This window comes from Hyaena hyaena, unplaced genomic scaffold (assembly GCF_003009895.1).
Source record: "Hyaena hyaena isolate Hyena2069 unplaced genomic scaffold, ASM300989v1 scaffold_636, whole genome shotgun sequence".
NCBI classification, from domain to species: Eukaryota; Metazoa; Chordata; class Mammalia; order Carnivora; family Hyaenidae; genus Hyaena; species Hyaena hyaena.
The window spans coordinates 718587-862765 of record NW_024081268.1 but is presented as its reverse complement, the minus strand read 5'-3'; the positions used below and the strand labels follow the sequence as shown (position 1 = coordinate 862765).

The window sequence follows — 144179 nt, the reverse complement described above, 5'->3', positions numbered from 1 at the left end:
CATGGAAAGGGCCTAAGTGTCCATCAATTGATGAATGGATCAAGAAGATGTGGTATATTTATACAATGGAATACTACAGGCAATGAGAAAGAATGAAATCTGGCCATGTGTAGCAACATGGCTGGAACTTGAGGGTTTTATGCTGAGTGAAATAAGTCAGGCAGAGAAGGACAGATACCATGTGTTTGCACATATAGGTGGATTAGGAGGAACTTAACGGAGGGCCATGAGGGAGAAGAAGGGGAAAAATAGTTGGGGAGAAGGAGGGAGGCAAACCAGGAAAGTCTCTTGAATGCTGAGAACAAACTGATGGCTGATGGGGTTAAGGAAGAGGGGAAGGGAGGTGATGGGCATGGGGGAGAGCCCTTGTTGGGATGAGCACTGGGTGTTATATGGAAACCAACTCGACAATAAACTATTTAAGAAAAAAAAGAAAATTCATTAAAATCTCAAGACAATCAGAAAGACAAATCTTATTTTTTTTATGGTTGAAGGGGGGCATTTCCCATTATTAAACATTTTATATAAGAAAAAAAGGTGAACTACTTCATTTTAAGCAAAAACCATATTCTCCTCAATGAAGATAATATCCCACTCTTTGACTTTTAGTCATAATATAGCCTTTCCCAATGAGTATTATTATTATGTTCTCTTCCTCACATAAATTATTGTTGAGGAAAAAGAATTCCTGTGTCTTTCAAGGGTCCTTCTAGCTGGACTAAGAATCTAATTGTTATGAGACAGGTAAACAAGAAAAAATCAAATTTCACTGCATACATACAGGGATTCATATAGGGAAATTCCAAAGAAATGTAAAATTAGGTATATATGTCCTGCTGAACTAAGGAAAATGGGGCAAGAGCCTGGGACTTCAGGGGATAGAAATGTACTTCACAGGAAGCTAAGAAGCACAGACGTTTGTCCTGCCATACAGATGAGACACTCATAAAATTCACCTCTGTTATTAGCCCTTATTCTGGGAAAGACCCCCAATTTAGATTTTTCCATATAGTTAAGGGAGGTGCAAAAATTTCTCTTGAGCTTGTAGGAACTCAGTTGCCTTCAGCTTAAAATAATCTTCATGCCCAAGTGACCCATCTTAGAGTGACCTGCCCTCGGCTCCTCCATTATCATAGATGAGAATCCAGGAGGTGTATATTCTAAGGCTATTTTTTTTCTGTGTTCTCAAGTAAGGACTTTGCGATATGGTATGTAAGGGAGGAAAACTTTTCCATCCTACCGTTCTATATTCTGGGGCTGGCCTAAGAATTCTATTGACATAAGTCAGTTTAACAGGAGAAAACAAAACCAAATTTAATTATGGTCATACACATGGGAGACACACAAATATATGAGACTCAAAAGGCAGCCAAACAGTGAAGACTTACATACCATCCTGAGTGAAGGAAAAAGATGAGTGGAAGAAAAGAAACACAAACAAAGTAAAAATGATCTCTGGAATTAGCTCTTTTTCTGGCACAGGCAGGTACATTTCTAACATAAATTTCTTCTATAAATGTTGATTTCTCCCACCAATGAGGAAATTTTTACTTTTTTTTTTTTTTAGGCATTTAAGTAGCAGGTAAGGAGCTTTTTCTGAGTCTGCTGGGTCTTGATTGCCTTTGGTTCAAAATAATCATAATGCCAAATAGCATAATTTGAGTGGCATGTTCTTTACCCCTTCAAGTGCTATTTCATCAAGATTATAAAATCTGAGTTTCCAGTTATAATTTGAAGTTACACTCAATTTTTCAAATTCTTACAGAATATTTTCAGTAAAGATTCATTTTCTACCTTTCAAAATTCAGTAAGAAACAGTGGATTTGCCAAGGATTTTCCTTATATTTGGAACGAAATCAACATTTAAAAAGCCTGAGCAGCTGGCACTAATGAAATAAAATTGAATTAACTCAATGTAATTGAATACATTCAGTGAAAATAGGGCCACTCAATAGCACCAGTTGGTCTTCCTCCCGAATTAATGTAATTTTGAAAATATGCTCCACTGTTTGCTGTGTTTTGTTATCCTCACAATACCAAATTCAACTGAAAACTGGCATTCTCACTCTTTCAGAGAAATACAGGACGACAGAATATAACTCCTAGATTGAGGACCATGCTAAGCTATGTGCTTGTTTATGCTCGTATCTCATGGCATTTTTTTGAAGTGCTCTTCAGTACGTGTAGCCTGTAGTACCTTCAGGCAGCAGGTGTTAACTAATGGTTGGTAACATTGTCATTATTCCAGACAGGAACTAGGTATTTGTCTGTTTGATTATAGTTAAGTTATCTTCCTAGACCAAGAATCCATAATCACAGGCTTATATTGCAAAGTGCAATATTTCCCATGACCATCAGATACACACTGAAAATATCAAGAGATTTAAAATTTTAACCCATGGGACTTGTGCTGGTTTTTTGTTTTCTGTTGGTTGTTTTTTGTTTCTATTCAGCACTGGCATTGAAAGCACTATATCTAAAGTAATAGATATCATGTCTATGGTCCTCAAAGAGATGAAACAAATTTCCTTCTCATAAGAAAGCATCACAATCAGAATCCTGGGAAGAGTACTGTCACCAAAAGGTGGGAAAAAATAAAAACCTTATGACAATAGAAAATTTACATTAGAGGCACATTTCTCTACTTTTCCCATTTTGGTTGAATCCTCAAATAATTTTTCTGGTCTAGAGAAATCCCTATATTCTACTCCCCACATAGTGATTTTCAATAGCAAAGTAACTTATTTGCCCCACATGTCTACAATTTGGCAGTTTCCGAAGGACAGTCCTTCTCTGCTTCCATGTAGCATCCACTCAACTGGGGGCTAGAGGATCTACTTGCAAGCTGACTCACTCACATGGCTGAAAGTGGGTTCCGTTTGTCAGGGGACACTTACAAGGGGCCAGAAACCTCAGTTCCATTCTATATGGGCCTCTCCCTGAGTTGCTTGGCTTTTCCTAGTGGCATGGAAGTTACATTCCAAGAGCAAGTGCCCCAAAAGAACATGGCACAAGCAGTATCACATTTCATGACCTTGCCTCAGAAGTCAAAATGTCTCACTTCTACCAGAGTGAACAGCCTATCTGAATCCAAAGCTAAGCCACACGGAACCAAGATTTCAAATCAAGAAATATCAGACTCATGCTGTAATAAGAATATGTGAAGTGGGAGATGTTTCGGCACGCATTTTTGGAAAATTTAATGTCATAGTTTGTCCTCTGATCACAAAAATTTAGATTCCTCCCACAAGCAAATGTATCCTCTCCTTTCCTAAGACACATCCCCTTATGGTATCAGCTTGAAGTCCAGAATTTGTCATCTCAATCAGGTCCAGGTGCAGATGACATTTTGGGTAGGGTTACTCAGATACAACATTTAAGTACTGTTTCTCTTGACATAAAGAACCAGGAACCTAAAGAGGTATTATTTGCCCACCACACACACACAGTGGTAAGCTAGGCAACAGGGATAGGTATGATCATTACTACCAATACTCTCATTTTAAAAGGGGGAAATTTAAAAGACACAGCAGCTATTGGTCTATAAAACTTCTGAAATACAGGGGTGCCTGGGTGGCTCAGTCAGTTAAGTGTCTGACTTTGGCTCAGGTCATGATCTCACAGTTTGTGGGTTTGAGCCCTGCATTGGGCTCTGTGCTGACATCTCAGAGCCTGGAGCTGCTTCAGATTCTGTGTCTCCCTCTCTCTCTGCCCTTCCCCTGCTCACTCTCTCTCTCTCAAATAAATAAACATTATTTTTTTTTAAATTTCTGAAGTACAGAAAGGCATATACTATTAGTTCTTTGATTAGGGCTCAGATTTACTACCTGAGAGTTATTCTCTGAAGCTCTTGGTTCTGCCCTCCAGCCTATTGATTTTGGTCCCCGAATCACTCTTCCTTTTCCACTGCAAATCTGTGTTTGTAGTAATTTTCTCTGCCTGCTTCCTGCTCATAGTCATTTCTGAATGTATGGCATCAACCTATTTTGTACTCTTTTTAATATTTCCAGTCCAAACCAGTACATATTTTTTCAAAAAAATTTAGGATTTTTGCCTATCAATTTACAATAACTTCTATTAGGCAATACATACCCAAAGTTTAAGAAGTTTTCTACCTTCTGCTCTGTGTGAAATAAGTATGGGACAATGGCTTTAAGATTCCTAGAAGATCACCATAATAGAGTTTGTAAGACCTGCCCTGACATTTCTCAGGGCTCTTTGAAAGGGTCTGTGAAGCAGTACTCTAAATATTTTTTTCCTGAGGTCCTTGAGGACCTCACAGGTCTACTCTGAATGGAGTTTTTCCCCAGAAGTCATGTCTTAATCAGAATAATTTGCTATCTGGACCATCTGGGAATTAAAAAAGAACAGTTTTCTGATTTACTTCAAGCACATTAAGTCCTGGTTCATTTATATTTTCTTGAAATTTCACTTAACATTTAATAGGTTTTTCTTAAGCTCATCTCACTTCTCTTGCCATTTTCCTATTGACAGCTAGAAGGAGCAAGTTAGCACTCCAATATTCTGTCTCAAAATCTTCTTACCCACATCATTAACTTCACTGAGTACATTTACCATGGTTCATCCTCTTGCAGAATACAGTGTTGCCAAACTTCCCACCTCTACCAAGGGTTACAAGGGACTCTTTTCTCTCAGCCACCAATAACATTTTCCTTACTTTCCTTCATGTCCTCACTTCAAACACTGTCTCAACATCTCCTTAGACTTTGGTTAGTAATCTTCTAGAAATTCTTGTGGACATTACCTATCACAGTTACAAAGCCAATGCTACTTCCTAAGGTTTTTGTCATGGCAGCATGCCTCCCAGTGCCCAAATCTGTCCTAGTTATTTGTTTCTGGGAAGCAAACTGCACCTAAGTCTTAACGGCTTAAAACAACAGTAATCCCTTGTTTTGTTTATGGATCAGCAATTCAGGCAGAGCTTGGTAGAAACAGGAAGAAGATGCTGGCACACAGGTGGGAACTTCAGGCTCTGGGATTGGAACTTTCATGCAGATTTCTCCACAGACTTCTTGGGTTTCATCAGGACATCGTGGCTGAATTTAAAGAATAAGCATTCCAAGGTTATCAGGCAAAAAGAATTTATATTTTATGATTTAGTCTGGAAAATCACACTGCATCTCCTTGACTATTGTCACAGATATGAAGACAAAACATGAAGCCTTTGTTTGATCCAGGCAGTGATTTAATAGAAGCTGAACTTTTCTTGAATTTTGTCATCACTTAAAAATCTTACAGATGCTACAGCACAACATTTATTGGGTAAATCTGATGACTTTTCAGCCTGGATAAAGAAGCTCTCTTTTTAAAAAATTTTTAAACATTTGTTTATTTTTGAGAGACAGAGAGTGAGTGGGGCAGGGGCAGAGAGAGGGGGAGACACAGAATCTGAAGCAGGCTCTAGGCCCTTAGCTATTAGCACAAAACCAGACATGGGGCTTGAACCCACGAGCAGTGCAATCGTGACTTGAGCCGAAGTCATACATTCAACTGACTGAGCCACACGGGTGCCCCTAAAGAAGCTCTTTGACATATACTTATTCTGACAACTTCTGGAGCTCTTTGAGAGTAGAATTATATCAGTTGTTAGTAGGTACCATTCAGTGTGAAGACTGACTTTTATTGCATTCCCTGCTGTACTATTGAGTAAAATGACTCAAAACATTACAACTTTTCACCAACAATTTAATCAGAATTGCCAATGTTCCTAGGTGTAGAACCCTCCCTCTTATCTCATTCTTTCCTTTCAAAAAATGGTCACCCTGGATCATCAGATGTGTTTCTTAAACAACAAAACGAATGAATATTTCAATGTTAAAATTGCAAAATACATCAAAAAGTCATAGTACAATTCATTTCTAATCTAGATAATCCATACCTTGCAATGGTTACAGTAACAAAATATGAAGGAGAAGCTGGGTCACAGTGAGTAAAAACGTCTTTAGAATGGACATTTCCCTCTGATTTTCTATTTTTCCTGCAGAGTTGGTGAACTTTTCTAAGTCATCTGGATATCTAAGGATGTATCTGATGCCATCAGCCCACTGTCCTCCTTCCCACACATTGCAGTCTCGGCAATCATCAGTGGCTTCTCCTATCTCACATCAAAAAATGACAACCAAATAAACTCTATCTGACTATTCATTGCCCTAAGGACTGAAGGATTTCTAACAAAATTGCTAATAGGGCTACTCCATCAGAGTCCACCACTGTTTAAAAGTGCTAGCATTGTACTAAATGTGAAGTTCAAAAAGATATATCTTTGTTTTGCCTTTTTAAGTCATGTTATCTCGCTGAACTCCTAGCAATAAGCCATGGACCTCCAGGATTCCACAGAATCCCAGTTAAAAACATGTTCTAGAGCAATTTTAAATCCTATCATGAAGAGGCATTTAAATGTTTTCTGGGTGTCCTACTTATATTTGATATACATTTTGCTTGAGCATATATATTTGCTAAATGATAATTTAGTGAGTGGGAATTAAATGGAAACTATAGAGACATTTAAAAATCCAGGCTTTGCTTTTAATGGGACTAAAATCTAACTGGAGAAAAGAGAAACATTGTTTCAAAAATTAAAGTATTAAATGTAGCAATGATAGAAGACCATAAGAAAAAATACATCTGGGAAGAATAACACAAATTAAAAGAGACAAGCAAACAAACACTATCAGAGTTTAAATACAAATATTCTGACACCCAGATTTGACAACGTTGAAATTTATCAGAGCCTTGTGCTCCTAAAAAACAGTGAAGGTTAAGAATTCCTCCCACTTTTTGTTTAACAAATTTTTTTTATATTTGTTTATTTTTGAGAGATCGAGTGAGAAAGAGCTTGAGAGGGGAGGGGCAGAGAGAGATGGAGACACAGAGTCTGAAACAACTTCCAGTCTCTGAGCAGGAGTTCAGCACATTGTGTGGGGCTTAAACCCATGAACCGTGAGATCGTGACCAGAGCCGAAGTGGAACACACTTAACCACCTGAGCCACCCAATAGCCCCTCTCTTTTTATGTTCTTAACAGCTTACTGCAGGCAACACTCTGCCGCATATGACTTACGTAAGATAGACTTGCAAATGATTCCTTTAAAATAACTTATGAAAACACCAGACACAGACTCTCCAAATTCCTTTTTTTTCTTTTTTCTTTTTGGTCTCGTGAATGATTAGCTGAGTTATTTTTTCCTATTGATCAATCCAAACAACTGTCTACTCATATGCTTTGATCTAATCTTAAACAGGCTTCTCCGCGGCCACTTGCCTCAGACCTTGAATTATGCTTGCATTTAAGCAAGCACTGCAGTGCAGAACAACACACCTAAGTGGCCTCTCCAGAGAATCCACGGACCTAAAGTGAAAGACTTCCCCAATAAATTTCCTCTTGACTCTGTTAGCGTAGGCAGTTAGACAAGAGGAGGAGGAGAGAAAGGAGGATGGAAAGTGGACAATTGCCCGGGACCACTCGGTCTCCACGCAGAGACCATTCCCTTTCCCTTAGACCGGCCTTTCCTGTGGTTTAGCGAGGACAGGAAAACAGAAGATGCGGGTTGCAGAGATGGCCCCCAACTTTGGAGCAGGCACACTTCAGAAAACTCTGTCCGCGAGTAACTCTGTGTGTATTACATTATCATTGTTATATTATTTGCACTGAGGTTTGCAACCCCTCCCAACTCCTACCCCAGGTTACACTTCGGCGCTCATGGGAAGATGACGAACAGACTTGCACAAAAGGCTGGAGCGGAAGAAACCAAGGCAGAGACAAGGGTGTATTTATTGAGAATGACAGGACATTAGGGAGGAGACCAGATAAACGCCCATATAAGAACACAATAAGGAACTCAAGGCGCCGCACCTGTCCTTGGGTCAGTCTGCTCCCCTGTCTCTGGAGTGTACTGTCACTTTTTGCTAAATAAGAAACCTTTGCTACTTTAATTCTGTAGCGAGTCTCTCAACTGAATTCTTTGCAGACAACGACCTTGAGTTTCACAACCCACTAACAACCCCATCTGCTCTTCCCAGTCCCTCACAACCAGTTCTTTCTAGCCTTGTTTAATCCTCCTCATAAAAGAAAAGCCCTTTCTGCCTGACCTTGAGACACTTGCAGATCTCAGGTTGTAGCTTCTTCCTCTATTGTAATAATCCCCTTGCGTCTGCAAGGGTTTTGTTTTGTTTTTTTTTTCCAAATAAAGTCTCTTTGTACCTAAATCCAGCTTTCTTTTTATTACTTAACACATTCTAGTAGTATGTCATACACAAGATTCAAATCTATTAATATTTATATACAAAATATTCATTTCAATATTATACATAATAACAAAACACTGAAACAACCTCAAATTCCACGGAAGGATTGGTTTAAAAAATTGTGATAGATCTATGCAACTGGAAGAAAAAATGAGGAAGACCTACATGTATTAATAGAGAAAGTATCTCAAATACGTTGTTAAATAACAATGTGTGTAAGACTTGATTTGCGGCCTAATGTGTGATCTATTCTGGAGAACGTTCCATGTTCTCTTCAAAAGAATGTGTATTCTGTTGTTGTAGGATGCAATTTCTGACTATATTTGTTAAGGCCATCTGGTCCAATGTGTCATTCAAAGCCACGGATGCCTTGTTTATTTTCTGTTTAGATGATCTGTCTGTTGATGTAACTACTACTATTCCCTACTATTATTGTATTACTATCGCTTTTTTCCCCTCATGTTTGTTGTTAACGGTTTTATGTTCGGGGGCTATCCCGATGGGTGTACAAATATTTACAATTGTTATATCTTCTTGTTGGTTTGCCCCTTTATTATTATAAGGTGTCCTTCTTTGTCTCTTGCTACAGTCTTTGTTTTAAAATTTTTTTAATGTTTTATTTATTTCTGAGAGAAAGAGAGAGCAAGACAGCGTGAGCAGGGGAGGGTCAGAGAGAGAGGGAGACACAGAATCTGAAACAGTCTCCAGGCTCTGAGCTAACTGTCAGCACAGAGCCCAACTCAGAACTCGAACCCACCAACTGTGAGATCATGACCTCAGCCAAAGTTGACGCTTAACTGACTGAGCCACCCAGGCGCCCCTACAGTCTTTGTTTTAAAGTCTATTTTGTCTGATACAAGTATTGCTACCCTGGCTTTCTCTGGCATCCATTTGCATGATAAATGCTTTTCCATCCCCTCACTATCAATCTGCATGTGACCTTAGGTCTGAAATGAGTGTCTTATAGGCAGCATATATAAAAGGGTCTTGTTTTCTTAATTCACTTGTCACGCAATGTCTTTTGATTGGAGTGTTCAGTCCACTTACATTCAAAGTAATTATTGATAGATATGTATTTACTGCCGTTTTGTTACTTTGTGGTTCTTTTGCAGTTTTCCTCTTATCCTTTCTTCTCTTAGTCTGTTTCATGGTTTGTTGGCTTTCTTTAGTGGTAACTTAGATTCCTTTTTTTTTTTTTTATCCTTTGCATATCTATTACTTGTTTTTGATTTGTGGTTACCGTTAGGTTTGTACATGACATTTGCATAGTACAGTGTAGATTAGGTTGATGCTTAAGTTTGGACCTATTCTTTACTCTTTTCCCTCCCACATTTTAGGTATATAGCATCATATTTTACATCCTTTCATAATATGGATCCTTGACTGATTTTTACAGAGATACTTACTTTTACTGTCTTTGTGTTTTTTACTTAGCATACACTTCTATGTGTAAATATTCATACACATATTCTTATATGCTGGCATTTTATATTGTAGAGGAGGGAGGGAATATCATTTTGCTCTATCCATCTTAGGTTCTCCAGCTGGTGCCCTGCAAATTAGACTGGTAAAAGACTAACAAGAGAAAAATAAACAGAAGTTTATAACATGTGCATTGCTCATGTACACATGGGAGAGCCCATTGATGAGCAACCCAAAAGAATGGTTAGAACATGGTTTTATATGTCAGTTTAGGCTAAACAAAGAAAAGGGGGTTTGGGGTTTCTGAAGGGAGGAAGCAAGTTATGGGAAGATGACTTGAAAAAGAGTAATAAACAAGGCCTTTTCCCATAAGCTTTATTATGCTGTTTTAAGACTTTGCCGCCTCCATTGATAAGAGTTTTTAAGAGTCCTCCTCTGCCTGATGTGGGAGATGGAAACATCTTTACAAATGGGAATTTCCTCTTGAAAAAGAAAACCTTGCCCAGTATTTAGAGCTTTTCCTGCATCCCTTGTTTCTCAATGACCTTCAGCTCAAAATAATCCAGTTGCCAAAGAGGCATGGTTTGGAGTGGCATATTCTAATGTATATCCTTGAATACATGATGACAGCAGAATTTTGCTGTTGGTAATAGGAGTTGGGTGTAGGTACAAGGGAAATTTACTTGTAATTCTAGAATTTTGTGTTGTTAGAATACCTTACTATACGCATGTATCATTCTATTACTTTTTCAGTATAATGCCAATTAAAAATTAGTGCACTAACTTCTTGTCTAAGCATTGGATATTGTATGCAAGTGGTGAGTCACTAGTTCACTTGAAACTGATATTACCTAACTAAGTACACTTGAAACTAATATTACACTGTGTGTTAAGTAGCTGGGGTTTAAATACAAACTTTTAAAAAATGACTATACTATAATGGAACAGGTTTTAAATAATAAAAGTAAAAGAAAACTCCAAAACCCTTGTTATTTCCATTATTCCACTGTGTGATCTGGAACTTGTAGACCTTAATCTTTCTCTCTGAAATCTTAGAGCCTCCAAGGATTAGGAATGGCTACAAGAGCTGGGGAAAACTGCAATACCAGGGAGTGGTATCCAATCTCATACTTCTCCTTGGTCCATTTCAGAGTCTTCTGTATACCTATCAGGTATCTAAGAATAATTTGGTCATGCAACGAAATAATAATAGTAAATGAAATGCAGAATTATTGAATGTTTTGATTCTATTTGAAATACTTTCAAATAAATTTCCCTTTTCTGCCCAAAAAAAAAAACAAAAACAAAAAAAAAGCATTCTTGGAAATCAGTTGCTTTGATGATAGTAATAATATAAATATCTTTCTAATAGCCCCAATTACCTTAGCTTGTGAAGTTCTTTGGACTAAATATAGGTTGACTTTTTCTTTTTTTTGACATTTTATGGGCTAGCCAAACTCCCTGGAGGGACATTGTCTCTTTCCAGAGATTTATGTGGCCTGAATGGTAGGGATGATAAATACTTGCTGTTCAATAGTGTAGTTAATACTCAGCCCCAGGATAAGAGAGCAGCGAAGCATTCCCTACTCTGAGGTACAGTGCTTCTGCAGCAATCAGCCACACTGTTTCTTTTACTGAGGAAATTTGCATCAAAATGCTCAGTCCACAGGGAGCTCAGCGTTCACTCACTGTTCACTGCCCAAGGAAAACAGCTATTATGGTCATTTCCCAGTCTTTCAAGACAGAAGAAAAAAGCAAGGCAAAGCAAAGTAAAAGAAACACTATTATAACAAGAATTGCAAGAGAAACAGAGCTATCTGCCTTAAGGCTTACTTTACTTGAAACATATTAATATCTATCAATTATTCGGAATTATTACTTTCTCATATTTACCATATGTATGGTAATGCTAAATATGGGTGAGAGAGACAAACCTATCTTTTTATCTAAGTCATAAAGTATCTCATCTTCTTTTCTTTGTCTTATTTGTTTTCACTTATTCAACAAAGGGAGTTTGAAGAGTTTCAGGATTTATTACCAAAAAAAAATGAGTGAATAAATAAAGGGGAGGGAAGAAGGGACTAGTTAAAGATGACTTGGAGCTTGCTTGCAAACACATATTTAGGTTAATGCTGAAAACTGTACTGTTCTATTTATGTTTCGAGATCACAGAGGTAACATTTTCTTTGCTGCAATGCAATTTCCTCTTTCAAATAAACACATCAACAAGAATTAAAATCAGCAGATGAAATAACATCTTTGATTCAACTAGAAACAGTTCCAATACAAGTGCCATAACCCATATAAAAGGGTTGTTAATAACAAGTAGAACAGGATCAGGCGAAATGAAGTTGCCTATAGGGGATGCTGCAGATATTAAGTAGTAGCCCTGGGATGGGGAGGAAGAATTCTATCTATCCCTCAAGGTCCTTCCAGCTAGACTAAGAACCAAATTGACATGAGAGAGATTAACAGAAGAAAATAAAATGTAATAACATACATATGGGGAATCCACACAGACATGGAAATTTCAAAGACCGTTAGGCAAAATAATGTTTATATGAGCTAAGGAGAGGGGTAGGGGTCTAAGGACACAAAGAGAAGAAGGACCATTAACAAGAAAGTGAAAGAAGATCTTGGGAAAATGAGGGTTTCCCTATCATACAGATATGTTTCTTAGATAAAGAGGAATTGTTAACAGCTTTCTTCCTGGTAAGACAGGCAGTTAAGGGAGAGATAAAGAGCTTTTTCTGAATCTGCTGGGTTTGGACTGCTTTTAACACAAGATAATATATCCATACTAGGGTGGCCCATCTCCTTGTCCCCTACACTTGTGTCTAAGTAGGTTGCAAGTCCAGAAGCCCCAAATCAGCGTGCTCTCTCATGTTGGTGAATACAAGGGGAATGATGTAGAACAAGGACATTTTCGGACAGGTCAACTATAAAAGAATATAAAACTATACAATGACTCTCTTTTTCCAGGACAGAAGAGAAAATGGAGGCAAAAAAATCTGCAGTTGATTTCAGATAACCAGAATCTCCTTCGTTTGTAAATATGGAATTTCCCTGTTAGTTGGGTGTCACTTATCAGCCTAGAGGGGAGAGATGAAAAGGTGGAGAATGGGAGAGAATGGAACTGAAGACCAGAAGCCAAGTTCTTTGCTGACTGGGCTCTGCCTCATGTTCCTTTTATCTTGTACTTTCTTTCAATTATTTGTTGGACCAGTCAGATTACTAACCCACAGGGAACCATCATATATCCCAATGGAGGAAGGAAAGAGACATTAACATATGAACTATATGAAGAAACTATTAATATATGAACAATAACAAGAAACATTACAAATATCTAAGCCACAAAGAAATTTAAAACCATAGCGCTATTCAATTCTGCTACAGAATTTGAAGAAAATTTACTCCCTCTAAAAGAAGATCTCAAAGAAAAAAGTAATGGTTTCAAATAAGGAACAGGAAAACAATGGATATGGTGACATAATTTGGTAATGTCAAAGAAAAAATATAAGAAAAAGTAAACTATTATTGAGTTATAGTTAGAGGAAAAAACAGTATAAACACTTCTAAAACCAAATCAGGCTGTAATAGTGACCTTTAGATATTCCAAAAACCCTCTCCCAGTAAAATATTTATAATATTATATATTTAAATTAAAACATTATGTATTTAAAAACAGTAGATATAATATTTCAAATGAATAAATGATTTTGAAAAACAGAAAACTAAATAGTCATCCCTGAAAAAAAATTAAGGAAGGACATGATTCTAGGTAGTAAGCCAATGCCTAACCCTAAGGGATTTTGTAAGAACTCAGTAACCTAGAGCTTTGGGTTTCAGTAGCTACATAGAACACAAGTTCTTATCCCTATGTAAAGTAAAACACTAGAACCAAGTCTCCAAATAAGCCAGAATGCAATGGGCGACAACACACAGACTTTTTAATTCCAAAATTGTAACTTAGCAAAAGAATTGATACCAAAATGAAAGGAATGAAAAGCCACGATTTAAAAGAAAACTTTCTCAATGCCTTATACCCCCTTGAAGGAGGCTATGAAGTCATATAAATGATGTTACTTGATGTGGACATATGGTAGAAATATACAGATAATTTGGAGGAATATGAAAATACTGTAGACAAGGGGCGCCTGGGTGGCTTAGTTGGTTAAGCATCTGACTTTCGCTTAGGTCATGATCTCGCGGTTCGTGGGTTCGCGCCCCGCGTCGGGCTCTGTGCTGACTGCCAGCTCAGAGCCTGGAGCCTGTTTCAGTCTGTGACTCCCTCTCTGACCCTCCCCTGCTCACGCTGCTCTCTCTCTCTCTCCTAGAAATAAATAAAACATTAAAAAAAATAAAAAAAAAGAAAATACTGTAGACAATAGAGTGCTTTTTAAAAAATGTTTATTTTTGAGAGAGAGAGAGAGCATGAACAGGGAGAGAGGGAGACAGAGGATTCAAAGTGGGCTCTGCACTGAGAGCAGAGAGCCCAACATGGGGCTGAACTCCCAAACTATAAGATCACAACCTGAGAGGCAGTCGGACACCCAACCAACTTAGCCACCCAGGTGTCCCATTAATAGCGTGCTTCTTAAAGCATAGCTTAGAAGAGGCTTCAAGCCTTCTATCCAGGCATTCAGCATGGTGAGAAACAATAATGTAGCACGTATGGGAAGGCCTGTTTAGATAGCCAAGGGTCCCCATGACTAGCCATGTAAGAATCGCAAAATATCCAGAACATCCAGTGTATCACAACTGGAATAGGGCTGGCAATGGATGTGGTGAGAGGACCAGAAGACCAATCAAAGTCTGAAACCATGCTAAAGAGTACTCAGCGTTCATAAACTTGCACGTTCATGAACTTGCAGTCAGAGGAACACAGCTGATACTCGGGTAGAAAGAGTTTGACCAGCAGCAGTGCTCATCCATGAACCAATACAAGTGAGGGTCACAGCTTTCAAATCTCACTACTCTCTTGCAGTTCAAGCCATGGAGGACACATGGAACAACACCTAAATCCACAGAGAAAGCCAGAGCTCTATTCCTCCATGACATGAAATGACATAAGCCTTTTCATTACACCCAGAGAAATAGAAAACCTTGAAAACCAAAACCAGAAGAGTTTCAAGAGACTTATAAATTGGGACTGAGATTTCTTTAAGTTTGAGGATATCTTGCTCTGAAATTCAGTGGTGTGGGTTTTAAGAGTAAGATTATAGATAATTATATGTAAGATATAAAATATTATAGAAACCTAATAGCAAATTATTTTTACACAAGGTAAATGGTTATATTCAGATATATATTATTTTTTCCTGCTATACACAGATATCCTTTCTTTCCTACATTCACCTATTTCGCCTCACAAGTAATCAATATATTTCAGGAATTTCATTACATAGGAAAAAATGAATATAATACACCTAGATTGGCTAGTCCCAGTGCTAAGGGAAAGAATGTTGAGGACACTTTTGGATTCTTTCTTCCTTGTCACTGTGCTTCTTCCTTGTCACTCTACTCTTTCTCTTCTATAGAATTTTCATCAATGAATGTCAAATAAATAAAGTTGAGGCCCAGGTGCCCTTTCTGCTAAGAAAAACTCTTAAAATAAGGAATTAAAGCATTTTGAAGGGTAAAGAAGCCAGGTGGGAAGTGCTTCAGAAGAAACACGTGAAGTATTTCCTGAAAAGTCTTGTTCGTTTTAGAGTAGGAAGAACAGTCTAGAAGCCATGATTAAATGAATCAAGTACAGAGTATGCATTTTGCTTTAGTGTCTCATAGGTTTCTCAGGAGCATTAAATCCACATTCTTCTTTCTACCTGCTTTTTCTCAATAACCCCTAAAGATGGCCAAGCATCTGTATACTAAAAATCTCAATTCACCTAGAATTCCCTCTAGCTACTGTCTTTTTTCTCCAGACTTCATGAAGGAACTTTTAATATTTTCAACTCTTTCTCTCTTCATCCTCAAAATCCAAGTTCATTCTGATAATTTATTTTACTGGATCACTGAAATAGTCCATTATTAAGTCTCCTTGCATTTATTGTTACTCTAATTCATTTATCATGCTGAAGGCTGCTTTGTGGTGTTTTAAATCAATTCTGGCATTGTGGCCATGTTGTTGTGTTGCTATTATTATTATTATTATTTTCATCTCATTGTCTAAATTCTAAATATATCTTATGTAGCATTTACTTATCTTATTATCCTCAACTTAACAATTACTTTACTCATGTCCAGCCATTTTATTTTTCTAAAGGGTCTGTGATGCATCCCTCAATTCAAACCCTTAGCACATGCTGTTCTTTTGGTTGAATTTTCTTTTCTTCACTCTATGCATGGCCAATTCCTAATATTTACCAAGAGGTTGGCTCACTTGTTATTTTCTTCTGGTTTGTTTTAATCTGCAAACCAAGTTGGAGGATATATTTGATCTAAGCAGTGTCTGTGTAGAGTTACAGAAAGAGTTACAGGTAGCAAAGCCAAAACTGAGGCAGCCTTTGAACAAGTCTCCCAATGATTCTTGAACTTGTGTAATCCCTTTCCTTGGGGGGGGTGGGGAGGGCGCAGGGGGGCTGCTTCTAGAGAGTAGCTGCCAAATAATAGGATGCAAAGAGAATATTGTCCAAATAATAGTATGTTATTCCTGAGATTAAGTTACAAGACTATGAATGACTTCCTTGTTGCTGGAACTCCCTCACTCTCTCTCGCTCACTCTGATAAAGCAAGCTGCCATGTTATGAACTGCACTGTGAAACGATTTGCATCACCTTCATCCAACTGCCAATGATATACTCAGGCTCTCAGTTAAAAAGCCCATAAGGAACTGAATCCTGCCAACAAACACTGAATGAGCCTGGAAGCTGGTCCTGTCTCATGCAAATCCTGACTAGACTACAGCTACCAATAACACCTTGATCAGAGACTTGGGATGGACCCTGAGCTAGGCCAAGATTTGATTCCTGATCTACAGAAACTATAGAATTATAAATATATTTTGTTTTAAGCTGCTAAATTTGGGGACAGTTTGATACACTGCAGCAAATGCTAATATGCAAGGTTATCTCACAGGGACAGGACCTGCTATTTACAACGTGGGGAGCCAGGAATGGGGAAAGTGGGCATTACACATTCATGCTGACCTGTGAGGTACTGGAGTCCATCCCTCCCTTATTCACCCTTCTTTATGTATTCAGCCCACTGAACACCCAACTGTAAGCAGTCAGTTGAGTAATGTTCATGTTGTCTAACATAATTCACAGAGATTTTACAATAGACATGCTAAATATAATAACAAATGCCCCAAACTTAAATTAAAACCATCTCTAATTGTTAAACTCTCAAAGAGACATGAAAATCCCCAAATAGAGTCCTATTCCTTTATAGAATTAAATGACAGAATAATTTCATGTACAACATTTTCTTCTCTAAAATTTCATATTTTGCTCAGTTTAAAGCCAAAATGAGCAATATTCTGATGACTGACTGTAAGTATGACTCTTTATTTAGCAGCATGATCCAAGTTAACGTTTACTGAATGATGCCTATAAATTTAACTCCAAAGTTAAATTTATCTTGATTTGTCTCATTTTGCCTTAATTACCTCTCTAAAGGCCCTCCAAATACAGTCATAGTCTGAGATACTGAGGGTTGGGACTACAGCGTATGAATCTTAGGGGAATGGAATTCAGCCTCCGATAGTATTGAACCTTTCCACATGTCCAACTGGGTTGTAGCCCACATGAACATATCAAAACCATAGCTCCTGTACCTGCAGCTGTTACATCTGAAACCAAACACGACCACAGCAACAACAGCATTTCCCAAGAAAACGATTTTGTTGTGTCTAGTCATGGGTCATACAGGAGCTCTGAAAATAGTTTTTGACTGACTGGGGTCTAAACTAGGCAGAGAAAAGGAACATTTCAAAAAAATGATATCTTAGTTTTCATCTTATTAAGATGCCAATCTTCTGTAGCCCAATCTTCATTTTTTTTAGCTATGAATTTAGTCTAACCAAGAGAAATTTCCTACCAAGATATTAATTTTGCCTAGTATCTTCCACAATCTTGCAGAAGATCAAGCTCTGTGATTGGCTTTGATCTTCCCAGATCCTATGTCCTCAGTACCCTAACCCGAAACATGTGTTGCAGTGTGGCTTATTCACATTTAAATTCTTAGGGCTTGGCTTAGTTTTCCCAGTCCACTGGAAACATGCACCTTTCTTCCCCCAACCTATATTTGCGAAACAGTAAGACCAGGCTTGCCTTGAAGAAGCATGGCAGACTTCAGCACCAGGTATGAAAACAGAATCTGAAGTGACGATGATGATGGTGATTTTAATTCCAAGAAAGCCTCTTTTCAAGTGACCCTTCACAAAAAGCTCTCCTTCTCTGCACTGTAGTATGAATTTATAAAGAATCAAAACTGCCTCTGTAATCGAAGTCTCCAGAAGAAAGTCTCCTTCTTCTAGAAATCAACCTTTAGTTCCAACTGAGACGAGATGCTTGATGAATGTGAAGTCTTGAACACAAACAACGCTTTCTTGATTGCGACAACTGATTCCAACTATAACTGTTATCACAGCCTGCCCAAATCAAGAGACTCAGTCTCCTTATGTGGAATTCTGCCCTACAGCACAAGTTTCTCCTCCCTTCTCCATGAAATAAACATGGCAGGTTTATATGAGATAAAATTTCTGTACTCATTAAATGCCAAGAATTAAAATGCCACGAGAAGTTTCTTGATTTGGATGTGGAACAACAAAAACACTTATAAACTGCTAATGAATGTATTTATTTATATAACCACTATGGAAATCAATTTGGCATTAATAAATCTAGATTTAATAAATCTAAAGATGTGAATACCGTATGGCCCAGCAACTCTATTCCCGGTTGTTTTATTTTTTGCCATGGAGAAAATCTCTAGGGTGTTGATAGCAGCATCATTTGGAAGGGCTAATGTTGAAACAACACAACCTTCCATTGATACAGGAATAAATAAAATGGGGTAGAGTCCATAGGGGATTCTGCACAGGAACAGAACTTAGATTAGTACTTCTTCCATAGATAACAATAAAAAACACATTAAGAAAAAAAGTCATGGAATAATGGAATATTAGAGTATTATTGCACTACTACAAAGTTTACAAAGCAGGTAAATAAACAGTGTAATGTTAGAGATATATTAATGCAGAGTAAAACAAATTGTTTTTTAAAAAAGAATGAGACCATTATAAACAGCAAATTCATGAGATAGCTGTACAGACAGATTTGGAGAGGGGCAAACAGAGCTCTCAAAGATGTACATAATATTCTATTTTTTAAGCTGGGTGATGAGAAGAATATTCTTGTATTTATTAATTTTAAACCATGAACATATACTCTATATATTTTTTCTGTATCTTTGATATACTTTATAACAAGTTAAAAGTATGAAAGGTGAACATGTTTTGAGAAACTAAACAATATATAGAGACCTTTTGTTTGTAATATAAACAAACTCAAAGTTCTGACTTGAAACAAGGTTTTTGCCTTATATTTGCAAAACAGCATCAAGGAAATAACTTGTCAAGCTATGTTATAAAATTACACAAAAGCTCTACATTGGATTATCGTGAAAATGTTTGAAGAGTTTTAGAATTAATCAAATTAAACCATTCACATTTGCATATGAATCTACAAAGCTGCTTTTAAGAAGCTAATTTTCAATTTTGATATTATCTAAGTTTGTAATAATTCCATACTTAATCATCTTTTCGTGTATTTGAATACTCTCCTAGATGTGAAAAGTATTAAATCAAGAGAATGAAAAGTTGATAAATAAGTATGAGCTCATTTGAATAAGAAAAATAATTTAAAACATTCCAGAAGATGAAATTTGTTAAATAACAATACTAGATTGTTCCACTAGAAATAGTTTATTATATAATCATAGCTTCCTTAAATGTTTTCTAATCAAAAATTTTGCTTTAGTACTTTTTAATGTCTTTTTTAATTTGTGACACTGTAGGGAAAAAAGGATAATTTATAAGTTTTGTTTTTCTCTATTTCATGAATGGACATTTCACTATGATATCCTGTGAAAAAATGGAATATGTATATAATGAGTGTTTTGTATCTATTGGCTAGCTCACAGATATAAAATATTTTATTTGATATATAATAAAAAGTTATACATGTAAATTATGAAATAATAAACTGAAATGAGAATTATGATATGAAAGTGCTGTAGGAATAAGAATAATGGGGAATGATTAGATGCTTGGAGGTTTTATTTCCCTTGTCTTAGGACACATACCAATCTTTGGATTCCTAATATGACAGGAGGACTGACAAATTTTAACTTTTAAATTACCTATTTATCATTTTGGAAGATGTCACTGAATAGTTCTTACCTACTCATTTTTAATCACAATGCTTCTAAAATCCAAAGAAGGAACTGGATTTTCTAACAGCACGCTGGCTTCAGTTTCAAGTGTTCTGCCATTCAGTTCACAGTTCTTTGGTCAACATGACATTATCTTTCTACTATTTGGTCATGAGGTTTTCTCTTTTTTTTTAAATTATTTTTAGAGAGAAAGAGAGAGAGTGTATGTGCACATGAGCAGGGAAGAGGTTCAGAGAGAGAGAGAGAGAGAGAGAGAGAGAAAATCTTAAGTAGGTTCCACACTCAGTGCAGAGCCCGATGTGGGGCTTGATCCCATGACTCTGAGATCATGACCTGTACTAAAATCAAGAGTCAAATGCTCAACCAACTGAGCCACCCAGCACCCTTGGCCATGAGTTTTTCAATCATGTGGTTCTCTATACCTTATGCTGATGTTTAGAATAAAAGATTCTTCATATATAAGAGTTCCACAACTTCCAGAAATACGTGTACTCAAATATTTACTCTTAGTGGCAAGACAAGTGCAGAACAATTGTTAACATTTTAAGATAAGATGTCATTTAAATTAAATTTAAGATTAAATTAAACCTAAGAGAAACTAAATTGGGTGAGATTTAGTGAATGAAAAACAGTGATATAGCAAATAAGTATCACTATATGACTCAAATTTTAAGAGCACCTTAATTTGAGGGGCTCTGGGGTGGCTCAGTGGGCTAAGAGTCCAACTTTCAGCTCAGGTCATGATCTCATGGTTTGTGAGTTCAAGTCCCACATTGGGCTCTGTGCTGACAGCTCAGGGTCTGGAGCCTGCTTCAGATTCTGTGTCTCCCTCTCTCTCTGCCCCTCCCCTTCTCATGCTCTGTCTCCCTCTGTCTCTCAAAAATAAACATTTAAAAAAATTTTAAAGCACCTTATTTGATAAATGGAATTATCTTGTGTGATCATATAAATTTTAATGGTTATATGTACAGTTACATATTTTTCTGTTCCTTCCCAGTTACTATAAAGCAAACCAATATTTATGGAAAATTTACTATCTGTAATCTAAATCACTGATTTATTTGTTCTGATCTAATACAGATTCCTCTGCATTTATATTTAATTTTAAATCGCAAAATATACTACAATAAAATATGCAAATGTTTTATTTCTTCAGTTAGTGACCATGATCTTAAAACAACTGTTCAACATGGACTAAGGAACAGGTAAGTTAATAATTACATATAAGATATTACATTTTTAAATAAGAACTACTATAGATTTTCAAGGCTGGAAGAAACCTTAGCACAGTAAGTGGGTTTAGCAGGATATTGAACTTATTTGCTTAGGAAAACAAAAATTGCTAACTAGTGTGTAATAGCCACACATTCCATCACAAATGGACTCAACCAGATGTTAGAGCTTCAGACCAGATACCACGTATTAACACACCTAAAGAATGACATGTCAACAGAAGAACTGTTTAGAAACTATGGAAATGAAAAAAAATAAAAAAGCCATTGGTGACAGTGCTCATCTAAGCAGAATCTAGGGGAAAGAGCTAGGGGTCCTTTTTGCAGGGAACCGTATTCAAGTGTGTTTGAGGATTCTTGTCCTTTTGGGAAGAGCATTCTCAAGAACCTAGGACTATAGTCACACTGTCTGTTCTCGAAACCTTTCCATTGCCTACGTACAATTTATTTCATGTCTTTCTACTCAGTTTCTTGATGCTACATGCAATATTTAAATCGTTGTTTCTTCGTTAACTAAAATAGATGTGGGCTTTGATTTCTTCCATATTGTCCTTGAACCATATCTCAAAATGTTTTGAATTAATGAAGATCAAAAATTATTAAAAATAAGGTCATTTGGGTGTATGCTGCTAGGAGGGCATATCATGTCTTCACGAAGGATACAGATTCCAGATGGAATCAGTGGGTAGAAACACAAGGGGGTGAGGAAGGGAGAAGTATTCGGGGTCCGTAGGGGGTGTGCCCTACAGCACCTCTGGACATAGTACTTGGTGGTTGGGTGAGGTGGGGCTTCAGTATTTACAGATGGGCCCCCTGGGGGTGTGGGCTCTACACCTGGCCAATGGCATCACCCTTCCCAGGCAGACGGGGTCTGGGGCCCAGGCCCTCAGCAGTAGGATCTTGAAGGGGACTTGTCCAGAGAGGTAGACAGATATAGCCCTTTGCTGGGTCTCCTGGGCTCACTACTACATAAGATTGTTATGGTAAATAAATGAAAGAATACAAATAAAGCAGTTATAAAAATGCCTGCACCCATTAAGAATTCAATGTCTGGCCATATGCAGTTATTATTTTTTTTATAAGATGAATATGTCAGAATCTCAGAGAGACAGCATAGTATAGATTTTGCTTTGAGTTCAGGCTGCCTGATTCCAGGTCAGGCAAGTGACTGTGTGACTTTGGGCAAGTAAGTTAATCTGTGGCTTAATTTTCTTATCTCTAAGGCTTAATTTTCTTATCTTTAAATCAGACAAAATAATAGCATTACCTTACAGGATTATTAGGAGAATTAAGCAAACTAGTAGTTGAAAATCATTGAAAATGCTGATTCTGTTTTCAGAAATATTAAATAATTATTACTGTCTATAATTTTTTAAACTTTATGTATTCATTTTGGGAGAGAGTGCAAGCAGGAGAGGGGCAGAGAGAGAGAGAGAGAGAGAGAGAGAGAGAGGGAGAGAGCCCTGTCAGTGCAGAGCCCAACACAGGGCTCTAAACACATGAAATGTGAGATCACGACCTGAACCAAGATCAAGAATCAGATGCTTAACCAACTGAGCCACTCAGGTGCCCCTAAATAAATTATTTTTAAATGAACTCATCATACATTTTATTTATTTAAATCTTATTCTGACTCTGAGACTGCAAAATGACATTCTAACATAGTTTCACTGTCCACTTTTCTTTGCCCATAGATAGAGAATACAGTCTTCACATAGAATGAATAGTTCTATCATTTTGACTCATTTCTAATTTTAAATAAATAAATGGCTCTATGTGAATACAGGATTCTGTATGAATATGGCTCTATTTGAATATTTAGCTAGAAGTTATGGGATAGCCATTTCTCAACAAAAACAATACCATGATGACAATGACCTTGAATTTTGGCCATACATAGTAAACACAGTTCCTATAGGAAATAATGTCATATGGAAAGTATGACAATAAGTAATTTATCTCTTTAGCCAAATACATACATTCTAGTCAGAATTTTGAAACATCATATTTGAAAGTAAAAAACAATACTATTACCCAAAGATTACACAAAAACTGGCTAATTCCATGTGAATCTTGGAGATAGGAACAGTCTATATGCAGACCACAGCCCTTAACCTCCATCAGAATGTATTTCATTCTGTGCTTGCTGGGTTAGCTTAATACAGTTTAATCTTGAGCATAAAACTGATTCTATACATATATGGTTTTTAAGTTGCATGATTTTGATATAAATTAAAGGACCCAAAATAATCATCTAGGAGTTTTGCCATATTTTCATACTTATTAGAAAATTATACATTATTGGGGTGCCTGTGTGGCTCAGTTAAGCGTCTGACTTCAGCTCAGGTTCATGGGTTTGAGTCCCACGTCAGGCTCTGTGCTAACAGCTAGCTCAGAGCCTAGAGCCTGTCTTCGGATTCTGTATCTCCCTCTCTCTCTGACCCTCCCCTGCTCATGCTGTCTCTATCTTTGTCTTAAAAATAAATAAAACATTTTAAAACAAAGAAAGAAGATTACACATTATTTGGTTGTTAAATGTAAAAAAAAAAAATATGTTGCCTACCCTGGATAAATAAAGCAACACATTTTTGGTGAACTGATCTTTATTCAGCTTCTCCTTTAAAGTAGGTATCCTTTAAAATTGTACTGAAGTTTTGATTTTGCAGGCATTCTGCAACTTTCACCTTACATGTATGAAAGGAATTTATGGAAGATGAAGACAAATACCAAGAACATACAGTAGAACCCATGTGATGTCTTCCATCCTCCTTTATATCAAGACATGATTTGGAGAAAAATATATATATTAAATTTCAAACATTTCTATGTCAATACTGAACACCAACACAATTGAAAGAAGACATGAAAATGTTAATTTGAATTGCACTAAACACTTATGCTCATTAAAATATATGGAACATATGGAATAAATAGGATAATGTGTTTAATTTACAAAGTGATTTAACAACTGAACTCTATGTTAAAGCCCATTATAAACTACTTAGTTCTCTACTACTGTAAAATAATACCTTTTTTAAAAAAGTTTATTTATTTTGAGAGAGACAGAGCACAAGGAGGGGAGGGGCAGAAAGAGGAGAGAGAGAGAGAATCCCAAGGAGGCTCTGCAGGGACAGGGCAGAGCTCAATGCAGGACTTGAACTCATGAAACTATGAGATCATGACCTGAGCCCAAAAACAAGAGTCAGACACTTAACCAACTAAGCCACCCATGCATGCCAAAATAATACCATTTAATAGAAGCTTACAAACTAAGATTAGTATACAATATGTTAAAATAGTCTCTTTAGTACTAATTCATGTATTTACATGCAGACATTTTCTTTGCACAACTGCAACAATACCTAGGCAATATGTTTTTGTTGATCTTAGGGACAAATTCTAATTAGTGCCTGAGTAAAACTACTTGAGCATATTTTGACTTTTCAGCTTTGTTATGTCAGTACAATTCTCCTTTTAAGAATTCACTTATTGTGGAAACTCACAATACTGATTTTTCCTGTTTACTCAACATACAATATGAATGTGGTGATTTATAGGTAGCTTTTTTTAAGGGACAAATAAACCTCTTCCTATTCCTTAAAGTTAATCTTTAATAACTGTCACCACCTACCTAATTTTAAAAAGCATCTTTTCCTTCATTGTATACACAATTAAAAAAAATAAAAATCATGCTGCTTTTTAGGTTTTATTGCCTGCGGGTGTAATACTAAATGTGGATATAATATAGAGAGCAACGGTACTCAGTTTTATTACTGTTCCAATATCCTTGCTCTTCTTTCAGAAAGAGGTTATGGCACCCCAGCATTGCTACATGACGTCCAGGAACTCCTGTGGAATTACAAGTCCTCACCCCCATTGCTTTGGTCAATGGCACTGGAGCGAATGTGACATATACCAAACCTGAGCAGAATTCTTAAGAACCGCTGTGCATTTCTGCCTTGCTTTTTCTTCTATGCCATAAATACAACCACATCCTGGAAAGCCAACAGCTTCTCCAACTTGGATGCTGTACTAGGCAGACATGAGAAAGAGAGCTATAGCTACTTCATACCCTCCTAACACGAGCAGGAGATATACCAGTGTTTGGGAGGCTACTGACATTCAGGGCATGTGTGTCTGCTGAACTTATTCCAAAAAGTTTGACAATTAGAGCTAATACAGATTTTTCTTTTATAATGTATTTGTTACACACACACACACACACACACACACACATACACACACAATTCCTTAATGCAGTTTTGAATTTGTGCATTTCTAGAATCCAAAAGAATCACTTGGTTATTGATTAACAGGAATGTGCAAAAGGCGAGAAAAGTCTGAGTTATAAATTGTAAAGGAAAGACTAGGTTCTATATTTTAATATCTTATGACTTTTTAACACAAATACTAACATCTCAAAATGATAAAATCTGGTTTAATAATAAGGCATTATATTTCAAAATGCTTCAGATGCCAAAAATAAACTCAACACGTTCAAAATGAAATATTAGGAAGAGCTGTAGAAAGAGTGTGCCTTCATGGCCCCTGACAGGGTTGGTAAAATGCCATAACATCCAGTTTGGGTTAAGGAAAAGGACTAACTGAGGCATCTTGTGAGCCAAGGATCCACAAGAAAAGGAACAGTGTCTTAATTTCTTGTCATCCCAGCTGAAAGGCCTGCAGGGTCATGGAGACCTACAGGATTATTTTTTAGGAAAGGGAAATTATCTATAAACGTTTAGAGTAACAGAAATGCAAGCATGATTTTTTTTTTTTTTAAAGAGCAAGCTGATTAAGTCTGTTTTTAGAATCCAGTCATTTGTTTATAAAAGTTGTCTTGGAAAGCCTGATGCCCCATGAGGATCTAGATAATGAACGTGGGTACAGACGCATCTGCTGGGAGAAGGGGTCATACTTGCCAGCTGCCTCACTGACCAAGCAACTTAGAATGAGTTCCCAAGGTCACTGTCAGATAATTCTGCAGGTTGCCCAGAGGAAGCCACAAAGATGAGTAGGGATAAACTTAAAAAAAAAAAAAAAAAAGAAAAGAAAAGAAAAGAAAGAAAAAAAGCAATTTCTCTCATACCTTGAGGAAAATGGAGAATCAATAAAGGATTTTAAGCAGGTGAATTATTCAGTCTGATCTGTTAGATCAGAAGTTAACCAACAGGGAGGTAGAGAATGATTTGAACCAGGGAAATACTGTAGATACTAAGATTAATTAAGAGGCTAATTTCAAAGCTGAGAAGAGATGCTGTATTCCCAAAATAAAAGAGTGATACATTCAACAGCAACCTCAAAACTACAGTAGACCTCAAACATACTTCCTTCTGGAGAATTTCCCTGCTTAGAAGCAGGTTCAATCTCCTCTTAGTTCCGGTGACACTATTTCCATGACACGAATTACACATACACTGCCTTAAAAGCTTCTGGTCTTTCTGGTCTATCTGGCACTGCAGATTGAAAGCACTTTCAGAAAAGTGTCTGTGTCCTCTGCAGCATCTGGCAGAAATCTCTTCACATAGAAGGTATTCCTTATAATTTCATTAATTGAAGGAATATGGAACATAATGTGTTTGAGTGTATTTGTAATTGTTGACCCAAGGGCCACATGAAAAGTTTATGAAATGAATGTTCTACACAAAGGCATCCAATAAAGGGACCTGAAGTTGGGCTGGGTGGGGGCTGGTTACCAAGCCAGGTAACCAGGAGAAAGAAATACCCCTTATATGTCACACAAAAACAATGGATGACCAGGGCTGGTTCTGAATTAGCCCTCCACAGCCCCCAATAAAAGATAAAGATCTCAACAAATAGACCCAACATAATTATTTCCCCAAAACTGAAGTAATATTTTTGAGAGAGTGGAGAATAGGAGAGTGTGAAGAAGTAGGAAATTTTCAGGACTTTGATCCCACATATGGTCAAATCCTTTGCGTAATAATCCTGTTTGTACTATGCTTTTTGTAATAATGATAATAATAAATTACATTGTATAATGATTTCTTAAGGTTTATTTAATTAATCTCAGTTTTAAGCACATTGAACAGATCAGTTCATTTAATCATTACCAGATCACACTAATGTAGGTATCTTTAAAACTCTTATGTTATAGGGAGATCTGGGTGGCTCAGTCAGTTAAGCATCTCAGGTAAGCATCTGACTTCAGCTTGGGTCATGAGTTCACAGTTTGTGGGTTTGAGCCTTACATCGGGCTCTGTGCTGACAGCTCAGAGCCTGGAGCCTCCTTCAGATCCTGTGTCTCCCTCTCTCTCTGCCGCTTCCCCACTCATGCTTTCTCTGTCTCTCAAAAATAAACATTTTTTTAAAAAATTAAAATTCTTATGTCACGGTGGGAAATTTGAACTTCAATGAAATTAAATAAATTTCTCAGTTAAATAACACAGGCAGTCAAAGGCATAGCCATGATTCAAGGTCAGGTTTGTTAGAGTTCCAAAAATGAGATATAACTATCACTCTGTAATATCACTTTTTTGTTTTTTGGGTTTTTTCAGAATGAAAAAAAATATTTGTTTATTATAAATGACTCATGAAGTAGAAAATATTACTAAATTTGTTCGAGAACACCAATACTAATTTAATGATACAAGATTGATGGTTGATATTTTAAGTATTCTGGACACTGATTTTATTTCACCCATTCTTATTTCAGAAAATAATGAAACCCCAACTTCTAAAAGCAGAAATTCATAATAGAACATACACCAATTCTCTGAGTATTGGTTTAGATTCATAAAGTATTTCTATAGATTCCTCATAAAACATTTTATAACACTTTTAAGCCATTGATAGGTTTAGGGGGGAGCTGAATGACACTTTACAGAAGTACTAAGAATGAACAAACATAACAAATTTATCTTAGGTGCTGAGAGAGAAGGGCAACAATAAATGGAAAGAAGATTCTAGGAGACATTTTCCTAAAACCACTCCGTGAATCCATTTTCTAAACCCACTTCCAGTGTAGTGCGATAATATTTACTTGATGCGCAGTTGGTTTTGAGCTTTTCCCTCAAAAGTGTTCCCAAAACTTTTCAGAAAACATCATTTATCTTTAGGGCCAACGAATTAAATATTTGTCAAGTGTGTAAATCAAAACTTCAAAATGGATTCAATTTTGTTTCCTACCTTGTTTTTATTTCAAAAACATATTGGGGTGGGAAATTATGTTTTAGCCCAGCCGTTTGAAAAAATTATTATTTACAAGTGGGAAGAAGGTCATTGATGTTTCCTCTGTGCCCACATGTGTGCGTGTGTGTGCGCACCCCTCCCCCCCACACACAAACTTTACAATTATCAGAAAAGAATTAGGCATCTGTGAATCACTTCGTTGTCAATGAAACTTCCAAAGGCATTTTCCTCTTCATTTGATTGGGAAAATAAACTTAGGTAAAGTCATTCAAGTGTGGTAATCAGACACACTGACTTCTTTACTGATCCTTCTCTTATTCTCTGTGGGGGAAGTTTGTCAGGGGATGCCTTCAGTTTCTTAAGACCTCTACAGTTGTTCCTTCTTATAGTAAATGAGTATAATAACAGCTGCTTCAAAGTAATTGTGAAGAATGGAGTATTTAAAAGTGGGTATCAAGTTTTACATGGGGTTTTAAACTATCCCTGAGATATAGTGGGCTTGTAGAGAATTGCACTATCCTAAATGTTACATTAGAAAATGACAGATGTTATTTTCTTCTCCTTCTATTTCTATTTTTTTTGTTTTTTTTAATACTGTTTCACCACACATGTAAACAAATGTATTGTATTATAAAAATGTAACACTTCTAAGAAGAGTAAGGATACCTACCCATTATGGAGTACCCAATTCGTACCAAGCATTATGACAAGTATTCATGAGCATTCCTTCATGTATTCCTCACAGCAATGCAATAATGTAAGTGCTATTATTCCAGTTTTAGAGATAAGAAAAGTGGCTCAAAGTTTTGGCTTTACTAAGATCAAACTATTATTCAGTAAAAAATCTATAATTCACGCTGCATTCTTTCCGAATCCAAATTCTTAGCATATATATCTTACTTCTAAATGATTGTTAACCATAAGTAGATTTGAATAGACATTGTCACAGGGAAATTCTCTTACAGTATGAATGCAGCAACATGGCTATCAATGAACAAATAACATTCAGTGTATGCTATGAAAAAACTATGAAATAGAAAAGAGTTCAAATACCATTACTGCCTGTATGATCTGGATAATACTTTTGTATTTGTTAAAGTTGCACTGTGTTGAAAAGATCTCCATAAGGATTGTCATAATCAAACACCACAAATAACTCTCATTGATATCTGAAGCTTTGAAAGGAATGACAGTCTTGCTGAGGTCTTGTATTGTGGTTTTACTAGATGCAGAGACATGTGTGACCTTGATTTTTACTTTGGCATCTATAAAGCAAGCGATTCCGAGAATTCTTACCCAAAGGGAACAATCTTGGACAAGGATTTATTGTTGCCATTGGCTGTATTAGATGGCCAGACTACCATTGTCAGTAGCCTAGGAGTCTATAAAAAATGTGCAGATGAGATCAGTGCTGAGATGACTGGCCAATTATGTTGACCTTGACCCCTGTCCTTTACTAGAGATATCCAGGTAAAAGATGAAAAACAGCAACATTCCACTGAGATCCACCATGAATAATGGTGGCAAGTCCATATGTAAAGTATATGAACTTCTTTTGCTGCTCACTCAGTTTTTCCCCTGGTTGTCAAGTAGGTCTGAGTGACCTCTTCCAGGCCCATGGCATCTAGCAAGGGACTGAGGCCAAAGGTGACTACCTGCACCTGAGGGTAGAATATGCGATAGGGTCCAGGCTGGGTTCCATCCTATTGCAAGAAGGCCTGAGTAGCCATGCCAAGCTTGAAGGGGGCTAATTTTATAACCCAAAGCATCATGGCAGCCGAGTACAGAGAATCATGGGCTCAGGACCTGCGCAAGCCTCTCTTTCTAAGAGATCCCAGTATATGGATAGCAGTTGCTACTCTAATGGTGTTTGGTGCAGAGCCAAAGAGGGATGTTTCCTGTCAGAAGCTCATAGGCAACGTATAGCAACCCATGAGTGGTCCAAATACTCATGGAAGCATGAAAGGAAATTGCTGAAGACTCTATAGTAAAGGAGTTTCTGGGAGCATTATTGAGAATGTCTATTCAATTACAGCTTGGACAGATTCTAGAGCTTTTGGCTGGAGGGAGGGGGGGTTCCCCTTAAGGTGGGCCAATTTGTGAGTAGTAGCATAAATGACTGGAATTAAAATTTACAACACTGAAGACCTAAAAGATGTTGGAGATTATTTCAATGTTCTGGCTGTTAGCCCCACTAATTGCTAATAGCCATAGAACCCCTTGAGTGGATTTTTCATTTCAGTCCTTGTACTTTTTCACTCCTGAATTTCCATTTGATTCTTTTTGTGATCTCTATCTCTTTATTGATATTATATTGTTAATGAGCTATTGTCATAAAATCTTCTGTTAATTCTTTAAAAATGGTTTCCTTTAGATCTTTGAGCACATTTCTAATTAGCTACTTTGAACTCTGTCTACTAAGATCAACATTGGATCCTCCAAGGCAGTTTATACAACCTGTTTTGTTAGTCACACATTCCTGTTTCTTTTAATGCCGCTTAATATTTCTGTGGAAAACTGGACTTTTTAATTAATATATTGAAACATTTGTGATAATGATATCTCTTGACTCTAGGCTTCTGTCATTTTTGCTTGCTTATTTAAGTGTTTAGGTAACTGGCTGGACCAGTCAGTGAATCTATTTTTCCCATAGTGCAAAGCCTCTGGTGTCATTCATCAAGACTGCATGAAGACTTTCTGATCATTAGGAATGACTGTCATTTTAACTGGGTTCTCTTGATCCCTTTTCCTGATCTCCTGTTTAGACTTTTAACTGGTCTTCCTCTGTTAGTCTCACTCTAGCTATTAACTTTTGTTGTGTTTGGTAACCCCTTGGAACACGAATTGCTCCACTGTTGGAAACAAACTGAAGTCAGATGCCTTGGCAGGGTGCTCTCACCTCTGAGCCTTGCTATAACCCTCCCCTGAGTGGAACCTCTGTACTGTGAAGCAGAACTGAAGGGCAGCAATGGAAAACTGCTCTTAACTGATTGCCCACCGGATCTTCCCCGTGGAACAGGAGTAGAGGGTAAAAGGGAGGAGCAGGAAGGTAGAAACCAGTGCCACTGCTTGGCTGTTACCTCCTGGTATTCTGCAGCTCAGAATTAGGGAGGAAGGGATCTTCCACCATTTGCTGGCTGCCAAATCCACCAGAATAGGTCTCCCACACTACGAAGCTGGGGGAACTGGGAGGCTGCCACTTGGCTGAACCCAATGGAACACTTTCCAGCAAAACAGAGCTATGCCAGAAAAGTGGCTTCACCCATTGCCAGCCCCCCACCCATATCCTCGTGGAGTAGGAGCTTGGGGTGGAGAAATGGGCACCACCACCTGTTGTCACCATCCACTAACTTAGGCCATCTGGGGCATGTAAGCTTCAAAAAAATGACAACTGTCAGGATGCCAAAAAACCCTGAATACCTCTTCTACCCCCAGGAAAGTGTGGGAGAGAGAGAGTTCCACTCATCTCCTGAAACAGTTGAAACACTTTTCTCCAGGCATGGCTTTGGAAGGACAGGAGCAATCTCTATTCCCAATGCCATGAGTTCCCATTTCCCTACTGAGTTTCCTTAGATTTTGTGGAATAAATGCTTTTCAGTTCATTGTAAGCACCTTGGTCAATCTCTGTAAACTTTGAATGATTGTCTTTGTTAATTTTGACTAGCTTAATATATGTCCCTATGGAATATAGATTTCCTGAGTTCCTTATCCATCTTTCTGAAAATCCTACCCTATTTGTTTGTTTGTTTTTATTCTCCTTTTTTGATGACTGAGAAGCCCAGAGGATTACAGCCGTAGGCTAACCATCCCAAATCATTTACGTCATTTGACAAAATGTTACCAGTGTGTACTATTAGATTACCAGAACCCTGTGTTCATTAAAAAACTGTTGTCAGAAAAATTTATATGTTCTGCATTTGCCTCAAGAACTACTCAATTTTGTCTCAATTATATTAAAACAACATATGTTCAATAGTAATAACAATGATGAAAATGATTGCTATAGGAATACTGTGTTGACATTTCTATTTCTCTTGATAGAAAAGTTTCCAATTAAATCGATGGTATATAGTCAGTTAAATATGAATTATTAAAACAAGAGGATCAGTAAAAAAGGAGAAAAGAGTTTTTTTGCCATTGTGTTTTACTTTTAGGGCATATTTTCACTATATATTTAATAGTTTTAGCTTTTTTAATAGAACGTAGGGGGGAATAATATTGAAAGGTTAGCAGGTGGTTCAACTTTTAGGAATATTCCAGATAAAATGACATTTGAACTTCAGAGGGAAAACAAAAGATCTAGAAATATTGGATAAATATATATCCTGAATTGTTAATTTATTTGTGCATATAAATGCATCAGGGAATTTACAAAAATAAAGAGAAATCCCCAGGGGTCTAAAATCAAAGGATTAGAAGCTGGAAAATGACAACACCCACTAACACTTTACAGCTTCTCTGGCAGATAGTTGTGTACTTAATGTATCAACTTTCAAGGTCAGGTATGTGTATGGATACCCTGAGAAACTGGTGCATACTACACGCTACTAGGGAGGTGCAACAAAACATTACACTATGTATTTACATTTATTTTAAATATCGTGTTTTACTTTCTAAATCTAGATGTTCAGTACATTAGTATAGTATTTTAGTAGTGAACAATTACAATTAAAAGTGAATTTGTGGGGCACCTGGATGATTCAGTTGGTTAAGCATCTAACTCTTGGTTTCAGCTCAGGTCATGATCTCGTGATTTTGTGAGTTCAAGCCCAGCGTCAGTCTCTGCACTAGCAGAGTCGAGGCTGCTTGGGATTCTCTCTGCCTCTCTCTACCCCTTGCCTGTTTATGCTGTCTCTGTGTCTCTCAAATACATATAAACTTTAAAAATAAGTGAACATTGCATAGTTTGGGAATTCATCTCAGATAATCTTTTACAAGTGTGAGTGCTATTCGGAAACCACTGACATAGGAATTTTGGATGAGTGGAAAGGAGAAAAATTTCCTGGTCTTACTCTGGGTCTTTTAAAGGGCTACAGCACTGAAGAAAGCAAGAAGTAGAATGAAAATCTTTTCCCCAGCACAAAAGAGTAATAACAAAGCTTTATCTACATCAGATAATGAAATATAGAAAAAGCAGAAACAAATAGAAAGGAAGAAGCAAGAAAAAAAAGAAAAGAATGACTAGATAATACAAAAGCAGATGTCAGAAATGAATATGAATGTATCAGTAAAGTAATAAATGTAAAGAAATCAATTATTCTGCTTGACAGATTTAAAAATTGGCTAAAAAGTGAAACTGGAGCATTTACCCTTTATAACCTACTCCTATAAAATATGAGGCAGAGAAATGTTGAAATTAATGGATAGAAATTGCATACCAAACACTAACCAGAAAAGCAATGGCAAAAGCCATATCAAAGAAAGATCAAACAGACATTTTGCCTAACAACATTAGTTAGGGTTAAAGATGATATAATGAATTATTCACCAAAAGCCTATAGCAATTATATGTATGCATGCTTCTAATACTATTGTCTCCATTTATAATGCAAAAACTAACATAAGTAGAGGAAAAATTTGAAAATTTTATCATTCTGAGAAAACAAATAAAATTTTCTCAGTAACTGATTGATCAACCACATTTAAAATTTTTTTTAATGCTTATTTACTTTTTAGAGAGAGAGAGAGACAGACAGAGCATGAGCAGAGAAAGGACAGAAAGAGAGGGGGACACAGAATTCGAAGTAGGCTCCAGACTCTGAGATGTCCGCAGAGAGCCCAACATGGGGCTCGAACCCACGAGCCATGAAATCATGACCTGAGCCAAAGTTAGACGCTTAACCGACTAAGCCACCCAGGCACCCCAAACTATAACATTTTAAAACTTGTAGGAACAAGAGACGGTTTTAATACCAATTAGCAAGCTTGACCTAATGGACATATACAACTCTATATTCCATGACTAGAGATTTACCTTTTTGAGAAAATACCATGGAACCTTTCAGAACAGCAGTGATATGAAGTAATGAAGACGGGGAAAGCTTTCTGTTAGTCCCTATGCTTACCACCAGGTTAAGAATCTTAAACTTTTTCATGTTCCCAGAAACATCCATAATTTTGGAGAAAAGCCTAGGAATGTCTTTCTTATGGCCCTAGTTACCACAGGAAGAGGAACAGGTAGAGTCAAGTTCAGAGACAGTTTCTAAAGTGGGTATAAGCTTAGCGGTCACTGATTGGGAAGCTTTTGACCATTAATTTGAAGCCCAAGTGGTAAGTAAGGGATATCTAGGAAAGAAATCTCTGTATCTCCTTAAACCATACTTAATCTCCAAATAAAGTATAGCATATTTATAATTCCCCCTAAGATGATACAACTAACCTGTGTATGACTGAAAAAGCACTAAAACCCCTTACCCAGAAGAGGAGGTAAAGCCCTTCATGATATAAAATTAGCAATATTTAAATACTGATATAAAGTCAATATATCTTATGTTACATGTTAAGGGAATGGAGAGGAAAGAAGACGAACATGTTTGCTTAACATGTGTATAAATACACACAAACATACTCATAACACCATAGGAAAGAAATGTTCATGGCGATTACAGTCTTCATCTCTATAACTGCTCATATGGGCATAGCCGATACTCACACACTTTATTTAGTGTACATTTTGTATTCCTTTTGCCTTTACCAAGCACCTCACTGGTCATGGTTCTTACCTGGTGGGATGAACCAGAACTTCATTCCTGAAGAATCTGCGCTACCAGTAGTCCTTCCTGGATTGGGTACTTATAGTTTTCCATTGACTTTAATCACAGGGCATAGTAATGCTAAGAGATACTTTAAGGGATCTCTTGTATTCCAAATATATTCCATCATACCTCCACTGTGGAATAACAGTCCAATTTCTCTCTGGTAATCAGGATCAATCACCCCATCCAACATCTGTAACTCCCTTCTCTGCCAGTTGCTTCACAGGAATGAAGAGCCCAGAGTATGCGCCTAACTGGCACTCACTATAATGGAGTCTTCAAAAGTCCATTCCTCCATTCTATCAAAACAACCACTTCAGGATGGTAGGGAACACGGTAACGCCAGTGAGTTACTTGAGTGTGGGCCTATTGCTACACTTCCTTTCCTGTTCAGTGAATTTCTTCTTCAGAAGCAATGCTGTGTAGAAAACATTTGTGTGAATAAGGCAATCTTTAAGTTTATAAATGATAGTACTGACAGAAGCTTATGTACAGAGAAAGTATATCAATATCCAGTAAGTGTCTATTCCAATAAGAACAAAATGCTGCCCTTCCATGATGAAAGCTGCTCAATATAATCAACCTGCCACCACATAGCTGGCTGACCATCCCAGGAATGGTGCCATGTCAGGGATTGTGTGTTGGCCTCTGCTGCTGGCAGATTGGTCACTCACTGGTAGATGTAGCCAGGTTGGCCTTGGTGAGTGGAAGTCCATGTGGAGTATCCATCCCTGCCACCATGCCACTTTGTTCGGGAGCCCATTGGGTGATGACAGTGGTGGCTGGGGAAATGCCTGACCGCACTCTTGTAACTGCATGAGCTAAGCTTCCTATTTTATTTTACTGTCCCCCACTTCATTCCTGATCCATATTTCCTTTCCCTTCTACACAGCATTTATTTTAATGTGTTCCATCTATCTCTTTAGATATGCATTTTTAAATATACAATACTGTTCTATGTGCATGTTTTTAATTTGCATAAATGATACTGGATCATTGTTTGCATTCTGTTTCTTACCTTTGACAGATAAGATAAATAAGACTCAAAAAGGTCAAAGTAACTTTCCCAGGGTTGTATAACCTGCATATTCATACAGGAAATTCAAACCACAGGGTGCTGAACTCTGAACGCTCTTGCTATTTGCTATATGCCATCCTCTTTCCATTGATGCATAGTATAACCAAACTTGTGGCATATGGAAGAGTTATGTTGTAGAAATTCTACTGCACCTAACTTTTCATGTATGTTGAAGGCAAAATTCAACTTCTTTTGAGACTGTAACAAGGAATACTGTGTCATTTGTTCACTCCCTATTTGTACTTAATATCTACCCTGGGGTGCCTGGGTGGCTCGATCAGTTAAGCAATGACTCTTGGTTTTAGTTTGGAACATGATCTCACAGTTCATGAGTTCAAGCTCCACATCGGGCTTTGCACTGGCAGCTCTGAGCCTGCTTGATATTCTCTTTCTCTCTCCCCCCTCTCTCTACCCCTCCCCGACTTGTGCTGTCTCTGTCTCTTTCAAAATAAATAAATAAATAAATAATAAATGAAATATGTACTCATAGTGCAATCCATTATGACTTTAAAATAATAGCAGTATCTGTAGGCTCCATAGTATATTAGTTTTTATAAATGTAAGTTTCTAAAACTTGGGAATTTTATCTTTTGGAGGGGGAACTAGGTGAAACACATGTCAGAATAACAAAAGATAATATAAAACAGAGTCTTTTACCCATATATAGCAAACATTAGGTTGGTGGACTGTTTACAGTTTGCAATAATAATTCTTTTCATGCCATTTCTGCTGTCCTTTTGGAAAAAAAATTCGTTAATGAGAAAAACAATCCCTTCCCATATGATCATAATTTGTAGCCTTAACAAAAAAATGTTAAGTAGCTCATAGAGGTAAGCTTGAAACATTTTATGGACTGAGAGCTCTCTGAATCTGGGTGACCTGAAGAAACAACTTTCCAAAGAGAGTAAAAAAGAAGAAAAAGGTTACAGTCAAAATAAAGAAAGAAAACATCAACAGCAACTTTTGCTAAGAAAAAGTCAACTTGCTGAGGACTCTGTGACCCGAGCTTCCTCCTCTCCTGCTTCCTCATCAGATGCCTTTATTTGCTTCCCTCTCAGCAGCGTGTCTCACAAAGCACCAGACTAGTTACGTCAATCTGAAGGCACAGGTGATGCCTTGCTGTAGGCAATGAGGCTCTTTCCCGCTGCTGAAAGGAGAGGCCTTGAAGCTAGGGGTTCTGTGACAGTTAATGAGGTTAGGGTGCAGCTGGTGTAAAATGAGCATTCTAGATCTAGATAATGAGGTGCAGGAGAGTGTCAGAAGGCGGGGAACCACGTCAATCATTGGGAGGTTTTAGCATTAAATGGAGAAAAAGACAATACATATTCTTGGACTTTAGGGGCTTTTGTTCTCTGAAAAGATTCTGAGCACGCTTGATGTCTAGGTAAGACTGGGCTTTCATATGTATTCGGTTATATTTGGTATGTGCCCTAAGAAAGGGACTATAATGCAGAGATATTTTTATGAGAAAAAGTAAATTGTTGTTTTATCCATGTTGGAGTCAACGTGTATCAAATTTTCAAGCTGTATTTCAAAATACAGGCACTCTTTTATTTATATTTATATATGTATGAAAAATTCTATATATACGGAAATGATATATTATAATTTCCCTGTTGAAGCACGTTATATTATATGTTATATTATAATGACAACTTGGAAGAGTTTCCCGAAGAAGGATAAATTTTCCCACCTTTAATAAACTTTAATTATGACTATGCAAGATGTATTTAATGAAATATTACAGTGTCTTCCATGCAGACTTCCTTTGCCCACTGGTTAGATGAATTTACCAAAATAGCATTTACTGATTAGGAGAATTTACCAAAATAGCATTGGCTTGACTAATCATATCAACATGAAATAACGCTGAGCCTTTATTAAATTTTCCAGGGCAGACAAATTCCATTAGCTCTGTCAGAGTTCACTGGTTAGTACAGGTAGAAAGGTCAAGGAATGCTTGATGCTGTAATTCATTTCTCCTACATCTGATATGCTTCAAACAACATATTCCCAATTGTGCAATACGGGGTCAGAGACGGGCAGCAGTAGGCTGAAATGTTTTGGTAAGTGACCAGAATGGAGAAAACGGCACATAGAAGGTAGGAAGGGAAATAACAAGTATTGAGTACCTTTGTGAGCCAGGTACTATGCTAAGTGATTCACATATGCTTTCTGGGTAAGTTTTTCCAAAGAGTTCATGATGTAGATATAATTATCCTCATTTATTATCTCAGAAAGCTGAATAAATAGGCCTTAAAACCTATTCAAGCCCAAAGTGAAACCCAGAACTTTCTGACCAATAACCTGTATAATTTTTAGTACTAAAAATAGCAAATAAGGCAAATATAGGGTCAGAAAACTGGTAAGCTGATAGGAATTAAGAAGATATATTAAAGATTAGTTAATGTTTAAAATAACATAAGTAAGTGCTGTTTTTTCGTTTTTTAGTAACCTTTGGAGTCTAAAGGTGAATTGGAAGTAGTCATAGGGTCAGACCAAGCAGTTAACAACAGCCTGGAGGCAGAAGGGAAAAACATGCCAGCAAACCTGAAAGGATACCTTTCATATGATATCTAATTGAGGCAGCTTGTAATGACAGCTCTAGCTACTTTCAGGCTTAACAAGAGTTAGTAAATAAAAACAAGGTTACAGTTACACAGGTAAAAATTGTAGACAACCAATAGATCGTGCACATGTCCAATTTTTGCTTCTCAAGCAAATCAGGTGAACCAACATGAGCTAGAAGCAGATAGAGAGACAATAGGGGAGGGGGGCAGGTAGGAAGAGGTAGGTGGAGGGGTAGAGGAAGGGCAGGCAGACAGGGGTTGGTGGAGGTGCGGAGGAGAATAGGGGCCAAACGCAGTTTTCAGAGGTGAAAGAACAGACTTGGGAAATACTGAGGAGAAGCTGGCCACCAGTGAGTTAGGGATATAAGAGACAAGAAGGATGTAAGATGACTTGAACTGGGTGAAAGAAAAGCCCATTACTGAGATAAAAAATGCAGGAAAATTATAGGAGGGGTTGGGCTGAAGAAAGATTATGCCATTTAACTTATCTGGATATTTGATTCTTGTGAAAATTTGTTTTTCCCCTTCTCCAAGATTCAAACATCATTTATAGACTTACTTTATAATAATAAAACAGCATCATAAAATACAGTGTTTGAAAGCTCATGTTTTTAAAAACAACTCCCATATGACTTTGAAAGGCATCAAAAACAATTTATAGTCCCTAATCAAAAAGATTGTCAAGAAAAAAACCTTGTTGAGATTTTATTTTCTTTATATTGTTAGTTATGTTTAGAACAAGAAAAGTATAATGAACATACATTGAACTAGAATGTTTTGTATAGAATTCTAGAATTATTTCACAAAGAGAGAATCATTTAAGAAAATAAAATACTAAGGAGAATTTCAATGTTATGTACACTACAATTAAAGAAGTACTTTAGAAATCAAGCTGAAGCAGGGTTTTTTTTTTCTTTAAAGAACAATTTGATGCACAATTGTTTATAATCTATCAGATTATCAATTCTCTCTTTAATCTTGAGATAATTAAAATATTAGTTCATAAGCCACTATTCTATAAAAAAGAATGAAAAGTCATACCTTCAAAAAAGAATTCTATTATTTTGTACAAAAATTTTATGGAAGTTTTGGTATCAACTAAGGGAAAAATAAGGAATAAAAACTTAATACACTGGTCCAAGAATGTAGTGTTTTTTAAATAGCAGACAATTTATTCTTAAAATTATAAAGTAGAGGTGATAACTATATTTGCTCTTAAAACATTCTACAATTATAACTCATAGAAAAGTTTCCAAAATGGTCCTTGATTGCAATTAGTATATGGAAGAAAAAATTACCATTAGGAGATTGCATGTATTTTTTTAAAAGACTAGTTTTAAAAAGGCTATTAAGAAGAATCAGTAAAAAAATTTTAAAAATTAAAATGGTATACTCTACTGGGGGGAAAAAACTGAAAAAAAATTAGGAATATGTTAGAAACCTTTCATTCTTTATTATTTTAATAATATATTTAATTTTCATATGCTTAGGGAATTTTATACTTTATTAGAAAGTATCCATTTATTACACATTTTTATTTTTAAAAATATTTCCTGGGGTGCCTGGATGGCTCAGTCAGTGAAGCATCCGACTTTGGTTTAGGTCATGACCTTATAGTGATGCGTTCAAGCCCACCGTCAGGCTCTATGCTGACAGCTCAGAGCCTGGAGTCTGCTTCAGTTTCTGTCTGTCTCTCTGCCCTCCCCCACTTGTGCTCTCTCTCTCAAAATAAACATTAAAAATTTTTTAAATAAAAAAAACAAAATAAAAATAAAAAATAAAAATAAAAATATTTCCTATAATATTCTAACATTTTATTAACACCCTACCATAGCCAAGGCTACATCTTATTTCACATTTATAACACTTGTATTTGTGATTTTTAAATTTTTTCCCACATATTCTCTTAGTGTATTTGCTGGGCAATTATATATTTCATGAAACTTTACCAAAACATCTGTTGATTTTATCTATTTATTTTCTCTTTCATGTTTGATATTTATTAATTTCATTTTTCCTGTATTCAAGTTTATTCTGTTGCCATTTTCCTAATTCTTAAGTGGAATTTGCACACAATTTATTTTCAGTCTAAGTTGCTGCAACTCTAGTCCCAGTGTAGACAATAATACTTCATCTTTGTTGCTTATTGAATGAAAACTGCTGGAAACCTCACTCAGAATGAAGAGAAATCTCATGAAGTTTAACAAAATCAAGTGTAAACTTTTAGTGATTATACCAAATGAAAACATCAGTAGAAAGACCTAAGGCATAGATCTAAATATTTCACAGTCATTTATTTGACAGCTAAAAGGTGCCAAGGGCCTCTTGAAATGTTTACTTGTGAGCCCAGAAATGTTTTTTAACAGGTGCATATGACTTTTAGTGATGCCTTGCCTTTATGAAATTCTTTCTAGGTGACAAAGCTTTGCCGAATACATAATCTTTCTTAACCTTCAAAAAAACAGAGTGACATAGTTAAGATATGGATTACAATTTCCTTCCTTCCCTCCTTGGCCCCTTCCTTCCTCCTTTCCCCCTTTTTTCCTTCCTCTCTTCCTCCCTTCCTCCCTTCCTTCCTTCCATTTCTACCAAAGAATAAAAAATAAAAAGAAAGAAAGAAAAAAGAGAATAAACATGAATTTTTAAAGCTTTCATGATTTATTTGTGATTTTGTCCCTCCCCACCCACCACCCCCAACTAGTCATGGCAGTAAATCTTCAATATTCTCATAGGTATTAAACAAAAAATGAGGGCAATTTCAAGCCTGTGGCTATAACGCAATAAAATGGATCCCTCTAGAGGACATTCTTATAATCATTCTTGTTAGAAAAACATTTTTTCTACATTTAGCTATGTAATATAAATACAACCTATTTTTAAACAGAAAATGCCCAGAGTGGCAGGTGTGACTGTATCATTGTTTCTTTGCTAATTCATAATAGTATTTAAAACTACTCAAGTGAGTTTTACAGAACCCTTCACACAAAAACTAAAGTCATGGAAACAAAACAATAAAAAAGAAATTACAATGTTTCTTTTTAAATTTTTTTAAATTTATTTATTTTGAGAGAGAGATAGTGTGGGAGGTGGAGAAACAGAGAGAGGGAAGAGAGAGAGAATCTCAAGCAGGCTCTGCAATATCAGCATGGAGACGGATGTGGCACTCAAACTCAGGAAGCTATGAGATCATGACATGAGCCAAAACCAAGAGTCAGACACTGAACCAACTGGGCCACACAGCCCCCCAATTACAGTGGTTATTATAAATCAATTTAACAACTTAAATTTAAGTTTAGCTTATCAGTAAGACATCATTTTACAGAAGAAAAAAAAAACTCATCTCCAAGTAGTTAGAGTAAGAAGGTCACCATTATCATGCACTGGTGGTGGTGGTCCTCACTTTTGTAACTTTTAGGAAATGCTGAATGTTTTAACACAGAAGCAATCAATCCTTTACATCCATTACGTGACCATAAAAGTAAACTCTAAACTTCAAGAATGATCAGATGATCCCCAAATTTATAAATAGAAATGTATTGGGATTGATTTCACATCTTTTGGATTTGTACATGCAAAACCGAGAAATAAAGTGCTTCACAAAAAAAGCACATGGATTTGCAATGCCTACCCGATCTCATTCCCCTATGCCAGATCCTTTAAACTTATAAGAAATTCTAGGGATGTGTAGTTTCCCCATGTGCAGTGTATTTTTGGTTGGGTATATACATTTTATATTATTCCATTATAATTAATAGAGTCAAGGGATAGCTATTCTATGACAAAGCAAACTTATGCCTAAATCATTTCAGATTCAATATAAGAGGCATGTAAGCAGAGCAGGAGTGGGATTAGCCAATCAAGTCTCTAAACCTGCGAAGGCCTCAGTAAAATTAACTCTTTCAGGTATGGAAAAATTAAATGGATTTTGCTTTTATTTTCTGAAATAGATTTAGAGACTAAAGGAGCTCGAAAAGTATCACTAGGGATTATATAATCCAGATTTCTTCACTCTAACTGAATGTGGGGAAAAAACACACATACCATGCCCACTTTTAAAGATTTCTATGAAAAGTGTGTAATGCACTACAGACCTATTTCATTACTGGCTAGTTATTACAGAACATAGATTTGGAATTAAAGAAATCCACTTTCTCAGCATAATAAAGCAGCCTATCCAAGAGGACCTAATAAAACATCCATTTTGTCCTTTCTTTAAAACTGTAATCAATATTTAACCTTCTCAATTTTGCTGTAATTTTATCACTTGAAAGATATCGGATCGGAGCAGTGAGGATCAGAAAGGACTTCAAGACATCACTTCAGTTCAGGACAATATCATGATATTTAAATGAGTCTATGAGGAACCAGAAAGACTAAGTAATATACGGAAGGTCACACAGATGTTAAGTGACACAAGAGAGGCTAAAGGGTAGAGGCTTACACCTCAGTCTATCTAGTTCTTTTTATTACACAGCAGCGCTTTGTTATAAACTCCTCAGCATAGCTCGGCATCAAAAGTTCCCCAAGCAAATAAATACTCCACAAGTTCTCCATAACCAGCTACCTGAGTTTCCAATTAACTTATTGATTTGTTTGCACAATTCAGAGCTGCACTTCCCAAAAATAAACAATGAGATGCTTTTTGAGAATCCAAATGTGGCATGAAAGCACAAAGTCTTATTAATGGACATAAGTAGATATTCTATTTCTTTTGTTGTTACATACAACCCTACGTATGAAGTAAAGATATGTATTTATTTCTGTTTAAGTAAAGATATAAATAGAGAATTTATACTGGCAAATTTAGCACGGGGGAAAATAGAAACTGTACAAACCATAGGAAGGACTGATCTGACCCAGAAAGAGGGTCCAACTGTGTCTTATAAAATGTTAGGTCAGCCAAAAATTTCAAGATGAAAACTACCTGCACTGATTTCTTTTCAGTCTCCTGGGAGCTGTAGACCCTAGGTGAACTCACCAATTAAAATGAGATTATAATGAAGCAAAATGAAGAAAATAGTAAGACTAAGTTGAGCCCCCAAGCATATAGGACATGATGGATTTGGGGGTAGAATGGGATGGAGGAGTACAGAGGAGAGCCCAGAAAAATGGGAAGAGCCATGTTTCAATATTATATATAAAATAGACATCTTCCCTTTATCAGGGAATACTTGATTACAAACTGACAAGCTAGAAAAATGTGTCAAATTCCCTCCAAACTTTCATGCAACTGGCTGCATGAAACGATGTGTGGCCCCTTCAAACTCTTACTGAGTTATGCAATATAAGAGTAAACTTATTAATAGATTTATTAAAATAGAACTTAGGCTTATACTTTTCACAAAATAAACCACACTTAACCTCTTAAGTTTGTAACCCCAGCATTTAGAACACTATCTGGCTCATAACAGGTGCTCAATAAATATTTGTAGAATTAATGAAGTTGATGCTGATCATTTTGCAATTCAGCAAGAGGAATTGGAGTTTATTTACAACCGTAAGACTTTTTAAAAATTTTCTTAATGTTTATTTATTATTATTATTTAAAAAATTTTTAATGTTTATTTTATTTCTGAGAGAGAGAGACAGAGCATGAGCAGGGGAGGGGCAGAGAGAGAGGGAGACAGAATCTGAAGCAGGCTCGAGGCTCTGAGCTGTCAACACAGAGCCCGACATGGGGCACAAACCCACAAACCCACTGTGAGATCATGACCTGAACCAAAGTCAGGTGCTTAACCAACCGAGCCACCCAGGTGTCCCTACAACAGTAAGACTTTAGAAGCAGCAGAAGATGGAACATTTGGTGAAAAGGGAGGAGAAAGTTTAACAGAAAACCCGGTTCGGAAGAACTAGCACAAGTACTTAAGAATTAAGGGATTGGCAACTGTTTTTTCCTCCTATGCAATAATTTATGTTGATATATTCTGTGTTATTGAACTACTGAATGATTTAATTATAGATCCAAAACATGTGCATATTTAACTGGTGATGTTGGTTAACAACTTGGCACTTGGTACCACTCTGACAGTATTATGAAAATGAAAACTAGATTAGAAATATGTTGTTATTATCCTATTTGAATAATCCTATTATACCGTTTTCATTAACTATCTCCTTCATGGAATTAACCCTGATCTCTGTCAGTGGTCTGTGAAATCTTTTTCCTATTAGACAATAATTATGCGACACTTCACCTCATTGTCAGCATATTACACTATCATTCAGCTTTTCTTTGTTTTCTTTCATGCCAAATTTCTGATTATATCATTACAGTCAGTAAAATGTTTCTTAATATCAAGATAGGGATCTTCAAATGTAAAACTTATGATATGGGCAAATATGCAAGCATTAAATGTGGCTTGAATGTGCAACCCTGGAGACTGAGGCTGTCTCATGATGTCAAAAATGATGGCAGCAGGCTCATATTATAATGTATAAATTGCATTTATGGAGAGCCTATTAAATTTTTTGATGAACTAAAATTTAATCAAGATTCTGAAAAATGAACAAATTTTTCTTTACTTTCAGCTACCTGAACTTATATAATCTTTTAAAGGGGATTTTACTTCAATCCAACCTATTTTTAACTAGGACTGCAGATGTACAAACAATGTGTATTAACTTGTAGAATGGTACTGAGTGTAGCAGAGTGTATCACCCCAAAATATGCCACTTGGCATTAAGGATTACTTTGAGCTGACAGCAGTTGACGAGAAGATAAAAGAAAAGCTCTCTACCCTCCACCTATTTGCCTAAGAGCAGAATGTGAATTTGTAAAGATACCTTCCACTCCCCTCTCTACCAGGAAGCACAGAAGTTAATCACCAGAGACAAGGCTAGACCCCTATCAGCCCAGAGATGGGATCAGAGGATTCCACATAACAAACTTGGATAAACTAGCCCTTATCTACCATTAGTTTCCCCATATATTTGCTTTCCCATTGTTTCCACCCTTAGACCCTCAAGGATCTTTCCCTTTGTTATGTTACTTTTCTAAAAATTGATGGTTCTTTTGTTAAAAGGCTACATAAGCCTAATTTCTAACCATTGTTTTAAGTTACTCATTGCTTAGCACTTCTATGCCTATGAAGGATGCACATGTTAATAAACCTGTTTGTTTGTTTTCTTTCATTATTATATCTTTGTCAGTATAATCTGCAGGGGTCCAGGCAGAAAACCTGAGGTGGAAAGAACTAGAGTTTTTCCCTCCTCAACAGTAGAGCAAATTTATTATAAAGCTATCCAAGCAAAGGAGGTACACTTACTCTATTACTTTCTGCCTTTTCTCCTCATGCCTGCTTTGCCAGCTTGGCCCTATGTACCCACAAAGATATTTTCTTCTAGTAATATGGGATTTCTCAGCATTTGGTGCCCCATCCTATAATCTATTTAAGAACCCCTCTCTTCTGGCCGAAATATTTCTATGGCAATGAGAACACCTGACAGACTTATTCTTCTGAACTTAATACAATGCAAAGAAATATTTTCCTCAAATTCTTAAGCTAACCTTCACACATAAATATACACACACACATACACACACACAGAGGCATACATGATTGTCTACTCACAGAAATATAAATTTACATTTTACTTTTGCATTGCTAAATATCTAACACTGATTGAGTATAGACAAAATATATTCTAGTGTTGATTCGTTACTAACTTCAGGTTAAATATCTAAATTAGTCCTCTTAAAAATGCTGTAATTTTCTTTCTCCAAAATCAAATTGCATGATACTTTTAGCTATTCCTTTAGCTGCCTTCATATAAAGAAGAAAGTTGTTAATATTTTTGAAAGAAAAGAAAATGTCGAAGAGTATTCACTAGTAAGGAAGAGGCATTCACAGTATACTGATAAATGCATAATGCAGGTTAAGATTATAATATCTAATATCTTATGTTTATAAATCCTATGTTAATAAAAATATGTTCACATATATACAATAAAGCCTACAACTTTAACATCAGTTAGCTTGTGAAGAAAAGTGTCACGTTTGTTTCATTTCATTTTGTTTTGGACTTATCCTTTGGGCCTTACTTTTTTAAATAAGAAATTATAACTACTTCAAAATTAAATTTGCCTTAGCCACAAGAAGTTCAATATGGAATTTCTATGTAGATAATAATAACATTAAGACATGCTTCTGGTGGAATAGCCATGGACTTGGATACTCTAGTTTATGGGTAGTTTTGTCTTCTCTTGCCTTTGAACCAACTGCCCATTCACAAACCACCAGTTCTGTGGTGAAGAATTTTCACCAAAGAAAATGGTGCTCTCCCTTCCCCCTTTTGAGAAAGCCTAAATAGCATGTGAAAATATTAAGCCAGCTGTCCAAACCCTAACTCCTTTGGTATTCGTAACACAAGTATAGTACTGTTATAGAGAATAAAACATCTGAGACCCAAAATGCATAGATCTGTTCCTGACCCAACTAGCATGTAATTTCAAGAAAATTTCCTCTACTGATTTTGCCATGTTTGGTATGGAAGCAAACGTGTCTTATCTTCTATGGGTACTCTGAACTTTAACCAATAAAGCAGGCTTAGTTTGGAGCTGCTCATTCCATCCTTTAGCTTTGCTATCATTAATATTTCATTTGTGCATAGTAAAAACCACACCAGAAAACACAGCGTAACTCCACATTAATTATTTCACATCTTGAAATCTTCTAAGCCTTTAACTATCGTATGCCTCCATGAAATCACGTTCGTAGTTAATTTGTGACTCAAGCATAAATTCTAATAAATACAGATAATGAACTCTAGCGTTTCTGCATAATTTAGGGTGATAACCAAAAAGAAATTAACATTAATAAACATTTTGCACAACTTATACAGAAGTTGGCTATTTTAAAAGTACTTCTGGGGGTGTCTGGGTGGCTCAGTCGGTTAGCATTTAACTTTGGCTTAGGTCATGATCTCACGGTTCATGGGTTTGAGACCCACATCGGGTTCTGTGCTGACAGCTCAGATCCTGGAGCTTGTTTCAAATTCTGTGTCTCCCTCTCTCTCTGCCCCTCCCCACCTCATGTTCTGTCTCAAAAATAAGTAAAACCAAAAAAAAAAAAAGTACTTCTGGTATTGTATTAAACCTGTTACATTATTCAGAAAATCTGCACTTTAGGGGCACCTGGGTGGCTCAGTCAGTTAAGCATCTGACTTCAGCTCAGGTCATGATCTCATGGTTCGTGGGTTCGAGTCCTGTGTCAGGCTCTGTGCTGACAGCTAGCTCAGAGCCTGGAGCCTGTCTTCGGATTCTATGTCTCCCTCTCTCTCTGACCCTCCCCTACTCATGCTGTCTCTATCTCTCTCTCAAAAATAAATAAAACATTTTTTAAAAAACTAAAAAAAACAAACAGAAAACCTGCACTTTAATCCACCCAAACTATCTAGGATTGTTATTACTATAGTGGACATCCATGATATCAGTGTACTTCAACTTTTTATCCAGTTTTACTGAGATATAATTTATATGCAACATTCTGTGAGTTTAAGGCACATAATGTGATGATTGGGTACATGTACATATTGCTAAATGTTTACCAAAATACACACCCTTCACTTCACATAAGTACCACTTAGTTGCTTTGTTGCTATGATGAGAATCTTAAAGCTCTACTTTCATAGCAACCTTCAAGTATTCAATATAATAAGTCATCAGGCTGTATCTTAGATCTTGGACACATATCTTCTATCTGAAAGTTCATATCCTTTGACCAACATCTCATTTTCCTGGCTCCTCAGCAACTAACATTCTACTCATTCTATGAGTTTGATGTTTTTAGATTCTACATGTCAGTGAGATCATACAGTATTTGTCTTTCTGACTTATTTTATTTGGCATATTGCCTTCACAGTCCATTCATGTTGTTGCAATGACAGGATTTCCTTATTTTTATGGCACAATATTACATATAATTATTATATTAATATGTATTATGTATATGCATAGATATAATATGTGTATATTATAAACTTTGTGGTAGTTATATGTAGAGCTGTCTTCAAATAGCTATGGACTTCCTTGTTGCCTTGATATAAATGGTATTTCTTCAGTGTTAACAGCAGCATATTTTTTCCAGGCTTCACTATGGTTCACTAAGTAATCATTACAAAAATTAAAACAAAACTTCTTCTGTAGCATGAGATTTTCATAACAAAGAAAGCAGAATCGTGGCACCTGAGTGGCTCAGTGAGTTAAGTGTCCGACTCTTGATTTCCATTCAGGTTGTAATTTCTCTATTCGTGAGTGGAGCCCCGTGTCGGGCTCTGCACTAACAGTGCAGGGTCTGCTTCTGATTATCTCTCTCCCTCTCTCTAAGCCCCTCCTTGATCATGTTTGCTTTCCCTCAAAATCAATAAATAAACTTAAAAAAAAAACTTTGTTTAATCAAAAAAAAAGGAAGCAAAATCTGGTAGGATACTTACTTCTCATGTGTCTCACTGATGTGCCAGGAGCTCATTTCCTCCCTGAATACAAAGGACTTGTCCCACCATAAGGTTATGAGAGAGTACTTTTCAACAATGTATGTGTTCATATAATTTGATACTCATCAGTGCCATTTAATAAAATAAATTTTGACAATTGCTTCTGTTTCTTTCTGAAGTTAATGTTTATTCAAAATTTTGAATTGTTTTTTTAATTTTTTTGGCAATAGTATGAATCTTGTTCAAGGACTAAAACTATAGAACCTTCTCTATGGTTAACAACTCAACTCATTCATTTTGTACAACAAAGCAGTATTTTTCACTTATTCTTGAAAAAACAATTTGATTGACTAACTAGATCACCACTTTGTTTGAGACTTACACAATAGCTTCAATGGTTTTATGATGTTATTTGACAAACTTTCAATACAGCATACAAGGAATAGAGGAGGATGGATCACTGGTCTAATAAAATCCAATTTTCATATACACACTTCTTGTTGAGACTTTTTTGACTTCTTGTGTGAAAGCATTATGTCAGATATACTTGCTATGGCCATCCAATTAATTTTGCACTTAAAAAATAAATTTGTATTTATAATGTTTGAGCTGTAGCATTTATGTTGTGATGTCTTTTTATATTTATGATTTAGTGGCCCACCTTTGAACCAATGATGTATTTCAGTTACTTAGGGATATCATAGACCATTACAGCAAAAAACACACACACACACACACACACACACACACACACACACACACACACACACACAAATCAAAACATAGAGGGTGAAGAAATTCACATACAAATGACTTAAAAGCATGTTAGCCAAAATGAATCTTATCGTTTTAACTAAAGAGCCCTCTTTGGATTCCCTTCTTTCTTTCTTTCTTTCTTTTTTTTTTTTTTTTAATTTTGTAATGTTTCTTTCTTGAGAGAGTGCAAGCAGGGGAGGAGCAGAGAGAGGGAGACACGGATTCTGAAGCAGGTTCCATGGTCCGAGCTGTCAGCACAGAGCCCAATGCAGGGCTCAAACTCATGGACCACAAGATGATGACCTGAACTGAAGTGGGACCTTTAACCAACTGAGCCAGCAAGGCACCCTGGATTCTCTCTGTTTTTGCTACTCCCCTGCTCATGTGCTCATTCATTCTCATTTTCTCTCTCAAAATAAATAAACTTTTAAAAATTAAAAAAAAATCATCATTTTCAGATTTAGAAACTGCCTCGTGACTATTGTTATAAGAAGCACATTGCTAGAGGATGGATACCCTCAGAAGAATGGACGTTAGCTTGTAGGACATTTATTAGGGACGTTAGAATCAATCCCTATGGAAGAGAGGAGAGTGAATAGAGGCCAGACTGCACAGAGGGAGAAGTCATGCTCTGTTGCAGTCTCAGTAGATGCCCACTCAGCCCTGCAAGAAGTTCTGAAAAATGTATGACCTTGTGAATTGTGAGCTCCCCCACGGCACAGAGGACCTGCATGAGCACTTGCTGAGAGACTCGTCCAAGCTTTGTCCTGGCTTGCACCTGTACCAGGCCATGACCCTGTGCTGAATCTTTGCATAAGAAAATGCAACGCTGACAAGCCATATGATGCACATGGTCCCTACCTACACTGCCAAGCCATTTTCAGTGATTTCCCATTTACTCTCCTTCTGTCATTTCCATTTCCAAGTAGGCCCTTAGTCACTTTTTTATCCCCCCCCCCAACCACTTTTTATCTCCTCCAATTCCTTTGTGTTTTCCTATTTTCCCTTTAAAACTCTCAGTTACCTTTGTCTTGGAGCTGAGCTTAGTTCGTAGAGTCTCTCTTAGGGCAGTAGTCTCAATAAAATCTGTCTTGTCACCTTTAACCAGTGTTTGGTGCTGTTTTTCTCTGACACCCTTTTGAACCATATTCAGTTGGGGCAAGAAGACCAGACTTGTATACAATCTACTTATTGGCCATTGGATGGGGGCTGTCCCTGGCATCAGATATGATCTCAAAAGGGGCAGTTTTCTTCCCACTTGGCAATTCCAACATCCCCAGCCGTTATGAGAATGAGTATTTGGGTCTCGATAACTCCTGCATGAATTTTGTTTTCCCCATTTCAATTAATGCCAGCACCTCCTCCTATATTCCTGATCCTTCATTCACTCCATTTGTTTTTAACACTTCAAAAAAATAAAGTGATTTCTCCACCAAATGGAAAAAAGAAACCATTTCCATAAAATGATTTTATACTGTTGTAAATTGTTTACATAAGCTGTAAAGCATCTCAAAACTCACATGACCTAAATATATTCTTGAAAACAGCCAACTGAACTAATTGACTTCTCAAAATTTCTTTTAAACCACAAGTCCATTTAAAAAAAAAAAAAAAAAAAACCTACTAGGGCGCCTGGGTGGCTCAGTCGGTTAAGTGTCTGACTTCGGCTTAGGTCATGATCTCATGGTTCATGGGTTCGAGCCCTGCATCAGGCTCTGTGCTGACAGCTTGGAGCCTGAAGCCTGCTTCAGATTCTGTGTCTCCTTCTCTCTCTCTGCCCCTCCCCCGCTCATGCTCTGTCTCTCTCTGACTCTCAAAACTGAATAAACATTAAAAAATAAAATCATTTAAAAAAAAAAAAACCTACTAACGCAAAACAAAAACCAAAAAAAAAAAAAAAAACACACCAAAAACATACTTCCACCCCCTGGATGCTGTACGTTTCCAAGTGTAAAAGGATGCTAAAGCCATATGTTATACAGTCTTTGTCATAAGTGTTTGGAGTTTTGTTCACAAAGCATTTTGTAAAATCTATGGCAGTTCCATTAACCTCACACAGCTGCACTCATTGCTGCAGGTAATGCAATTAATGCCTGTGCCACTTTGCATATATAAAGAACATCGAACCTGTAAAAAAACAAAAAACAAAAAACCCGCCATACAAAGGAAAACGTGAGTGATATTTGCACTGAGAGGTAGAAGGTTTATTTTGCTCCTAAGTTCAAATGAGTCCAAAATTCACAGATAGTAGCACACTTCCCATAAGGAATCAGCTACTAAAAGAGGCAGTAAATGTAGGTGCACAAACACTGAAACAGGATTCAAAAAATCTAATTTTCAGTCTCAATGTCACCACCAACCTATGTCTGTGACCTTGAGAAAACAACTTCTTTACTTTAAGTGCATTTCAAGATCCGTCCTGCTTATAGTGTAAGCTTTTGTAAGATAGAATTGGAAATGTTTATAAACATGTTTTGAAAAGGACCATTGCAAAAATGTGTAGTATGCTGCAGTAGGAGTAATTACAAGCAATACTAAAAGCTCTTGTTTTTCCCCCAATACATTCAGTGATTCCACGGCTTTGCATATTATGATGTTGTTGTGGTTTTTTTTTTTTTAGTTTTTTTTAATGTTTATTTATTTTTGAAGGAGAGAGAGACAGAGCCTGAGCAGGGGAGGGGCAGAGAGAGGGGGAGACACAGAATCTGAAGCAGGCTCCAGGCTCTGAGCTATTAGCACAGAGTTCTATCCAGGGCTTGAACTCACAAGCCGTGAGATCATGACCTGAGCTGAAGTCAGGCACCCAACCGACTGAGTCACCCAGGAACCTACATGTTATGTTATTTAATCCTTACAAAATCCGTGATCACCACTTGACAAATTTGGAAACCGTTTCAGAGAAGCTCTGCAACTTGTCCAAGATCGTTTCCCTCTAAGTCCAAAGCCCTCTGATTTACCATGATACACAGAGGCTGGGAAAGACAGGAGGCAGAAGATGGAGGGCTGGGTGGGTGAATGACACAGCCACATCAGGAAGGACGTGTGAGGACCACCCCAGGACAGCTGGACTAAGACCTCTGCCTCCAGAGGAGGAGGGACAAGGAAGAATCCAGCAGATGCTGATAATATTTGCAGGTGCTGCAGATGTCAGGAAGATTGGGGAGTAACAACCAGGTAGCCTCTATCTTCTGCCTATAATACGAAGGTAGCTCTTCTCCTGAGGGGAAGGCTGTCATAAGGTGTGATGATATCAGCAGTCAAGGAGGGGAGCCACGATTAATAAAAGGAGTTAGAACTGACTAGAAACACCCCAAGAACCTTCCAGGCTATTTTGAGGGCCATTTTCCAGGCTATTTTGAATTTGTCATATTCCCAATCCCATAAAAGCATGTGATTTTTCTTGAACATGTATGGGTGTAGAAGCTGAGAAGGCAGGAGCCTTGATTGATCCAGAATTGGGTCTGACCTGGAGGGCGGCACACATTGGGAGAAGAGACGGAGGAATAAAAGGCGATCCATGTCCTAGCTGTGTTTCCCATCTTCCTATTTACAAGGGATTATCCATTTTTTTCCCTACTGACCTACACTATTTAATGGAGTCATTTTTTTTTCTTTCCTGGTTCAACATAACTGGAAATAGAAATTATTCATTCCATTGCGTTGAGACTTAGCTCATATGAGCTCCATACAAGTGGTCTCTCTGTGCTCTGACCAGCAGTGATGGATAATGTGAGGTCACAGTCACCCAGAAGGTCTCAGGACAGGGCCCGGAAACAGAAACAAAGCTCAAGGCCCTCCCTCTCCCCCTCTCCGTTGGGCAGATGAGCTCATGTTAAAAACGGCCTCATAATAACATGCTTTCAGATTTTGAAATGCAATGTGCAAACAGCTGTGACCTTGTATCATTGTTGTAGCATTCTATTCCCCTAGCTTTAAAAGTGACAGTTCAGATTTTTAAAAAGGAAATTCAGATTTGTAAACAGCAGTTTGATCTCAAACACCACCTCACATGTGGTTCTGATACGAGGCAAAGATTGGGGCATTACTTTTGAACATAAAGGTTTTTCTAGACACATGCCCTGGACTTCCACAAGCAAATATGCCCTCCCCCCTTCATTCCATCCCTCAGAGGTGGGTTGCATAACACTGTCTCTCTTTTGTGCTTTGACCCCAGCTGGGGACTTAGCATTACTTTCATTGCTGCAGGAGAACCTTGAGGTCTTCACACTAGAAACAAAGTTATACAGAAGGAGTTTGTTCATTTCCCTAAAGAGTAACTGTTATGAATCAGTTATCTTTTTGTGTTTAGTGTACTCTTTGAAAGGATGGGAAGAGAAATCACAAAATTCAGATAAACCTATAAGAAAGAGAGTCTCCCAACCCTCACCTGCATATGCTTTTTCTGTCATGTTCCTTCTTTTTTCATTCCCCATAATGTTTGTCACTACCAGATTTACTATATGTATGTCTGCCTTTGTCTTCTCTTTGTCTCCATGTCTCTGTTTCCCCATACATAAGCCCATGAGGGAAGAAGCTTTGCTTGGTTCACACCTATAACACAGACAACTAGAACATCTTCAGCTAGAGTGGGCACTCAATAAATATTTGTTGAATGAATGAACAAATTACCAACATATCAGAAAAATTATCAATAGCCCAGTGAAATTTTAGGATTTAGAATTTCAAAGAAAACCTAACAGTAGCTTAAAGGTTGGATAAGACAAGTTGAGGTAACATTGTTTTTCTGTCTCACCCATAAATTCAAATGGCTTGAGGAACTGTGGGTTTTGAGGTCAACATCACACAAATGTTAATCCCATCAGACATCAGCAGGGGGTGCTATAGCCATATGTCCGTAAATGCAAGTCAGCCCTTTTTCAGAATCTTCCCACAAACTGTTTGAAAATCATTTTCTACTCCACACACAGGAAAAAAATAAAAATCCTCATGGGCCAGAAAGAGAAAACCTTAACTACATCTGTAGTTGCTATCAGTGTCTTTCAAGGGGAAAGTAGTTGTTGCAAGGTTCAGGGCTGCTGTTGCACTATCTTGTTGAGAAAAAAAAAAAAACACACAGATTGAGAATAAGAGCAACAAAGTGGATGATATCTCTGTTAAACCATTAATGTTTAGCTTCATTTTAAACTCTTAATGGTGCAAATACTTGAATGTCCAGTGCCTAAGGGCAGCTCAGTGTTCAACGTTCATTTTATTGTAGAGGTGCCGTGTCTAGTCTCATAGGACCGTTGGCTCGACAGTTTGCAGGCATCTCAGAATGCGTCAAATTTAACCACACACACACCCTTCCACTATGGACCTATTTCTACATGCCTTTACTTTTTAATACAGTTGGAGACTCTATAGCATGTTGGTTAAAAGCATAAATTATTGGCATCTCATTGACTAGGATTTAAATATCAGCTCTGTCATTTATTATTTTAGGCAAGGTACTTAAGCTGGTGCTTCTACAACTTTGGTGGCATTCAGAAGCTCCTGGCGAGATCAGTAAAAATACAAAGGCCCAGACCTTCCTCTATTTCAATAAGCTTAGGCTCCATATTCTTTAATAGTCGTCTGGGTGATTCTCATATACACCAAAGTTTGGGAACTATTGACTTAAGCAGTAAGACTAGAGTTCCTCATCCATAAAATAAAGATGTTAATAGCACCTGCTGTTGTCATGATGGTTAAATGAACTTAATCTGTCTGAACCCAGTGCCTAAGGTGGTAAACACTCAATAAATGTTAGCTATAATTAGTTCCCAAAGTTGTTTTGTAAAGTCTATCTATGCTGGTGTGACAGAAATTCACCCTACTGAACTTTGGCTAAATTGAGGTAATATTCCCTTCCACCTACTACCTACATGATAAAAAAAAAAAAAAAAAAAAAAAGTTAAATTAATCCAGCTAAAAGTTAAATTGAGAAAGATGAAAAACTGAGATTTATCAATATAGGTTTTAGGGAAATTTGGGTTTTCTGCATTTTATGTAAGAATAAATGTTTGAGTTAACAACAGAAGGCTTTTTGTTTTGTTCTTGCTTTTTAATCCAGCTCTTTGAAGCTGTCATAAAAATAAAGTCTTTATAGTTGTATGTTCCTTAGGAAACCACTTTAAAACAACTTAACTGTAAAAAAGGAGAAAAGTTTACACATATTATATAGCTCATAATGCAGAACAGGTAAGGTTGCACTCTTCCTAAAATCAACATTTTCTTGCAGACTGAATACTCTCTTAAAAATGTTTTTACTTAGATCCACCTTGCTTTATGAACATAAATTGGTGTTGATTTAAGTTTTTTACAAGATGGAGAGTCAGAAGGGAGGTGTTTCAAATCATAAGAGATGCAAAGGTTCATTTAGTCTCTGCCCCTTCCTGCTAATTTTGAGCCTTGACTCATCTAAAATCTATCATTAGAGTAAGACAGAGATTATAAGTTTCAAGGAGAAAAATGTCAGAAAGCCACCACACAAGACAGAAGAAAATCACAGTTATTCTAAAGTAGTAAGTGAAAGTTTTTGCTGGTCCAGACCTTCTAGGGTACTTTCTGATTTTCCTAAGCCATGCTGAATAATTATATACATCACACTCAGACTTTGGATTTGATGTCTTGGTATTAAAAACGAACAAACAAGAATTAAAATGTACATGACCCACAAATATGTTAACATCACTGAAATTTAGATTAAGTTTTAAATTTTAAATGTAATAGACATTTTGGACTTTTTTTTGCTTTACTGATCACATCTGGCTCAAGTCAAGTTTTCTTTGCTATATAATTAGGCAATAGCATTAAAAAAAGGTTTATTTCTGTCACCAGTGTTATTTTAAAATTCTGTCTTCTATTGTCATGTAGATGCAGTTACATTCAGAAGATACACATTTATTTTCAGATGTCTTCATTCAGCCTCATGGCTGAAGTATCTACTAAAGTATCTCAACTTGGTGCATACTATATTCACATACACATGAGTGCACACTCAGATATATGTACCCATAGATGTGCATGAATCACTACAAACAAAAATAGCACATTTACCTCTGCAATATAGTTTATCCATCCCTTGCCTAGGATAGGCCAAAAATCTCATGATCATACCTCCTGCTGCTCACTCCCCCACATATATTTTGTCCATCAGACCTCATACTACTTTCTTTTTGATAATCCTTCCTTTCATATTCCCAGCATTATTACCGTAAGGCCAATCAGCAACCTGTCTCCTAAAATATTGTAAAACATTGCTAATTTGTATATATTAATTCTGTCATTACTTAAAACATTCTGCTCCAAGATTACAGATTATTTGCCCTAAAACAATACCATAGACATGTTTATAAACATTTGAGATTTCCTTGGGGCCTCTGAGGGTGAAGTTTAAAACTTCTGACACAGGGTTGTCTGATATTTGGCCACAGAATTCCTCTCCAACATTTTCCTGTTAGTTTTCTCCCAAGAAAACTTTTGCTTTTGATTTAACTCCAAGCATATGATAAACATATTCACATCATGTTCATAAATATTATTTGATAACTGTTTGAAACATAAGCGTAGACAATGCATCAGGCACTATTACTAGCATCCTCTTTCACAGACAAAAAACTAAAGTTGAGAAGGATAAGTGATCTGCCAAAGGCCAGAAGAGTCTTTGGGTCCCTAGACTCTAGCCAAATACCATCAGTAAATACCTATTCTTGTGGAGGGTGAGGATAGCACCAGGGTCACATGGGACTATTGTCACAGATGAGGTTGATGATTAGCATTAAGCAAAAAATTCACTGAAGTCATTAGGTAAATGATGATAGCTGTATTAATCTGTGTGGGCTATCGTAGCAAAATACCACAAACTAGGTAGTATTTCCTCACAGTTCTGGAGTCTAGAAGTTCAAGATCAGGGTACCATCAGAATTGATTTCTTGCCATTTCGCCCATGGCCTCTTCTCTGTGAAAGCACAGAGAGAAGGAGACCCCCTTTGTCTTTCCTTTTCTTATAAGGACACCAGTCCTATCAGATTAGGGCCCCCCTCTCGTGACCTCCTTTAGCCTTGATTACCTCCCTAAGGTCCCTATCCTGACATAGAGTCACATTGGGGGAATTCATCATGCGAATTGTAGTGAGACACAATTCAGTCCATAACAATAGCTAACACTTGAACAGTGGCTCCTATTGCTAAGCACTTTCAAACTCTTTTGAATATTTTAATTCTTGTAACTCTTACAATAACTCTACAAGGTCAATGCTATTACAATACGTATTTTACACGGAAACAAATTGAGGCACCATGGGGCATAAATAACTTGCTTACAATGACACAGGACTCATATCTAGCCAGACTGTTTTCTTCATAGGTGCAATTAGTTCCAATGTTATACAGCATCATGAATCAAAGTTGAGCCCTAGAATGCCTGACATGAATACTACCAAATTACCAAAAGCACCAGCAACATTACAGGGACATATAAATTATTGGCATCTTCTCAGCTAGGGCTTAAATATCAGTTCTGTCATTTATCATTTTAGGCAAGGTACTTAATCTGGTGCTTCTATAACTTTGGTGACATACATACTCAAACACACACACACACACACACACACACACTTAAAACCACAATGTAATAGATAAAGCACTGGGCCCCAGGTCAAAAACCCAGGCTAATGAAAAGGTGACATTAGATGTGTTAACTTCCTTTAGATTATATATTTTTCAACACAGAGATTATCTCCAGAATTCTCTCCTAAGAGAAGGTGATTATATGGGTTCATCTTTCTATTCTCCAGAACCTAGCACAAGACTTTGAACAGAGAGGGTGCTTAGTAATTGTCTTTAAATCGGGAAGCCAAAGACTTGTAGTGTCCATACATTTATGCACATGGATGGGAACACTGTTGATATTATTTAGAAATAAGATAATTACCTCTAAGGGATAAATTGTGCTGATTTAATGAAACTTTTTGTTTCCTTAGACTAAAGAAGTATTTAGGATACTTGCAGACAAAACTAAAATGGGTAAAAATGGGAAAAGTTGACCTGGGGATATTTTTAAAATACATAATACAGAGTTGTACAGTTTTTATTACAAATCAACATATTGTAATAGTGAAAATACAGAAGAGTATTTGCCTAAATAAACATGGCAAAAAATGATTTTATTCTCTCCCCACAAAACAATAAAACAACAGTAAAAGTGTTTTTAAAGAAATAAATCCACAGGAATAGGAACAGTAGAGATAATAGCAATAGATTTCCTTTTTTAAAAAATAAAAATTTTTAACATTTTTATTTATTATTGAGAGACAGAGAGTGACAGAACATGAGCATGGGAGGAGCAGAGAGAGGGGGAGACACAGAATCTGAAGGAGGCTCCAGGCTCTGAGCTGTCAGCACAGAGCCCAACACAGAGCTTAAACTCACAAACTGCGAGATCATGACCTGAGCCAAAGTCGGAAGTTTAACGAACTGAGCCACCCAGGTGCCCCAGTAATAAATTTCTTATAAGCTGGAGTGCAGATGGATAAACGGTAGACAACCAAGCAAAACCAAAGTACAAGGAGGAGGGAAAGGAGAAGAAGAGGAGGGGAAAAAGAAAAGGGTGATCTGTACCTTATGGTCAGCAACAGGGAAAAATCAAGAACTAAACCAATAGCTTTGGAGAGAAAGAGAAAATAGTTCACTATTAAAAGAAATGTTCAGGGGCACCTGGGTGGCTCAGTGGGTTAAGCATCAGACTCTTGATTTAGGCTCAGGTCATGACCTCATTCATGATTCTTGAAATCTCCACCTTGATGGCATGGAGTCTACTTGGGATTCTCTCCTCTCTCTGCCCCTCCCCCACTAGTGCTTGTGCTCTTGCTCTCTTTCTTTCTCTCTCTCACAAAATAAATAAACTTAAAACATTAAAAATAAAGGTTCAGAACATTTCTTAAATGTTCAAAACAAACACTCCTGAAAATTAAAATTTTGATTGCAGCGATTTTAACATATCAATAGTCATTTTGGTAATAAAGTTGAGAAGGCTTCCCTGAAAATCATGAAAAGTATAATATACACATAATGTAAAAAGATAAGAAAATCACACAGCAGCCCATTTGGTCTAATGTTTAAGTAATATGCATTCCAGAAAGAAAGAGATCATAAACAATGAAGAGAAGTAAAGCATCAAATAAACAAGCAAGCAAATACTGAGAGGCACAATTTTTCATGGTGAGAAAGATCTATTATTAATACCCACTTATGGATAAAGTTAGAGAACTTCTTTAACTTCATCTTTACAATTTCAGAACGTTCTGGATAGGATGATCTTAGCAGCTACCAAAGGATTAGAGAAAAAACTAAGAGACTAAACAAAAAAAGCAGGCGTCAAAATACATCATTATTTCTCAAATGTAGTACAAAAGCTAGAAACAAGGGACCAATGCCTTCAACATCATGACAGATAATAGTTTCCCATGCAGAAATGTATGTCCAATCCAAACATCAATCCAACATAAATGGAGAGTAAGGACATTTTCATCATCCATCTTTCTCAGGATGTCTCTGGAGGACAGGTTCCACCTAAAAGGGGACAGTAAATTAAGAAAGGGGAGAGACCTAACAAACAGGAGATCCAACATTAAAAACAACATAGATATGCCCAGAGGAATGTTGAAAGGAGCTCCTAAGTAGCAGCATAAAGGCAACCAGCTTGCACTAGAGCGCAACAGAAGATATCAAAAGTACCACCCTAAAAGATAAATTTCATATAATACATAATCTGTCTGGATGCCTGGAGAACAGAATTAGATAACTGGTAAAGACCTTACATTAGTGAGAAATTCTTAGAAATAAAAGCAAACAACAACAACAACAACAAAAGCCATGGCCATTATTAACTCCTGGAACACCAAACAGCTGTGAAAGAAAAAAAAAATCATAGTGTTTATACAGCTCAGACTAAAACAGCATCTATCTCATCATAAAATGTGAACAATGAATACTGATGTAACCTAAAGTACCATATAACCATGTCAAGAGAACTGGCTCCTATTTGGTAGGAAGTGATGGAGGCAAGAGAGCCCAAAGACAGCACCTCTACTAAAGAGCCAACAGATGGGACTGCACGAAAGTGGTTAGTTGTGGAGGAAAATGCCAGAGTCGGTGAAGTTGCAAGTGGATGACTCTGGAAGAGGGGGAAGAGCCAGGACTGCTGTGTTTTGAAACAAAGTTGAGAGAATACTTTGACCCAGACTATGGGCATGTACAATTGTAGCAAGTACTGAAACTAATAAAAATAAACAGAAAAAAAAATACTGAAGACAGCACAGAATAGATTTAAAGTTCATCTGTAGCCCTATCACTAATAAAAACTCCATTCCATTTTTATATAACTCACATAAATATAATACAGATTTTACTGGATCCATTGAAATCCATAGAGACTCATAACCTGACTTTTATTTTCATTGACTTTATCATTTGGCCAATACCTTAGATACTAAATATTCTTCTATAGCATGGTTTTAATGACAACCTAATATTCTCAGTTATATAGTGTATATAATTAAAATGTTCGGTTATTTCAAATATGTCATGTGACCAATTCTACTGATTTAAGGTACCTGGGCTACCTAATTAACTCAGTTCCCAGTGAACAGGGACAATTCATCATTGGTGTCAAAAAAAATTAATGCTCTTAAATGATTTTTCAAAAGAGAAACAAGAATTTCCAGTAATGCATAATCTCTATATAGCCCTAAAGAAAAGGAACCCCATCCCCTCAGGACACAGCTATAAGTTTTAAATACTTTCAGAAGCATTGTTAGTAGAAAAGGAGTTTATACTATTGGAAAACATCTGAGATTCAATAACTAATAGGATCAAACTGGCCCATGTCTAAGATTTATTGTTTTTTTTTTTTTAATTTTTAGATTTATTTATTTATTTTTGAGAGAAAGAGAGAGAGCATGAGCTAGGGAGGGACAGGGATAGAAAGGGAGACACAGAACCCAAGGCAGGCTCCAGGATCCTAGCTGTCATCACAGAGTCCAAATGCAGGGCTCAAACCTGAGCTAAAGTTGTATGCTCAACCAACTGAGCCACCCAGGTGCCCCTAAGATTTAAATTCTGTTGTATTTAACATTGTGAACTGTAATACTCTATGCACTGTGTGTGTGTGTGTGTGTGTGTATTTACACTTTATTTTTGCTTTTCTAAATGATTTTACATAAAGTAATCCAGTTCAAGGGTCACAGTGCAGATGAATTTGACCCACGGATTGTCTTTGGTTGGAAAAGAGTATGTGACTATCTTTGTGATGCCATTTCAGAGTTCATGTCCCTACCTGCTACATATATTTCACAACCCTCTAAACTGAGAAAAAGGTTTTTCATTCTACAGTAAAAAATAAGATAGCAAATGCAATCTTCTCCTAAATGACATCAGGAAAAAATAAATTTTAGGTTGTTGAGGTCAAAAGAGAATTCACTGATATAAAAGATCCTTTCTGATATCTTTGAGTCTTGATCCCAATAAGTTCCCACTACAAGATGGTGTGCAGGTTAGGAAAAGAGATGAGGATTTTTACTTTTTAAATATTACTGGTCATACTAAGAGACATTCGTCAAAGCAATGTACCTTGGGAGTGAGAAGAAAGTAGAGAAGACTGAGAATGTGTAGCAATGGTGGAAGGCAAATGTGTCAGGGATATACTACAAGGCTCCAGTGGCATAATTTCTACTCAACTCAAAAGCAAATATTAATATTTTATGTTTGAAATTAATTTTAGACTAGTATTTAAAATTTCCCTTGTGCCATATGTTTTTCCAAATTAACTGCAAATTTTGTTTCAAATTTTACTTAATAAAGTATTATCAGTCCTTATAGATTATAATAGTTTTTTCTTCATTTTTTAATATCTGTTTGCAGTAGAATCATTATCAGAGCTATTATTTTTATTCTTTCTTTTCCCACAGAGCTTAATCCTAATGAACCACATTACTTCTGTACATAATTCAAAAAGAATATGTCACAACATTCTCTGGTATGAAATACTGTGATTTTTTAAGTTTCATATTGCTGAATTTGCCAAATCAGTACTAAATGTATAGAAAATTATGTCAAATCAAATAATCAGTTATTTTGTCTCCAAACAATTCCTGGAACTTTATAAAATATATTTTTGTCTTTAACAAATCCTCCTGTACAGCTTTACAGCTTTCTTCTCAGGATATGCCACCATCAATCAAGGAAAAATGACAACTTTGAAACAGATGTCAAGGGCATTTGCTGTTTTAACTGATCATCAACATTACTGATTGATTAATGGTGGGATTTTCATAAAATCTGTATAATTGGGACAGCTGCTCTTTGGATAGACCTTTCCTCCTGTCAGTTTCAAGTACAGGTGACAATAAAAGTTTCGTGTCTAGAGGACCTTTCAAGGTTAAGATGGATAAAACCTTAATACTCTGTCCTAAATCCCCTCTTATCAATAAGGTAACTCTGATTGCATGGGACAGATGACTGCTAGGCACAAATAGCTGTTTTCATTTGCTATAGACATTGTTTTATTGAGGCATATAGGAAAAAAAGTTATGTTAGGACACTTAAAATATATGAAAACCATTATATTGACCTGTTATGCATTATAATGTGTTCAGTCCTGCAATCACATTTCAACAAAATGAAAAATAAAGCATCATCCAGTAATAGTGAAACATTCATACAAGCCCATGCTTGCAAAGAACTTTGGAACTGCAAAGGTAAAGGTTACTGTGGGCATAAATAGCCCACTAGAATCAATGTCTCTAGAAACACTTCCCAAAGAATATTGTTTTTAAGAAGAAACTAATCTCCAAAGCCTGATGATTTGGTCTAGAGATATGTGCAGAATTACAGCTATCAGATCTACCTAACAGGAAACAAAGTTAAAGATCTTTATGCAGTATCTGTAAGAGAAACATGTTTTAACTATTTTTTAATGATGACAAATATAATTGTATATACTCAAAGGATGCAACATGGTTATTTGACATACTTTAACATTGTAGAATTTCCAAGAGCAAAATAACTAACATATCCATCATCTCACATATTGCCTCTGTGTGTGTGTGTGTGTGTGTGTGTGTGTGCGCGTTGAGGATGCTTATGATCTACTCTGGCAACTTCCAAGTATGCAAGACAAACATTTTTTGAATTGAATTAAATTTTTTTGAGCTGGAACACTCATTTTCTTACCAGTATGTGCCATTGTTTCAAAATAGGGCTTCTTCTAGGGTGATAGCAGCTCTTACTTAAAACTATCTCCCACATTAATGGAAATATAAAACTATGTACAATAAAACAATATCCTCAGAGATTTTTAATCTATATGAACCAGAGAGTAGGCTAATTTATTGTAGTACCTATAATATATTTATAAAATTCACATAATTATATCCATAAAATGTCTTGCACATATCCACATTAGTCTGGTAAATGGCTGTATTCAAGAAAGGAAATTTGTTGATCTGCAGTGTTTCTACTATCTCTATTTTTACCTCAATATTTTCTATACTACAAAGATCTATTTATACTGTGTATGTGTGTATGTGTGTGTGTGTGTGTATGTGTGTGTGTGTGCACAACAGTGATTTTTTTAAAAATCAGATATGTTGAAACCCTTGAAATCATATGACAATTATATGAATAATGTTTCTTTGGAAATAAAATACACTAGTCACATTAATCCTTGAGAAAAAAAAATGCATGTTCATATTCGATCCAGCTAATTAAAAGTTGAAAACCACACAGTTTGACAATAAAATATTCAGTGAAAAACTTTAAAAGAAGAAAGGTTATAGCTGTTTTTGTTGTTTTTAAATAGGTAAGTTGTTTTACTGAATTAAAGTTCTTAAGAATCTCAGGGTGCATAGGTGGCTCAGAAGGTTAGGCTTTTGACTTCAGTTCAGGTCATGATTTCATGATTCGTGGGTTAGAACCCCACATCAGCCTCTGTGCTAACGGCTTGGAGCCTGGAGCCTGCTTCAGATTCTGTGTCTCCCTCTCTCTCTGCCCCTCCCCTGCTCACACTCTCTTTTTCTCTCAAAAATAAATAAACATTTAAAATTTTTTAGTTTTTAAGGATCTCGAAAAACTAAGAAATAAAATTGTATTTTCAAGCTGGGCCTATATTTTCAATGCTAAAGGATAATCATGTTTGCAGCTTTATATAAGCACTCACTTTTCTCTTACCACTCTTAACCATTAAAGTTAAATAGAAAATATTACACATAATAGCTAATAAGTCCTAGTAATTATTAGATTGTTTTATAGTGCTTTGCTATAATTTAATAATATCTGTGCTTTAGGAAACAGTTAAGAGTTGTTTGGGCTTTTTTTCCTACTATTTTTGTTTTGCCTTCTAAACCAAACAATACTTATACATGAATATCTCTTGTGTAGAACACGTGTGAACCTCAGCCATAAGAACTAGGGATGGAACAAAGCTAGACTGCTTTGGACAAACCTGTCTTGCTCAGAGGCCGAGTCCAATAAGTCAACCAAACAGTGCAAATACGGTGTGAATGGACCAATTTAAAAAGCAGCTTCTGAGCACATGGTAAGAGTCCTATAACAAGTGTTTACATGCAGGAGAAAAAAAGAAACATCTTCTGGAGAGTTCTATATTTTGTAGTCCAAGAAAACCTAGGAACTGTGAGCCCCTGAGGCGTCTGGGTAATTGATCATGTATGTACGTAGTCATTACATAATTTGATGAAATTCCTATACAAACTTCTGGTGGCCCTAAGATTTGTTTAAAGTCATCACCATAGGCAGCAATTCAGAATCCAACACAGTGTGCCAAATATTTAGTTGAGATGCAATACATCCAAACCTGTTTGGATTGGGGCACGTGTGAGAGGTAGAAACTGAGGTAGTGATGGCAGGTTTATGTTTTAGTTTGGAAAAACACAGTTATTTCCTTAACAAACACTGGAAGGACACATATACCAAGACATGAGGCAATGAATGGTCCCAGGTGAGAGACACACTCCCTACTTTCAAGGATTACAATCTAATAGAGGCAGCTGACAAAGTGTAGACACTATGCGGGAAATCGATTACAGACTGAGCTATACGCAAATAACAGTGGGGGATCTTCTTTGGCCTGGTGGTCAGGAAAGGTGTCTCTAAGGTGGTAACATTTAAAATGAGTCTCAGTGAATGGGAAGAAGGTGGTCATGCAAAGACTATAGGAAAGAACATTCCAGATAAAATCTGCAGCATAGTGAGTACTTAGGTGAGTACCAGCAAGAGGAAATTATAGACAGGAAGAATTCAACCTCACAGGCCATGATGAAGGGCACTCCTTTAACATTACACATGGGAAGCAGACAAAACATTGAAATGATTATAGTTTTCTAAATTTGAACTTGGGACATGAGAAAATCCTCAGAGAGAACTGAAGGATAAAGGAGGATCATTAGCTGATAGTGAAACTGATGTGGGAGTAGTTTGAGGGAAGAGAAGTTATGGGATCATTATTTTTAATTTGAGTAATTAAACCTACTAGAAAAGATTCACAGTATTACAAAACAGAATTGAGTGCCAAACTGAAGTACTAAGTCAGATAACTGGGAAGAGAAAGAAAAGTTCAGAACAAATGGGGCTCACAAGAGTGAGGTGAATGGCTAGTCTGATAGGAGTACCAGACTCAGGAAAATCCTTGTACCCCCACAGAGAGGTGAGACAAGAGCAGACAACATACTAAGCGGGAAGGCTCAAATGGTGCCAGCATTAAGCCTGGGTGTATGAATTATAGGGCCTAAATATAGCAAGACAAACACTGCTTTTTTAGGTAGGAAGGTTCAGCTTTCTGAAATACCTCCTGTCCTAATTCCAATACATTGTAGGGTTGAATTTGCACATGGCATTTACTAATAGTTACTGGTAGGAAAAGCTGGAAAAGCAGATAACACAATTCAGTGGAAAAAAAAAGAAAACAAGATTCAGGAATATTTCAAGGAATTGATGAAGCCCCCACATAAAGGAAGAAACAAATTAATCCACCTGCCATTAATTTGGGATGGGTAAGAAGGTATCCACCAAGAGAGAGAATTTAATCTTCCAAATTGCTTTTAATCACCTTTTGTCAAACAATCATCATATTTCAGCCACTAGGTAGAGTACTATTTTTTTTAAAGAGCACTCAAAGCATTGCAAATAGATTCCTGTGCTCTAACAAATACAAATATAGTAGGTGTATGCCAGAGATTGAATAGGTTGAATATAATTGGTATCCAGTTTAGAAGCAGAGATCAACACTGGTTAGGGTTTTGAATATGATTTTCCATAGAAGGTACAATGTAAGATAAAGCTTGAAGACTGAGAAGGAAGCAGGTTGGTTCAAAAATTAACACACATCCATATACACACACCTATACAACTATGAATCATATTAAAATATAATATTTCTTTACCTTGATTAATGTTTTCTTAAAGTAGATTACATGATTCTATTCAGCTAACCATGATAACACTTAGACTGAAACCCTGATCCGCTGGCCTCCACGCCTTGCCCACCACTCACATGAAACCTGTGTTCCAGGTTAGTCATAACCATGAGTTTGCTACAATTCTGCTACAGATTATTACCTCGAAGAGGGGTTTTCCATATCTGAGAGTGGGCACTGTTTTCATTGCTTCCAGATTTACTCTTTCAATAATGCCTCTAGAGAATAGAACTTTCCATAAACAAGATCTGAGCAATCATAACTTTACAGACCATCACCGACAGCTTCAAAGGACACTTACTGATTGACTGACACACTCTCTCACCTTATCATGTCACATCTACACAGCTTACACTATGAAATAAGGACATGATCTCCATTTTACAGATGAGAAAGTTGAGCTTAAAACAAAGAGTTTACATAAGATCATGATGGATCATGGATTATCCTTTTCTCTGCTGTCATTTTTCTTTCAATTGAACTCTATAGCTCTGTTAAATATTATAAAATGTCATGTAGATATATACACATTGCTTATTACAAAAATGAACCCTGATTGGTAAATTGCACTGGAATGGAAGAAACTATAAATGGATTCTAAGCCCCTGTTGAACATGCCATGGTTTTAGCTCCCCTGGGTTCAGGGACTCTTATATAACAGTTCCTTGCAGGGATCCTGGATTCTGTATCTATACAGTTGTTGTAAGAGATATGATCTCCTGTGGTCCATGTAGCTTCTAAGCAGAAGCTTTCAAATCAGGACAGTTCCTACATGTGTGCAATGTGGGTTCCATATCCTTGAACATGAGCTCTCACTTGGGAGAAGGAAACTCTCTGACAGCTGTTTGAACTTCTACAAAAACTGTTAATACAGGGGTTCCTGCTGAGAGGATCAAGGGATGCCTAGTGATATCCTGCTAGGAGGCTGTGGCTCATGTCCTGAGTAGACTCATGCCAAGTGTGTTGGGAGTCAATGCTTCAGTGAGCCTTATGGAACCCTGGAGTGCATTGCAGGCATACTTTTTATAAATATCAGGTTCGGAAATGTTCAACTGTGCCCTAAAGTGGAGATTATTTCTTTCCATCTCTTCTGGAGTCAGGATGAGTGCACAAACTCTCCAGAGGTTCTAATGAAGATCCCACCATTCTGTCTTGTTAATGGATCAATTTAGGTGTCAAAGTTTCTTTGCAACACACCCATATTCCTTTCATTATTTTCTTCAAGTTTCTCATGTGTCCCTACACGGCACACAGAATACTGAGGCTTACAGTTTCCAGGAATGAACATCTCTAGTTCATTGCATTCCATGATAATTATACCATCCAAAATCTAATAACAAACATGGATTACAGGGTGGTATGGACAGAGAAAAATTAAAGAAACTTAGTTCTCTCTACTTGAAAAAAAAAAAAAGGGAAGAGATATCTCCCCCATTCCATTTTTTAGATACTTAACTTTAGAAAAGTTGTAAGGTATTTTTCTGTCTCTTTGAAGTATATGTAAATCCTTTTAGAAGCTAAATAAGTCTCCTTGCCTTGAATGGGGCATTCTTGGACCTGAGAGCCACCTCTTGAAATGGGAAACATCCAGAGAAATGGCTCCTATATTGCCCTCTTTCTGTGGAAGGATAGTAGCTTAACTTGTTGGGTGTCTTGCTCTCAGTTGTAAAACTACCTCCTGTCATAAAGAGAGAAGTTTATTTTTCCTTTGGATAAAATCAATTTACTAACAGAGATAGTCATCCCAATCACCAAGCAAATTGAGGATAAACTATGTATAATAAATGATGGTTTTAATTCTTCTTACTTGGGATCTAATGGTTTATCTTGAAAACATGTACGAAATGGGTATTGGTTTCGGTTTATAAAGAAGGATGAGATTTCTTTCTGTCTCTCTAATCTCAGCATATTGACATTAGTGCACATCACATTCTGGTTTAATGTTTATATAATAATAAAATTGTTTTCTTTCTCTTCTACTTTTGCGGAGAAATTTCCTGGGTTGAGAGAAGTTTTTGTTTTCAGTTATATTTCTCCAACAAGTGATACAGCAATTTAAATCTTACATAACCTAAGACTGATTTGGATAACTTTTACGTGTTAAGACTTACTATTTCATAATCCAGAAATCTAAATATCACTAGTGTTTCAACCACATTTTAAAGAGTTGCTGATAGTAATATTACTTCATAAGAGAATAAAAAAGAGACATAACCTCTTTAAAATGTATTTTTAAGTTGAATTGTGCTTTCAAACATGAGTATTTACTGAATGATAAGGATTTTCTACTATAATCCACAGACATAAACAAAGATTATTTTTGCCCTGAAGAATACTGTAGGGGAAACATTTTAAATATTTTGTTATTTCCAGAATTTCCATGTAGAAGACAGAAAAGGCTTTTCTCAATATAGTTCCATAAGCAGAATAAGTACCATTGTCAGGGACACTCAGAGGAAGAGAAACTGGATTAGTAGAACAATATTTTAACAATTGATTCTCTCTTTCATTGGGCCTACCACCCTTTTAACATCACATGCATGCTCACAATGAAATTATTCAAGGGCAGTTGAGGGAATGTCATCTGGAACTCTGAAGACACAAGCCCAGCTCTGGAGGGAGATTGAAGTCCATGCTATGGAGATCCATCTAGCTCTACCTTCTACTATCTTTATAAAGAAAGAAATTTTATCACAAGAGAACAGCTGTTTCTAAAGACCAAGATCTCTTGTAACAAAAAAAGTAACCTACCTTAGCCAAAAAGGCTTTCCTGTGGCAGGTACTTGGCTGAGCATTTTATACACATAAGTCACTTAGTCTTCACAACAAATCTAAGAAGTGTGTATGATGAGTGCCATTTTACAGTTGGGAAAATTGAGGCACACACATCTAGTAAACTCAATCTGACCATCAGGTATTTGTGTTTACTATTAGACCATGCTTCCTCTTATCCAGATAAACTTCATAGACTCTAGAGTTAAAGTGAACAAAATCAAAAGTATTTATTGGGTTACTTCCTATGAGTAAAATAACTTGAACTTAATAGAAAATCATAGGAGCATATGGAATGTATTAACTGCTTTCAACATCAACATATTCCCAGAGGCTTTTAACATTTCCAGAGCTGATAAAACAAATAAACAATTCAGAAGCTTCTAAAACGGCATTCTAAGGAAATGATTTTTCACCTTGGAAAATTTTGCTTTTTAAAAAAGTTTAAAGGTATATTATAGTATTTTATTTTAGCTTATAATAATTGTTTTTTTTTTTTAATGTTTTTATTTCTGAGGGAGAGAAACAGTGTGAACAGGGGAGGGTCAGAGAGAGAGGGAGACACAGAATCTGAAACAGACTCCAGGCTCTGAGCTGTCAGCACAGAGCCCATTGCAGGTCTCGAACCCATGAACCGCGAGATCATGACTTGAGCAGAAATCAGACACCTAACCGACTGAGCCAGCCAGGCACCCCAATAATTCTGTTTTTTAAGATAGTGTTGTTAGGACTTCAAGGCTATAGTACCCCAAAGTTTTCCATTAAATTTCCTTTATATGGGCTTTATTGCCATGCTCCCAACTTTCTCCCCAACATTTCTCCTCTCTCTTGCTTTAGACAACAAAGAAGAAATTTTCATAGGAAAGCCTATTTAGCTCACACCAAGTTTATATTCTTTCAATTCATCTTGGTCCTTTTAAGCCTACTCTCTATTCTTCATCAATTTCTTTGTTAATTTTAGCTGTCCATATTCCCAAATACTACCTATGGCCCTCTCACATTCCCACTGCTCTCTGACTTACCACAGGTACGTCTATTTTTCTGAAATATTTATCATCTAAGACTTGAAGAAAAATCTTTGAAGAGAGTCTCTTCTGTGTTTTTTTGGCTCACATCCTATAGCTGTGGGATCTCTCTAATAATCCTCTTTTAGCCAAAGGAGTCTCAATGTAGTCTGAGAGTAGGAAATAAAAAAACTACTCTGCTCAAATCTAAATTTTTCTTATATGCGATTTCAAAGTTGAGTTTATAAATTTAAATTTACTTTTGCTGCCATCATTTCTTTGATATGGTCACCAATCTCCAAGTCAATGGGTGCCACAGCTTACTCTAACTGGCAAGAAATTCCAACCAGTGAGAAAGAGCAAATGATGGTGATGGGGAAGAAAAGGGAATGACAATGCATCATCTAATAATTCAAAATGCGTCATTAGAAATACAATCTAAGATTATCTTTAAAAAAATTTCTTGACATGCCATACTTCCCTGCTATCATCCTATCTCCCATTTTTTTTTTTTTTATAAACTCTTTAAGGGTCATAGTGAACTAGTTTATTTTCTTTCCTCACTTTCTTCAATTCAAATACACAGGACTTACAAATGCAGAAGGAAGGTGGGGCACCTGAGTTATTTAGCAGGTTAAGCATCTGACTCTTGGTTTTGGCTCAGGTCGTGATCTCATGGTTTTGTGAGTTTGAGCCCCACATCAGGCTCTGCTCTTGTAGCAGAGAGCCTGCTTGGGATTCGATTCTCTTTCTGTCCCTTCCCCACTCCCAATTGCATGTGTCTGTCTCTTTCAGAAAAAATAAACTTAAAAATTTTTTTTAATTAAAAAAAAATAAATGCAGTGGAGAAGATCAACAGGCAGGTGCAGGCTTAGCAGTTCCGATTATCAGGTCGCAAGAGACACTTGGATCTAACAGACATCACTACCATCCCCCAACACACCTGGGAGTCTGATTCCAAACACTAGAAGATGAACTTTTTGTACCCAGAAAAATAGGCATAGCCATGTAACTTGTTTTCATCAGGAAAATGTGAGCTGAAGAGATATGTCATAATGAGCCTGAGCATTTAATATTCAATCTTCATTGTCTACACTGGGACCCACTCATGGAGAATCACTGAAGCCTCACAATGAGATGATAGTGTCATAAATTGTTGGTGTTTCCTTCAGCCATGATCCTCTAGTGATTAAAGTGAATGAAAACCTCTGCCTATCTGTTTAAGGTTGGCTAATTTTTATGTGTTCCAATTTCTATTTCATTATGGATAGATCTGGAAATTACTGTGTTTAGTGTCTATCTACACTGCGTGTGTGGCAAGGCTGTGCAATATACTTTTATTAATTTAAATCCTCTGGAATCTTTTTGTTAGGTTAGGCATCATTAGCCTATTCCCAGGAAATAAAAATGCATTGAGGGCATGTTGATCTAAAGGAATAGTATTTTACATAAAGCATTTTGCTAGAATATAAAATTTTTGTTCTACTACATAAGCCAATTTTACCATTTTAGGGAATAAAATGGATTTTAATAATCAAATTATAATGACTCCTAGCCTCCAACTTTGAAATTTGAATGTTTTTTCTCCTCTTTCCCCAATTCTTTCTTCACCCAATACAGCAATTCCCCAACAATTATTTTTTTAAATAGTTTATTGTCAAGTTGGTTTCCATATAACACCCAGTGCTCATCCCCACAAGTGCCCTCCTCCGTGCCCATCACCTCCCTTCCCCTCTCCCCCACCCCCATCAGCCCTCAGTTTGTTCTCAGCATTCAAGAGTCCCCAACAGTTATTAACTGCCTGCTTAGATATCCCCACGTCTCCACTGAGGCTGATAATTATGAACACCACAATTCGAGGCAAGTTCGGTGATCTCATAAGATCTGAAGTGTGGGTAGCTTAATCCTCATCAGAATAAAGTATCAGTTCAATGTTGTCTTTGCAGCTGTAGCTGCTAAAAAAGCCAAAGTTTTATTCAAGGTCAGTTCTGAGTAACACCCTCTCTTTCATAGTACACCACATAACTTTTGTTTGTGGCTAAACTAATAGCTAATTCTTTCTCAATCTCCTTTGGTGAGTCTGCCTCTTCTATAAGACCTCTGAGATTTGCGGATTCTCTTCACTGTCTGCACTCACTATGTTGATGAGTTCATCCAGTATTATACCCATAAATGCCAACTTCTCAGTACTTACTATGTCACAGTTAATGCCTCCAGCTTAAATCACATCCCTGAATTGCACATTTATCTGTGCAACTGCCAATGCAGCCTCTCCATTTGCATGTTTAATGGATAGCTCAAAACTAACATGTCAAAATTGAACTCCTAATCTCCCACACTTGGCCTCCCCATCTCACTGGTGACAACTCTGACCTTTTGCCCCTTGTATTCTTGATCCCCTTTCCTTGTTCTCATATTTTTCTTTCTTTTCCAATGCTCTTTTATTTTCTAGCATACAATCATTCTTTATTATGTTTACTGTTTACATTTTGTAACCACTCCATGAACTTAAATCTTCTGGGGAGTTTTATTTAATATGTCTGCTTTACTGCATAAAACTTAAAGCATCCCAAGTGAGTGACTTTTATATAAACTGTTCATGTAATGATGAGACTTTTAATTTATTAAAAAATCAAAACACAACTGGCCTATTTATTGTCCTTTCTGAAACAGAAAAAAAAGAACGAATCATTCTTTCTTAAAATGTATATATATTTCATTTCAATGTTCCTTTCCTTGTCATCCAAAATTTAAATAAGCATACATCAACAGCAAGAAATGCACTTCTGACCACTTCTAGCCTCTTTGTGAATAGTGTTTGCACTATAATCAGAAAAATACTGTATCAACATGATACAATTCTACATTTTTAAAATTTTTTAATGTTTATTTATTTTTGAAAGACAGAGACAAAGCACAACTGGGGGAGGGGAAGAGAGAAAGATACACACAGAATCTGAAGCAGGCTCCAGGCTCTGCTATCCTAGAGTCTGACAGGGAGCTCGAACTGACGAGCTGTGAGATCATGACATGAGCTGAAGACGCTTAATCAACTGAGTCACTCAGGCACCCACAACTGCTACATTTTCAAATAAATCTAAGTCAGCTTTAATTACAAATCCCTGACATTAATATTATAGCCTACCTTTCAGTATATTAAAATTGCCATTTTATAAGATTCAAAATAAGCAAAGAGCTTTATAGTTTCATATTTTCAATTAGTCTTAAAGGATTTTGTTTTGCCAAACTTCATAGAAAAAAAGACTACTTTTAGCAGCTTTATTGAGATACACATAATTCACATTCCATAAAAATCATCCATTTAAAATTTACAACTCAATGGTTTTTATTATATCTGCAGAGTCGTGCAATCACTGCTACAGTCTAATTTTAGGCATTTTTGTCTCTCCCCACCCTCCCCCCCAAGAAACTCCATTCCATCAGCAGTCACTCCCCATCTCCCTACCCATGTCCCCAGCAACCACTAATGAACTTTCTGTCTCTGTCGATTTGCCTACTCTGGAGTTTTCATACAATTGGAATTATACCACATCTGGTCTTTTGTGACTGGTTTCTAGCATATTTCCTAGCATATTTTCAAGGTTCATCTGTAGTTCAGCATGTATCTGTACATCATTCCTCTTTATTGCTGAGTAACATTTCATTGTAGGGATATACCACACATTTTTTATCACATTCATTGCTTGATGAACAATTTGGTTGCTTCACTTTTTGCATTCCAGCAGTAATGCTGATATGAACATTCAAGTACAAGCTTTTGTGTGGACATATGTTTTTATTTCTCTTGGGTATATACCTAGGAATCTGTAATTGCTGGGTTGTATGGTTACTACAGGCTTGACATTTCAAGGAACTGTCAAACTTGTTTTCCAAAGTGGATGCACCAATTTACATTGAAAAAAACTTTTTTATTTCATTAAGATTAACGTTTTGTGAGAAGCTACTGTTTGCTGAAGGAGGAAGTTAAACCTTAAATTATCTCAAATAAATTTCAATAATGAAATACAGTCACATATGTTGAACAAGATTAAAGGTGTCCTGTTACATTACATTGAATATTTGATGCATTTTGTCTTAAATATATTTGTTTCGCAGGAGAGCCCTACTACTTGCTTACTTGTGAAGAATGTTCTTCTCTGTTTGAAAGATCATCCTCTGGGACCGAGAGCATGGAATCCAGAGGACCACAAAGAGCAGGAAAGAAGGGAGACATCAACTGAGTTTGCAAGTCAACTAAACATTAAGCCCCAGAAATACATGGAATAGAGGACCCAGAACTCACAGCCCTGCCACCGTCCACTTCAATGCGAGTGTATCCTGTGTCTTGGATATGATGCAGTTGGACCTCAAGCATATGACCTCAAGTGTAGCCCCAAAGCCAAGCAGCTCCTAAGCCAAGATCTCTCATCAATATGAAAAAATGTGTACTATTCCAGCTGTTCCCCCAAACAAAGCGAAGGTATACATACCAAAAGTAATTTCACATCACTATCATCTTTTCATTGAAGGAATACAATCTTTTCACATTTTTGTGCAAAGCAGTTAACTCTTCATTGTCACAAACTACGTTTCTTGAACAAATACCATTTCCCTCTTGAATAAGCAAGTTGAATATCAATGCCTTACAAAAGCAGAAAGGCATGGACTTCAGAAGTAAATTCAATCTGCTAATTCTAGCTGCAGAAACATTAATAGGTGCTTATTTTCACTTTTTTCTTCCTCTTCTTTCTTCCTCCTTAGGCCATCAGAAATCACAGATCATTTCCCTGACAGGTCTTAACACTCAAATTTCCACCTTCACCCCCAAAGTTCCTACAAACAGAATGCTTCCCCCAAGACCACAGGTAGCTGAGTCTGGACACAGAAACACACTGGCAGCAGATAACAAGATAACATTACTAACATTTTCAGATCCAAAACCATGGTTCCAGTTTTCCCCAATTAGATCATTCTTTAAGCAAAATTTATAGAATGAAAGGATTACAATCTGTGAATGAGTTTTCCTTCAGAACATGGATTTAGCATAATTTGTGAAGGAGATTTCTGTACTGATTATTTACATATGAGGAATGGTGTAATCATAATGTCTTTGTGACTTTGTTTAGTTGTTTTGCTGATATAGTCTTTGAACTAAAATGACTTTTTAATATTCTTATAAATTAATATCATTTATTCAATCTGATCACTTCCCACGTCTGTTTTTTTAAAAGCTTGACTAACATCAAAAGATGCTAGGATACTTAGAGAAACTTTTAAAAAGAATTAAAACCTTCATTTCATCAAAGGGGGTAAAGAGAGTCAAGCAAAATAACATGAACCATGTAGATAAAAGAATTTGCAGGGTGATTTTTTTAATTGAAGGTTTTATTCAGAAAAATAGAATAAAAGACTTTGAGATGACTTCAAGAATATCTCAGACAACCATAAATTGTACCAATCTGGAAATGAAGGCCTCCTTAAGGAAAAGTGGCTGAATGAGTCTGAAACCTAGGTCTCCATTCTGAGCCTCCCCAGAGACTAGAGTTTCACACCCTTCACCTATCTATCAAGGCAGTTAAGATGCTCCATTTCTTACATTCTCATTTATATACATGACATACTATGAAGTTTATATTTCCAGAGGTCTTCCCCCAAATAATATTCATAGTTAGAGATGTGTAAACAGTATAAAAAAGAAATTTTGGGGCTGGGGGCACTGTTAATGGCAGATAAATTGTTCTTGAAAAATGCACTCTCATTTCTCTTTCCTAGTCAAACATTATTGTATGACATTGTGTAGCTGATCTTGTCCCATGAAGTTTTCCTTCCTCCTGCAAAAGCAGAAGAAAATGTTTTGCTCCAAAAGAAGAGGGAATATCTGTTTTCAGCCCTGCATCCTTGGCCATGGGTAAGGACAGAGATGTCTTTAAACAAGGTGCTAAAATTCAGACAAACCTGTAATCTATCTCATCTCCAAGTTATCAAGGATTTAAAATTCTGCCCTCTCAATTACAACAGTACAGGGTTGTATTTGAGAAACAGCTATATGTAATATTAAGAGGCAATTCACTCAGGTGATAGCAGTTAGATTTGCAAATGCCCACTACCATTCACTTCACTTTTTATTAAATGCGCATTAACCTAAAACTACCCTAGCCTATAAGAGGATTGTGATAACACAGCATTAAAGTGACAGTAAATCAGCAGAAACATAACACTAGATTTTCTAGTTCAGTTACTTCCCAAGCTGTAAATATGGGCCATTCGTCCATGAAGTTATAGCTATTTTTCAAAGAGTGCAACTGACCTGTCTTGCAATCTGCTCTTAAATGAGGGAAATGAAAGCAAATTTAGATGTGGATGTAACCATATTTTTATAATGAAAATTAAAGCTTGAAAAAGGTGCTTAATTACAGTTATCTAATTTGCAGCAGTATTATTTCCTATGGCAAAGCACTAAACTGCATCCAGGAGAATGCTAATGAATGTTTTATTGACAAGAGCCTTCCTCTAAAGCTACTCAGGCTTGTTTATTATTCCAAATGTTGCACTACTGCTGAGGTTCTAAAATATAAAAAGGGAAAATCATGTAATTACCATAATTGTACAGCTATGATAGAGTTTCTACTCCAAAACTTTGTCATGAAGCAACATTGGTACTTTTAAAGACCTAAGTGGATTTTTTTCCTTCCTGATTTATGTAATTTTGATTCTTCTGGAAATTTTAGTAAACAAGTTACATGAATGTTATTTAGTGGAAAAAATATGTATCACCTTAATATAAGCACCGTTCTTATTTCAGTGTATTTCTCTCCCATGCACTTGTCATATTTGCACAGCATTTTAACCTCTGTGTGGTCCATATAGAATCTTAACACCATTCTATATTCTGGATTCTGGTAGGAAACCTCACGCTTAAAGAAAGTGACAGAAATAACTCCTGTGGTTTCCAGAGGCATCCTGGAGGTAAACGGAGATTCTCTGCTATTCTGGAAAGGTAGGCAATGAAAGGAACCTTTATAGCAAGAGATTCCAAAATTCCTACAATGGTCAATTCTATGAACAATGGGTGTTGGCTCTAATGATAACAAAACATTTATGGAGCTTTCTAAAATGTACAAAATGGTCCTATAGAAATGTTTGCAGTTAAATAATACAAAATTTTAACAATCTGCTGACTGTTGTTCTGCTTTGCATATTGGAAACCCAGTCTCCTATCTTCACAGTATTAACTCCTAGAAGTAGAGTGGGGAATTAATAGTACTTAGCTGAAAGTAATGTCTTCTCATCCTCGTCTCTCCATCATACTGTTCCCCAGAGTCCATACTGTAAATAATAATTTTACTATCCACTCATGTGTTTCTGGTCTATGATGGCAGAATAATGTTTTGAAATTAGGTAATTTCACTCTGCATTTTTCTGCTCCTTCTCCATCCAGTGTGTGTGTGTGTGTGTGTCTGTGTGTGTGTGTGTGTGTGTGTGTGTGTGTGTGTACTTAAATATTGTGGACATCTATTTCAATCTCTAATGCCTGACTTGGAAAGAGAATCCTGGAGCCTCTGCTAGACATCTCTGGCTTCTAATGGTTACCTTGAAATCCATCTCTGTGTAGTCTTTCCCTCCAGAAACTGGCATCTAAAAAGTACATTTCAGAAAAGCAATATATGTAATATCCCAAGTTTATTGGGAAAAAAAAAATTGTGCGACTGAATTCCATCAAATGTGCAGTCCAAATCCAGATTGAGCTGCCTGGCTATAAGCACTTTTGCGCTTTTCTTGATTAAAAAAGGACATGGAATAAAACATCTAACATACAGTCATATAGTGATATAGCACATCAGTGATTTTCTCTGAAATATTTTCAGTCTAACAGATTTTAATGCCAGATATACAATGACAACTATTCCTCATGTAATAACAGAACCAATCACAAGTTGTATGCTTAGTTTTGATTATTTTAGTCTCAGAAATCAAACTCTGAAATAATGCCAATGTAGAAGACAATCTTTTTAAGTGAAAGAATTGTAGTGGTTGAATTTAGTAAGTATTCTTGTAAAGAAAAGACTGTCTTAAGGCTGAAAAATATGTGAGAAACAGCTATAAGCCTCTATAAAGATTTGACTTGTACTGGCTTGACAAAATCACAGGTTTAGAATCTCTTCTTTCTGATAAGTAATTCTGTGTCTTGGGCAAATTGTTCTCTGTCTGTTATGGAATCCTTATCTGTAAATGAGAAATATCTCCTCAATGATCAACTTCATTGCAATGGTAAAAAAAGAAAAAGGAAATATTTATGCCAGAATACTTAGAGAGTATTATTCTCATTCCATTTCCCATTTTATCAACTTTAAAATTATCTATTTGTCATCAATTTTTACATGGTGTGCTATTTATTAGGAAATGCCTTAACTGGCCTATATCAGAATCTGTATCTTTAATAAAAGTAGTTGAATAACAGGGCATCCAAGCTGTAAAGATTTAAAATTTGGAAATATGTTTAGGGAAATAATATAAATGATAAACTCACTATTCCTTCTAACAACAAACATTCCCTTACTTCCCTAGCAAAATCAGCCTTTCAGGTATCTTTGTTCACATTATTGATGGTTTATCTAGAATGTTTTCCCTCATCTCTTCCTCCAAATAAAACCGTGCTCAGTCTTAAATCCCCAGCTCTCAGTCATCTCTCTTTAAATTCTAATCATATACATTGTCTTTACCACACCATTTAAACCTTCTTTCTTGTTTACAAATTGTTTGATATATGTTAGATTTGTCCTACCTCCCTTCCATGTGCACTGAGGAGCAATGGTTTATATTATATACTGGTACTGAACACACTGATGCTAGAGTTATATAGACATTGATCAGACTTAGTGCTTATACTTGTTATTATATAGCCTTGAACAAGTTATCCAATTATCCTTATCTTCAAGATGTTATTTTGTTACTGTGAATATTGATAAACATGTAACGCATTTGTGGAGGGCCTAACCTTTAAAGAGCTTTCAACGAATGTTAGTCCCTATGGTTTTTATTATTATTTACTTCCTCTTCCATAACACCTAATGTGTTACTTGCCACATGATTTATGAGGCATAAATACCTGTTGTGTGAATAATCTGTTATGTGTTGAGGGATGCCTGGGTGGCTCAGTTGGTTCAGCATTTGACTTTGGCTCAGGTCATAACCTCATAATTCGTGAGTTCAAGCCCTCTGTTGTCAATCCAGAGCACCCCTCCTCACTGCCCCTCCCCCACCCATGCTCACTGTCTATCAAAATAAACATTTAAAAACATTAAATAAAACTGCAGTGTCGAAGATTAATAGTAATGGACATGTTTTAAGTTCTTTGTGTTAGAACAGATTTTTATTCAACATAATTGTGTTTTGCGTTGGTGATTTGGTTCACTGCACTACCAAATTTCAATAACACACAATTTAATCCTCCTATTAAGAAACACTATAATCATTTTTATTAGTTGTGGCTCTTTGACTTAGTGAAGTGTCTCAAACAACCTTATAAAACCAGGAAAGAAGAAAGAACTAAAACACATCAAGGCAGAGGTAATAGAACTAATCACAAATGAGTTCTTTTCGGAATTTCCTCATATTGTCCTATGAATATGAATGTTTAGAGATGCTCTGAACATGGGTTTTGTCCAAATGTCCCAAGGCCAAAGGTGATCATATTCTATTCAACCTAGAATATTAGCATCCTGTAATGACCTTCCGAGATCAAGAGTAAATTGCAAACATTACCAAAATACCAAAATTAGAGTTACAATTGGCATCACCAAAGTCTTAATGGCTAAATTTTCACAGCTTCAAATTATGTTACAGGAACAATAATTTCCCTTCACTGACATCTCCCGGATTGCTACTTTAGTCAGCATATTGCAAACTGACAACAGAAAATAGATGTTCACTTTCCAATGAAGTCAGTGAAGAAGCGAGATACTTAGGGGTAACTCATTTATTCCCTAACACTCCATTAGTTTCTCTGTTCTCTGTATGGTTTAAAAAAAAAAAAAAACTCTGTATCAAAAATGATTTATTATCAGCATAATTTTTCTGTTTTTTCTTCTGAAATTTGGACTTGGTAGCATTGGCATTCTACTTTTATTTCATCCTCATAATAGGCAGGAAATTACAATGTAAGTTCTTTGCTAGAAAAGACTTGGGCTAAATGGGATTAAATATCTAAGAATCATATAGAGCTCTTGGTTTGCTTAATGGATAAATGCTGTTACACAAAAGAAGTCTGCAAAGATTGACATTGGTATTATAACTCATTTAATGTCTTTTATTCTGCATTATATTCTTTAGAGTTTTATAAATAAATATGAATTGGTTAAAAGAAATACATTCTTCCATATGTATCTAATTGATGCCCTCTCTTTTAGTATTGCTACTGTTAATCTATTTTTAATAAATATAAATATTCAAATATTCTCAATAAATGACTATATCCATGGACTTATAACTGTTTTCAGAATTATTAGCACCACATTTTAAAAATTTCATACTCTTCCTGATAAATAGAATTTAACCATATGAAGCACATAAAGACTAAATAGAGGTTGCAACAAGAATGATAACCTATATTTGAAGGTGGGTATTTAGATAATCAGATATTACCAATAAATCCCAATGACATGCTTTCTATGCACTATTGACATTGTCATGATGTTTATACATGACAAGCAATACAGTCATAGGACTACTGTGCAAAGTTCAGGGATTTTGTAAAGGACATTTAAGTGGACCTTTAACCTTTCAAAACTCAAAGACAATGCCTAATGGCAGATTTGGTCTGAATACTGAGATTAAAGCTTAATATTTGTGTATTTTAATATACATATTTCATTACATGTAATTGTGCATATATATAATAAAATAGGTGCATATTGCTAACAAATCATACTATATATGCAGCTTTATTTTCCTTTTCACTCATTTGTATTTTTATCAATTTATTAAATAAATTAAACTACTAATTCAGTAGTTGTATAATATCCCAATATCATGCTACATCACATTTTCTCAACTATTTCTTTATCACTGGTCTTCTCTGGATTTAAATTTTTCAATTATTTAGCCCATATTATTTTAACACTCAGAAAGACAAAGGTCTTTTTAAAAATCATATTAACACAAAATCCACTCAAATATTTATTAAAGAACAAAATTGTATACTCCATTTTAATTAACATATTAATTAAGATAAACTATTTAAAAAATCCAAAATAATTTTATATGTAAGGAACATAGAATGTGTTAAATGAGAAGACCAAACAATGGTTCTCTTTGAAGTCACTGTAAATCAGAATTTCAACCAGAGTCTTTGGAATACTTTTGTAATGGAGCAATGAAAGAAAGGGTAAGAGAGAAAAAAGAGATAAAGGGAAGGAGAAAAACAAATCCCTCATGACCAGATTTAGCCCTGAGTGGAATTTCTATAAATTTTGCACCATTGATAAACTCAAGAAAATATATGCCATGTATTCTAGCTTCGTATTACTTTCACAGTGGATTGAATTAAAAATTGAAAGTTTCATCCAGTTTTGAATTAAAAATCTTCATTTGCTTTTCTTTTTACTTGTCTGTGCTTAAGACTCATACAGAGATTCAAGTTGTCAAATACAACACCTGTTATTATTGAAATGTGTGAGCATATACTCACTAGCACATGTGCATATATAATAGATGCTTAGGCAATAGATGGGTAAGTATGCATATATATATATATATATATATGCATATAAAGGCATATATGCATAGACACAAAATTTTTTGCTATTTAAGATGAAAACAAACGGGGAAGAAATATAGGAATCTATTTTCATTTTTATGTGCACAAGAATGTTTATGGCAGTTTACTTCATAATAGTAAAAACTAGAACCAACCTAGAAGTCCCTCAACGGGTGAATAGGTAAACTAGTTAATCAAATTGTGGTTCATCCAGCTCATGGGATGCTATTTGACAATAAGGAGGAATGAGCAATTTGGCGATACTTGGCAATAAGGAGGATACAGGCAATACAGGAATTTAGAGTAAATTCTGGGCTTCATAAGAAATGGCAACTTCATATATTCAACCTAATTTTAAAAGGTGAACTGCAAAGAGCCTTTGATAAGATAGATGCAATTGAAAAAAAGTACCTACTCAGCTGAGAATTAGATAAGAAAACAATCTTTTTTCTCCTTATTTAGTGAATCTTAATACCTCTGACAAAACTGCCATGGTATTTATTAAAAATGAAAATAATCCTAGGGGTGCCTGAGTGGCTCAGTTGGTTAAGTGTTCAACTTCATCTGAGGTCATGATTTCACAGTTCATAGGTTCAAGCCCCACATCAGGCTCTGTGCTGACAGCTCTGAGCCTGGATACAGTGTTAGATTCTGTGTCTCCCTCTCTCTCTGCCTCTCTCTTGTTAGCACTCTGTCTCTCTCCCTAAAAAAATTAACCTTAAAATATTAAAAAGAATAATAATATAAAATAACCCAGAACTATGTCACAGAAATCAATGCCCAGGAAAATACTGCAGCTTAATGGAAATAGGACCTTCACTATCTTTTAAAATATGTGTTTTGTGATATAGATATTTAAAACTTTTATAACCCACAATATTCTTTATTTTCTTACATTTTGAATAATCTAATAACCTTTACATTATGAGCATAAGAAATGTTCAAAATGTCTTTCTAAAATGTGTGTGTGTGTGTGTGTGTGTGTGTGTAATAGGACGAAGGGTACTTAATTCTCTATTATCAAATAAGCATTCAAACTAGCTGTCCTGTTTTGCCCCCTGCTCCTTACTGATGACGTAACTGCTCCCTCACTGGTGACTGAGTTTCTCAGGAAAGACATACAAAGTGAAGGAATGGAATGCTCAGCCTAGCTTACTAAACCCTTGTTTAACTTTAATAAAAGAATATTTTGGAAGTACCTGGGTGGCTCAGTCAGCTAAGTATCCAATTCTTGATTTCGGCTCAGGTCATGATTTCACAGTTCATGAGATTCAGCCCTACATCTAGCTTTGCACTGAATCTTTGCAGTGAATCGGCAGAGCCTGTTGGCGATTCTCTCTCCCTCTCTCTCCCCCTGCCCCTGCCCCACTCTCACTCGCTCTGTCTCCCTCAAAATAAATAAATAAACTTCCTTTAGAAAAAGGATATTTTGGCTACCTGAATCAGGATTCAAGCAATACTTGTGCACTCACACTGTGGGCCTCCTCACCCTACCTCACCTCAGGAGCTTATTGGTGCCAGTGCTATTTATAGAGGCGTTATGATTTTTAACTGGGAGAGGTAAAAGTGGAAGAAGCAAAAATGTGGGAGAAGTATGAACACAGCAGTGACGTGAAATCTCTGATTAACCTCTTGGAGTAGGTTTACTACGGAAAAGGATTAGAAGCTGATATGCCTGATTTGTGAGATAATTTGAGACAGGTTAATGTGAGAGCTGAGAGAGTAGAATGATTTTGTGATCACTGTGGAGGCTCTGTAAAGCACAGGGCACAAAGACAGACCTGAATGAGACTTAGTTTTTCAGACAGAACCACTTTCTTACTCCCTGAATGGAATCCAAACTACTCTGGCAAACCAGGAGGCAAATCATCCACAATTGGCTTAGGTACTGGCGCTTTCAGGGTAGACGCCTCTTTCTAGTCATACTGTGGACTTCTGATGTGTACCAGCAGAGAGGGAGCAAGAAAAGAACATCATAGCCCTGTAAGGAAACTGCAGAAAGTCTTTGCTTTGAGAGTATCTGATGAGGGTGTGTGGGGGTCGGTGTGTGTGGGCATCCCAGAACTAGGTAGAGGACATTTTGAGAAACAAATAATATTCCTATTTGGATTTCAGAACCAGTTGGAAAGGGCTTAATAAAAATGCAGCACACATGTACCTAATAGCTATTGCTGAATGACATTTAGGATGGTTTTTTTTGCAGCCATGAGGTCAAAATATGTTGAACTCTGCTTTCTGTTGAGTTTTATTACTGCCATGTTCCTTAAGCTGTTTTTGCATTACTTAGAAAAATGCTGAATCTCTTGTCCATCTTTATTAAGGTTATGCTTTGGTTACTGAGGAAAAGACCAGTACTTCTGACATAGGCAAATAGTTTCATATAATAATACATGCCCTCCCAATAATTTGCAATGACATAAAAAATGACATTGATGAGAAATTATTCTAATTTTCCCTAGAGAACTGCATAGTTTTCGAGATATGCTAGATTTCTGCTTCAATATTATGAGTAGCTAGGAACTGGATTATACAACCCGTCTTCTTCAACACAACAACTAGATTCCTGATATGATGCAGGCTCAGGGGCGCCTGGGTGGCTCAGTCAATTTAAGCATCCAACTTCGGCTCAGGTCATGATCTCAGGGTTCATGGGTTTGAGTCCCGTGTTCGGCTCTGTGCTAATAGGTAGCTCAGAGCCTGGAGCCTGTTTCGGATTCTGCGTCTCCCTCTCTCTGAACCTCTCCTGCTTAAGTGCTCTCTCTCTCTCTTTCTCTCTCTCTCTCTCTCAGAAATAAATATAAAAACATTAAATTTTTTTTAAACAAAAGATGCAGGCTCAGAGGCATCTTTAGTTTCATTGGAGAAAGGACGGATTTTCAGGGTCACCTCACCAACTGACAACAAACAGAATGATTAACTAGAAATGAGTCTGGAGGCACAAAGAACCTGCGCTCCTAACACCTTCAGACAAAGTGTATCTCTGAGTCATGTAGAAGATTCTAGAAGCTGGTCCCTAAAATGTGAAAACCAGGATTTTAGTATTGGGAAGTTGGTGTAGGGGAATCCAACTGAGAGAGAGTCAATGTGATGGGAAGCGAAGCTAGATCTGTGGGTAACAGTGAGGAGGGAGCTTGTATCAAGACGGAGTAGCAAACCAGTAAATACATGGACCATTGGATCACTAATGACAAAGGCAGCCAATTCTGAGACTCCAAATCTGATGCAAAAGCCTCCAAAGAGGCCTATGAGATAAAGGGTAGGACTCCTCCCCAATAATACATACAAGGACAGAAGTGAGACCAAGGCCCTTTGAAGGAAAGAATCCCTCATCAGCACCTCATTGACAGCAACCTATGAAAGGACAGATTTAGAAAACCAAGTGCTAAGGATGTTAAAACTCTGAGAATTTCTGTGGATGAAATATTGAAGAAATAAAGATGAAATTGCAAAAATGAACACAAAGACAAGAAAATTTTCACAAGTAAGAATATAAACTAAAAAACAATAGACTTCCAGGAGGAAAAATATACAATGATGAAAGTCAAAATCTCAAAACACAGGTTAAATGTACATCAGAATAGACACATTTGAGAAGAGAATTAATGAACTACAAGGTCTATCTAATTTATCTAGTATATGTCAGAGATAAGGAAATGGAAAATATGCAGGTTTAGAGCAAGACAATCTCAGAAGATGGAAATGAAAAAGAGGAAATAAAACTATTTTGTAAAGAGATGATGGATACAATTTTTCTAGAAATTATTTTTAAAAAACCATGAATCCACAGATCCAGGAAGCATAACAAACAAGGAATCCATATATGACCAGAAAGAAATAAAATTTTTTTGAAAACTTCAACTGAAAATCTTTCATGTTAGTGAAACGATAGCTCTCTCTGCACATTTTTTTACTGAAGATCTAAAAGATAAGTTTCAGATGCCAATCTGTATGAACAACCTTTCTTATAAATACTGATGAATATACACAATATAAAATATTAATCAAACTAAAGGAAACACATTAAAGATACTATGGCATGATTTAAAAAGTAATAATCTTCATCTTAATCACAACTTGTACACAAAAACTTACTCAAAATGAATAGATCTAAATGTAAAACTACAAAAGCTTTAGGAGAAAATCTTTATAAATGAGCTTGACAACAGATTTTAAATATGACACCAGAAGAAAGATCCGCATAAGAAACAATCGATAAATTGGACTTAAAATAAATAACATTTTTGTTGTATAAAATACACTATATAGAGAGTGAAAAGTCAAGCTATGGACTGGTAGAATATTCTTGCACATCATCGTTATTTGACAAAGGCCATGTCTCCAGAACATATAAAAAACTCTTAAAATTCAACCTTAAAAAATAAAATATCCAATTTAACAAATAATCAAAAGACTTGAACAGATACTTAGCAAAAGAGGATATACAGATGAAAAAGGAACACATGACTTTTAATGTCTTTTTTTTCTAAATTTTTTTTTAATTTATTTCAGGGAGAGAGAGGGAGAGATCATGACCAGAGGAGGGTCAGAGAGAGAGAGACACAGAATCTGAAACAGACTCCAGGGTCCGAGCTGGCTGTCAGCACAGAGCCCGACGCCGGGCTCGAACCCATGAACCATGAGGTCATGACCTGAGCCGAAGTCCGACGCTTAACCGACTGAGCCACCCAGGCACCCCAGGAACACATGACTTTTAAACATCATTAACCATTAGGGAGTGTAGATTAAAACTATAATGAGCGACCAGAGTGGCTAAATAAAAAACAACAGTGATAACACCACATGTGGGTGAGGATAGAATAATCAAATCACTCATTTGTTGCTTGTGAGACTAGAAAATGGTATGTCACTCTGGAAAGTAATATGTGGTTTCTTACAAAGCTAAATATTTGCTCAGCCTATGACCCAACCATTGCACCTCTGGTTATTTACACCAGAGAAATGAAAATTCATATTAACACAAATACCTATTTATAAATGTTCATAGCAGCTTTATCCATAATAGCATAAAATGAGAAACAAGCCAAATTTTCTTGAGTGAATAGTTAAACAAACTGGGAAGTAGCCATACACAGAATATTACTCAGCAATAAAAAGGAATGAACTGTTGATACATGCCATAACTTGGATGGATCACAGGGAATTATGTTTTAAATGGCCAATCTTAAAATGTTACATACTACATTATTTCACTTATATACCCTTGGAATGAAAAAGTGGTAGAGAGACCATAGAGAGATAAGTTGCCAAGAAGTAGGGAATAGAAGAAGGAGGAAGGTAGCTGTGGTTAATAAAGGGTAGATCAGGAAATTTTTGCAGTGGGACTCTTCTGTGTCTTGACTATGGTGATAGTCACATAAATCTACACCTGAGCTAAAAATTACATGAAATTACATACATAATTGAGGGATGTAAAACTAGTGAAATCTGAATAAGACAGTTTATTTATTTGATGTGTTCAACATTCTATTTAATTAATCAATGCCTTTCAAGTTTCAGGTTGTGATATTACTATATAGTTATGCAAGATAGTTACCACTGGGGAAACTGGATGAAGGATTTATTGTGATCTCTTTTTTATTTCTTACAAGCACATGTGAATCTACAATTATTCCAAAACAAAAGGTTAAAAGATGTATGCATACAATTAAAAAAACACAATGAGATACCATCACACTATTAGAATGACTGAAATAAAAATACTGTACTGACATCTCATGCCAGCAAGGAGACAGAGTAACTGAAATTCTCTTATACTGCTGGTGAGATTATAAAATGATATAGTTACTATAGAGTTTAGCACTTTCTTATAAAGTTAAACATACACTCCCCATATAACTCAGCAATTCCATTTCTGTATATTTCCCCCAAAGAAATAATTGTTTATGCTCACACAAAAACCTATACCTGGATGTTTACAGCAGCTATATACATAAGTTCTAAAAGTGGACAATTCACATGTCTTTCACTGGGTGAATGAGCAAGACCATCACACTATACTTTGGGCCCTTTTGAATCCTTTGGATGAATCATAAAGGCTTTTGCTTTGGATGAGCAAAAGATGCTAGCCTCAAATCTTTGCATATGATCCCATTTCTATAGCATTCTGCAAAAGACAAAACTAGAGTGGCAAGACTGTACTGGTGATTTTTAGGAGCTAGTAGGGAGAGGACATGTCACTACAAAGGGACAGCATGAGAGAAATTTGGGGGGTGACAAAATGCACCCTGATTATGGTAATGCTCATATGGAATGATGTAATTGATAAAATCCAAAGAAGTGTGTCCAAAAAAGGTTAATTACATTGCATTTAGTTTGAAAACACAAAGCTATTAAGTAATAATGGTTTCCGGGTTGGTCAACTTTATCTAAATGTTTTCATGTGTAGCAGATCCCCAGTATCATTCTTTCAAGTCCAGCCAGGGAAATCAACAGGTATCTGAACACAGAAGACTCATCACTACATGTCACTGAATGATGTCCAAGCATTTTTTTGCTAGGAATTCCTAAATACTGTTAGGTAGAAGCTAGATACAAGAAGTGGAAGGAATGCCAGAGGCAGAGTCCCAAGTCCTTGAGGGTGGGAATGACAGAGACATGGGCTGGAGACAAGGATGGTGATAAATAGGTTACACATTAGAAACGTGAAGGCACAACATCCTGACCTTGTGGCTTATAGACCACTAGTTAAGAGAATGCCCCACCTCTTCTACCTCTGCCCCAGGGTAACCCCTATACTCATTATAGTGAGTTTGCATTGCAGTTACAGCCTTCTCCCTAAGTAGAAAGGCTTCTGGGAGTGTTCTGGTACAAAGCTTGTCGGTCAAACCTTCCCCCTCAAACCTGCAGACAGAGTCCCCCAAGTAATTGGAAGCAGCCCCCACTAGAGACCAACTCCACCCATCCCAGAGAGACCCAATAATGTCCAATCCCAAAACAACATAGGGATCTCTTCTACCTCAAGGAAACTGCCCACTCTTCCTTAGAGAATGTAGTGTTATTTTAATAAAACTGTTTCCTACTTTTACTTTGGATGTGGATTCCTAAGTCTTTATCTCCGTTTTAAGACCCAAGGCACAACACTTTTTGCACTAACAATACTCTTTTCTTCTCCCAAAGTCCTGTCTTCTTTAAAAATTATACTTGCAAACCACTAATATCAGCCCCAAAACATAACCTTTTAATACAGAAGATAGCTCTAATGTTTCTACAGCTCTTTTACATTCTCTTTTCTGTTTCATTGGTTTGTACTGTCTCAGTAGACCAGCAACAGCTATCAAAGAATCAAAAATTCTCAGGTTTGGGAAAACATTCATTTAAAATATTTAGAATACTATAAAAAATAAAAAAATAAATGATATAATTATCCTACCAGTACTTGAGTATCTTCTGAATTAACACACTAAGTGAAAGTCTCTAAAGAGTACATACATTAAGGCAATATCTTCCCTACTGATTATCTCTGTTAGAAAAAATTTTTTAACATTAATTCAAGAAAGTCATCAAATATTTATTGAGCAACTATCAATTGTTGGCACTTCTTTAAATTTTTAAAGTGCTTTCCAGGAAGCACTGTTCATTCAGTAAATGTATTTATGGACTTTCAATTGTCTATTTGTTTTAGCCACAGTTCTTTGAGAGAGGTATCGTGAAGCCAGAGGCATATCAAGGGAGACAGAAGCTGCGAAGAGTTTTCTCGTGTTGCTTTTGCTACTTTTGTTATCATAGGACTCTCAGTTCCCTGGAGAGAAACAGCATAAGGCCACTTAGTGAAGTACCCTAAGTTAAGTCACAAGACAGAGGAAGGGAGGGAAACCATAAGAAGCATCCTTATTGTGGTTACCAATGGAAGGGAAGGGTGAACAGGTTTCAGATTGGCGAATTTGAATTATTTCAGCTGGGTTCTAGAAAGAAGGGCTATCCCTGAGTGTCTAGAGCCTGCCCCTGGGGCAATTAAGATGAATGCACAGTGACCAGCAGTGTGAGAGCCTGATAAGGAAAGTGATTGAGGATGTTCACTTAATTGGCTACTCAAGAAGAGGAACTGATCAGCCTCTGGAAAGAGCCTCAAAACAAGGTCAAGACAGCATTTAACAAACAAACCAACAAATAAAAAACACCATATTACAATTATCAGGCACTTTATCAATTATGAGGAATTCTCTAGGTTTTCTTTTCAAATTATTAAGATTCCCTTAACTTTCCAAGAATCCCAATAACACCATCCTGGTTCCATTTTCCACTGATCTTCACATGCAACATTATATCTTCTGAACCATCCCCCCTATTTACCACACTTACCCACTCCCTTATCCTCCTCCTCAACACAGCACCTAGGACAATCCTTATAAAACATAAAATCATTTAACTCCTCAGCTTATAGTGTTTAGTGGCTTCCCATTTCTTTGGGAGTAAAATCCATTGTCCTTTGCATGGTTGACTAAATGCTACACCACTGGCCACACCAAAATATTCTCAGTAACTTTCTAACCTCATCTTTTATTATTTTCTTCTTAACTCATTCCTCTCTAGTAACAAGGGTGCCCATGCTTCTATCTCAGGCCCTTTGCACTTGCTGTTCCCTCTTTCTGAAATATACATCCTCTAGGTATCTTAATTGCATATTCTCTGATCTCTTTCCATTCATTATTCAAACATCAACTTCTCATGAAAACTTACTCTACCAGTCTTTTACAAAATTAAATACAACCCAACACTTCCCATCCCTTATCTTCCTTTATTTTCCTCTATAATACATCCCACCTAACATACAGGTGAGGATGAACAAGAATATGAAAAATTTGGACTCAGGTACACTAACCAGGAAACTATTGCAATGGCTGGAAAAATAATTGAAAATGAAGACTGTGGCAGCTACAGAGGCATTACATAGAAAAGAGCAATTGCAAGCCATGTTGAAGAGATCAAACATTCAAAAGATAAAGAATTCGTGATCAATTGAATATAATGATAAGAGAAGAGAAAAATAGATCATTTACTAATTTCTGGATTTGGTGATTTGGCATATGATGCTACCAGTTCCAGAAATTCAAACTACAAGAGAAACAACTGGATTTGGGAAAGGGGATGTTAATAGGTTCCATATAAGCAATATTGAGCTTCAAGTGACATTGGAACATTCTGAACAGAGATTCTCAGTAGGATATATTGATCTAGAACTTGTTAAAATAAACCATACTGGACTGGGATTTCCAGATTAGGGAAAAGAAGCTAGCTCAAGTTCTGAAACAAGAAGCCAGAGTAGAATAAGAAAAGAATAGCAGAGAGGGAAAGAAAGGATAGGATAGAGAAGAGAAGAGGAGACAAGGATGAGATTTCAGTAATATCCAAGATTTAGGATTAAAGCAATGAAAAAAGGAACTGTAAAAGCAAAGAAATAGGAAGGGGCATTCAAGTAAGAGAAAACAAGAAAATTTTTAAGAGAAGGTGGAAGTCAACAATCTCAAATGTCTCATGGGAAATAGATACTTGAAATTTAACCTCCCGTGGCCATTGGATTTTGTCATTAGGAGCTCACTGGGGATTCCTGATGAGTGCTACCTCTATTCTCTGGAATCATATAGAAAATAGAATCCATTACTTTCCACACAAAATCCTTTCAAAGAACTGAAATAAGCTATGTAAGGCTATTTTTTCTTGAGGTTTTCTTCTCAAAACTAAATATGTTTGGGAGCTTCAATTTGCTAAAAAACTGCACTTGAGTTTTACTCTGGCTACTCCCATTTATATCTCACAGCACCTAGTTGAGTGTTTAACAGCAATGAACAGTTGTTGAATCTTCAACAATTTTGCCTGAAATGGCCTCTACATTCTCCAACAATGAAGGCTTGGTTTTAAAAAGGAGAATGGTTTAATCTGATAGTAATTAAATTGTGAAAAGTTAAAAAGTCTATTAAAAAATGAAAAGGAATTGCTTGGAGGTTAAAATTATAAAGGCAAGCCCATTAGTGATTCCTTGATTACCTTAATTTGTCTAAAAAAGGGCTCCAATTTAGTATAATTAAAATAATGTGTAAATGCGTTCCCTGTATCACTTCTATTTAAATAAAAGGTCACAATGTCTCTTTTTTACAGACAGATTGCTTCTTAGTATTCTATACACATAGATATGTTCTGAGACCCCATTAGATGTCTGAAATCACAATAGTACTAAACTCTATGTGTACTATGTTTTTTCCTAATAATACATACCTGTGATAAAATTTAATTCATATATTAGGCACAATAAGAGATTAACAACAGTAGCTCATAATAAAATGGAACAATTATAATAATATACTGTAATGAAGATTATATGAATGTAGTCTCTCAAAATATCTTCTTATTGGCTATACTCACCCATCTTCTGATAATGATGTGAGGTAATAAAATGCCTACCTGATGAGATGAAGTGTGGTGCATGACGCAGACACTGTAACATCGTTTTAAGCTACTACAGACCTTCTGACCATATGTCAGGGGAGAATCGTTTGCTTCTGGATCACAGAGGACCACGGGTGACTGAAACTACAGAATGCAAAACCGTGGATAAGGAGGGACTAATGTAATCATAAAGGAAATTTGTTAGGTGCTTTTAAAATTACAGAGGACAAATTGTTGAACAAATAGTCTATTATATATGGGCAACACAAAAGTGGCTTTCCATTTATTTGTGGTGAGTATATAAAGAAAATTCTTGCAAATAATGAAGGAAAACTTGATGAAGTGAGATATTTGTATACTATGTTAGTTTATCTAAAATTAAAGTATACATTCAAAGGGATTTGGGAATGTTAAATTATTTTACATGCCTCATGATTTTATAATGTATATATTACAAGCTACTATTACTTTTGGCTAAAACACTTATGACTCACTTTAAGTGAATTAGACTTAAATTCTAATTTATTAAATTAATAAATAATTTAATAAATTAATAAATAATTCTAAATTTATTAAATTAAATAGTAATTACTCACTATTCTGAAGAGCTGGATTTCTGTGCATTTACTACAGCAAAACTGCTTAGTAAAGGAGATTATAGTTTATTCTGAAACATAAAATCAAATAAAAATAATTCTCAGTGGCTACCTCTAGAGATTGCATTATTGCGCAAACTCAGCTAAACTGGAACTCCAGTTCCCAGAGTTCTCTTCCCTGTATTGCTAGGACAGACCCTGTAAGAAATTTGCATGAAATCTGTAAGGTGGAAGTGAAGCAGCTGCCATGTTTACACTTGCAAATTCAGTGTAGTGTTAAATCTATTGCAGATCAAGTGAGTTATTGGGGGTCTCCTGCTAGGGTGATCAACATTTATGATTTAACTGAGATTGTCCCAGTTTCTGTTACCATAAGTCTTTTCTCCTGAGAACACCCCCAGTCCTGAGAAAATCAGGAGAGTTGGTGGCCCTATTCCTGATCTGCCTTGATGAGACTCATCTTCAGCCCAAACTGACTTGAAGTTGGACTGAACGTCTTTAGTTTCTCTGACTCCTGGCGTAGTTAGCTTTGTGAAGAAAGGCATTGGCTTTTCCAACAGGTCACCTAGTCATCAAAATTAGAGAAAAATAAAAAATAAGATGAGGGTTCCAGTTTGACCTTATCTTCAAAGTGATCATTGAAAATTTCAGTTTGCCTTTGTTTCTCCCCTCCTTCAGGTCTGACTCTTTTTTAGTACTGCCTGCTCCACTGCCTGCCTAGTTGCCTACAGACCTAGAAATATACACAGAAATAACAGCCATGGTAAACTGCTTACCCAGCTCTCATGAGTGCATCACGCTAAATCCCTATAATAAGCCCCTTACTCCACATCACTTCGCTGCTTCTCTGCTCAATGACTGATATACCACCAATGGTTTTGTTCAGTCATCACCTAGAGAATAAATATGGATAGCTTTTTTAGCAGTAATAATCATTATTCCTTACATCAGTGTACTATTGTATACTTACTAAGTACTTATATACATATTAATCTATTGGTTACAAAATTGGAAAGTAGAACTTAAATTACTATATCCATTATGAAGAAGCATGTGAAATATAACTTTACTCTTTTTTGTTATTAATAATTTCTCTTCTCTAGAAGGTAATTAAAATGGCCATTTAGCAGCACATTTACAATATATAATCATTTCTACCATTCTCAAGAGTCAATGTATATAACTCGCACACAGGTAACCAAATTGTGAATAATCAACTTATAATAGAGAATCTAACTTCTGGTTCAGCAGTTAAATCGACTTATTTATTCCAAATTGCCTGAAATCCTGTCCAAGTTAACTAGTAAGTTTTTTCTTTCCTTTTATTTATTTATTTATTTTTTTTACTAATAAGCTTAAGTACCTATGAAAGAATTGATTATTGACTTAGACCATGAGCTATTATCCTTAATTTGAGATCTTTATGCCAATATCCTTGTTTTAGCTTTGAATATTTTTTTCTTAGGCATTAACACTACACTTAATTTGGACTTCTCTCATCCATTTTTATAACACAGCTATTCAATAGCAGTTTTTCCTTTTTGGCTTCTCATTTACCCTGTGCTCTCCTCCTGCATGACCACTGCCTAAGTCAAATTGTTCCTTCCTGTGTAACCTTAAGGTCTCTCCCATGAATTCTATAGCTTATCTTACGATATCTATTATTTCCCCACATATATAAATGGTGATGTTGTTCATATGCCTTACACCTAAAGCCAGAATAAAGGCAAAACATAATGTGCTTACTATAGATACAGAAAAATAATTTGGTAAAATTAAAACTCATTATATATACATACATATAGAATAGAAAGACCTACCTTAAGCTGAAATTTGCTCTCAGAAAACAGAATTAGAAAAGCCAGCTATTACTGTCAGTGTCACAACGTTCTGGAGGTACAGACCAGCGCAATAAGGCAAGAGAAAAAAGAAGTAATAAAACTATTATTATTTACAAAACATGTAATTACTTACATAGAAAAATCAAATATATGAACCAAGGAACTATTAAAAGTAAAATTTAATTTGGTAATATTGATTGAAAAAGATCAATAAGCAAAATCAATTACATCTCTTTATGCTAGCAACAAAGCTTAAAAATAAACCTTGAAAACAATATCATTCATAAATAGTGTCAAGAACATTACATGTTTGACAATAAATTTAACAAAAGTTATGTAATCCTCTACTAAAAAATATAAAATATTACTCAGAGACATTAATGGAGGCCAAAATTAAATGGAGAAGCATGCTATTTTCATGGATTGGAAGACTCAGTATCATGAAGATGTTAATTATTCTCAGATTGGTCTATAAATTCAGTGTAATCACAACCAAATCATACAAGGCTCTGTATCTGTGTGTTGCACATTCATGAGCTTACATGTGTTTGGATGTGTAAACTAACAAACAGATTCTAAACTTTATATGTAAATGAAATGGGTCAATAATAGTCAAGAAAATTTTGAAGAAAAAAAAGCTGGAGGATTAACACTACTAGTTACAAAGAAATATTAAGTTATTGCAATGTTAGATAAGAAGGCCAATGGAACACCACAGAAGGTATAAGAAAAGAACTACCCATGCATGGTTACTTGATTTATTTTTTTTAAAAAGTGATCCTGAAGTACATTGGATCTTTTCAATAAATGGTGTCATCAATTGGAAAAAATGAGTTTTAACAAATCTATTTTAGAGGTATGATTGCCCTAATTCACAAGTGTATAATAGTAAAATTTCTAAGAGATATCAAAGGAAAAAACCTTATGTCTGCAGTAGGGGAAAATTTCTTGAACATCAAATTGAAAGAATGAACCATCAAGAGAAAAATTGGCAAGTTGCATTACATTTAAATGAAGATGTTTCTGTTTACCACAAGAAAAAATTAAGAGTGAAATGCCCAACAAATAAATGTTTAAAAAGTTTCTAATACAAATATCTGATATACTGCTAGTATCCAGATATATGAAACACAGTGAAATATGAAAATGAAAGATGATCAACAGAAATATGAGCAAAAGACTTGAATAGACACCTCCCAAACTCCAAATAGCCAGTAAGAAAGTTCTCAGCCTCATTATTTATTGGAAAATATAAATAAAGTCACAAGATACTGTAATACACCTAACATACTTATAACACTTACATGCTCACATATTGTTGACTATGTGCCGGGTAATATTCTTAATGATTTACATATATTTAGTTAATTAATATGCACAATAATGTACTATTATTATCATCCCTATATTTCAGAGAAGGGAATGAAGCCAGAAAAGGGGTAAGAAATCAAACATAAATTGAGTAAGACCTTTAAAATCTATATAATCTTTTTTCAAGAGTAATAAACAAGATTTAACAACTCTAAAATATCTCCTATTTTTAGGTTGAAAGATATGAAATATATATATATATATATATATATAATTTTTTTAATAGGCTTCATGTCCAGTACAGAGCCCAATGCAGGCCTTGAACTCATGACTCTGAGATCTAGACCTGAGTTGAGATCAAGAGTTGGATGCTTAACTGACTGACCCACCCAGGCCCCCTGATATGAAATATATTTTTTCTGAGGATTAATATAGAGTTTTCATGCAATTCAAATTAAAACCTCACAGTTTTGTTTTATTTTGCTGGAAAATGATAAAAGTCATCTTAATATTAATAAGAAAGAAAAGAAATCATTAGAACAACCATGAAAAGTATGAAATGATGTGTGAATGACTTAATCATGAAGAACTTGAATTATGAGATATCAGAGAATTCTATAAGACCGAATTTATAGTACTCAGGATAGACAAATGACTAGACTAGAAGAGAAAATGTACAAATAGAGACTTTAGTAAGACTATGGTAGGCAGAATCTAAGGTCTCCCTCAAATTTCCAATCTCCAAATATACACACCCTGTATATTCCCCTCCCACTGAGTATAAGCAAGACTTGTGAAAATGCCAAGATTTCATTCCCATGACTTGGTTACATTATATGGGAAAGGGACTTTTCAAATGTAACTAAAATTCTTAATCAGTTGATATTGAGTTAAAATCAAAGGGGACATTATCATCTGTGAGTCTGACCTTTCAGGACTACTCTGCTGGGAGAGATTGGAAGTGGGAAAGATTATCTTGCTGCCCTGGAAGAATCAAACAGACATGTTGGCAACTGCCTATTGAGGAGACACATGTCAAGAACCTGAGAATGGCTTTTTAGGAGTTTAGAACAACCCGCAGGTGACAGCTAGCAAGAAAATGGTGACCTGTTTTATAAATATAAAGAATTAAATTCTGTCTAAATCAATGAGCAGAGAGAAGGATTCCATTTCTCAAATGACATCAAGACCCCAGCCAACACGTTAATTATAGCCTGATGAGACCCTAAGAAGAGTAGTTGCTAATTTCATGCATGGACTCCTGACTCACAGAAACTTTAACATAATAAATATGCATTATTTAAGCTGCTAAATTGTTCATAATTTGCTATGAAGCAATAAGAACCTAACACAATGACAAAACTGATATTTCAATACAATGTAAAAAGGTTTTTTGTTTAGTAAGTTGTACTGGAAGAAGATCATATCTGAAAAAAATATAAAATTTGATTCTTATCTCATATGTTTAAAATATATTTAAAATATTATAATAAAATGTGTAAAAAAATACAAAAAAAAAAACACTCTCTGGACAATTTGCTGGGGAAACATTTTTAACCAAAAGAGAAAACCCAGAATCTACAAAAAGGAAAAAAAGGGGCACCTGGGTGGCTCAACTGGTTAAGTTTCTGACTCTTGATTTCAGCTCAGGTCATGATCTCATGGTCTTAAGATCAAGCCTCATGTCAGGCTCCATGCATGGAGCCTGCTTAAGATTCTCTTTCTCCTTCATCCTCTTCCCCTCCCCTGCTCATGCTTTCACTAAAGAAAGAAAAAGAAAGAAAGAAAGAAAGAAAGAAAGAAAGAAAGAAAGAAAGAAAGAAAGAAAGAAAGAAAGAAAGAAAAGTAAAGAAAAGAAAGAGTTGAATTTATCCAAATAAATGTATCAAATCTTTGCATGGCAAAAGTCATGATCAAATTAATAGACAAGATCAGATTTGGAAAAATATTACAAAACATAGTATCAAAATATAATAAGTAAATATATATTGAACTCATAAGCTAACAAGAAAAGGACAGAACCTAATAGAAAACGAACAAAGGAAAAGGAATAATTAGCAGAATAACAGCAAATACAACAAACATTCTAACTCACTACAAATCAGGGAAACAAAAATAAGGAAACAGATATTACAAAAGAAAATCTTTTTAAACATAAGACCTAATACTTATAAGGATATAAGGAAAAACTTATTTTCACTGGTAGAAATGTAGATTGTTCTAATAATATGGAAAAACTAAACTGGTAACATCTCTTGAAACCTCGGAACAGAACAAGCTTACTCTTGAGAAATTAACTTTAAAAAATAAAAGCATCCACGTGTAAACATACAAGTAATCAAAGGATATGAGTGGTTGATTTTTACTAATGTGCTATTTATTTTGATTTTTTTACAACTGACTTGTATTACTGTTACAATTTGGAAAGCTGTGAGTAAGGAATATCATTAGAAAAAGGAGAAGAAGAGTAGCTGATATTTATATAGTACTTAATATGTGCTAGCTACTATAAACATTTTATATATAAATATATATTAATTCATCTTTTCAAACATCTTAGAAGGTAAGTACTAACATTACTTTGAAATATGAGTTGTTCAAGAACATACAACTAACTTCTAGAGAATATGGACCCAGGAAGAAAGTCTGATTTCAAAATCTTTACTCTTAACCAAAATCTACACACTATTGTACTACAAGCAAAAGATGGGAAATGAGTTCTTTAAGAAACCCCAAAACAGAATGTTAGAGCCTAGAATGGTAGTTGATATGTTTTAGTGTAAATATCTTGTGACACATTAAACTCCAACAGGCAGGAGATTTGAAGACAGACATCTGTGTTACAAATATGAAATGTCAAAGATGATTTCTAAAATGAACTTTCAGGGACACATGGGTAATTCAGTTCATTAAGCATCCTATTCTTGATCTCTGCTCAGGTTGTGATCTAATGGTTGGTGGGGTCAAGCCCCACAGTGGGCTCTGCAATGACGGTGTGGAGTCTGCTTCGGATTCTCTCTCTTCCGTCCCCATGCATGCTCGCACTCTCTAGTGCTCTCAGAATAAATTTTTTTTTTTTTAAATGAACTTGAAGTTCCCAAAAGTATACTGCATCCATGTCAAGAAGACCAAACCAAAAATTAATAACTCTTAGTACAAATCCCTGGAATCATGCTGAAGTTAATTTGGCTATCCCTCTTATTTTAGGAAACAGAGAGCTGAGATTAATGTCCAGCTGAGATGGGTTTCTTATAAATGTACTTGCTGTCAACTTTTCCAGATGGAAAATTGGAATAAATACACACAAACTGAACACAATAAAACAAAGAGAATCTCTTACAATTTATCAGACTTGAAATATTTGGTAAACAAAATTTAGAGCATCTCTTCAAAATTACATGTAATCATGAACTGTAGGAAAGAAATGGAGAGTGTGAAATCTGTGTGGACTTAAATCATGACACCTCCCTCAAAATATAATTAAGCATAATATCTTGAAATAAAATTTCAACACAGCATCAAATCTTTGATCATTACTTAATGCCAAGGGATGCTTTTCTTTATTAAAAATGATTACTCAGGCATGACTTAAATAATTTATGTAGGAACAAGTATAAACCAAAGTTAAATCCCATAGATGTTTGTATGTCCTTCCATGTTAATGTTATGGGAAGAGAAACAAGCTAAAAAATATTTAAAATCCTATTCTAACCTACTGCTCAATTTTCCCTCTTAATAATAGTTAGAAGAAATTCTGTACCACATTTCATGCTAGCTGTATTTTTAAGACAAGCATTGAAACTTTATCTGTTCTCTCTGGGGTATCCTTAGGCCCTCTCATGGAAATATAAGAAAGAAATTCCTAGAGGGATAGTTAGCACCAAATTCTGTTCATATATACATCATTACCTTTTTCTAAGTGCATTCTTCTAATTGGCTTTGGTACTGGACTTTAATGAATGAATTCATTTCTTTCTAAGGAAATGAAATAATTGTTCCCTTGACTAAGAGCAATCTGACATCTGTTTCACTACTTAATGTAACTGATATTTAGAAATTATTAAGTTTGGTAATTTTTGTACCATTAGTAAGTGACCATCAAACCACAACAGAGGAAAATGCCCACTTGTCAACAATTTGATCATTCCTTTCTGGTAGAATGTCTTGTCTCTGCTTAGGGTTACTTAATTGTAGTTACAGAAGAGCCAAGCTCAGCAGGAAGAGAACTCTTCACAATTCCAAAGAAATTCAGCCCAATCTTTTTAGCTGTGACATGTGTTTCAATTAACACCAATTACCACAGAAGCAATTGGTGAATAGGGAAGTGATTATCAGTGCATAATGATTGTTATGTTGGATCATGTGGGATTTTTTTCATATGTAAGGAAAACAGAAGAGAGGGAATAGAATTAGAACCTTTATCAGGAAAGGAAATATCCCTCAGCCTGGCTGCTGCAGACAGGAGGCATTTTATCTGTATTTTAATAGCTCCTTCCCAGAGGTCTCCCAACAGCCTCAAAGGATTTTCCTGTGCTCACAGCTCCATCTGTGCCCAACTTCTCCCAATGGCCATAAGCCAATATTTCCAATCAATTGCATTTGAGAATTTTTTCATCCCTTGAGCACCCAACTGTCCACACTGTCCAAATTATCTTCAAAGCCCCGATTATTGTCTCTTCATATAAAAAAATATGGATATAAAAAAAAATATAATCCCTCTATTGCTAAAAGACCTCTAATGGGGAACTAATCATTAGAGTTTATTTATTATAAAGAGATAATATAGTAATATTCACTAAAACAAAAATTGTGCTTCTTTCAGAGGGCTATGTATAAAAATGATCACTCAGGAGACATTTGCCATCAAATAATTTGCTTTATTTAATGAGGTAAGGCCTATATTTAACCGCAAAGAATATACTAGAAATATATAGTACTGTGGATACATTGCTTTCTAAGTTTTAGTCTGATGGCTGACATATATGCCAGATACTAGAATGTGATCTATAGCACACGATCACCAAGGCAGGCTTGGATCCTCAATGGGCTCTGGCCATCTTAAACAACATATATTTTGGGAGGTGGTATAAAATGGTGATCAATCATTGGCCATTTCTCCCAAAATTAATCCCTCCTCTAGATCAAGACTCCAGACCTCACAGAAAATTTTGCTACTCTGATATAAGACAGCTGTTCTCAAAAGGAGAGAATCAAAGTAAAATGAGAAGGTGAAACTTGAAAAATAGGCACCAAAAAGCCTAGCCCACATCAAAAACAAAATATTTGGAATAAAAAAGAAAATAAGGGGAGAGTATATGGTATTAAATCTTCTTACATGTGGAAGACTGATTTAGGTTATTAACACTCAAAAACAGGGTTTTTTTAAACTAAAACTATTGCTATCAGTTAGTAAATAAGGGCATCTTCTCATTTCTCCATAATCCCTTCCCACTTAATGACTAATTAAATTTTTCTAAAGGAAAATGTAAATCAGAGTAAAAGTAGGTATATTGAGAAATATTTATAAATACATATATATGTACATATATGTTCAAACTTATTTTTTTAAAAAGGAGTTATTTACCAATATTGATCTTTAAGATAGAATTTAGAAATAACAGTGAAGTTGGGTGCTAAGCTCTTTATATCATAAGGGTATTAGGTTCTGTCTACAATTACAGATAAGTTCCTGCAAGTCAACCATAAATTGTCCTGTGTAGGATAAAGATGATTTATGAGCCAAAACTTTTAGCTTGTCAGAGACTACATCTTGACAACCCAAAATTTAATACTTACTTGAATGTTAGTTAAGACTTGCCTTAGGTATATGAATTGTTGGGTCTTAACATCACTATGGGAGATGATTTAAATGAGTAGTAATTTAAATCTTAATATCAAATGTAGGCTTCTGCCTTTTATGTATCAAAACTACATCTAATTGATTAGATCTAACGTCAAGCATACCTCCCCCAGAAGGTGTATCTTATAAGCCACTTCTATCTTGGAATATGATGAGAAACTTCTCCAATGCTCAAAAATACATGCGAACAGAAAGTTGGATAGACTGGGTGGTCATGGGGTGGGGAGAGGAGAACAGTGAGTGGTAATAACATAAGGTAGAGGGCATTCTTTTTTTTTTTTTTTAGTCAAAACTAACAGACCCCAGAGGCGAGAGATATATTGAGCAGATCTTTATTTCACTATTCCATGAACTTTTCTGTTCTCTGGTTGAAGTGATTGGAAAATGCTAGGAAATGAAGGAAAACAATGAACTGGTAACAAAGCTGTTTTTATTTGTCCTCTGTCCCTAAATATACTTGGGGGAAAACAGAAAAATTAAGAAATATTAACTGTATCTTTGAAATTCAAATGATGAAATTCTACTCCTATTAAAAAAAAAAAAAGCTATCTGTGAAAGAGGGATTCTCCTCCTTAATACATTCCATTGCTATTAATATAGCATATCTTCTCTTATTGGATTAGTATACCCCATGAATTGTTAGCTGCTTAATGCATAAAAAGTGCTGGACAGGACCTCTGAAATATAAATTAAGGAATGTTTAAATATAGTTTACTGCTTGGTAACATAGGAAAATGATGACTAAAAAGAGGACAAAAATCCCCTCAATTTCTGCAAAATAAAACAGGACAAAAGGAGATTGCATGCCTTTTCAGAGGGTGGGGAGAGCCCAATAATTTAAATTAATGATGCGAATAAACAGAGAATGAGCCATATGTGTTATGGCATTTGCATCTCTAGTATGGGCAGAAGCCAAGTCTGTGATGAGACTTTGCCAGTCCCTGTTATGGTCTGGAGCCCACGTGATCCCTCTCAGTACCACATCCTTCCCCACACTGCCCAGAATGCTCTTAGTGGCTACCAGAACAGACTGGTCTTCACTTTTCTGAATATTTCTCGACATGCCCTGCACGCTACTAATATAGCCACCCAGAAACTGATAAGCTGATTGTATCAGTTATATTGGGCAGCACAGAACTTAGAAGAGTCAAAACAATTTTGAAAAAGAAGACAAAAACTGGAAGAATCACTACTTTATTTCAAATGCATAGTAATCAAAACTTGGAGTTGGCAAAAGAACAAACATAGGAGATCAATGGAACAGAACTGACAGACAGAAAGAGACCTACACGTATATGGTCAAATAATGTGTGACAAAGGTGCAGTGTAATTTAATGGAGAAAGAATAGTCTTTTCAACAAATAGGACATACATCCCCCCCCCACCATCCTAAAAATGAACTTCAACCTTTATGTCACACCACATGTAAAGAATAACTCCAAATGGATCATAGACCTAAGTATAAAATCTGAAGCTATAAAATTTTTATTAAAAAAACACAAAAGAAAAATTTTATAATCTTTCGACAAATGTTTCTTACTGCATGCTTTGGTTATTATGCCTACTTATTAGAATATAGTGAATATAATTAGCTGCTTGACCAAACATAAGCCTAGATACTGCTATAAAGATATTTTTAGATGTGATTGACATTTATAATCAGTTGATTTTAAGATTATTCTCCACAATATGGGCAAGCCTCAACCAATCAATTGAAGGCCTTAAAAGCACTGGCTAAGGGTCCTGAAAAAGTTCTGCCTCCAGACTGCAACATAGAAATTCAGAGTTTCCAGCCTTCAGAGGCAAGATTGTAACACCAACTCTTTTTTTTTTTTTAGTGTGGTTTAATGTATATATAAATATATGAGATCTACCCTCTTAACAAATTTTTAAGTGAATAGTAGGTATTGTTAATTATAAGTACAATATTGCACAGTAGGTCTCTAGAACTTTTTCATCTTGTAGTACTGAAATTTTATATTCATTTAACAACTCCCCATTTCCTCCTCCCCCAGGTCCTGGCAATCATTCTACTTTGTACAAAACCAAAGTACAAACCATTCTACTTTGTGCTTCTATGAGTTTGACTATTTCAGATATCTATACAAGTGGAATCACACAGCATTTGCCCTAGTGTGACTAGCTTATTTCATTTAGCATTATGTTCTCAAAGTTCACCCATTTTGTACCAAAAGACAGGATTTCCTTCTTTTTTATGGCATACTAATATTTCAATATGTGTATATACCACATTTTCTTTATCCATTCATCCACCAATGGATATTTAGCTTGTTTTCACCTCTTAGCTACTGTGAATAACATTGCAATGAACATGGGTGTTCTTGAATCCATATCTCTTGAATCTGTTACCAGCCCTCATACTCACAATCATGTGACCCAACTCCTTAAATCTCTCTGTCTTCCTTCTTCCCTCTTCCCTGCCTTCCTTTCCTCTCTTAAAATATTTTCTTGGTTGTCTGGAAAAGCCTGATTAATAGAGCAAGGAAATGAAAAGACAAATCACAGAACAGGAGAAAACTTTTGCAAACACAAATCTGGCAAAATACATCTATTGAATACACATAAAGAATTTTTAATATTCAATAGTAAGAAGAGAAGCAACCTAGTAGGCAAAATGTGACATTCGAACAGACATTTCACTCAAGAATATATATAAATGGCCAATATGAATTTCAAATAAGCACATGAAAAAGTACTCATCATAAACATTAGGTAAACAAATTAAAATCACAATTAGATAAATTTCTGCATCTACTACAATGGCTTAAATTTAGATCTGACTGTACTAAGATAAAGACTTGAAGGAACTGGAGCTCTTACATAATGTTTTTGGTAATGAAAATGGCAAGGTCACTTATAATATAAACACATACCCACCATATGACCCAGTAATCCGACTCTTACCAAAGGAATTAAAAACATATGTCTACACAATGACTGGTAAATAAATGTTTTAGCATTTTTATCTATAATGACTCAAAACTGGAAGCATCCCAAATATCTGTTAACTGGTAGATAGGTAAATGAATTGTGTTATATATATCTACACAATAAAATACTACTTAGCAATAAAAAGCAATGAACTACGGATATATGCAACAACTTGGATCAATTTCAAAAGGATTGTACTGAATGAAATTTAAAAAGGCACAGAAGCCTACATACTAAATGACTCCACACTGATGACATTCTGGAAAAGAAAAAATCACTGATAAATAAATCAGACCAAGGAGGGGATTTTGGTATAATGGAAAGATTCTTTACTTTAAATGTGGTGGTTATTACTCCTCTATATGTGTTTGTCAAAACCCATCAAGCTATACAATTAAAAGTTATAAATCTTACCTTAAAATTATACTTTAATAAATCTGACTTTAAAATAAAGCATGAAGAAGGGTCTGACTTGTCACAAAATTTCTCAAATGTGGCTCCAAGTAAAGGCTAAAATTGAAGTTAGGAGCAATTCCAAATGCTGTGTGGTCTTAGTGATGTTAAATATTAGAGAGGGTTCTTCCTAGAGATAGAATATTATAGCATTGAAATTCAATTGTTTATAAAACTAAAAATCAATCTGATCAGAAATTTGGAAGCTTACTATTCTACCTCATATTCATCTTTAATACCTTGATAGTTTTAGACAAAGAAAATTTTTAAGCTCAAATAACATGTGACAACTTCTAACATTAATTCCAAAAAAACTGATATTCACAGAAAATAAATCTTAGAAATACTCATGTAGAAAGAATAAGAGAGATTAGATATAATATACAGATTTTTTACTGAAAGTAGATAAAAGCTAATATCAAAGTACAACAATAGAGATTTGTTCAACTTTTAATGTTCTTTGCACAAATTATTAGGTAGAAAGAGATAAACAACAGAAAAATTAGTATGTAAGGAAATCACTATTGAAAAGAGAACTTTGATGATATTTAAGGTGTACAAATAAATATTACCTTGTTTTCCCTGCTCTTTTAGTAATGGAAATATTTATTTTGCCTTATTTTAAAATGTAATCATATTACTGTGTAAATTTAGGATTTATCTCACTATAAGTACAATCTCAACCCTATATTTCCTTACAAATTTATGCTACCTGTTTTTTCTATAATATGTTTAAAATTGATTTTAATAAAACTTCCAAAATAAATTTTTAAAAATTTTCATCATTCAGTTTTAATTCATTTAAATGGCTTGAATTAAATATAATGCAAAATAAGCAAAACCAGCTCCAACTTTTGATTTTTCCATCTGGTAGATGCCACGACCATAATTCTAATCATTTTAATGTTGTTGTTTGGGTTCTCCTTTCAAAGGTACCTAAAATCTGAGGGTTTCCCCCAACCAATACTCCATACGCACATTTTTCTCATCCTCACTGCCTTGGTCCCGATTCAAGTCCTTACTAACTCTTAACTGGAAAAGAAATCACCCTGTCTATTCTTCTTGGTGACTCTTACTCTGTTATTGAACATCTTCCATCTTTCTGATCTTTTTTTTCATCTACTTAAAAATCACTTATGGTTAATTCTTGAAGAAATCAAATTGAAATTGCTCTGGATGTTATACAAAGCCCTTACCAATGCATCTCCATACAGTTTTTAACTGCAGCTTTCCTTTCCCATGACTACCTGATATCTTAGTATTCTCAAGTCACCATAATAAAACACACATAGTGGGTAGCTTAATTTACAGACATTAATTCTCATGGTTTTATAGGATGGGAAGTCCAAAATCAAGGTGCCAGCCAATTTGGTTTCTGAAGAAACCTCTTCCTGGCTTTTGTCTAAATGATGGGGGGAAATGGAGGATGTTGGTGGTGGTGTAAAGAAGAGAGAAGGAAAGAGTCAGACAGACAGAATGAGGGCTAGCTCTTCGGTGTTCTTTGTAAGGACACTAATCCTATTGGATCAGAGCCTAACCCTTGTGACTTCATTTAACCTTAATTATCTCCTTACAGGCCTTACCTCCAAATACAGTCATATTGGGAATTAGAATTTCAGCATGTAAATTTTGAGGGAACACAATTCAATCCACAGCACCTGGAAATCCATTTTAAGTTCTAACCACAGTTTACTGTATGTCACTCAGTTATAGATTTTAAATTTCAGCCTGACTAGATTTCAGCTCATTTATCTTTGAAGTAAGGGGTTCTCTAGGGTCTTCTATGCTTTTTTTTTCAAGCCCAGCTAAAATCCTTATAATTGTTTTAAATCTGAGTTCAGAAGGGGCGTCTGGGTGGCTTAGTTGGTTAAGCGTCCGACTTTCGCTTAGGTCATGATCTCGCGGTTCGTGGGTTCGAGCCCCGCGTCGGGCTCTGTGCTGACTGCCAGCTCAGAGCCTGGAGCCTGTTTCAGAGTCTGTCATTCCCTCTCTCTCTGTCCCTCCCCTGCTCACACTGTCTCTCTCTCTCTCTCTCTCCTAGAAATAAATAAAACATTTAAAAAAAAATATTTGAGTTCAGACATCTTACTTACTTATATCTCTATTGATTAAATTCCTGGTTGTCACTTCTTCTTTTGTGGTGAATTCCTCCATCTTGTCATTCTGGAAGAAGAAAATAATAAATTAAATTAAGTTTTAAAAAATCAAATAAGGGTAGCTAAATTCTAGGTGTGATTTTGGTCGTCTTGTTAAGAGAAGCTTGATAGAAAAAGGAAAAAAGAGAAAAAATATTTTTAATGAAAAAAATAAGAAAATAAAACATAGCAAAAAAAAGAAAATTTGCTCTTTTTTGTATCTAGGGAAGAAAAACAATAAAAACAAAAACAGAAGCAAAAAAAAAAAAAAACAGAACAAAAACCCAAATGAAGCTAGATCCAGTCTCCCCCAGAGTTGAAACTGCAGCACTCTATGATCAGTAGACTAAGCTCTTGGAAGGGATTTGTGCTGGTCTTCTAAGGGAGGGGCCTCTGCTCTGATTCTCAGGCCATTTGGCCCTAGTGAAGATGTGCCTGGAGGGTGCAGGTGGGTGGGGATCTGTTCTCCATTTGGTGGTGGTGTTTAGCTCACTGGGGTTGATCAATGCTGGTGGGTTAATGGTGAAAATGGCTTCACTCGACTCTCTAGTTTCTGGAAGTGGGAAGTTTGCACCCTCACAGAGGCACAATCAACCATCCCTCTTGTGTCTCCAGCTTCTGTCTGCTCCCCACTCTTCCCCCGTATGTGTTCAAGCTGCCCACTTGCCAGGCAGTGACTCCCTCCAGAGTTTTCTCTCAGGTGCAGCTATGGTTCAAAACCCAACTCCACAGAACCCAATAGCTTATATCCATGCTGATCTTTTCGGTGTGGGTCTTGCCGTTCTGTCGCCTATACCAGCTTGTCCCAGAAAACATTCTTGCAACCATACAGTGGCAGCAGCTCAGAGTTTATGTAAGTTTTGACACACAGCCTGCACCAGGGTTTGCAGTCCTCAGCTGGGGTCTTTGTTCCTATACTGGTTAACAGGACAGCCCTAGGGTGCCCACAGTTTCTTCTGACCTAGGGGAGACTGTATCATCTTTACAAAATGCACTCCAAGCAGGGGAACCACTTCCCCCACTGCCAGGCCCCGCCCTCAGAAACTTCAGACTCTGTGCTCTATTGTTTAGAAAAAACAAAAACAAAAACAAACAAACAGACAAAAAACCCTAGTGGTATTGAAACCCTCTCATTTTGCCCCATCAGTGGCTTTGGGGAACAGTTGTCTTGTGCAATCTCCTGCACGTGTTTTCCCTCTTTCTCTCTAGCAACTTCCAGGGGAAGTGCTTTCCCTGTGTGAACTGGATGTGCTGCTCAATCTCCCCTTTTCCTCTCTCAGCGAAAAGGACGCCCTCCCCTCTGCAGTACTGTGGCTCTTCTCTCCCCTAATTCACCTCCCCACACGGTGTATCTGCCACATTCTCTCCCTTAAATTATGCACATTGTTCTGTTAACCCTCAGGTCAATATTCTCGGTGCTCAAAATGGCTTGATGCTGCTCTAGCTGTGTTCAAGGCATGAGACAAGCCCAGGTCCCCTTACTACTATAGCTCCTCACTCCTATCCATCTTTAACAGTCCTGCTTAAATGATCGGGCAGTCAAGACACTTGGGTCTTTTTTTCTAATTTTGTCAATAAACTGGCAGAGCAAATTGAGCAAGTTACTTAACATTTCTGCTATTTTGTTATTTTTTGAATGAGAGTGTTGGACTAGATCGTTTCCAAGCTCCTGTTAGTCTATGAGTTTATGATTCTGCACAAAGTTTTCCCAGACAGTCCTCATAGGCTTTATCTTTGTTGTCTTCGACTTCACTATAATCCCCCCATTTTAGATCCAGCCTATTGTTCTCTGTATCCATTTTAGCTGTTCTATATCTTGTGTGGATTTTGTGAATTCCTTGTAGGTGCATTCCTCTAAGGCACATTGCTTTCTTGGGGCTCCTTCCCTCAAAATATCAACACATGTTGAATTATTTTTAGTTCTTTGAGTAAATGTTAACTCATAAATGAAGGCCAGAAACTATGGACAAAATTAGATAAGTTATCACTTAATACTGTTATGTTATAATAATGCCAATCACAGGTGACGGGATTATTTAAAGATGTTATGAATGGAGTAGATAATGAGAGAGAGAGAGAGAGAGAGAGCCAATTTCTCAATTTTCCAGATGATGGCATAGGAATACAATTATAAAAATGACACCACTCAAAATAGCAATAGAGCTAAAATGAAGTCTGAAGTATCCTTCCCATTGCTTTTTCCAATAAAACTTTTGTTTTACTTTTGCCTGTTGAGGAATTGAGTGTACTCACTTAATGAAATACATATAATAGTTATAACACATATATAGTTGAAAGATTATTTTGCATATCATTGACTGAACTCTATATAGTGAAGTATAAAATTAAACTCTATCTGTAAGAACATAATTTAAAAAAAAAGAAAAGAAAAATCAGAGGTGCTGTATGGCTCAGTGAATTTAGTGTATGACTCAGTTTCAGCCCAGGTCATGATCTCATGGTTTGTGAGATTGAGCCCCACATCAGGCTCTGCACTGACAGCATGAAGCCTGCTTGGATCCTCTCTCTCCTTCTCTCTCTGCCCCAACCCCACTGTCTGTCTCTCACTCTCACTCAAAATAAATTAACATTTAAAAAATAATAAAAAAGAAAAAAAATCAGAAAAACATTTTCAGCATTCCTTCTTGGAACATTGTCTCTCAAAAATTGCATTTTGGCTTCCAAAATAGTAAATGTAATGGCAGAAATCATAAAGACCAGTATAACAAAGGACATAAATAAGTAAATGCAAATAAAGAGTATCAAAAGATCATAATAACATTTCAAAATATTAGCAGTTCAAAAAATGAAAAGAAGAGCAAGAACTAAGAAATAATAAATATGGTAATAATGGTATAGAATTTAGGGATGAAGCAAGAGAAACTACTCAATAAAAAAGATTCCTGATTAGGAACACAAAATTTTATGTACACTCAACTGTGAAGGCAATCAATAGGAAGATGATGAAACTGACCCTTTAGTTTCAACTGCCTACTCTAATTTAATGGTTTGGGTTTAGATGTCGTGCAGCACTGTGAGGCTGATTAATCACTATGTGTCACTGTCTGCTCTGATATAGGCATTTCTGTATGTCCTACATATCTAAATTATGGCATACTTTCATAGGCTAAGCTTATAAACTTCATATGCATTCTTTAAGATGGCTATGGACTTGAATGGTTTAGCATCTCAGCAATCCCACTTACTCATTGAGGTTCTTTTGATAGTTGATGGGAAGTGAATCATTCTCAATCATTTTTATAGAGACTAAATGAGTATGCATGCATAAGGGTATTTAAAAGAATATATACCACATGAATGTATGTCAATTAAATATCACTTAATATGAGCTTGAAATTAAGCACCGTATTTTCTAATTATTTAATATTTTTGGTGTCTGAAGACAATTGTTAGAAGACATGATAGATTTAAATTTCTTTGAAATAATTCTATTTCTATGAGATAATTACATCATTTTGTCCACTTTAAGTATTCACAGATGCCACAATAATGCTGTAAAATTCTATTACTAAAAATATTTTTTACTCAAAAGTATTTCACAATATTAATCTAATATCTCAAGCAGTATCATGGTTATCTAAAACATTTTATTATAGGCCTGTCAATGCCATTTATATTTCTTAACATTTTCTCCAATGATTGATTACAAGCAGGCAATTGGAGTCACTACTTTCTTCAAAGGAGGTAAAGCAACATGGATGCTCATGGTGCTATTCAGCTCTAAGAGTACACAACGGTAAAATAATCTGTCTCTTTCTAAACCATTGTCAAATGATTACAAGAGGCTGGGCTAGTTTTTCAGTTCCATACCATCATTAGTTACAAGTTTCATTCATCATGACTAGGAAATTGACACAGTGAAAATCCCTTTTAGGTAATCTCTAAGGAATTCCAGAAAGGATGAGATGTCAGTGGAAAACAACTACTTGAATTTCACTGGAACGGAGTTTTATTTTTAATCTGTACTGGGTACGAAGAATGAATTTATGTGAACATCCAAAAAAAAAAAAAAAAAGATTATAAATATTTGGGTAAAAGCAGATACTGAGCTATAGAATGTATTTAGGGAATAATTTTCTTCTTTTCGTGTGACAGGCTTAGTCAGCTACATTCATCAGTAGCAATCTACTCAAATTATTCATTGCATGTCTACTAGTATTATTGTTACATCTTGATGATAGCTGGTAGCTGCCCTCACCTAGGTGACTACACGTCATTTCGTTTGATCCTCAAAATAATACTTGAGAATAGCCAATATCATGACAATTTTGTAAGTGATGAAATCAAGGCTGGTGAAGCTAGTTAATATATTCAGGTTTAACCAATGAGTAAGTATGGGTAGAATATAAACTGGGACTATTTTTTCTTTAAAAATCACAAATATGATACTTTGTTTACTAAAGTACCACTACTACTTATTATGTTTATTTAATAAAAAATACTGAGTGTCGGGGCGCCTGGGTGGCATAGTCGGTTAAGCGTCCGACTTTCGCTTAGGTCATGATCTCGCAGTTCGTGGGTTCGAGCCCCACGTCGGGCTCTGTGCTGACTGCCAGCCCAGAGCCTGGAGCCTGTTTCAGAGTCTGTGATTCCCTCTCTCTCTGACCCTCCCCTGCTCATGCTGTCTCTCTCTCTCTCTCTCCTAGAAATAAATAAAACATTTAAAAAATTTAAAAAAAAAAATACTGAGTGTCAACATTATGTTAAACATTAAGTCTTCTAAAACATGTAACATAGCACTTACTCAACTATACAATGTAACAATAAATGTAGACTTTTATTAAGAAACTTTATTGTCTAGAATAGCTTCAGATTTACAGAAAATTAGCAAAGACAGCACAGTGCTCCCTTTAACACAAACTCAGTCTCTCCTGTTATTAACATCCTATATTAGTAAAGTACATATGTTGCAATGATAAACAAATACTGATACATTATCATAACTAAATTCCAAACTTTCTTCACATTTCCTTAGTTGTCACCCAATGTCCTTTTTCTCTTAGGATCCTACCAGGACACTATATTACATTTAGTCATCATGTCTCCTTAAGCTCCTTTTGGTGTGACAGTTTCTCCAGCATTTCTTGGTTGTGATGATAATTTTGAGGAGTATAGATCAAATATTTTTAGAATGTCCCTCAATTGATATTTATCATTTTTTTCTCAGGATGAGACTGGAGTTATTGATCATTTTAATCCATTCAGGCTGCTATATCAGCAACTAGGTAGGTAGCTTATAAACAAAATTTCCAGTTTTACTGACAGAAATTTGTGTCTCATAATTATGGAGGCTGAAAGTCCAAGATCAGGGTGCCCACATGGTCAAGTAGAGGTTCTCTCCTGCGTTGCAAGGCTTGGAAGGGGCTAGGGAGCTCTCTGAAGCTTCAGGCATTAATCATATTGACCCTTAATGATTTAAACACCTGCCAAAGGCCTGACCTTTGGAAGTAATACCATTACCTTTGGCAGTTAGAATTTCATCAAATGAATTTTGAGAAGACATAAACATTCAAACCATAGCATGGGTTTTTGGAGAGTAACATCTCAGAGGAAAAGTGCCATTTCATCACATCATATCAAAACGACTTATTCCCTTGATATTGAGGTGATTACCTGGCTAAAGTTTTTTTAAATAATTAAAATAAATGTAATAAACATTCAAAATAGATGCCTGAACAGAGGGACAGATAATGAGGGTAAGTAAAAGGAAAATCATGTTTCTTACATCTCTACAAATTGTTTGCCTATTTAAACACTTACTGAGAAAAAGATGGTACAATCTCCTTATAAAATTGTTAACATCTATTTCTTACTTATAGTTCTGATCATATTTTGCTGTAAGCATTTTGAGCTTATATTAGCTTCATGTACATTCTGAATTATAACATCTTTCTGATGAATTTAACATTTTTATATCATAAGTTGTACTTATATCTCTATACATCAAACAAGACTCTTCTTAAAGTCTACTGCTTTATTTACATATCTACTTAAGCTTACTTTGGTTAGTGTTTACAGCATATATAGTTATTTTAGTCCTATTTTCTACCATTCTGTATCCTTAAGTTTGAGATGTAACTTTTGAAACTAGCATATTTTCAATGTTTTATGTGTTATCTAGTCTGTGAATTATTGTCATTTAATTATGGGAATATTTGATGTAATTGTTCATAGAGTTGAAGCTATGTATACTACCTTAACAAGTTCTATAAATCTTTTTTTCTCAATAATACTTATTTTCTCTACTTTATCTTTTTTATTAGCTATAAAATTTTAAGTATTCTATCTTCTCCTGTATTTTCTTATTATATAAATTATATATATAAATTATTTTATTAAAATTGTGCTTATAATACTACAGATGAAAACACATATCTCTTGATATATCAAAGGTTAATTTTACTCTATAACTGTGTTTTTCACATATATGTTACCATTACCCCATGTCTCATTTAATATACTGTTGTTGCATATATTTGAATTCTAGAGATTTTAAACCCCAAAGATATTATAATCGTTATTATTGCTGTTGTTTATAAAGGCAATATTCTTTTAGATTTAGCTTCACAATTTCTTTTTCAAAAATTTTTTAATGTTTATTTTGGAGAGACAGAGACAGAGCACAAGTGGGGAAAGGGCAGAGAGAGAGGGAGACACAGAATCCAAAGCAGGCTCCACATTCTGAGATGTCAGCACAGAGCCCCATGTGGGGCTCTAACCCACAGATGGTGAGATCATGACCTGATCCAAAGTCAGCCACTTAACCAACTGTGCCTCCCATGCATCCCATAGCTTCACAATTTCTTTGCTTTTACTCTTCTGTTATTCCTGTCTTTTCTGAACGTCCATTTAGAATATTTCCCTGATGCCTGAAAATCACCTTTTATTATTTCCTTAGCACATGTACATAAACGCTAAATTATTTTAATTAACTCTTGTCTTTATTTCACAGTTATTTCTTGAAATATGTTTTCTATGTTGAATTCTAGATTGATAGGTACTCTTTTTCATCAATTTATATAAAAAATCTTCCCTTGCATCTTGGCTCCTATATTGTTGTTGTTTTTATAAATTTTCTTTTTAATGTTTTATTTATTTCTGAGAGACACACAGCATAAACGGGGAGGGGGGGAGGGTCAGAGAGAGAGAGGGAGATACAAAATCGGAAACAGGCTCCAGGCTCTGAGCTGCCCACACAGAGCCCCACGCGGGCATGGGGCATGGGGCATGGGGCTGGAGGCTCGAGGCTCAAGGCTCAAGGCCCAAGGCCCAAGGCTCAAGGCCCAAGGCTCGAACCTACTAACCGTGATGTCATGACCTGACCCCAAGTCAGACGCTTAACAGACTGAGCCACCCAGGAGCCCTTGGGCTCCTATGTTTTTTGTTGATGTCAATGTCAATCTGATTGCTTGATATTGATGTCTTTTTTTGTTTGTTTGTTTGTTTGTTTGTTTAATCTGGGTGTCTTTTAGGTTATTCCCTTTATGTTCAAATTTCAGGAGTTTTATTTATTTATTTTTACTGTTTTATTTATTTCTGAGAGAGAGAGAGAGTAACAGCATGAGCAGAGGAGGGTCAGAGAGAGCGGGAAATACAGAATCTGAAGCCGGCTCCAGGCTCTGAGCTAGCTGTCAGCACAGAACCCCATGCAGGACTAGAACCCACAAACCGTGAGATCATGACCTGAGTGGAAGTCGGACATTTAACCTACTGAGCCACCCAGGTGCCCCACAGGAGTTTTATTTTAATATGGCTAAAAGTGAACTTCCTTTTCATTAATCTTGTTTTGTGTTCAAAAGTCTCCTTGAATTTGTGATATGATCTTTGTCAACTTCACACACACAAAAATTGGTCAAATACTACTTCTACCTTATTCTCTCTTCTCTTCACTGAGATTCAAATGGCATGTCTATATAAGGACTATATCCCTATGTCTTACTCTCATTTCTCTCTTTCACATCAAGTTTCCATTTTTCAATCTCAATATTTTCTTCTGATATACCTTCTAGTTTTGTTTTGTTTTGTTTTGTTTTGTTTTTTTCAGCTACGTTTCATTTGGTTTCAGTATTCCTGATCTTTTTAGGTCATGTTAGAATTTCCAGTTTCTACAGTTTTTTTCTTTATAAAATCTTAGTGAACATATTAAGCATACTTAAAGTCCTTTTCATAACTTTGTTACTAGGAGGTTGATAATTCCATTCCCTGCACTGATAACCTGTGACCCCACCCTCTTCTATTATTTCTCCTGGTTTTTATTCATCTCTTTTCTTCCTCAAGTCAGATTATTTTTGATTGGGAGCCAGCTACTACTTATAAAATATTATGGAATAATTTGATGTTATCTCCTTTAATAGATGATTCACAATTCTTTCTTACAGGAGGGTAAGTGCACTAGCATTTCAGGACAACTTGTGTTCAATAAGATTTTCGCATCACAGAAGATTTAAGAGTTTATCCCCTGGAAATAGTTAGACCTGATATAAAATACTAGGTCTGTCTCTTTGGACCATTTCTGTAGCATTTCTAAGCCAACACTTTTGTTTTCTACTGTTGTTTGTAAAATGAAGGTAATAGTAGTAACCTCGCCTCAGCACTGGTAAAGGTTTTACCACAGTGTTTGAGAGATTGTTAGCACTCAAAAATATTAGATTATTTTTTTAACACTATTGATGAGAATGATGATGATTTGATTAATAGTAGTTGAATTGGATATTCATGCTGAAATTGAATTGGAAATTTTGAATTCTAAAATTGTGAACAGAGCCCAGTGATTAGGAGACATAAGAATAGATATCAATGTAAATAGCCTTATATTTTTCCACTGATTATTTCTAATAAAATGCAAAAGGCTAAGTGGGTTCCTATGCAGTTATCTATGTGTTTACTCTCTGTCAATCTGCCTCATTTTCTCTTGTTCTCTATTGATGTATATCTTTCTTCTCTTTCCCAAAATACCTTTGTATCTTCCTAGTGTAACTTTTGTTCATACAGGTAACAACTATAGTTAATATTGTGTTTTATGAAAGTAAGATGGATATGGTTTAATAGAAAAGAATAAATTATTTGAAGTAATTAAAAATAGATAAAGCATCATATGTTCACCTACATACTAAAAACATACCTCTTTTCATGGATACCTTTCGGTGATTTTATATTTTTATAAATATCATTTAAATACTGGGATTCTGGTTATAGTACCTTTAAGAAGTTGTCCAAAGTGGTGAAAATTCTAATGTTTCTGTTGACCACCATGACACTGATGCATTTTTAAAATTTTAACCATTTTGAAAGAAATGGAATTAAAATCTTAAGCCAACTGCAAAGCAACCATAGAGAATATGCATTTGGAAGAGATTAATGAAGATATCTATTACTTTGAGGCTAATCTGTTTTTAATTAGAGCTAGAGAAATTCAAACCATTGGTCCTTCATGTGAGACAGATTCTGATGAAAATAAAAAGGAGTGGACTTGATAACTTTTGCAAACTGTAGATGAAGAGGAAAATTCATTACAGCTCAAGGAAATAATTTTTGTAAAAAGCAGAAATATAAAAAGAATGATAATTTTACAAAATCCAGCGTATGAAAAAAATTAATGTTGTTGAATATGGTATAATAAGTTGAAAAAATTTTTTCTCTAATTTAAGATGGTAAAATTTTGACTTTGCTAAAATAAGTTGTTTTAAAAAATCAGATATTCAAAAGAAAGAGAGAGAATGCCTCAAGAAAACAAAAGACAACTGGGTTTCTCTTGTGAGCAAGATGCTGCCTCTTGTGTAAAATTCTATAAAGTTCTAAACATGCCCTTATATTTTTTCATTTAATCCATATAACAACTCTATGAAGACTAACAGTATATATTTTTGTCAATATTAATAACTAAGAAAACGAGGACTCTGATTCTTTTTTTCAATTCACCCAGTCAGTACTAATGGAGCTGTGCTTCAATACTACATCTTTATACTATACCACAGTATCCCTTCTTCGGAGGATTCCCTTATGGAATGTAGTTATACCCTAATTTGTTCTACTAAGTAGCTATTCGTTGCTAATTTACAGAAACCTGTCTCTGTTGTTCACTCATGTTACACTATGGTTTGTTTTTCGTTGTTTGTTTTTAGCTTTTGCCTTAATTGAGTGTGCTAAGTGAGAGGGAAAAAACTAAGTCCCAAAGAGGGAAGTGACTTGACAAAATATGGACCTAGTATAGTACTTTGCATGACAAAAGCTTTTGGTTAATATCTATAAATTACTTACATGAACAAAATAAATCATTTCATGAAAAAAAAAGCTGTCATTATCCTGAATTATTATTTATAAGATAAATAATATGACTGAGATTTACTTTAAAATATTTCAGGACATAGGAGATCAATGGAATAAAATTGGAGAGATGATGATAACTATATCCATTGACCCTGGATTGTGCATACATGAGCATTCATATATTACTCTCTCTACTTTGCTGTATGTAGAAAATTTATCATAAAAACAGTTATTTCCAAATACCATCATGAATCAAATTCTCTTCACTATATATATCAGAGGCAATATTATTTGCTATTCCTTAAATATTTGAATAAAAAATAAAGCAAGGCTCTTGTACTTTTGATGCACAATCATTTCCACCAAGAATTTTTATCTTACTGTTTACAATGACCTTACTTTCAAAACCAATGAGCTTTTGCATTAAAGCAAAATATACCAAGTAAAAGAAATGAAGAGGAAAAACAGTACATTCTAAGATTACCAGCACCCATTCTCATGCACCTAGCTGTCAGAGAATTTGCTCCTGAATGCCATTTAATTTTCATGCTGCTGAGCAAGATCATAAGAGAAATGACACTGAAAGGCCAGAACACTAGGAGAACTGTCACTATTGTATTAAAGTAAAATAGCCTTTATTTCTAGGCTTTTTCTCAATTTTCCAAACTCAATTTTCACAGACTATCCTGCATACCAGTACATTTTATATCCAGTATTTTTACTCTATTTAAGTTTAAAAAGAAAAAAAAAGACTTGGCAACTCGCAGTGCTTTCTGAATTTAAAAGAACTAAAAGAATAAGAATTGAGGGGAAAAAACTAAACCAAATATTACTAATTGCATATGAGAGCATTATGCAGGCTCAAAATGACATTCTACTGAAAATGCCCTCTACAGATGCTAAAATTGTTCTCTTACAACCGCTTTTCCTCAGTCTTTGTAGAAAATCATGATGTTTCAAGTGTAGTAATCACAAGGGCTAACACAGTAAAAGAAATATAAACTGCTTGAAATTGGTGAAAGAAATTGAAGATAACCAGCCCATTTAAGCTCCTCCATCATCTTACTTTCTTCTTGCTGTGCATGTAGATAAAATGTAAAACAACCCAAATGGAAAACTCTCCCTAAACCTACTGGTCAATGTGAAGTAATTAGAAAATGCCAGATGTGTCAATCACCCCTTAAACTCTTGAACAGTAAAAACTTGAATTAGAGGACAAGATTAAGTAATCATCAAAATGTCTTCAAAGTGTTCCTTGGGTTGACAGTCATACACACATCCTCCTCATCAGTGTCAAGAAGGTTTATAAATCTCCCATGAAAAAAAATTGTGTCTGTGTACAGCAGGGCTGACCAGAAAGGAAGCAAGGAGTCTACTCCTTTCACTAGTAGAATGAGAATTTTGAGATATTTGCATATCTGCATTCTTTCAGTTTCAAGCTTGAAATTCTGTCTTTGGTTGATATTTGAGAAACTAGTATAATTTGCTTAAATACTTAACTCTTAAATTCATAAAGTAAGGCCTTCTTGCAAAAGCTAGTCGAAACAGAAGCACACCTCACAGATATTATTGTTTGGCTCCAGATCACAGCAATAAACCAAATATCACAACAAAGTGACTTCAAAAGAATTTTTTAGTTTCCCAGTGCATATAAAAGTTATGTTTACACTATCCTGTAGTCTACTATGTGTGCAATAGCATTATGTCTAAAAAACAATGTATGTTCCTTAATTTAAAAAATAATTCAATGCTAAAAATTTTCTAACCATCATCTGAGCCTTCAGCAAGTCATAATTTTTTCTGCTGGTGGAGAGTCTTGCCCTTGTGTTGATGGCTGATGACTGAGGAGGGTGCTAGGCATGAAGACTCGAGTGGCTGTGACAACCTCTTAAAATAAGACAACAATGAACTTTACCACACCAATCAACTGCTCTTTCACAGATGATTTCTCTATAGCATGTGAGGTTGTTTGACAGTATTTTACCCATAGCAGAACTTCTTTCAAAATTTGCATCAATCCTCTCAAAACTTGCTACTGCCTTATCAACTATGTTTACATAAGATTCTAAATCCATTTTCATTTCAACAGTCTTCACAGCATCTTCAGCAGTAGATTCCATTTCCAGAAACTGCTTTCTTTGCTCATCCATAAGAAACAACTCCTCATCTGTTAAAGCTTGATCATGAGATTGAAGCCACTCAGTGTCATCTTCAGGCTCCACCTCTAGTTCTACTTCTCTTGCTATTTCCACCACACCTGTATTTATCTCCTCCACTGAAGTTGTAAACCCCTCACACTCATCATTCAGGAACGTTGGAATCGATTTCTTCCAAACTCCCATTTATGTTGATATATTTTTTAAGTTTATTTATTTGTTTTGAGAGAGAAAGAAGGTACCTTCAAGCAGGGGAGGGGCATAGAGGGAATCCCAAGCAGGACTGGAGGCCAGTGTAGGGCTCCATCTCACTAACCAAGAGATCATGATCTGAACCAAAATCAAGAGTTGATGCTTAACCGACAGAGCCACTAGGCTCCCCTCATGTTGATATTTTTATCTCTTCTAAATCATGAATGATCTTAATGGCATCTAGAATGAGGAATTCTTTCCAGAAAACTTTCAATTTACTTTGTCCAGATCCATCAGAGGAATCATGATCCATGGCAACTATAGCCTCACAAAATGTATTTCTTAAGTAATAAGATTTGAAAGTCAAAAATACTCCCTGATCAATGGTCTGCAGAATGGAATTTCTATTAAGAGGTATGAAAATAAAATTGTCTGGTGGTATGTCTCAATCAGGGGTCTTGATTGACCAGGTGCATTGTCAATGAGCAGTAATATTTTGAAAATAATTTGTTTTGCTGAGCAGCGGTTCTCAACAGTGGGCTTAAAATATTCAGTAAACCATATTGGAAACAGATATGCTGCCATCAAGGCTTTGCTCCATCTTTAGAGTACAGTCAGAGTCAATTTAACATAATTCTTAAGGGATCTAGGATTTTTGAAATGGTAAACCAGAGGGGCAACTGGGTGGGTGGCTCAGTTGGTTATGCATCCGACTTTAGCTCAGGTCATGATCTTGCAGTTCATGAGTTTAAACCCCACGTCGGGCTCTGTGCTAACAGCTCAGAGCCTGGAGCCTGCTTTAGATTCTGTGTCTCCCACTCTCTCTGCCCCTCCCTCACCCAAGCTCTGTCTTTGTCTCTCAAAAATAAATAAACATTAAAAAAATGAAAAATAAAAATAGGCTGGTTAATAAAGACATATATATTGTAGATCTGACATATAAGTTTAAAATAATGAGTGGTAGCTCTCAGAAGCTCCCCAGCAGGATTAAATTCCAGTTGCCCTACGCATAAACACACATTTTATTGTCTCTTCCACTCTGCCTACTTTATTTCCCATTCTTTCAATATGTGTCCCAGAATTATCTTGGCCATTCCCTTCAAAAAACAAACAAACATACCAAAAAAAACAAAATAAAACAAAAACAAAAATACACCTAGCACTCAATTATTTTCCCTAGAATTTTGTTTTTCAGGGAATCCAAACTAATATAGAGTCCTTATAGATGCTCAATGCCGGGTTGAGGATGAGAAAAGTAAGTAATTCAATTGTGACCAATAGCATTTCAGATAAGGTTTTTCATACCATGTCAATACAATTTTTGGGCTGACTTAGAAGAGAAAAAACTACTTCAAGCATGCAAGCATAAGATCATGAAAACTCAATTTAATAAATGTTTATGTGGTATCTTCCATATGTACTACAGAAGGTGTTCTGGAGAATACCAAAATGAACCAAACTGCCCATGGCAAAAAAGTACCCAGTCTCCTTCCACTCAAATTCCCAATAGAGACCAGTAACAGACCAAAATCAGAAATTAGATTCCTCAAAGGTGATCAAATAACTTTTTTATTACTAGACTCTTAAATGTTAAGCTGAATGTTTATAAAATCCTGACCAGGCCACAGAATTAATCAGTCTCTCCTATGTGATTTATTTGGAGGCTGATACTAACAAATTTGGGGACATTCCCCAGAACCAAGAGTAGAAAGAGATTTTCCTCTCGTGACAGACAGCATTTCACCTAACTATATTTGGCATTATAATCAACAAGGCAATTATCAAATGTGTTGTCACTTGACTACAAGAAAAATACCATTGATCTGCTGCCTGGCCACAATCGTACTTAGTACTCAGTTCAAAGGCCAGAGTTCTTTAGGACTTTTGTTATAAACTAAAAACTCTTAAAAGACCTTGGAACTCGGGGCACCTGAGTGGCTCAGTTGGTGGAGTGTCCAACTTCAGCTCAGGTCAAGATTCCATGGTTTCTGAGTCAAGCCCCATGTCAGGTTCTGTGCTGACAGCTCACAACCTGGAGCCTGCTTCAGATTCTGTGTGTGTGTGTGTGTGTGTGTGTGTGTGTGTGTGTGTATTTGTGTGTCTGCTTCTCCCCTGCTCGTATTCTGTGTCACTCTCTCAAAAATAAATAAGCATTTAAAAATTATTTTTAAAAAGACCTTGGAACTCAATTCAACTACCTACTGATGGATATTATAAACCTCCCCTCACCCACCCTGTAAGTCATACCTGTCTCTTGCCCACTCAAGCTTAATACACCTCTTCAGGGGTTCATAAGTATCCCATACCTACTTCAGTCTAAAGTTACAAATTGTAGAAGTTCATCAAAATACAAGGGACTTCAGAACCACTCCCCAGTGTAGTTATTTAGCATAGAGCAAGTAGAGGTAACTAGGATGCAAAGGAATGAAGAATAGCCATAAGTAGAATACCAATGAACATGTAATTACCCATACCTTGTGCTCTCTCTGTGAAATTAAACAATATTCAATTTCCCAGAAGCTGAAGTCACATAATGTAATCTCCGGAGCAAGTTAATTTTTATATTTTAATTACTTCCCATTCTGCTATAAAATCACCATCCAAGTATATTAAAGCATATCTATATAAAAAGAATACTGGGAATGCTGAAATAGTCTACTTACAATAAAAGTGAAACATCTTAATTTTCATAAAAAAGCATTATATTCTTAATTAGATGTTAAGAAAAGTGGGAATAACAAGGCAGTTTCTGCCTTTATAGGAGTGGCTTGAGTACCTCACAAAAGACCCAAAACAATGTTGTGCACTAGACAACCCCACCCTACAATGCCTAGCTTTCTAGAGTGGCAGAATTTGGCCCATCTATAGAGTTTAATTTCTGAAAATGATGCCAGAAATATTAAGTTGGAATAGAATAAAAACTAATAAAATTTTATACCAAATCTCTAATCAAAGCAATAATACAATTCACAAAGGTCCATTGGAGAAAATTTCTTTAAATAAAAATGAGAAACTACGGTAATTTTCAAATAGAAGCATACACAGAAAAATGCAAATATGTTCTTTTTAAAACCCCAATTCTATTTTACTGGTCTAGTGCTGTATAGAAAGCAACTGCCTATGTCTTTGATTTGGATGGTAGCTGAAAGGGGCTTCCAGCTAAAGAATCCACTATGCAGCCTTTGATGGTTTCTAAATTCCCAACTAAATTCACGAGAATTTAGCAAGAATTTTAGCAAGAAGTGATTATGCTCTTTCTTCTGGATTCACACAAATCTTTGGAAGTCAGTTGATCATTCTGAGCACCCACTTCCTCCATGTAAAAAATCCCTGCCACACAGCTTATTCTGTGGCTAAATGAGATGGTGCCTTTCATAATGCTGTGCACCGAATGACAGCTAGCTCTTACTATTATCAGGCTATCACTATTTAAACTAAAAGAGTCAAAAACCAAATTGGAAACTAGAACTATTAGACATTAAAGGACGGACTTATAGTACAAGCACTTGGATTCATTAAGAGAAAGTAAAGATTATATTCGTAGCAATATTTATGATTTCATGTGCATATATACTGATGTACCAAAAATAGGCAATAAGCCTGAAATTGACATGTACTACAGAACGTAATTACTAATATCCTAATTATTGCCAAAATTTAATGGACTTGGGCTCATGCTTAAAAAAAAGAGGAAGAACAATACAATGGTAGATAATGATCATTATAATTGAAGAAATTGGAGCCAAATTTCATTACCAAATTTTTTAGCAATTTATTTTCTGGAAATAAACTCTCCCTCTGGTACTTGGGAGAAATGGAAATAAGAATTTTATGAGGATTATAGGCCAAAACAGTGGAAGTTGGCATAAAGAAAGTAGTTAGTAATATTACTTTTGATTCCCTCCATCCATTGGAAGAAATAGATATACTAGAAAGGAAGGAAAAGCAAAATGATAAAATTGTTTAGAAGTCTCAAAAGAGGCAATTTGGTATGAAACAAAGATGACAAGAAAAGGAAAGGGAAAGAGAATGGATAATATTGTGGAAATATTCTAAAGACCTAGAAGCCAAATGGAACAGACCCGCAAATATATCTCTAGAACATCAAACTGACCTGAATGTAAGATATAGTTGTGGTGGGGAATATCAAGTCCCAAGCCATCTGCTGGGAGTCTAATTCTGCTTAATTTCAAACATCTGATAAATAGTTAATGAATTCAGTACTTGACCTGATGAAAATAGCTTTCCACAATGTTGGAATAGTTGAAATATGACGGTGAATTTGTCAAGGGAGCTGTGTACATCAGTTTCATCCAAACAGGCATCTCTATCATCAAACCTAAAATTATGTGAATATGAATATTATTCCTCTTAATTTTCTCTTTATTGGTAGACCTGTTAGAAGAATATGCATGTCAAATACACACAACTTGCATATGCATAATTGTGAAAATAAATTTAATCATGATTTTATAAATAACTGTTCAATAAGAGTAGCAATGGGGAAAAACATATCAGAATTCTCTCTGAAATAGTCTGTCAAAGGATAAAAAATATACGAATTATCATTTATTCATTTAATAAGAATATATTAATATTTAATAAGAATATATTAATGAAACTGGACCACTATATTACATCATACATGAAAATTAACTAAAATGGATTAAAGACTTGAACATAAGACCTGAAACCATAAAGCTCCTAGAAGAAACCATAGATAGTAAGCTCCTTGACACAGATCTTGCTGATGATATTTTTAATCTGACACCAAAGGCAAAACCAAAAAAATGCAAAAACAAACATGGGGGGTAATATCAAACTAAAACGCTTCTGCACAGCAAACGGTACTATCAACAAAATGAAAAGCCAACCTACAGAATGGGAGAAACTATTTTTGAATCATATATTTAGTAAGGGGTTAATATCCAAAATATATAAAGAACAGATACAACTCAATAGCAAAAAAAAAATTAAACAATTTTTTCCGCCCCAAAGTGGGCCGAAGACCTGAATAGAAATTTTTCCAAAAAGACATAAAAAGATGGTCAACAAGCACATGAAATGATGCTCAACATAACTAATCATCATGACTAAATATCACCTGAGAAAGTAATTGAAGCTTGTGTGTGTCTCTGTGTGTGTGTGTGTGTGTGTGTGTGTACCAAGAGAGAGAGGATTGACAGAAAGCATGATGGTTCTCAAGGTTCTCAAACTTGTGGTCTCAGAATGCTTTACATTTTGCAGACGAACAAAAAGCAACAACAACAAAACAATATGTGGGTTCTACTTATTCCATATTTGAAATCTAGACAAATAAATTTATTTAAAATAACAGTAATAAATCATTACTAATTAATACTAATAACATACTTTCATCAGAATAACTATTTTCCAAGACAAAAAAAGGTGAGAAATTGGCAAAGTAGTCCTGAGAAAGAACAAAACTGGAGGCATCACATTTTCTGACTTTAAAGCTAGAGTAATCAAACAGCTTGTCATGGCATAAAGACAGACACCTAGACCAATAGGACAAAATCAAGACCCCAGAAATAAACCTATAAAATATGGTCAACTAATATTTGACAAGGAATCCCAGAATACTTAGTGAGTAATAGTTTCTTTAATAAAGGGTGTGGGAGGGGCACCTGGGTGGCTCAGTCAGCTCAACATCCAACTCTTGATTTCAGGTCAGGCCATGATCTCACAGTTCTTGAGATCAAGCCCCAAGTTGGGCTCTGCGCTGACAGTATGGGGCCTACTTAGAATTCTCTCCTTCTCTTTCTATCCCTCCCCCACTGGTTCATTCTCCTCTGTCTCTCTCTCTCTCGCTCTCTCAAAATAAATAAATAAAATTTTTAAAAAATAAGTAGTGCTGGGAAAACTGGATATGCACGTGCAAGAGAATGAAACTGAAATCCCTATCTTACACTGCTCACAGAAATTAACTCAAAATGAATTAAAATCTTAAATCTAAGATCTGAAGCCATAACACTCCTAGAAGAAAACAAGGAAAAATCTTGAAATTGGTTTCCACAATGATTTTTTGTATGTGACACCTAAAATAAGCAATGAAAGCAAAAATCAACAAGTAGGACCACATCAAACTAAAAAAGCTCCTGTACAGCAAAAGACATGATCAATACAATGAAAAGGCAACCTATAGAATCAGAGAAGATACTTGCAAACTACATATCTGATAAGGGGTTAATATCCAAAATCACTAATGATCAAGGAAATGCAAATCAAAACTAAAGTAAGATATCACCTCCCACATGTTAGAACAGTTATTGTCAAAAAGACAAGATATAACAAGTGCTGGAGAAAATATGGAGAAAAAGGAACCCTCATGCACTGTTGGTGGGAATGTAAATCGGTACAGCCACTGTGGAAAATAGCTCCTCAAAAAATTAGAAATAGAACTACCATGGGGCACTTGGGTGGCTCATTCCTTGGAGTGCCCAATTCTTGATTTTGCCTTAGGTCATAATCTCACATTCCATGAGATCAAACTCTGTGACAGGCTCCTGTGCTCACAGTGCAGGCCTGCTTGGAATTCTCTCTCTCTCCTTCTTTTTCTCTCACACTCTCTCTGCTCTTCCCTTGGTCACCTTCTTTCTCTCTCTCAAAATAAAGAAATAAACTTAAAAAACATAAAAGAAAGAGAACTACCACATGATGCAGCAAATCCTACTTCTGAGATGTATCTGAAGGAAACAAAATCATTGCTGAAAGAGATATCTGCACTCCCGTATTCATAGCAGCATTATTGACAATAGCTGAGACACAGAAACAACTTAAGTGCCCATCGATGAATGAATGGATAAAGAAAACCTGGTATCTGTATTTATATATACACATATATATACATATACACAGATACACAGATACACATATACTGGAATACTACTCAGTGATACAAAACAAGGAAATCTTGCCATTAGTGATGATCTGAATGAACTTTGAGGGCATTATACTAAGTGAAATAAGTCAAACAAAGATAAATACTACATGATCCCACCTGTGCATGGAATAGGAAAAAAAAAAACTCAAATTCATAAAAACAGAGAACAGATTGAAGGTAGTCAAAAGGTAAAACTTCCAGTTATAAGGTTCAGAAATTCTGGGAATGTAATCTACAGCATGGTGAATACAGTTAACACTACTGAATTGAGTATTTGATCATTTTCAAAAGAAGAGATCTTAAAAGTTCTCATCACAAAAACAATATGCAGTGATGAATGACTTAACTATACTTACTGTGGTCATTTCACAATATGTGCACACATCAAACCATTCTGGGGTACACCTTAAGCTTACATAGCACTATACTTCAATTCTATCTCAATAAAACTGGACAAGAGAAATTGCCCTGATAAGTTTAGTGATTCCCAAAACAAAAAAGTCTTTGATAGATTTTGCAACAATGACCATCTTAATTTCTAACACATATTTGATTTTTATAATAAAATATATGTTTTAAGGAAAAAAAGAAAGGAGTGACATTATTTTAAAGCTTTGGAAACATCTTTTAATTCTGACTTCATAGGAGACAGCTTGATTATCATATCTGCCTCTGCATATGAGCTTTTGCTGTAATAGGTTAGGTTGAAGAATATTAAGAAAACCCACCTCAAAACCATGAAGTTGCAACAGGGAAAAGCATTTTTAATAGCCTTCCCAGGTAATTGTAGATATTATTTTTTTGATAGGACATCAACTATTGACAAGCAATAATTTTTTAAAAATTGCTTTCAGTATGGAATCTGCAATCACATCAAGGAAACTTCAGACTCTGTTATATTACAGTGTATTGATCTATTGTGCATTTTAATGGATCTTTTACCCATGCGTGATTTTGTAACTTATGCATTGTTCCCTTGGAAAATATTACTTCACTATGATCTTTCAAATTTTACACATTTCATTATGTAATATTTTTTTAAATATTTATTTTATTTTTGAGACACAGACAGTACAGAGGATGGGCAGAGAGAAAGCAAATCCCAAGGTGACTGCACAGTCAGTACAGAGCCCAACAAAGGGCTTAAACTCACGAACTGTGAGATCATGACTGGAGCCTAAACCAAGAGTTGAACATTCAACTGACGGAGTCACCCAGGCGCCCCTCATTATGTAATATTTTTTAATATCACACTTGTTAATGTCACCAGGAATCTAATCAGAAAAGCCAGCATGGGAAAACTGTTAAGCTCATGGTGCTAGAAGCAAATTTTTTTAAATCCTAATTTTCATTTGAAAGTTCAAATTTTCCCACTGGCAACAAATAGTTGTTTTCCTTGAAGTGATAGGCTCAAATGATTCATTAAAAGAAAGGAAAGAAAAAGCCTGTCAAATGCTCAAATTTGAATAAGTACAGTCTAACAGACTTTCAAGTCAAAGCAATATTTCATGAAAAGAAAAGTAGCTAAGTGAATAGCTAGTTCAGGCCCCCACTCAAGTAATCACCCAGGTACTTCCTTATGTGTCAGAGAGCTTTCTCTGTGTTTCTCGTTTGGTCACAAAATATTAGAAAGACATATACTCAAGAGCTGAGATATAATACAGTTAAAAGTTGCTACCGCTTCATCAAGGACACTCCTAGATGAAACTAGCATTTTTTTTTTAATGGAAGCTGTGTGACAGTAAAGAACACAGTACCCACTAGAACACTCCATTGGCACTGTCTTGGTTCTTGCTGAGGTGCCAGCGTATCACACATCATTGCCTTGTGCTCTATCAGTGCAAATGTCAATACAGTGAAAAGGGCAAATCATGGTTTAGTATTATTATGAAAATAGGTTTTGCCTCATGGACCGTCTGAAAAGGTCTGTGGGATTTCGAGGGGTGCACAACACTTTGAGGATTGTCCTTTAGAGCTGCAAATGAGCATCACCTGGGGAACTTCCCAATTCTACCAGCATTCTGGCTCCACTCCAGATGCACCAAATTGGTCTCTGGGGTGGGGCCTGGCATGGGTATCTTTTAATTCAGGTAATTCTAATGTAACCTGCATGAGAACAACAAGTTTAGAGACCAGCAAAACAGAGGGGGAATAATCTATTCCTTTGTGAAAATGAAAGCAGAGTACTTTGCGAAACTGTGCAGGATCTGCAGACTATTTAGCACTTCTTTTTTTTTTTTTCTTACCCACAAAAGCTTGGCAATCTCCATATATTTTTTTAATGTAAAATTTCTTTTAGGTGTGTGGAAGACTTGGAGCAAGGCAATCTACAAAAATTTTAACAAAATACAAACACAGTTGTAAAATTTCAACAATACTGAGGAATATACGTAAATAATTATTCAGAGAGCCTCAGGGTCCACCAAAGGTAAACAAAATTAATGTTTCTATATATTTTTTTACTTATAAAAGTATATCAGTTGTTCAATGTTACACAAAACATCTTAAATTGTTTCATTTCTCTAACCATCAGGTTTACCATATGTAAAACAAGTTAAGCTGGTTCATCAAATAGCCTATGTATGAGACCATCACTTATTTGGGCTTATGGTCTGTCAAGTGGGTCACTGCCTGCATAGCACGGCACTGGGAGACTCATCACACCACTTCTGCCACTCTCCACAAATCCAAATTATAATCTGTCAAATATCTGCTCACTCTTTGACCTCTATCCATTTGATTTAAGATTTAAAGTAGATTTTAGCTTTAAAAAAATTTTTTTCTGGAAAACCTGGGTGGCTCAGTTGGTTAAGCAGCCAAATCTTGATTTCAGCTCAGTTCAAGTCTTCATAGTTTGTAGTTTGTGAGATAGAGACCCACCGCGGGGCTCTATGCTGACAGCTGACAGCACGGAGTCTGCTTAGGATTCTCTCCTTCCCTCTCTCTGCCCCTCCCTCTCTTCCTCTCTGTCTCTTGAAATAAACATTTAAAAATAAAAATATTTTTTCTTAGTAATGCTAACATGTGCGGGTATATATTTATCCTCAACAATGAGCAAATCAGAAGCTTTCTTAATGGAAGCTTAACTAGTCTCCTGGAATAAAATTCATACGCATGTGACAGCTGATCCCATTCCAGACATTTAGGCCCTTCTTAGTGTCAGGCACTCTGTTCGACATGGAATCAAATCAGAGTTCTGAATCAGAACTCTCTTTCTCTCCACCTTCTCTCTTCTGTCACCTCTATATTTTAGCATAGAGATGTAATTTGATTTCAAATCATTTTTATTTACCCTCATAAAAAAATACACTTTAGATGGGGGTGATTAATATCTTATAGTTCCAACCCTTAAACATATTTTTAATTATTTCCTCTTTGAATTGTCATTTGTTATTTATCAAAAAATTTTAAATTTATAGCATGTATCAAAACATCTCTAGTTTATCTCTTCTCACTCCTATTGAAAATCTCTGGAATAAATGGACTTGGTCTCTCATTTGCTTCCCAAATACACTAGGTCTGTTCTTCTACTCAAGTATTTCTATAATACCCAATTAGCCCATAAACAATTGGAAAATAGAGGAAAGATGGAGTAACATATGAAAATTATAATAATTCATATGAAATTGGGAAAACAAAATGGGAGGTAGTAGAGTTAAATTTTGAGCAGAAAAGGAGAGATCACTTTCAACTGTAACTTAAGGAAATTTAAACAGATTCCCTACAGCCAGATTTCCCTCTCCAGGGAGGTGTGTGTGTGACGCTGGGATGAAGGAAGGCTGAACTTCCTTCTGTGCCCACCTCAACCACACCCTGGTGCTCAGCAATCTGTATCTCACAGACTCAGTGTCCCCTAGTCAGTATTTCTACTCTGTTGATTTTATATAGATTAATATCCTAAAAAGTAGCCCTTAGCCACCCTGAGCTTTCTGCCTGGACTATCCAAATTATTTCCAAAACTACAGTTATTATAAATTTCTGGTAGTGTTTTCTTTATGGTTACATGGGTGTTGAAAGGTCTGCCCTTCCCCTTTTTCTAAGGTGTTTTATTATCTTTACTGGAAGATTTACAAAATGCATGGGTTTTCAATTTCCCATGCATTATTGTATGGAAAAATGCCCTACACTTGCTGTCAGGAAGAAAATAAATGGTGAATATAGGTTATATCTACATTTAGTTTTTCTTATATAATTTATAGTTAAACTTTCAAAACTATTTCCTTAAGTTGTTTAGTTATCATGAGGTAGTGTCATTTAAAAGTCATTACAATAATGTATGTGTTCTAATCAACTTATATTTTGGGAGCATTCTATTTTTTTAATGCTTATTTATTTTTGAGAGAGAGAGACAGTGTGAATGAGGGAGAGGGAGACACAGAATCTGAAGCAGGCTCTAGGCTCTGAGCTGTCAGCACAGAGCCCCACGTGAGGCTCAGACCCATGGACCATGAGACCATGACCTGAGCTGAAGTCAGATGCTTAACTGACTGAGCCACTCAGGTGTCCCAGAGCATTCTATATTATTACTTAGGATAAAATTCTGGTTTGATATTAGTCTTTGCGGTATTAATTTTTCTCCATTGAAAAGCATTAAAAATATCATGCTGTACACTGATCAAAAGAAAAAGCTATTCTGTATTCAACACAGAATCAGTCCTTTTATACATATGTTATTTATTAAATTAAAACCTACTTAGAGTTTCAACCCTGGTGAGATAGCCATTATTTTTCATTCTTTTTATTATTAAAGAAACTATGTCTAAATACAATTCCTTCTCATGAAAATAGCCTGTTTCATTAGTGAAAAAACATTTACAAAAAAAGAAATTTTTCATGTTTCTTGTCTTGATGAAACTATGCTACTAGACATTCATGAGTGTTCTCAAGGTTATATATTTTTTTCCAAAAGACGTAGAAAAAAATCTACACATTATAATTGTTCAGCCTCCTTCCCTTCTTTTGAAAGAGGAGAAAAAAGGAGAAAAGTAGAAAGGTTGATTATGCTATAGAAAAGACAAAAATTAAAAAACACAAAATCTGTGCTTAGAGAAAGCATGTATGATGCCCCAGTGGGGAAAAAATATGGATTTTAATGGAGATACCAACACTGAACTTATGAAAGGACTCCTTACAGAGGTTTAATAAACATATTACATCTATTGTTAAATTATTCCTGAAAGAGAAGAAATATCATACCTATTTGCTAAAGCCACCTTGCAGGTTGATCTTGGCCAAGACAGTGAAGTAGATCAATCATACTCTTCACTTAAAAAAAAAAGTGAAAATGTATCACATGTCTAAGAAATTAAATGATTTGCAGCAGATGAGACAAATGTCTGTCCTGCCTATGTAGAAAGACTTCAACTGCCTTTTCTGACAGATCACATGTCCCAGGTCAAGTGATTGGGAACCAGACTACTAGCTGTGTGCAACAACCTTAGGCGTTTCAGAAATCCTGGAATGAAAAATTTTGAACATTCTATCATGTCTGGGATCATACTGTGTCTTTTGATATTCTCCCATGATTGTTGTTATTGAGTTGCTACATAATTGTCATTACTGTTCAAATACAAATTTGGTCAGATTTTTATTGCTTCTATTTAATTTCATGCATTGAGTTTAATTGCCATTTAAAATTACTTCTTGGTTGACATCCAAGAGCTTTATTTTCATACCATCTGTAAAGATTAAGGAAGTGTCAATATCTAAACTTTTAGAAAAAAGTTCCAGTGGCTTAGAAGAAAATCTGAGAGCCCAAAATTGAGCATTCTTCAATGAAATGTAGTATTACAAATCCTTTTGAAAACATAGAAGAGAAAATGTGCAGAAAAACTTTATGTGATTAAAAAGGATGTTTAAAATGTTCAGAAAAACTATTTATGATTAACAGAGCATGCATCAGGGGTGCGTGGGTGGCTCAGTCTGTTAAACATGCAACTTCAGTTCAGGTCACGCTCTCACAGTTTGTGGGTTTGAGCCCCGCATCAGATTCTATGTCTCCCTCTCTCTCTCTGCCTCTTCCCCACTCATGCTTGCTTGCTCTCTTTCTCCCTCTCTCTCTCTCAAAATTAAAATAAACGTTAAAAAATTTTTAAACAATGCATGTGTCATACTTTAATTGCAACATTTTCTTCTTTCTTAGCATGAACAATAAAGGTGTGTCTTAGCAACGACGGCATAAGATTCAATAGATACTATATTTTTGAGGAGAATAACAACCTAAGTATCATTGAGTTTTCAACAACATCTGAAATGTCTAAAGGATTTCACTGAATATGTAATAAAACACTGAAATTTTTGATCATCTTGGCCCATGCAGTTGGCAATAAAACAATGGTGTCCTATGGCATTTCCCAGGGTTTTTCTGCAAATAACAAGAATGATATGAATCTTTGTCATCATACAACTCTCAGAATCCTAACTGAGAAGATATTTTATTGTTTAAATGTCAAAACCATCTCTAGTTGGCAACTTAAAAGAAGGTCCGTGGGGACGCTGGGTGGCTCAGTCGGTTAAGCGTCGGACTTTGGCTCAGGTCATAATCTCGCAGTTTGTGGGTTCAAGCCTTGCATTGGGCTCTGTGCTGACAGCTCAGCTCAGCTCAGAGCCTGGAGCCTGCTTCGGATTCTGTGTCTCCTCTCTCTGTCCCTCTCCTATTCATGTTTCTCTCTCTCCTCTCTCTCTCTCAAAAATAAACATTAAAATTTTTTAATAAAAAAATCAAAATAAAAGAGAGTCCCTGTTGAACTTTCTGAAAAACAGCTCAAGTAATATATTTATGTATGGTTTCTCAAGCTGAACTAGGAAAGAACCAGTAGGTAATACCACATGGTGGTAACAAACGTTAATGAGCATTTAATTGGGCCTGTGTATGGAATCAAGATATAAATGAGACAAATTCCCCAATAGACATCAAGAATTTTGAGATTTATAAACGTTGGATTATTATGTTGTACACCTGAAACTGACATAATGGTATACGTCTATTATACTTTACATTAAAAAAAAAAAAAAGAATTTTGAGATTTAGGCACTGACACACCTTTCTCTGTGACTACTCCAAAGAATAGAATGGCCCCCACCCAAAAATGGTTCAATATAGAAAATGATGGTATTACACACTTGCCAAGAGGGTATGAAACTAGAGAAAACACTGATAACTCTCAAGTCTCAAACAGCCTGAAAATTGTTTAAAAGAGTAAGAAAGGAAACTATATTGGGATATTTACGGGGTCGAGGGATGGGGCTGACCTGTTTTCCCGTGCATGGTTTGGACTTCCTGCCTGCACCAAAGGAGGGGGCACCTGGGCCTATTTAGTAGCTCTCTGAGATGTGGGGCAGAAGACAAAATAGAGGTGAGCAAAAGATGTCAGCAAACACCAAAACATGGACTCAAACTTCCTCACCCTTTACATCTTAAATGCTCAGACCAAACTGAAACCGAACCCTTCAGTCTGACTAGTAATACTTTACCTCTGGACCACAACCGTCCATTTCTTCCTTCCTTGGTTAATGGGTTTTATAGATGCCCATTCTCTCAGTCAGAGTCCAGTTAAGAAATCAAAGATAACGGCAAGTAGCTCAACAGAGGGAATTTAATATAAGTAACTGGTTACAAAAGTGTTGAAATCACTGAGAAGCCAATCTACAGTTGGTGGGAAACCCAGAAACTGGGAAAAAAAGAGCTGGACCTATGACAGAGGCTGCCCTGAGGAAGTGGGAACTACAGAGGTGATATTGTCTATTCTGGACCTAGAACCAGGCAGGGACACAGCCACTGCTAGAGACCCCAACATAAACAAAGGCCAAATCGAGGACATATTAACTGCAGTTGGTTAAGACCATTGATCTCTTTTCATTCCAATTCCCCCATTGTCACATTTTTCTCATGTCAGGTAACATGCAAGTAGATATCAGAATTTGGACCCAACTAAGAGACAGTAGAATCAGGGAGGGATACAATTAAAGAGTTATTGGTGAGCTATACTGTATGGCTTGCAGTCACTTACATGTATAGTTAAGAATATTGTCGGCCATCCTGGTGTAAGATTGGCCTTGAGAAACCCCCTTTTGTTCACTATATGTTTCTATCTAGTGTCCTGACAGGATTGGCATTGTACTCTAATGTGAACAAAGAATATTATCATTCAGGGTGCCCAACACCAAGTATGTGGGTGATGGAAAAGAAATGCATTTGCAATGTATGGAGACAAAAGCTACTTTGAGGAAGTTAATCCTCAAATTAACTTAAATAATTAACAGTTAATCATAACATTCTAAGACAGTACTTGGGTTGCTAAACCCACCCCCCCAGAAAAGAAGTTCTCTTTTGTTGGGAATATACTTTATGCAGTGTGTATATTATTATAAATTTGCAATATTTTTTATAAAAATCATGCAAAGCAAAAAGAGTGAGAATTCCTATGATTTCAACATGTAAATCCATAACAGTACTATAAACAGCCAAAATGTCTGCATTTCACAAAATGTCTGTGAAAACAGAGGTTTTATGCAACTCAACTATAAATAATAAAAGAACAAGTTTGATCAGCTATGCTAGAGGAAAGACTACATAATCTTGTACTCTGGTAAGATAAAATATTGCAAAATTATTTTCATGTAAAGAAGTGATTAAAGAGTATGCAGTCAAAAATATTGAAAAAATATTAGTGAGGTACAGCAGTAAGTTAATGAAAAATTTTGTGATATTTATCTTGTTTTTTTGACGTTTGTCATATTTGCCAGCTTTCTAAAATCATTAACATGCAGTGATTTTTTTTCTCATTTTAAATATTTAGTCTTTTTTTTCCTTAAGGTTTTTATTTATTTCTGAGAGAGAAAGAGAGAGAGACAGTGTGAGCAGGGGAGGGTCAGAGAGAGAGGGAGACACAGAATCCAAAACAGGCTCCAGGCTTGGAGCTAAACTGTCAGCACAGAGCCCAAAGCAGGGCTCGAACCCAGGAACCCGTGAGAATATGAACTGAGCCAAAGTCAGACACTTAACCGACTGAGCCACCCAGGCGCCCCTTAAATACTCACTCTTAAATCTAATTTGTATATGTAATTTCATATTCCTTTTCTTGAAGAAGGCTTAAAAAATAGTGTAATCTTCAGACGCCAACAAATGTCTGACAGAAGAGAAATGTCTGATTTCCATCTTCTTTCTGCCCTCAATCTCTCCCCGTTGTTTCCCACTGACTGAATCCAGCTGTGGGTTGGGCAGCTAGGGAGCCTGGGAAAAGCAGGTTGCAGTCAGCTCCCTGAGGAACAGCCCAGGGCTGAAGAACATAAAGGGTGGTTGTGTGTGTGGGGGGGGGGGGGGGGGGGGGGGGGGGGGGGCTGAATTCAAGAGCAAAAGACAATGGCCAGAATCAGCCATTCATTGCAAGCCATATTAGAAAATCTCCTCCAACCTCCCACTCTCTCTCCTTGCACTGAGTGTAGGAATTCAGTACCAGAATTTCCCATTTTCTTTCTTAAATTTCTATACCAATGCACAAGTAGTGTTTCTAGACATGTTCAGGGTGGGCTGATCCATTGCATTAATTCCTTTTGGCAAAGCCTAAATACTATTAAAAGAAGAAGAGGAAGAAGAAAAAGAACAGAACAAAGTCCTACATTCATCTTTGCATATAACCCTCTTAGTCACCAATGTGAATCTAATCTTTATCAAAAACAACAACTGGATATCCAATGCTTTCCTTGGTTATAACAACCCTTAATCTAAAACAAAAAATCATAGATGGCTAAGTTTCAAAAGACCTAAATTCTTTAAAATAAGCTTAATAAACTCTATGCCTCTTGTACACATTTATAATATCTTACAGGTAATAAAAAGACTCTCTTTGGGACAAAAGTAAACAGAAAAGGCTGTTCTATTTAATTTTATTGCTTTCAAAAAGGTGTGTTTAGAGATGGTCAGGGTATATGACCTCATTTGTTTTCAGTTACATATTTAAACTATTACCAGAAAAATAAGTTACAAAGATGTTTTACTACCAAAGTATACATATGTCTGTGTTAAACTTACCACTTTAAACACTGGAGGCTATGAAAAACTAAGTGGGAAGGATTTATTGTAAAATAACACTGCTTTTAAGAAATTAATGATTCCTCTACAATAGACAGCTTTGCCTTCATGAATGAAAATGACTAATAACATAATTAAAATTCTAGTTTCTTGTGAATTATATTTAAAATGATGACTATATATGTCCTCAATGAAAAAGAGTTTTAAATGTTGAGACAAAGAATCAAAGATACCAGTATTTTTAATAATGTTTTATTTAAATGTGAGTTCAAATGTGAACAACAACACTATGGTACAGAAAGGATTCATTCATTATATATTTAGAAACACATATGCTACTATCTACAATGTGCTATACATTGCTTATGAACATATATATTCCTTAAGGAGATCACACTATCATTAGTTTTTGTTTTGTTTTACAACCAACAAAACACATTAAGATTAACTAATTCTTCCCAGTTCATAGAACTGCTAAGTAATAGACTTGGAAATAAAATCTAGTATTTCCCTTTTTTTTCCTACACACTGACTATTAAGTAAAGTAAGCATTAACAATTTTATATCTGTTATATAAATACAAGTGGTTCCTCTTAGGAAATGTCATTAAAATCATACTTTATATTTTTAATTCTTCAAAAGCAACAAACTTGACTACAGTGTTTACATAGTCCTCAATCATCTCCTCTAGGGACTGTACTTATGCACTGGGGAGGACACATACCTTTTTGTGGGATTCAAGTATGGGTTTCAGAGGTCTCAATCCTGTTTTCATTTGTCATTACCTGAAATGTTCTCTGAACTTTTCATCTCACAGTTTTTTAAAGTTTATTTATTTCTTTTGAGAGAAAGAAAGAGAGTGTACGTGTGTGCACATCAGTTGGGGAGGGGCAGAGAGAGAGGGAGACAGAGTCCCAAGCAGGCTCTGTGCTGTCAGCAAAGATGCCCATGCAGAGCTCGATCTCACCAACCATGAGATTAAGATCTGAGCTGAAACCAACCGAACAAGATTCTGTTCAAGAGTTGGATGCTTAACCAACTGAGCCATCCAGGTGCCTATAAATTTTTATTTTTAGTTCATTTTCTCCAAATCAATTCTTCTAACCACTTGTACCAGAATTACTCAAAGACCCAAGCAATGAGGCAAGGAAACAAACACACAAAAAAGTATGCAGACTGTAAAAAGGGATGTAAAATTACCTATATTTGCAAATGACATGATCCTATAATAGAAAATCATAAGTAATCCACTAGAAAACAATTAGAACTAATAAGTGAACTCAGCAAGGTTGCAGAAAACTAGATACACAAAAATCACTTATCTCTATATACTATCAATGATCAATCCAAACGCGGTATTAAGAATTGTTTGTGTGTAACAGAAAGAGAGTGAGCACAAGCCAGAGAGAGGGAGAGGGAGAGGGAGAGGGAGAGGGAGGGAGGGAGGGAGGAAGGGAGGGGGGAGAGAGAGAGAGAGAGAGAGAGAGAGAGAGAATCTCAAGCAGACTCCATGCTGACCATGGAACCCAATTCATGTCTTGATGTCATGACAATGAGATCATGACCTGAGCTGAAACCAAGAGTCAGACACTTGGTGCCCCCAAGTGCCCTAAGAAAAATTTTCTGTTTACAACAGCATCAAAAAAAAATATTTATTATAAATTTCATAAATGATATACAGGAATTGTACATTGAAATCTACAAAACATTACTGATAGAAATTAAAGAAGATATAAATAAATGGAAAGACACTGTATATTCACGGATTACAAAACTTGATAAAATGGTAATATTCCTCATATTAAGCTACAGATTCAAAAACAATTCCTATTGAAATTCAAGGTAGGTTCATTGCAGAAACTGACAAATTGATCCTAAAATTTATATGGAATTGGGAAGGAACCAGACTAGCCAAAACGATCTTGAAAAAGAAGAATAAAGTTAGAGGACACACATTTGCCAATTTCAAAAGTTAAACTACAGAAAAGATTGAGAGTCACAAAAGACAGTCTTACATTTATGGTCAATTGACTTTCAAGCTAAAGGGTGTCAAGACATTTCAAAAGAGAGAGTAACTTCTTATCAAATAGTCCTGAGACAGCTGTATATTCACATGCAAAGAAATGAAATTGGCCCTTTACCATACACCATATATAAAAATTAACTCAAAATGGATCATAGAAATAATATAAAATCTTAATTTTTTAAAAGTACGAGAGTAAATCATGCTCTTGGGTTAGGCAACAGTTTCTGAGATATAACACCAAAACAGAGGCAGTAAGAGAAAAAGTAGATAAATTAAACTATAGCAAAAGTATAAACTTTTGTGCTTCAATAGCCAACATCAAGGAAATGAAAAGAAAACCCACTAAATAATGGGAGAAAATGTCTGCAAGTCATACATCTGATTAGAAACTCACATTCAAAGTATGTAAAGAACCCTTACAACTCAATACTAAAAGAACAAGCAATTAAAACCTGGGTAAAGGATTTGAATAGACATTTTTCCAGAGAAAATCTACAAATGCCCAAAGGCATACAAGGAGATGCTCACTCAAGGTCTTTAGTCATTAAGGGATTTAAATTAAAACCATAATGTGATATCACTTTATATCCACTAATTACATGTGAATTATGTCTCAGTAAGACTTTTTTTTGTGTCATAACAGGAGAAAAAGAATAGCTCTGGGGGCTTGTTTAAACCATAGATTACTTGGCTCCACCCCCACACAGCTGAAACAATTTCTAAGAATGCTATCCAAAAATCTTCAGTGCTTTTCACATTTTCACCAGCTATTTCTTAGGTGCCCAGAAATCTTCAATCCCTGCTTTGGACTTCAGAGGTTACTAAAATGGAAACACCCCCGAAGCGATGACTATTCTTGCTATTAGCTGTCAATCCACCCTCAGAATCAATGACTGGGTTGAGTTTTGATCTACAATGAATGAGCTTTTTACATAAAATGAAGGCAACCAATCCTTTTGGATAGGGAGCATTAAAAGAGAACATTTTGAGTCTGGGGGTTCTGCCAGACTAACTTGCCTACTTGACACTACTCCCCATGCTAGTGAGGAGCACCAGAACGGTTAGCATCACAGCCAGAACATTGGACTTGTACTGCTCTGTGGCGAGTCTAATTTTTAGCAAAGTAAAAAGCAGGGAACAAGTGGAACTCCAAGGATATTAAAGCTCCATATTGTGACTGTTCAGATACTACAGAAAAAGATAAATCTTTAATGTTCTTTTTCCAACAGATTACTTTTTATGAGATTATTTTGTTCACAACACACTGTTGTTGGCAGAAATCCATTCATTGAATATTACTGTTAATTTTTATGTCTTTGCAAAGTACATGTGTGATCATCTCTAAATCATCCATGGAGCCTTCTGTAGACACTGCTTTTGATAGATTCAAATGAACCCACAAAATATAAAGTTTTGTTCTATTAATATATACTGAGAAATGTTGGCTTTGTATAGTGTTTTTAAAACTAATTCACTTTACAAGTCGTGGCATGTTCCTTCTGACTGTTCCAATCATTTTAATCAGATGATCGACAGAGGTTTGGGGAAATAGCATACTTTAAGTCATAAATGTATACTTTTTTTCAGAGAGTAGCAGGAAAAAAGAAAACCCCCCTGTCATACTGTCAATGTCATTGTTAAATGTCAGTGTGACATTTGATAACTAATCTGCAAAAGTAAATGACTTTACCTTTATTCTCTTGCCATCACACCGGGGCAGACTTCCTCTTACTTGACCAAATTACCATCCTATTGAAAAAGACTCAGGAATCAATGCGCTTGTCAAAGAACCTGAGATAATATTAGGGTCTGTGAAAGCTTCAAAAATACAGCTTAATAATTAATTTAACATTGTGCATATTCAGTAGAGTCATTTCTTCTTAGGGTCATTTGAAAAGAATGAGTTTTTAGCACAGCTTCAGCTCACAGCAGGAACATTATAAGAATTTTAAAGATTTCTTATAAAGCTGTCTACATCAAGCTGAGTCCACTTATCATTGACTATTTTAAGTCTAATTGTTAGCTCTTAATTTTATGATTTAACATAAATTTAATTTGGTATTCTTGGGCTCCTTTCAGGTTTATAAAAGGACATTTCTTGAGGAAAAAGTCTGTGCTATTACTTAGCAATTTGCTATATTAATTTGAAATGAAAGGCTCCAAAATGGTTTAAAGGTCACTTTAAAATTTGTACTTTGGGACCACTTTTGACATTTTAATGCAGTGATCCTTTTCTTTGTTTTTAGTGAATCACTGAAAAAAGGATTAACCAGATTCCTGTACATAAAGTATTTATCTAAATTTATTCAAGAACCAAAGCCATCAAAACTTAACCAATAACTCTTTCATAACTAGTAAATAATTAATTAACTATTTAGAATTTATGTATGTAGACAAAACCAACAATTGCCCTACTTCACAAAAGTGTGATGGAAGACAGGTTAATTTTGAAATCCAGTATGGAATGTTATATAACTTTATGTCCTCTAATCCTGACAACTTCCAAAAAGCTTCTAAGTCAATAAAATATACTCATTCATGTCAGTATAAATAAAAATAAATGGGAGTGGTAGGAAATAGCATCAAGAAAAGATGAAGATTTTGTTTAAATCTTAAATTTTATTTTGAACACACTGGATAAGATAGGAAAAAGATTGGTTATAAAGTATTTTATACCTTACTTTTTATAATATTGTCAGGATATTTTATTGTAAATAAATATTCATTTGAAGTGTAAACCTTAATCATTATGAAATAATAAGTAATTCTTATTTTCTGAATAACGTTGTCTTTATTCGTGTATTTATATGGCTGTGTGTACAATTTTCACATTTACATGCTTATGTAAATAATGCATGTGGTTTATATTGGGCATTGCTCCAAAAAGTATTTTTACTTTTTTTTAATTTTGAAAAATTCAAATATGCTTTGAAATAGAGAAGTTACTACAATGGACTTCCATATACCCCTCATCAGAGTGAACAGTTGGGAGTTTCCTTCTTGCTTCATGTATCTCCTCTTTTTATCACTTTCATTGCTAAATTGTTTTAAAGCAAATGGAAGAACTATCATTTCACTCTCACATAGTTTTATATGCAACTCTTTTTAAAAAGGGCCTGATCTTATGTCACCTTAACTCCTAACAGAATTATAGATAACCTATAAATGTATTCAAATTTCCCAAATTGCCTCAAAAATGTGATATTACAGTTGTTTTATATTAGATTCTAAACAAGATCTGTACATGGTATTTGGATGTTATGTCTCTGAAGTCACTGTTGGCCCAAAAGAGAGCACATTCCTTCCTCATTTATATTCTTTCTCTGGCTGTTGAAGAAACTGAGTAAGCTGTCCTGCAGAATGTCCCACATTCTGGGTTTGTCAGTCTGCTTCTTTGTGGTATGTGCCACTTAACTATCTTTGAAAAATTAAAATACCTAACTTTAAAATGGCAACGTATTATCTAACGTCTCAATATTAAAGATTGACTAGGCTCAATTCTGAAGTTCTTACTTGGAGTTTCTCAGGCAGGTTCAGGTAGATGACAGCCAGGCCTGAAAGAATCAGATGGCTTGGCCAGAACAGATCCCCAGCTTGGCTCACCCATAGGCCTGGACATCAATGCTTCCAGCTTGGCTCTAAGCTTGGAACTCTATTGGGTTGTCAACAGAAATGCTTACCTGTGGCATCTCCGTGTGGTTTGAGCTGCTTACAGCATGGAAGCCAGATTCCAAGAAGGAACATACCAAAACAAATATTCCAAGATCAAAAGCTACAAGGCCTCTTCTTTTCTAGTGTAGGATGTCCCCTGGAGTCACTTCCACATCAATCAAAAAAGCTAGCCTTGAGGCCAACCTACATTCACGGAGAGAAGACTCTACAAGGAGTAAATATATGTACACTGGAGAGCAATCTTTAGGGTTTAGTGACTACACTGCATTTTTTAATTTGTTCCTTTAGCATCAACATATCCTGT

The 144179-nt window shown here is 35.7% G+C and overlaps 1 long non-coding RNA gene across 1 annotated transcript; it reads right to left on the bottom strand.

Annotated features, from left to right (window-relative positions):
* Nucleotides 1–60411: 60411 nt before the first annotated feature.
* On the bottom strand, nucleotides 60412–94942 carry LOC120219649. Its single transcript, XR_005525346.1, has 4 exons — nucleotides 94833–94942; nucleotides 94057–94127; nucleotides 93476–93598; nucleotides 60412–60611 (listed from the first exon to the last, which is right to left on the bottom strand). It is a non-coding gene; the product is annotated as an uncharacterized LOC120219649 (long non-coding RNA).
* Between the last annotated feature and the right edge of the window lie 49237 nt (nucleotides 94943–144179).